Source organism: Vulpes vulpes, chromosome 16 (assembly GCF_048418805.1).
Source record: "Vulpes vulpes isolate BD-2025 chromosome 16, VulVul3, whole genome shotgun sequence".
Classification (NCBI taxonomy): Eukaryota; Metazoa; Chordata; class Mammalia; order Carnivora; family Canidae; genus Vulpes; species Vulpes vulpes.
Window position 1 is genome coordinate 14,351,948 of NC_132795.1, and position 126,701 is coordinate 14,478,648.

General features: G+C 39.6%; 2 protein-coding genes across 18 annotated transcripts; one reads left to right on the plus strand and one right to left on the minus strand.

The window, feature by feature from the left end:
* Positions 1 to 4,296: 4,296 nt before the first annotated feature.
* PIKFYVE (phosphoinositide kinase, FYVE-type zinc finger containing) lies at positions 4,297 to 87,243 on the minus strand. Of its 15 annotated transcripts, none has more exons than XM_072741569.1 (43): positions 87,087 to 87,243; positions 81,666 to 81,846; positions 79,409 to 79,561; positions 79,107 to 79,142; positions 76,763 to 76,881; positions 75,869 to 76,040; positions 70,282 to 70,489; positions 68,159 to 68,248; positions 57,648 to 57,786; positions 55,973 to 56,130; positions 54,426 to 54,537; positions 53,346 to 53,493; positions 52,657 to 52,824; positions 46,870 to 46,929; positions 45,172 to 45,301; positions 44,568 to 44,748; positions 43,839 to 43,913; positions 41,687 to 41,794; positions 39,172 to 39,312; positions 37,969 to 38,095; positions 36,526 to 37,688; positions 34,498 to 34,598; positions 32,151 to 32,222; positions 31,070 to 31,241; positions 29,330 to 29,508; positions 27,583 to 27,696; positions 27,094 to 27,202; positions 26,844 to 26,998; positions 25,845 to 25,935; positions 23,019 to 23,079; positions 22,046 to 22,183; positions 20,682 to 20,802; positions 18,826 to 18,921; positions 17,294 to 17,377; positions 16,382 to 16,479; positions 14,342 to 14,506; positions 12,782 to 12,841; positions 11,975 to 12,151; positions 11,057 to 11,160; positions 10,185 to 10,313; positions 8,836 to 9,097; positions 8,355 to 8,429; positions 4,297 to 7,574 (listed from the first exon to the last, which is right to left on the minus strand). In XM_072741569.1, the coding sequence occupies exons 1-43, from the start codon at positions 87,174 to 87,176 to the stop codon at positions 7,459 to 7,461; spliced, it is 6,438 nt and encodes a 2,145-aa protein (XP_072597670.1). In that variant the 5' UTR covers positions 87,177 to 87,243; the 3' UTR covers positions 4,297 to 7,458. The 15 variants fall into 15 exon arrangements, with proteins under 15 accessions (XP_072597670.1, XP_072597671.1, XP_072597673.1 ...); XM_072741570.1 differs by lacking the exon at positions 87,087 to 87,243 and adding an exon at positions 86,063 to 86,285; XM_072741572.1 differs by lacking the exon at positions 87,087 to 87,243 and adding an exon at positions 85,922 to 86,083.
* IDH1 (isocitrate dehydrogenase (NADP(+)) 1) lies at positions 86,199 to 111,395 on the plus strand. 3 transcript variants are annotated; one of them, XM_026002254.2, is made up of 10 exons: positions 86,199 to 87,223; positions 93,379 to 93,445; positions 96,175 to 96,312; positions 98,893 to 99,184; positions 102,242 to 102,347; positions 103,636 to 103,813; positions 105,695 to 105,846; positions 107,927 to 108,067; positions 108,972 to 109,134; positions 110,438 to 111,395. In XM_026002254.2, the coding sequence occupies exons 3-10, from the start codon at positions 96,191 to 96,193 to the stop codon at positions 110,526 to 110,528; spliced, it is 1,245 nt and encodes a 414-aa protein (XP_025858039.1). In that variant the 5' UTR covers positions 86,199 to 87,223; positions 93,379 to 93,445; positions 96,175 to 96,190; the 3' UTR covers positions 110,529 to 111,395. The 3 variants fall into 3 exon arrangements, with proteins under 3 accessions (XP_025858039.1, XP_025858038.1, XP_025858040.1); XM_026002253.2 differs by lacking the exon at positions 86,199 to 87,223 and adding an exon at positions 92,152 to 92,367; XM_026002255.2 differs by lacking the exon at positions 86,199 to 87,223 and adding an exon at positions 92,936 to 93,252.
* Positions 111,396 to 126,701: the final 15,306 nt, after the last annotated feature.

The following is a 126,701-nucleotide window of genomic DNA, read 5'->3' on the forward strand; positions in this document are numbered from 1 at the left end:
GACGCCTGGGTGGCTCAGCGGTTGAGCGGCTGCCTTCGGCTCAGGACGGGGTCCTGGGATCAAGTCCCACATCGGGCTCCCTGCATGGAGCCTGCTTCTCCCTCTGCCTATGTCTCTGCTTGTTTCTCATGAATAAATAAATAAAATCTTAAAAAAAAAAAATCAGAGACCTCCCAACAAAGTAAATCCAGGACCAGATGGCTTCACTAGTAAATTCTACCAAACATTTAAATAAGAATTAATGCCAATCTTTCACAAACTCCCCCTAAAAAATGAAGAAATGGAAAAATTCCTAAAATGATTTTATAAGGCTAGCATTACCCTGAGGTCAAAGCCAGAGAAAGACATTACAAGAAAAAGAAAACTATAGGCCACCATCCCTGCTAAATATAGATGAAAAATTCCTCAACAAAATACTAGTGAGCTGAATTCAACAGTGCATTAAAAGGATTAGACACCAGCACCAAATGAGATTTATCCCCAAGAGGCAAGGATGCTTCAACATAAGAAAATCAATCAGTGTAATATACCACAGTAACAGAATGAAGGATAAAAACCACTTAACCATGTCAATCGATGTAGAGAAAGCATCTGGCAATATTGAACACACTTTCATGATACAAATACCCAACAAACTAAAAATAGACAATGTCAATATAATATAGATCACATAGGAAATGTCCACAGCTGGCATCACTCTCCACCGTGCAAGACTGAAAGCTTTTCCTCTAAGATCAGGAACAAGACAAGGATGCCCACACTCAGCATTTACATCCACAGTCACATCGACACCTGGGTGGCTCAGTTGGTTAAGTGTCTGCCTTCAGCTCCGGTCCTGATCCCAGGGTCCGTGGGATCCAGCCCCACATCTGGCTCCCTGCTCAGCGGGGAGTCTGCTTCTCCCTCTCCCTCCACACCTCCCCCCTGCTTGTGCGCAATGCATGCCTGAGTGCAGCACACGCACTCTCTATTTCAAATAAATAAATAGTCTTTTAAAAAACAGGGATGCCTGGGTGGCTCAGCAGTTGAGCATCTGCCCTCGGCTCAGGTTGTGATCCTGGAGTTCCAGGATCAAGTCCCACGTTGGGCCCCCTGCATGGAGCCTGCTTCTCCCTCTGCCTATGTCTCTGCCTCTCTCTCTCTCTCTCTCTCTCTCTCTCTGTGTCTCTCATGAGTAAATAAGATCTTTAAAAAAAATAAAAATAAAAAACAATATTGAAGCCCCAGCCAGAGCAATTAGGCAAGAAAGCAAAATAAAAGGTATGGAAATTACAAAGGAAGACTAAAAAGATAAAATAACATCACCTTATATGTAAAAATCCCTAAGGAGTATATACACACAAAAAATGTTAAAGTCAATAAAATTGTAGTATATGAAATCAACACGAAAATCAGTTGTGTTTCTATACACAACGACTGCTCTGAAAAGGCAATTAAGAAAACAAGTCCATTTATAACAGCACCAAAATAAATAAAATACTAGAAATAAACCTAACCAAAAGGTGAAAGATTTGTTCTCTGAAAACTGTAAGACACCAGTGAAAGAAATTAAAAGCAGCACAAAAGTGGAAAGACATCCTGTGATCATGAGTTTTGTTAAGAAGGACATATTACTCAGGACACCTGAGTGGCTCAGTGGTTGAATGTCTGCCTTCAGCTCAGGGCGTGATCCTAGAGACCAGGACCAAATCCCACATCAGGTTCCTTGCATGGAGCCTGCTTCTCCCTCTGCCTGTGTCTCTGCCTCTCTCTGTGTGCGTCTCTCATGAATAAATAAAATCTTAAAAAAAAAAAGTCCATATTACTCAAAGCAATCTACAGATCCAACACAGTCCCTAAAATGCCAATGGCATTTTTCTTTTGGCATAAATAGATTCATCCTAAAACATATATGGAATCTCAAGGGCCCTCCAATAGCCAAAACAATTTTGAAGAAGAAAAATTAAGTTGGAGACCTGATACTTCCTTATTTCAAAACATATTTCAAAGCTACAGGAATCAGTGTGGTCCTGGCATAAAGACAGACATAAATAAATGGGACTCTGAAATAAACCCTTGCTCATGTGGTCAAATGATCTTTGATAAGGGTGCCAAGATCGCTTAACGGGGAAAAGATAGTCTCTTCTGGGATGCCTGCATGGCTCCGTGGTTGAGCATCTGCCTTTGGCTCAGGTTGTAATCCCAGGCCCAGGGATCAAGCCCCTTATTGGGCTCCCTGCGTGGAGCCTGCTTCTCCCTCTGCCTGTGTCTCTGCCTCTCTCTCTGTGTCTGTCATGAATAAACTGACTATCCACATGCAAAAGAGTGAAGTTGGACCCTTATTTTACACCATATAAAATTGCTCAAAAGGGGATAAAGACCTAAACATAAGACCTAAAACCATAAAACTAGAAGAAAAGAGGGGGCATGCTTCAAGACATTGGATTTGGAAATGATTTATTGGTTATGACACCAAAAGTACAAGCAAAGGGAGACAAATAGGACTGTGTCAAACTTAAAAACTTGTGCATCAAAGGACACAATCAACAGAATGAAAAGGCAGCTTATGGAATGAGAGGAAACACTAACAAATCATACATCTGATAAGGGAGTTAACATCTGGAATATATAAGAACTCCTCCAATGCAACAACAAATCTTTAAGATGTTACCTATTTATTCATGTGACACATAGAGAGAGGCAGATACACAGGCAGAGGGAGAAGCAGGCTCCCCATGGGGAGCTCGATGTGGAAGTTGATCCCCAGACCCCGGGATCACTCCCTGAGCCAAAGGCAGACACTCAACCACTGAGCCACCCAGGTGCCCCAGGAAGCCAAATTTTAAAATGGCCAAAGGATTTGGACAGAATTGTCTCCAAGAATAATATACAAATGACCAACACGCATATGAAAATATGCTCAACATCACTAATCATGAGAAATGCAAATCAAAACCACAATGAGATATTACCTCACATTCATTAGGATGGCTACCATCAAAGTGTTGGAAAAGATGTAGAGAAACTGGTACCCTCCTATACTGGTGGTGGGAGTGTAAAATAGCATAGTTGCCAGGGGAAACAGTGTGGAGGTTGCTCAAAACAAAAACAGAACTACCATGGGATCCAGTGATCCCACTTCTCTGTATTTATCCAAAACAATTTTTCAATTTTTCAAAGGATCTTGAAGTACATTCGCACTTCCATGCTCATGATTCACAGTAGCCAAGAGGTGGAAGCAAATGTCCACTGATGATGAATAAAGAAAACAGTGGTACATCATTCAACCTGGAATGTCACTGAATTTTTAAAAAAGAGGAAAATGCTACAACATGGACGAAACTTGAGGACATTATACTAAGTAACATAAGCCAGCCACAGACAAATTTGTATGGTTTTGTTTAAAGAAGCTAAAGTAGTCAAATCAGTGAAAACAGAAAGGTGACCAGAGTCCAGGGTGAGCAAGAAGAGTGGTTCAATGGGTATAGTATCAGGTTTGCAAGAAGAAAAAGTTCTGGGGGGTATAATGTGCAATGTGGATGCAGCTAACATTACCAAACCATATATTTAAAAATAGTGAAGATGATAAATTTGGGGTGGTTTTAACCACAATTTTTAAACTTAGGTTAAAAAAATCTTAGTTTTGTTAAGCGCTAATCTAGAATTGTACAAGAAAGGACTTTCCAACACAAGACGCTGCCAAGGAGGTGGGCCAGACAACTGGGTGCCTGGCCCCGAAGGAGCACCTTTCCACCACAGCAGGGGGAGCACCGCCCAGAGGCTCTCCTGCTCCAGGGTGAGCCCAGGCTTGGTGGAGGGGAGCAGGTGCGCCCACTGCTGCGGGTGGGGCACAGCTGGATCCACTCCAGGCAGACTCCTCTGAACATGCCAGGGACCAATTCATAGCTTAGAGAGTCTGCCAAGGAGGTGAATTCAGCCGTTCTTGGCTGAGAAAGGGCAGTACTTTCTTGAGTGTCCCACCAGGAAAGCAGAAACACATGGAGAAAAGGAGGGCAGGAGAGGCGAAGCCATTACTTACACAGGCAGAAGCAAACATGCAGATTTAAGACCCCCCCCCCCGCCCCTTTCTGGGACTTAAGAAGACCATTTACTAGTGAAAGACTTAAATTCTTTGGTGGGGAGACGAAGGGCAAGAAAATGAACAGAAGGCAACACTGCGAGGCGAGGGAGGAGGGGGGGAGGCAATGGGGGAGGTGGAGGGGAAAGGGGCGAGGGGCGAGGCTTGGACACCAAACTCCATCTCCCCCCCTACCCCCATTAATTTCCGCAAACCGACTCAAAACTAAGTGAGGCTGATTCTCAGTTTATCGTAAGTCTTCTTTATTTACAGTATAAGTCTCCAAAAGGTCAAGGCAGTTTTATCTCTTAAATAACATGTCAATCATATAAAAGAGCTAGAACCAAAGTAGAGAAATATATACAATATAATACATTAAGTATTTTCAATATTGTTAATTGAATTTTTCATATTAAATTAAAAGAGGATATTATGATTTACAATGCCATTTCTCTAGTTAAAATTAAACCTGTCAAAAGACATAATGTACATTTTTTACAAAACCAGCACAGCAGCATTAATAAAACTGCTCGTGATTGTAATTTTTGTTTTTCTATAATACACTGCACCCGTGTTACAAAAACAAACAAAAAGGCATTGCACTAGATGGTTTGAATACTGCATAAGTCAGTATGTTAATACTTGAGGAACAATGAATGGCCTGACCTGCTTCACCACCAGGCGCATTCAGGAGAGTTTTCACTCCCCTAGTTAAGCAAACTTTCTACAGGTAGATTACTTTTCCTTGGCAATTTTTTTTTTACAAGCCCAGTGCTAATGGGTAAAAAGCCAAGGAGACACTGATGCCACTGAAACCAATACAAACCTATGTACAATACCCAATAAAAGCCAAAGCTAGAAAACCACTCACTGCCGGATCGAGGAAAACATTATAAGCAGCACATTTTGTAGGAAATTTTAAACGTCTACAAATTTAAATAATTCAACAGACTACAAAAGGGCTTGCAATACCCGATTCCCCTTATTTGTCTCAGACTTGGCTAGGAAAAAAAGTAAACCTTTTTTATTTTTCCATAGAGTTTTGACAGCATCAGAAACCTTCATATTTATAAACAAAATTTTTATACAATGCAAAGCGTTCACATAGTTTTCTTGTGCAACTATCAGATATTATCAGGATTCATGTTTTATTTTAAGGAAGAAAGTAGTAAGATTTCTTCCTCAGTCTTTTCAACATGAATGTTCTCCAAGCCTCGAAAGGAAATTCAAGAGAGGTGAGCGGTCATTCAATGCTTAACACCAAGCAGCACGATATTTGAAACACCTTATACAGACATATACAGACACTACCGTGGCCTCAACAAAAGCACCGGGGCTGAGGATGTCGTCCTACTACTCACAATGAATTAATTTCCCTTTCATTAAGACAGTTTCCAAAGGACAGATCACCCTTGCAAGGCAGCAAGTGTTGCTTCAGATTATAGTATACTGGAATTTTTTTTAGCCCCAAAATTATCTGAGAGGCAGCTGTGCTGTAAAAAACAGTTCAAGTCATGGGCAAGGAAAACAAAATCAATGTGACACACGCTACTGTCAGGAATTCTTCCAGTGGAGGACCCAAGCCTGCCATATGCAGGGTGTTGAGGCTAAAACCTAGAAACGACCCGATTACGGCTAAGGGAAGCCACCTTCTCCTGGCGGTGGACATGGCAGAGGGGGCAGGAAATGCACAGGTGAATAACCCTAAGTATCCTGACGGAAGAGTGTTTGTATTCAAAAGGAGTCGCAAAATCCACTGTTCCTGGACTCACAAGAAGTTAGCAGTCAGCGACGGTCCATCCACACGTTTCACTCGGGCAGGCGTCCGTCCTGTCCTAGGCTGTCACATCAAAATTAAAACCACCAGTGTGTTCTGTGCGTTTTCAAAAGGCACACCACATGTTATTTTTTTTTTTTAAAGTGCTTATCATCGGTCATTAAGTCCTTGGCCAACTTGTTTCTAGTTCAAGACAAATCACGTTTCCAATATGCAATGAACACCAAACTAATGTTTCCTTACTGCTTTCATTCTCTAAAGCAGACTTTCCAAAATGCTCCTATTTCACATACTTACAGAGTCTCTGTAACCGGAATGTACCCAGATTTCTTTTTCTTATTTTGTGAAAGTTACAATAGAAATGTGCTATTATAGGAAGCCTGAAAAGAGGAGAATGTTATAAATCTTTACAAATCCCCAAATTATCCTTGTTAGGGAAAGAAGCCACGAGGAAATAGTTGGCATTCTGTTATTTCCTCAAAGACAATTCAGTACTGATCACTTTTTAAACAAACAAAAACTCTATTAAACAAGAAGTTCCTTACTACAAATATTTAATCTCTTTAACATTTCTCAATAATCAGAACTGGCCTAGAAACTGGTGCAGAAAGTTAAGAAACAGATGTCCACACTTAGAAACCACTTAGTTTTACAGATGCCACTTGAATTGCTATTTATATTGAAAAAGACACTTTACCTTTACAAAAAAACAAGCAAGTGTTTACCTCTCACCCAATTTCTTGGATAAGGTCTAATTTCTCTTTTACATTAAAAAAAAAAAAATCCTTAGTAATTCTCCCTTTGGGAATTTAGTCATTATAGACTCATTTACTGTTTCCCTGAAAGTGGAGGAAAACCTAGAATGCGGACAGGTACAGAGAAGTGCAGTTTAACATATTAATTGCACAAAAGTTATAAGTAAGCTTAAAAAACAGCTCCAAAAGAAGGCTGCTGATGAATGGCTGGTCTCCCGTCACCAACAGAGAAGACAAATAGCAAGCACACTCAAAAAACAGGGCAAGGTAAGGACATGACAGGATTCCCAATTTAAGTCAAATTCCGCAAACAAACAAGGACAGACAGGGTCGATCTGTTTAACTGGCCATGAACAGAATAATTCAGAATTTTTTAAAGGTTTCAGAAATTCTGATAATAGGCAACATTACACCATCACAGAAGAAACACAAAACAAATTCACCAGCTCTACCAATACTAAGTAAAGAACGTGTCAAATATGATGCCAGGAAAGCCACAATCTAGGAAGCGTTATTTTCTTAACAGGATTGGAAACAAATCTGACAACCCATGTTTCACCCTATCTCTTCATCTCTGACCCTACATTTGTATTTAGCCCTTTGAAATGTGCCTCTATTTTAGCTTATGTGGGAAAATGTTCATGAAACTTTCCAGCAGAAGGACAGCTAATTTATAGGTATCCAAAGCCAAAGTGCAAATCCGCGGAGTTTTAACCCTTCAGTTACAGACAGCCCACACAAGCACGGAATGGGAAGGCCTTGGCATGCAGTGGTGAATGTGATGAAGAAATAAAACATGGAGCTCCTTTCTGGTCCTTTGTTCCAGGGCCTTTTCATTCCTGGTCCATTTCAAAATCACGTGCTCCATTTCAGCAATTCAGACCTAAACCTGTCCAGTGGTCTGGTACCATCAGGAAATACTTGTCCATTGCTTCACAAAATCGAGTCCTGTACAACTCTGGAGAGACCACAGTTGGCATTTTACCTAAGATTATGAAAGAGCAAAGGGAAAAAGCTGTTACATGGTTGATCAACAACTGACTTGAGCAGCTATATTCTTTCATGAAAACTGTCATAAAGACACACATACCATGACAGTCTCAAAAAGAAAGAGGGAAAAAAAAACAAAAAACAAAAAACAAAAAGAAAGAGGGAGTGTCCACTGTGCCCCACGATGTGGGACAAGCCCTTCCTAGTAGGGGTTCCCATTTTAAAAGATCAGTTCTTGGAGCATTGGTGGCTCAGTTAGTTAAGCGTCTGACTTGATTTTGGCTCAGGTCATGACCTCAGGGTCGTGACACTGAACCCATGTCAGGTTCTGTGCTGAGCATGAAGCCTGCTTAAGATTCTCTTCCCCTTTTCCTCTGCCCCTACCCCTACCCCACCCCAAGCCCCGGCCTCTAAAAATAGAGACTAGTAGCTCTTGCCTCCAGCTGAGAGATGTATGAAAGTACAAGTGTAGCTAGCAGTGCTCAGAGAACCAGAAGCTTTCAAGTGTTAATTAAAAATAACCTCTTATTCACACTCTTTGGCCTTTTGTGGGTAACTTTTCATTCTGGCATTTTAACACAACTTTAAAACCAATTATTTCCCCACCTATATAGATCCCTTTATTATTTGATCATTTTGGAAATGATAAAATCAGAGATAACCACTTCTTTACTTATTTGGGGGGGGGGTGGATTTTAAAAAAGTACCCATTTTTTAAATGTTAACTGATAAGGAAGAAAAGAGAACAGTTTAAATAAAGAAAAATTCTGCTCACCTTGTCCTCCTAAAATTCCTGTTGATTTCACAACCATCTCAAGTTTTTTGTCCCATGTAAATGTTCGAATATAATCTGTTACAGGAGGTGAGATTAGAAATAAAGTTATGCTAGTAAATAAGGAGACAACAACAGTAATTACTGTTACTTCTACAATGTTTACTGAATATTAACAGTATTGCCAAGCACTGTGCCGAGGGTTTTTTCCATAGTAATTCTTTTAATCCTCCTAATGACTTCCTAGGGCTTCATTTATGAAGAACTTTTTGAATACAGATATTTTTGGTAAAGATAATGAAAATGAAAATGAGGACGCTGAATAGAAGGTAACTAGAATTTAAAAGCTATTGTTGAATTTTCAAATGAAAGTCGATGAAAATGTTTAATAGGCTATAACTAGACCAAATTCAGCATAATCTTCAAATGTACTCTGGCTTCAATCGTGAACTATAATAGAAGTAAGGTATGCTTACTGACTTACCTATAATTCCGACTACCAGCTCATTGCTCGTATCATCTCGCCCAACCAGCAAAGAATAATCTATAATGAGGTGGCTAGAAAGGAAGTGGGAATCACTACGAATCGAGGCTCTCAGCACGGCTTTGGAATGAGAACGGATATACAAAGGGTTGTCTCGAACCATCTTTAAGAGGTTTTCATCCAGCAGGACTACATCACAACTCTCTTTCCCGGTATCGGTTTTTACATTTCTATTCCTAAGTGAACCCTTCAAATCAAAAACCTAGCAGAAAGAAAATTTTCTGTTATTTATGCATGAGTTGCATAATTAATGTAATTAAATTGGAAATGCAAAAAGATGCCCTATAGCCTATACCATTATATATGCTTCTAAATTTAACTTTAAAACTTAATAACATATAAATGTATTAAACATATTGTTTATGTATTAAAAATATATGTAACACGAGTATTAAGATTGTGTAATAACATAAAATAAATGGTGATATGATTCATCATTAAAAATTAACACCTAGGAATTCAATTACTCAAACATTTCAGGAATACACTAACCCACTTAATCAACTTTAAGAAACATTAGCAAATAACGCCAAAAATGTATCACTGGATCATAGAGCAGTTTAAAAAACTGATGCCAACAGTTTTAGGAAACTTAGCTTTGATACCAAAACTCCATTCAATACTCATGGCAGTGCAGAAGCAACTGTATGTCCCTAGAAATGTTGGGAGTGGTAAAAGCCACACACTCAAAGGTCAGGGGACTTAGGTCCTAGACCAGTTGCAACAGGAAGTGTATTCTACAGACCAGTGCTAAGTCAGCTGTTCCTGCTCATGATGACCTAAGGAGCTAGTGCCAGAATGTGAAACAATCACATCAGTAAGCACACTGTTCAGTTCAGCAGAGCAAGACATTCTCAATGAAGAAAGCAGTGCATTGAATGATATTCTAGTGTAAGCTCCTTACCTCATCACAGACAGGAAATAGTTCAAGGACCAACATTTTGAAAACTACTGTTCTAGAATCTAAAACAACCTGAGTTCCTGGAATACCTGCGTGACTGTCACAAATTTAATTTTTCTAGGTCTTCGTTTCTTCAACTTTAAAAACTCAGGTGACAGAAACAGATCAGTCTTCTAATTCTATGATTCTATGTTTCTAGGATATTGAATAGGTTAAACTTTAAGACCAGTCTACAATATTCTTTAATCTTTCCTATAAGGTTCAACAATTCCAAAGTTAAAGTTTAATTCTATCAAGTAACACGCTATTTTCTAATTCACTATATTCAGGAACCAGAAGTGCTAAAGGTTCCAGTAGCTACAGGGTTTGCACAGTTCAATGTCCTTACCTGTGCCATCTTTCTCCCATAGAAAAGATTTTCCATGACAAGGAGATCTAACTTCTTTTCAGTGTTGTTCTGAGAATTCTTATAACCAATTCTGTAAACTCCAAGAATTTTGGCCAAAGCAGTGGGTCTCTAATCAAGCAAGAAAAGATAAACTCGATCAAAAATGATTATTTGTAATTTAGTACCCATATCTGGATTATCCATGTAATATCCAAACATGATATTCTATTAATATGACCAGTCAAAGGACCTTGAAAAAAAACTTAAGCCCTTAAATCTCAGAAGTAAAAAGTAAAACAGTAATGCTAATAAAAAACATTAGATCCTTTGCATCTCCCCAAAGGATAATGCTTTATAATTTCTCAAATCACAAATTTTGTTATGACATATAATTTCCCCCAAAACATGCAAAACCATAAGTGGAAAAAAAAATCTACGTGACTCCTTTATACCCTTACTGGGAGGATCAATGCTAAATGTCAAGTGGGCAACCCTGAGCCAATGGCTTCCTTTCTACTTAAAGATCCATATACTCATGTCTCAACAAACATTTCTAATTTGTCTCAACAAAATTATAAATTACAATGTGCAGCTATTTTCATCCAATCTTAACGTTTCTACACACACACACACACACACACACACACACACACACACACACATTAAATGCAACCTGCTCGAGATCTCTTGGCTCTCACTGGTGAAGTAAGAAAGAAAGTTTGAAATAACTGCATTCTATCACACCTTAATAACATAACAGATCCAGTCGTGTCCTGCTCTTATCTTAGCATGGAAAAAACTGCCACTGGGACTCTCAGGATGTAAAAAAGTCCAGAAAACTCTAATTATGGACCAAAGTTTGGAATTTCTACCTTTTGTTGAACAGCATTTGTAATATAATTGAAGTAGTGCGGTGCGAAGTCAAGGAAAGACTGGACTTCCAGACGAGGCATTTGCTTCAAAATGAATCTATCATCTAGAAGGCAGAAGTGTATATGTGTTTATTCAGTCACAATATTTCCTGACATAATTTACAATAAATCACTCCAAAGATCCCAAAAGATTTGTTTCATGGCTCTAAGGGAGATTTTCTGATGTCACAGAGAAGATTTTAATCAGAACATAGTTCTCAAGGAATTGAGGGCTCAGAAGGTTTCTGAGGATTTATAGAGTCAAGAAGCCTCTACCTTTGACAGTACCACACCTAAATTCATAGCTAGATCATCTACTTTTTAAAACTACTAAATAAAAAAAGAAAAAAAGAAAATAAAACTACTAAGTAAAATTTTATAAACTCCTTTGTTAACAATGCAGTAAGTCACAGTTATGAAATAAGCTCTTATCAAGCAACATCCTTCCTGCTGCATTTTCTCAGATAACTTAGTTTTCAGGGTATGGAGAATGGAATGTGAAGTACAAACAGTCATCAACTTCTATAAACCTCTGCAGGTTAAGAACTTGGCCTTCCTATTTTCAGGTCAAGTATTTGTATTTTTATCATTCTCTCATCAGCTCTGAAGTATCATTTTGAGTCTTCTAAAAGTTCGCCACCACTACTCACATTTGTACAAGTCAGGACCAGAGAGAGTTTAGTAAGGATCAGATCAATGTCTGCTTCTAACTGCACATCATATACATGTGTATTCTTTTAAATATTGTTATTACATCCCCTCAAACAGAAAACTTCATTTGCCAGTTGACCATATCATACAACCTCAGCTCAAGTGATTCAAATTATCTGAGGGGAAAAGATGGCTACGACTCAGTGAGTGAGTGACTAAAAGACTTACCCTCAGTTGCATAGAAGGCAGCTCCTGATTTGCCCCCACGAGCCTGCCAGGGCGAGGAGTGGGAAAGAGAACGAATGAAATCCTCTTCACTGCTGCCCAGAATCACTTCGCGCATCTTATGAAACTCTCCCGCATAGTAGAGCCGACAGTAAAACTTGGCATTCGCATCAGAAAATTCTATAAACATAAGTGTTGAAAGGAGGCGGGGGGGCTTTTATGAATCAGAAATCTCTCTTCGTTCCTGCCCACTCCCCATGCCTGACGAATGCAACCATATCATTTTCTCCAGGATAGCATTTCTCGTGTTAATTCTACATCCATTTATGTAGCTCTATTAAAATGATTCTTAGGGAAGACTGAAAAGCATCTTACGACCTTACAGAAAATCAAACATAAAATAAGACCCACTTCTAAATTTATACTGGTTACCGTACTTTCATCATTATACTTTCACATCTTAAATTTTACTGTATGATTATTATTCTGGATGATAAATTTTTGCCACTCACCTATACATACACAATTCTAGACAGCTGGTCAAGGCTCTATGGCTCGAGATTACCCATTAGTTAAACATTAGTAATTAAATCAAATTATAAGATACATTAAATTATAATTTAAATTTCTTTATAAATTTTTATTTTATAAACTAAATCTAGATTAAATAAAGCTTATGTCGGCACACAGACTTAATATTCATTCCAAGAAACAGGATATTTATCTAGTATAAAGATAGAAGTCTTAAATAATATTTTTCTCAATTACAGTCCCTGTCCCCAAACCAACAGTATTCTATCTCATACTTACGAAGCTCCACATGAGGATTTATGAGTTGTTTCTTTTGTGTATCTCCTCCATCTCCCTCATCTAAAAAGTATAATATTGTTAGGAAAGCCAAAGTTTTCAATGGGTTATCAGTTCATTTTGTTTGTTCTTTTTCCCCTCACATAAGAATAAAAACTAACAAGTCAATTCTTGTTATCCTGGGTCAAGTCACTCTCAAGCAAGCATTATGTGCACAATTAAACTTTATAAACTATTACAAAGTAAAAGTACCTTTTGAAAGAGCAATTTTCAGATGAAAATTAGAGAATTCAGGTTGAAGAATAATTTTTCTTATATTTCATTCCTCTGATAACAATATACTAAACTCCACCTCTGAAACTCATACTATATGTTAATCGATTTTAAGTAGAAAGAAAAAATATAGATTAAAAAAACAATATATTAACTCAGCGTTTCCATTACTTTTTTTTTTAAGTTTCCATTACTTCTTTATCAGTTTATGACTGTTTTCCCTGTGTGTGGAATAATGTTTCTCTAATAGCTTGAGATGCTTTGTCATATATTCAAATATATATATATATTTATATATATAAAATACATAAAATATATAAAGTATATAAATATAAATATATATATATTTATATATTAAATATATAAAATACATAAAATGTACTAGCATCTACTTCAGAGCTATTTTTTATATTTGATTTGTGTGGCAAATCCACTGTTAGATTCACTCTAAGTATTACAAATTTGGAATATATCTCAATAGCTAGAAGAAGTGATCCCCTAAGTGTCACATTTCAAAACTATTTTTTCAAAGCATCAATGTCTTCCAAGGATTACAGCCCAATGGAAGTCTATAGAATACTAAACAGATATCTTAATTACTAATGACAACTTATTATGCTACCTTTTAGACTACTAATTCATGATCTAATCCCAGGGGTTGCCAAACTATTTCTGTAAGGGGCCAGATGGTAAGTATTTTATTTAGTCACAACTATTCAACTTATCAATATGACACAAAAGCAGCCAGATAACTAGTAAATGAATGGGCGTGCTTATGTTCCGCTACAACTCTATTTACAAAAACAGGTCAGCATAGTTTGATGCTTGGCCTCACCCCACATTCAAACACAATCAGGTAGACAAATTTTTAAATATCAAAATGAAAGCAGACATCAATGCCTTCAACCCTACAGAGATTGGTAAAGGAAGGAAATGTCTGAGTGGGTAGTGGAATGAAAACATGTGAATATGTAACTGTGATTTATAAGGGGAGATAGATGTTTCACCTGTTTAATGTCACTCAGTCCTTAGTAAACCTTGTAAGACACTGCTTTTGCCACTTTACAGTGGAGAAAATGGAAACTTAAGGATTTCTGATTCTACCACAAAGAGCGATTGCAATGACATCTAAAGCCAGTAGGACTCTACAAGCGCCATGCTTTTTCCACTCTGCCATGCTACAGCATGAGAAGAGAGCGAATGCCCTGGTTTCAGCAGGAAGAATTATCAACTCAAGGCTCTAAAGAACACAAGCAAGTAAAACAGGCACAGTGGTCTCCTTTAACACACCTTGAGGCTCAATGCCTGGATTCTCCGTCCCCTCCTTGCCCGTCTGCCCGACCTGATAGTATGCACTATCTGCTCCACGTAAGGTCTCTCTTTTCTGGGAAGAAAGATCAGGGCTCTTCCCTGCTGCCCCTCGGAAGAACGACAGCATCCCAGAAGCCTTTTTGGCTAAAAATAAACGGTAACATATTAAGTCCAGGTCACTGCAGGTGGAAAAATAAAGATTTTCAACTCATTCTTTTGTTAGCAGTAACCATAATACGAGGGTAATGAACAGGAGTCACACTGATACTTTCATTTGCAGACTATTATTCTACATGTTTCATGGGGTCTGGGGCGGGGGAGGTTATTAGTCAAGCACTTTTATTATCAGAAATATAAAAGAAGAGCAGTGCTCAGATAGCCATATGTCAAAATGTGAGAAATTCTACAGAAAATCTTTCAAAAATATATTTACATGGTAGTCACAGTATCTTTTTATTTTAAAGATTTAACTATTTCAGAGAGAGAAAGTGCATGCAAGTGTAAATGCAGGGAGGGAGGGAGGGAGGGAGGAAGAGAATCTCAAGTAGACTCCCTGCTGAGCATGGAGCCCAAAGTGCAGCTCAATCACATGACCTATGAGATCATGACCTGAGCCAAAATCAAGATTCAGCTGTGCAACCAATGCAGCCACCCAGGCATCCTGCAGTCATAGTATCTTAAGCAACAAAATTAAGCAAAAAAATTTAGGGCTAAATGCTTACATTATTACAATAGTTAATTAAACTAATACAAAGCAATTCTACAACCAACAAGAATTCAGAGTTAAAGATAATGTCTCCTTACCATTTGTGTTCCTACATTTTTAACAGAGCAAAATCCAAGATTTCTTCAGCATTTTTCAGAAATTAGTAAAAGATGGCCACAAATATTACCAAAACTTACTCTATATATTTTCATTCTTAGTTTTGAGCTTAGTATATGTATATTATACATGCTTATGAGCTTAGCATGTGTGATTATAAGCTTGTACATTTACCGTCTACAAAATCCACATAAAATATCACTCATTAAAGTGCTTAGGGTAGCAGACACCTTTATGGGCTCTTTACTATTGAAGCCCACCTTGTTCCTCACTGAAATAACTGCAATTTAGTTTGGGGCAGCAATGTAGAGAACCCCAGAAAATGAGTCACGATTTGTATAAGCAACTAGGGTGGTGCTACCCACTACGATCTCAGTCTCCCATGCAGGGAGGGGTGACTGTGAGACTCAGTTCCAGTCAAGGAGACTAAAGGCGAAGCCTCTGCATTCCTAATTAAAGGAAACAGCTGCAGCTTATAGCTATTTTCCTTCTTTCTATTTTAAATGAACACATGAAATGGAACATTTTGATCATTAGGAAAACTTAAGAGAATCATAAAGAAACACCCCCTCTCTGGTCATGACAATGTAGACTAACTGAACCAATGCCAACAACTGCCTGCCTGCGGACATTGCAATTTTAGAAAAATACACTGTCATTTGTTTAAGCCCCAATAGTCACTTGAGTTTTCTGTTATATTTGTAGTGAAATACATTCCTGACAAAGTCAAAGAGACTTATGTTCAAATCCCAGCTTCTAGCTACCTCTGTAATCTCGAGCAAGTTACTTAGTCTTAACTTTCTTTCAAAAAATGGGAATATGTTAAATAACTATTATGTGGCTATTAAAGGGCAGGACACATGAAAAATTATTTTTACCATGCCAACGATACTGTAAAAACTTTTTTAAAAGTCTTTTTAGCTTGTATACTTTAAACTGAAAGCTCTAAAATGGCAGATTCTGCTGCTTTTTGCATAGACCTATGAGTTGCTAGAAGTTTCAAACCCAATAATAAGGTAAAGACCAAAGAAAAGCAAAACAGTTATAAAAGAGGGCATATAAAAATTTTTTAATGCATATTATAAACACCAGATGTAATAAATTCTTGCCAGCTGGCATTTCTTTAATGTTTTCTCCTTCAAACCATAATTACAAATAAGACTAATAAATAAGTACTCATCCATGTATAATCTTACTTGGCTGTGGTTCTGCTTCTGCTGTACGGTTTGTCTGTCCTCCACTGACCTCAGGTAATCTAATAGGGCTGCTGCTCTTTGGTCTGCTGTCTAAAGTACTGGAAAAAAAAAAAAACAACGGAAAAGTTAGTTTCATACAATTCAGACAAAAAATGACTCCTACATTAATCTACTCCCCACCTAATCCACCCATGGTATCCAAAATCTGATTCATAATTTCTGTAAACACAGGTTATAACATAGAAGAAAAAGTCTTGAAATGTCTATTGGACTTAAGAAAAAGAGCGCAAAGTGTTATGAATATAAAAGTATGGAAAATACATGAAAGCAGAAGCTTTTATAATATTTCCTCAAGTTCATTAGAAAATACCAATTTCATATCCCTCAGGCTAGTTAACATGATAATAAACAGATCAAATTTTGTCACATTAGTAAAGGTGAAAAACCTACTTCAGTAAGAATCAAAATAACGAGCCTACGACAATTTCTGTCTAAATGTCTAAAATACTGAACATACTAAAAGAACTGGTTTGGGGGTTTTATTTTTAAACTATTCAGAATCTTTAATGATTATGAAAAATTCACAAGTACTTTAAATTACAAAGTAAGGCAGTAGATTACTAATTTTACAAGTTACTATTTTTTAAATGAAAACAAAGAGAACTGAAAATGCTGAAAGCCTAAGTCTGCAACATACACCAAACTTCCATGGAAATTATCAGAAAACTATCCAGAGGCACTGTCTAAAGGCCTTTTGCTCTACTTGAATTCTGTTCTATTGTTGGCTAAAGTTGGAGTGCCACTGGCAGTATTCTAGTAACTTTCACATGGATAATATGCTGTAATAAGTATGAGCATTTGAAAAAGGATGACATAGCCAAATGAATTAAATTCTACTCAATCACGGATCACCTATTTGTTGGAAGCCCTTCCTCGGCACTGCTCCGCTGAGTCGCTTTGGACAATTCCTCTAAGGCATTTCGGTATTCTTTACAACTTAGGGTAGAAATAGGTTGAAAAATGTTAAACATTAAGCTTCTTTCCAAAATAAATCAAATACTTTAGAATTAACTCTGCAGTACAGAAACACAATCATTCTATGTGTTCATAATTAAACATACTCGAGTCAACTAACAAAATTATCAAGTAGAAGCTTCATGAAGAAGGCTATCTTCACAGTTAATAAAGCATAAATACAACCCAACACACCAACCAGTATCAATATCCAAAACAATGACTGTGAAAGGCCATATATTAACATTTAGATTAGATACCTCCAGGGATAGAACAGGCAATTCAAAGTATAGAACTTCAAACTTTAATATAACAGCAAGAAAAGGAACTTGAATAAAGGTACTGAACTTTAAGAAACAAATCCAACCCTTGGACTAGCCGTCTGAGAGCCCTAGTTTAGATAAATCAGATATCAGGGAACAAGAGAAGCATGTACTATTTTTCCAAGACATTAGAAGAAAGTGATTTCTTCTGGAATACTCAATTCCTAACAGTACAAAAGAAATTTTTTTATTTGGTTGGCTTTCCTACCTTCCTTATCTATTAATGCAGTGTGACTAAAGCAATAAAAAAACAAATACTAACTTCATAAAGGCCAAAAGGCAGAAACAAAAAAAATATATCATATGGAATCCCCTAAAGGAAAGAAACTCCTCACAATCCAGACGGTAAACTTCATAAATGCTAAGGCATAGAAATTGATCTTATTTATTCCTATAAATCCAATACCTACTATACCATATATTGTAGCTATTTGAATATCTGTAGAATAAGCAGGCTCCTTGCAACCAATATATAAAAAGAAAAATTTCAATTTCAATGCCTTCCAATAGACAAAAAGTTTAATTAAACATCTTCGATTATACTTAGACTAAGTTCTACCACTACCAAGATATCGGTGTGATTAAAAAGCACTTTTTAGACATAAGATATAAATATTTTTAAAGAAATATACTTTTTAAAGACATAACTGTGGGCATGTAAGTGGGTTGAGGCATAGGAATGGCATTATTCTAGTAAGAAAACTTTACTTGCCATGTGTGAGAAGTAGAAGGAAATAGAGGACAAAAAAGATACTCTGATGACATAAAATGTTCTATTATATGAATAAGTAAATGCAATAAGGAAGGGATACAATGGATACACAGTATAATACAGAGAATGTTTAAAGGATATAAAGTAAATAACTTGCCTAGCCAATTTAGTTAGTAGAAGCTTGCTTAAGAGTCATTCTGTAATTATTTGAGCAAAGAATACACTTCAGACCCAAAGAGAACAAGCTATCATGCCCAAAGAATATATATATATTTTTGCTTATATTATTTAATCATTCTGCTCTACTCTCTATAAAAGATCTAAATAAGGTGATTAATAAATATACATAAAATATAAAGATCTAATGATAGCTGGAAAAGTCCCATGAATAATACCTGAGAGCAAAAGCGATGATGGAGCTGGGTTCCTTCTCACAAACTGCAATGGGTACCCGTTCATGTTCATACATTAAGTAGTGTTTATCTGGATCACTGTTCAAAATTTTTAAATAAATAAATAAGAACAAAATTAGCAGAAAATGATATATACAAACAACTGAAACGTTATAAGAAAATTTCAAGACAATTTTAAGTTACCTAGATACTGTGCAATTCTAAGAATATAATTAAGTACACCAAAATGTATGCAGAACGTGAACCAAACAGCCAAGGAAAATGTATCAACAGAAAGTTTTTAAAGGCAATTAAAAATCATCAGAATTAGTTTTCAAATCAGAGGGTTCTGGAATAGTTATCCCAAACAACGCCTTCCATGCTACTGAGACTCTGAGCCACGTTCATCTCAAAAAGTATTTATAATGAGGCAGCAGAAATGTGAAAGGTTTTGTTCTACTATAAGAATAAAAGACAAGTCTTCTAGAAATTGTGGGAAACGTACTATCAAACTATCAAACCAACAAGAAATAATATAACACAGCCACTCTCCTATTATCATATGGAATCTCAATGGTGTGACCATTTTAACCCAAATCTTGATCCCCTGGTTTCCATCCTAAAGCCCCTAGAGAAGCATTCATCTGTGTAATAGCTACATACAGAGCACCCACCGTGCCAGCACGAGACTCAGTATTCAGAAAAACTAATACTAAGCACCTAACTTGCACAAGATGTTAACAATACACTAGTGGAAAAAAACAGGCATGGTAGACTTTATAGGACAGTGGGGTGTAAAGAAACAAATAATCCTACAAATAAATAAAATCACCTTTTGTGGTAAGTGCCATGATGGAATCATGAGAGCACATAACAGAGAGATCTAATCTGGCTAGGGCAGAGAGCCAGTGGGCGGGTCTAAAGTTTTCCTGAGAAAGAATTCATAGGAGTTAACAACTAAAGAAAAAGTGAGGGCACGGGCAAAGGCCACACAACAGGACAGACAATAACCCACTGAAAAAGCTAAGATATTTGAGTCTGACCCAGCATAAATAGGGACTCTCACAGTCTGTAGTACGAATCTCAACTTGTCTCCTCCTTGAGACTGTGAGCTCCCGACAGTGGTGATTTTCCTGATTTATCTTGTTCTACATCCTCGGGCACTAGAGCTAGCACTCAAGAAATTTAAATACTGACTGAATAAATAAATACAAAAGCCAGTTAAGAATAATGGTCCTTATCAACAAATGTCCAGTTTTTGGATACACTTGTACCACCACACAAGAGCAGCATTTAATGGCTACACAGATCAACCAGTGGGGAAAAGACTCACAGCCACCAGCCTGTCTTCTTTCCTATTCAGCGAGCCCCGTACAAACAAGATCACATGAAAACTTGTATGAGTCATTGTACTATATCGCCACTGACAGAAAAGTATCACGTCCCAATAAGTTATTAGGTCAGTAATGTCATCTTCATATACAATCAGTAATATGTTTCTATGATTATGGGATCAATAGATGTAGCAGTATATCTTTAAAAAACGTATATAAAAAAAGTATATCAAAACAATTATTTTCAGAACTGGTAATCTTAAGCATTAAGCAACATTAGTTAATGCTTTTTAATCCAATCATCTACTATGTAATAATGATCACTATATAATAATTCTACAAATTACACTATACCAAAAGACACCTCTCTTTTACTATGATGAAATGTAATTTAGGATTGAGAAGTACGTATATATTTAAATAAACATATCTATATATGTGGAGAATAACTCTGTACAAAGATTTTTTTTAAATAAAGTGAAAATAAAACTACCAACAACAGTCACTGACTTTTATAATACTTACAAAGGAAATGGAATAGGGTTATAACTATTCCCTGGAAGCAAATTTGCAAAGATGGCTTTCATGGTTGATTTTTCCTTCACTTGGCTATCTGTGGATCCCAGCAAATGTCCATCAAACACATCTAGGATAAAAAATATTCTAGTTATATGTTAATATTCAACAAGAGAAAAAAAACAAAACTATAAAGTATCAATATTATTTCCTGTCATTTTTGGAATACAGACATATGCACACCATAATTACCAATTATGGTACAAAATTTCTGATCTAGGAATAAGGACTCTTTGGGGATGAAAGAAGCAATAGTGAAGCATTTACAGACAGCAGAGACTCCAAGGAGCAAACTATTTTACATTTAAACTTCTCTGAAATAGGTATCATCCTATAATTGATGGCTTACTATTGCAGTGACCAGGCAGCAGCCACAATATAATTACTGCCTTAGCCTGCGTGAATTTAGCCATAGCTCTTCTTGTCATCACTGCAACTCTCAGTTAGTTATGTATATTGTGGCTGTTACATCTGAGCTTACCTACAATTTATTGTTATTTTTAGAGTTTCCACTACTTCAGTAATTACTGCTTAAACACAAGCAAGGCATAAATTTGCTATTACTGAAATAAATAATTGTTGGAAAAATGGCTACAATTTCTCTTTTCTTACAAGGCAGCAACCATGTTTTATGGGACTCAAGAAAGTAATATCCCAGAAAACAAATGAAACAATTTACTGAGATATTTATATGTCAAGTAAAGCAAGTGATACAGTAAAAAGCTCTATCTAAAACAGCACTTTTCAAAAAAAAATTAAAAGGCACGTGTGCATGCATATACCCAAGCCAGGGGTTGGCAGGGGGGCAAGGGGAGCAGAGGGAAAGGAGAGAGAGAATCTCAAGCAGACTCCCTCCCTGGCTGAGCAGGAAGCCTGACTCGATCCCAGGATCCTGAGATCACACCTTAGCCAAAACCACGATTCAGCTGCTCAGCCAACTGAGCTATCCAGGCGCCCCAAATAGCACTTTTAGTTAAGTATAAAATTTACAAATCTAAAATACAAGAAAGCATTGTATCAAAGCATTCACAGTGCTCTCCTTTTTTGGATAAAGTACAGTAAAAGGGGGCAGCCCCCGTGGCGCAGCGGTTTAGCACCACCTGCAGCCCAGGGCGTAATCCTAGAGACCCTGGATTGAGTCCCACGTCAGGCTCTCTGTATGATGCCTGTTTCTCCCTGTGCCTGTGTCTCTGCCTCTCTCTCTCTGTCTCTATGAATAAATAAAATCTTTAAATAAATAAATAAATAAATAAATAAATAAATAAATAAATAAATAAATAAATAAAGTACAGTAAAAGGGACTTTAACGGCACCTTCCGAACTGCTGGCTGTATCGAGTTCGGGGGGCCCCCCCACCAACTGTTCAGGCAGGACTTCTGGTGGAGTAGGTAACTGGAGATGGGTAGAACTGGTGGAGCTCTGACTGGACAGGGTTGTTAGGAAGCGATCCTCTAGAGAAAAATAAACTTAAGTGAGTCATTTAAAAACACTGAGTCCATGTCCCCCAACAGAAATGTTTTTTAAATGCCTACTCATATTTCTAACCTCCTAAGCCAAAGAATTTTAACTTCCTAAAAATTACTTAGGTCATTTTAGCACATATTTTAGAAACCAATACAAATATCCAAACAGGTTATATGAACTGACCACAGTCAAGTCTTAGTGATAGCACTAGGACCAGCAACCCAAGTCTGATTCTTGTCCAATATTCTTTTCCACTAGGCCATAATGGCTACCTAAACACTAGTTCATTCAGTTTAATAGGGAATAAAATTTGGACATCACTGGAAAAAAATCACATGCTCATTCTCAAGGGGAAAGTTCACTTAATTATAATAGAAAATGACAAGAATTACGAGTTGAGCTCATGTTCCACAAAGACAGTCTAAGGAAATTTCTCTACAAACTTTCTAGGATGGCATCAAATTATTCAATGAAATACTATGAAAGACAGCATAGGTCTAGGAAAGATTTTAATGACATAAAAACGTAAGCTTTCTAATATTTTTGCAGTGAAACCTGCTGACTTTGGAACAGGCAAAACAAAATTTCAATTTCCTTTTTTTCTTTTTTCTTCCCCTAACAGCAGCCATCTCTAATTTATTTTCTTATAATAAACTTTATAATAATCTTAAACTTACAGTGCTACAATACTCTATAGAAAGGAAAAAACACATCTATAACAACTGCATCAGAAAAAATTCTCAAAATTAGCCAGTGAAACAACTTATAGACTAAGAAATTTCTTTAAATCCAATAGGAGGTGATCACTACTCAAGGACCAACCTTTTTCTCCATTTTGAAGTCCTGGAGAAATATTTCTTGGAGCCGCATCCATCGCACTTATCTGTAGAGAAGTAAATACTTTATTCTTAAGGAAATTTGATTAAAATCATATTTTTAAGATTTTCTAACCTTAAGCCTCTTAAGAACTATTAAGACACTCAGCTTTTGTTTATATAGGTTGTAACTTTTGATTTTTATCTTATTAGAAATTAAGACTGAGAAAGTTTCAGAATACGCATTAATTCATTTTAAAAATAATAAACCCTTAACACACAAAAAAAATGTTATTTATGTTACATTTTAAATATTTTACTTACTTATTCATGAGAGACACAGACAGAGGGAGAAGCAGGCCCCATGCAGAGAGCCTGATGCGGGACTCGATCCCAGGACTCCAAGACCACGCTCTGGGCCAAAGGCAGGTGCTAAACCACAGAGCCACCAAAGGATCCCCCAACCACTGGACTTTAGAGTCTCATTATCTATAGGTATTTTTTTTTTATTTTTTTTAAATTTTTATTTATTTATGATAGTCACACACAGAGAGAGAGAGAGAGAGGCAGAGACACAGGCAGAGGGAGAAGCAGGCTCCATGCACCTGGGAGCCCGACGTGGGATTCGATCCCGGGTCTTCAGGATCACGGCCTGGGCCAAAGGCAGGCGCCAAACTGCTGCGCCACCCAGAGATCCCGGTAAGATATATTTCGAACCACTATAAACCTTGTGCATAATTTGAATACAAAGTCATTCCTTAGATGGCTACTTAGAACATTTTTAGATTTGCTCACCATACCAGAGAGATCTTCCTGGCAACCTTTATAAAATAAGCCACCACCATCCATTCCCTGGGCAATACTCTCCATTTCCCTTATTTCTTTCTTCATAGCCTTTTATCCATTTGTTTTTTAAAAGTTTATTGTTCATTGGTTTACTGCCAGTCTCCTCTCTCATTAGACAAATGTTCCACAAAGTTAGTAACTATGGCCTTTGTTCAGAACTATATGCCTCAAACCTAGAATAGTCCCTAAAAGTACTCAAAATCTAGTTTCTGAATGAAAATACAGGCAATGCTACAGAGTTTCAAATCATTGTTCAAACCTTCAAAAAGATGATCATTTAACCGAATGATTTTGTATTTTCAATTATGTATTTTCATATTATAATTAAAAGTCTTACACCACTAGCTTTGCAGTTTCTTCAGTGGGCAAATGGAAAAGCCACTAACAGTCTGTGTTAGCCATTAATAGCTGTAGATTAGTTGGCAAATACTAATGTATAAATCATCTTTGGTAACCCTTACTCTTACTCTCACCTAAACCTTAAGGAAAAGTAATTCCTACACAGTTGTTTCTGAGATGAAAAAGATGCATCAAGATCCAAGGCACTTGAATTTATTATTCTATGAAAATACTTCCCTACAGATACTATACACTTATATACATATATAATTTATATATATACTTATATATATATAATATATAATTTATATTTATATATAACTTATACATATATATATAAATTCTCTCAAAGTCCCTCATCTTATCAGTATACTAACCCTTATGGAGTGCCTGGGTGGCACAATGGATTGAGCATCCAACTGGTTGTTTTGGCTCAGGCTGTGATCTCAGGATCATGAGATCGAGCCCTGCAACGGGGTCTATATTCAGCAGAGAGTCTGCTTGGGACTGTCTCTCCCTTTCCTGCTGCCCTTGCCCCTATGCACACTCTCTCTAAAATAAAATAAATCTTGAAAAAAAAATTAACCCTTATATTTTGCTGACACTAATAATTTATCTGAAAATATGGTTCATGTAATAGGCAGAATTCTAAGATGACCCCCAGGAATCCTACCCAGTATACACATCTTTCTTCCCCAGTTATTCAAACACTAATCTAAATACTGCTGTTAAGGGATTCTGTAGGTGTATTTAAGGTCCCAAATTGATTAACCTTAAAATGGGGAGAGATTATCCAGGTAGTGACCTAATCACACAAATCCTTTAGATCTGTGTCACGAGGGCAGAGAATAGGAATTAGGAAATCTGAAGCATGCATTGTTGCAAGCTTTGAAGATGAAAGGGGGCTCATGGCAAAGAATGCAGGCAGCCTCTAGGAGTTGAGAATGGGCTCTGCTCAACTGCCAGCAACAAAAGTGGGACCACAGGCTTATAATCACTAGGAATTAAATTCTGCCAACAACCTGGATGAGCTAGGAAGATGACCCTGACCTCAGGTAAGATAATGGCCCTGGATGAAATCTTGACTTGAACTACGTGAGACTCAGCAGGGATCCTAGTCACACAGGATTCCTGACCCCTATAAAATGATATACTCGTGTGTTAGGTCACAAAGTTTGTGGTAATTTGTTACGCAACAAGACAAAAACCAATATAGTTAGGAAAAGCCAATTAAATCAATGTGCAGAACTAACCCAGTACAGATAGGTCCTTTAAGAAAACCTTCTCACTTAAGCACAGAGATAAAAAACAAACAAAACTACATAGTAAAATAAATTAGGACGCTATTATATAGAGTATCCACAACTTGTTCTTTATAGCATCTACTGCAACCATGATGCTATCTCCAGTGATGCCTAGATAGTGGCTTTTGATAAATGTGTGAAATGAATGAACAATTTTATTTCAAGCAAGATAAAAAAATTAATCCAGGACATGTCTCTTTAAAACCTCACAACTGCGAAATGAAAACCTCTATCTAATATTATTAAATGCAAGTATCAAATTGCCACTTTTGTCTTAAATGAAATTGATTATAATACTTATATCAATGAAAAACCAATTTCAGTGAAAGACCATATTTCATTACCTTGCTTTCTTCCCCTTGTCTCAGTCTTCCAGGACTTGGAGGAACTGAAGGTCGCTTTCTACCCTTTTCCTGTTGGAAAAGGTCTTGCAATCTATAATTAAAGGGTTAGGACAGAGGAGGAGAGAATACAGTTTGTTTCTAATATTCTGAATAATGTTTACAAACTTTCTCTTTACAACTGTGAAGCCACAATTAGATTTTCCTATTTTGACTACAAGAGATATTAAAATTATTTATTATTTCTAATCAACTAATCAAGAGTTATAGAGTTATAGACATATAAGTGACATAACTATAGTTATAAAAGAATAGTAAATTATTATGAGAGCATAATGTAATTAAAAACAAAACAAAACAAAAAATAAGCTTTAGAGACCTGAGCTCAAAACCCAGCTCTGACAATAACCACACAACTTGGGGAAATGTCTTAGTCTCTTATTAGAGCTACAGTTTCCTCCTCTGTAAAATGGCAACAGTATATACACTGTAGGATTCATAAGACCAAATAAAAGATGGAATGTGCATCTAATGCCTTACTCATTGCCTAGCATAATGCAGATGCTCCATAAATAAATGAGATAATAATCTCTGAACTTTTAAATAAGCATTAAAGGGAAATATTTCCCCAAATAAATATTTACATAAAAGTTTAAGAAGACACATAATAATACATCTGAAAGTCCTGACCTAAAAACCAATAATCACCATGGAATACTAATTCAATTATATTATTATATTCAGTAAGCACACACACTCCTAAGTATTTGAAACAGCACTGAAAGCTGCTCTCATCCGGTTTTTCATCTTTATAAACTACCTGAAGATTAGCGTAGATGTTTTAAATGAAGAAGGGGAAGTGGTGACAGAAAAATAAAAACTTCCACAACTGGAGGGTAAAATGTAACGTCCATAATTATTAAAGGCCTTTATAAATTAAAAACATCAAGGCAAAGCAAATTTTGCAAAGATATGACAGAAATGCCAGACTGCAAAGCACACCTGTTATTCCAAGCTTGCAGCACTTCGCAGAGACTCTGCTTCTTGGCAATGAGGGACTCGAAGACGGACTGCAGCTGCTGGGGGGTGTCGACCGAGGAAGACATGAGCCTCACTTGCATCTTCTCAATCCAGTTCTTGAACTCACCCTCTTCCATCTATAGGGAGCAGAAACAATTCCAGCAGTCTGAGATACACCCCACCCCAAAAGAAACTTCTGATAATAAGAGTTTCTGTCAAAGAAATGAATGACCTCTTTTTGTGCAAAGATATCTTCCATTTTTTCCTCTCTTGTTTTGCTAAATGTATCCGTTTTTAAAGATGCAAGTCTTTCATCAACAGCGAGGTATACCTGGGAAACTCTAATAAAAACCATAAACATTAAACTCTTTAGAAAAGTTAGAATTAAACTTTCTAATCTCACATAAATAGAAAAATTACACACACAAAACTTTAACTATAGTTTGTCAGATTAAGAATCATATACAATTTTGCAACAAAAAGACCTACAAGGATGTCCATCAAAATTGTAACACCGGTTATGTCTAAGAAGGTTTGATTTCTTTTTTATACTTTTATGCAGTCTACATTTCTTTTTTTTACATCGGACATATGCAACATATATTTAGAAAAATAATTATTTCTGTTTTCAAAGAAAGCTAAATGAACTAACGTGATATTTTAAAATGTGTACATGATAGTACTACACAAAAAACAGATGGTCAAATAAACTAAAACTTACTTTTGAAAGAAGTCCTTCAGATCCTGAAGAAGGGACACTTTCAATGGGACCTGACGTTTAATGAATATTTTGGGGAGGGGAACACATACTTCAAGAAGCCGAATGGGAGAATAACTGGGAGAAAAAAAATACAAGTAATAGTAAGAAAGTAAAAAATCTTTTCATATCTAGAGTAGAGGTAAACATAAATCCTATGAGACACAAGACAAAGTTTCTACAAAAAAGCATTTTAAAACAGTTATAAAAGTACTGAAGACAAGTTTCAACCATTATAATTATCCTCCCCAATTCTGGAATGGTTTTGTCTTGTTTGTTTCTTCACTGTCCTGTGATGTCATCATGTATCACCTGAGGCTGCCTCTTGCGCATATAAACCTCAAGGACTGGGATAAAAAGCTTTATGAATGAGAGGAACCCCTTCCTACAGTTAGCTTAGAAGCAAGTCACCTTCCCAGCTCCTGAGGATTCCTCATGAGTCTTTACTCCTCGTGAGTCCCTTAGGAGCCCTTCTACCCAAGAGCTCATGTTGTCTAATAAATACTATCACCCATCCGAGCAGTGATTCATGTTTAATGCTCTTGCTTCCAAAAGGAAATAAGCTCTAATTGCCAATAATTCCTAAGGGCCTATTTTGTGTTAGATGTTGTTCTAGGTGCTGAGGATACAGCACTAAAAGGCCAAAATTACTGCCCTCCTGATTCAGGAATAAGGAGACTCAGGCAATAAACAAAATGAACAGTTAAAACATACAGTGTAAGATGGTAAGTGCTACAGAGAAAAAGAAAGCAAGCAAGGGAAGTAGGAGTGCTAGGGATGAAGAGCCAGGGCAGGTGAAATGTCAACAATAACCTGCAGGAAGGAAGGAAAAGTAGGCAGATATCCGGGGAGTGGAGGAGCACATGCAAGGCTCCCAGGCAGGGTTCCACCTGACTGAACTGAGGCTGCAGTGAGGGGACAGGAGGGGGTGAGGGGACAGGAGGAGGAGGCGAGAACAGGGAGGCACTAAGCAGCCAGAATACGTGGAGCTCACAGGCCCATAAAGGGGCTCTGGCTTTCGTACTCACTGAGACAGCCACTGAAGGTCTGTAGCAGAGGAGTGGCCTGAGCCAATCTTCATTTAACACAACCACTTTGACCACTGGGCTGCGATCAGACCACAGGGTAACTGGCTGAGGCCACTGCGACACTCGAGCGAAAGGCAACAGAGGCTCAGCGCAGAGTGGGAGTGGTAGAGAGGGTCGGGGTGTTCAGATTCTGGATATATTTTGAAGGCCGAGCCTGAAGGCTTTCACAAATCACTTAATACCACAATACCACTTAATATCATTGTGTGAACTAGTGATTTTAGCTCTATCTGGATTTCAGCTCTATCTGGAATACCCAAGTAACCTTATGCTAGTTAATGTCTCAGCCAAAATTCTAACAAATGCCTACATGTAGAAAACTGTGGTTAAGACTAACATCTGAAGCGGTAGATCTACTCGTTCATCTCATGACTTCATCACTTGCTAGCTCTCTAAGTGACCTATAAACTCGAAAGTGAGGGTAATCATAATACTCTTTCTTAAATTAAGGATTAAATAAAATGACAACACTGAAAGCTCTTAGCACAAAATAGGACCCTCTGCATTTGCAAGAGTGGAAATGGGGACTACACACACTGCAAATTAATCTAGTTACTAAAGAAATGTTCACAAAGTCTTCTGGGGAATATGTGACTGTGTATAGGATCATTCTGACTTCTTACCTGAAAGATGCCACCATCTGATTGTAAGAGAAATACTGGTGATAATCATGGTGGATGGAGTGACCACATGGCTCAGCATTGGCTCTGCGAGTGTACTGGTGCCCATAAAACCTAAGTTCAAGGTATTTTGCAAATGACATGGACCAGGACTCATTGGAAAGAGCAACAACTGGTGTTACCTGAAATTCATATAAATCATCTGTTATGTAATTACATATTGAGAATCTCTTTTTTAAAAAATAATTTCTTTTCTAATACAAATCTAATATACTCTGACTCAAGAAAACTAGAAAAAGAATTGTTTAAAAGTGGATACAGGGGTACCTGGGTGGCTCAGTCAGTTAAGTGTCTGCCTTCAGCTCAGGTCATGATCTCAGGGTTCTGGGATCAAGCCCCACATCGGGCTCCCTGGTCACAGGGGAGTCTGCATCTACCCCTCCCACTCCCCCTGCTTGTGCTCTCTCTCTCTCTGTCAAAATAAATAAAATCTTTTAAAAAATAAAGTGGATAGAGTTAGGAGTGGTTGGGGGAGCAGTACCACTGGTGATCCCACCACCAACATCACTATGCTAGTATATTTACTTTATTTCTATGTACGTGTATATATATTTATATGTACATATATATGTATATGAACACATAGAAGGTACCCAGCCATTGTATTTATAAATAAAGTCTTTCCTATAATTAGCTCTATAGTCTTGTATTATTTTTACTTAGCAGTGAATCATAAATATTTTCCCACCTAAAATACTCTTAAGTAACTTGATTTTTAATAGCCATAGAGTATCCCATTGTATGGACATATCTAACCAATCTCTACTGATACGCATTTAAGACATTAGAAGTTTTTCCTCTATTCTGATCATGCTCTGATGAACTTCCTTGTGTATACATACATATGTGTTATATCCATAATTATTTCCTTGGAATAAATTAAGAAAAGTGGGAATTGGTAGACCAAATGGCATGAACATTTGTGTGGTCTTTGATACTTCTTGCCAGTCTTCCAAAATGGGGTATTGGGAAGGGCCTGGGTGGCTCAGTTGGTTAAGCATCTGCCTTTGGGTCATGATCCCACGGTCCTGGGATGGAGCCCCCCGGCAGGCTCCCTATTCAGCAAGGAGTCTGCTTATCTCTCTTCCTCAAACATCCTAGCATACTACACTATTGTGCTACAAGTCTGTCTCCCCTGCTAAAGGACAGGAGCCATGCCCAGGCCCTCAGAGTCCCCGGCACACAGATGGTACTAAATAAGTGTCTGCTGAATAAACATAACTGAGAATTGTTAAGATATAATCTCCATAATTTTACCAAACAAGGTATCTATATTTTACATAATGACTGATAAATTCCAAGATGAAAACTTCCAGAAACAAACACTAAATGCAATACACAAAATGCAATTTACCCTGGGAGGTAAATGAAATAAGAGCCCAGTGAAAAATAAATCTAAAATAACATAGATCATCCTCTCCAAAAAGAACTACACAAATAAAAATAAATAAATGATGTTGGGCAGCCCGGGTGGCTCAGTGTGTTTAGCGCCACCTTCAGTCCAGGGCCTGATCCTGGAGACCCAGGATCGAGTCCCACGTCGGGCTCTCTGAATGGAGCCTGCTTCTCCCTCTGCCTGTGTCTCTGCCTCTCTCTCATGAATAAATAAATAAAATCTTTAAAAAAATAATAAAATAAATAAATGATGCTGTAAAAAATATTAGAGTAACAGGGTACATTTACCTGTTTGCAGATCCTGCACCAGGAATAAGTAAGAATTGTATGTTGATATCCAGGTACTGGAGAATCCAGCTCCTTCAGGATTATCTGCACACAGCCTTGGCCATGGACAAAGCGCCGAATATGATGCACCATAGGGGTATCACAGAACATGCTAGGACACTGATAAGAAGGCCTTTGACAAAAACAAAGTCCTCATGTTAAACCATGAAACCGAGAAGTAATGTTGAATGAATACTGGCTAATCAGAACCGCTGTCCGGGAAGCTCAGTGTACTCTCTAGAGCAGTGATAGCCGGTGGACGACCTATTCCAGGCACCACTTGCACGCTCAGAGCCTGCAGCTAAGCCTGTCTTCAGCTACAACTCAGTGATGGTTTCCACTTATTAAGCACCTTCTATTTGCTTCACATTTTTAAAATGTCACTTCATTTTACCTAGGAAAGCCCATGATACTTCTGGAGCTTGTTATTCCCTATAATGGGGGCTGGTAAAAATTACTTGTTCTTCTTCATGAAAGTGGCAGGTGATAACTCTGACTTAAACCAAGGTCTAGGGATCCCTGGGTGGCGCAGCAGTTTAGCGCCTGCCTTTGGCCCAGGGCGCGATCCTGGAGACCTGGGATTGAATCCCATGTCGGGCTCCCGGTGCATGGAGCCTGCTTCTCCCTCTGCCTATGTCTCTGCCTCTCTCTCTCTCTCTCTCTCTCTCTCTCTCTGTGTGTGTGACTATCATAAATAAATAAAAATTTAAAAAATAAAAAAATAAAAATAAATTAAAAAAATAAACCAAGGTCTAGATGATCTCTATGCCTCTCCTGCCTCTCATTTCAATCACTGTAAAGACACATATCCTAAAAAAAACTCTTAGATGGCGACATAATTAGACACTCAAAGATCTGCAAAACGAAGTAGATAAGACATCCTGGGATTGAATATGAAATAGATAACTTCTTTCTATGGTACTCTGACACATGGTATTATAGTGGAGGCCACACAATACTTCAACTCCTCTTTATGTTTTAGGTTGAAATTCTGGGCATCAGAAAAGCATACACAGAACATAAGGAGAAAATCTGTTCTTACCTGAAACAGTATCTCTCTAAAAATATTCCTAATGTCAGATCATTCTTTCCATAAAATTCCATTGTCACAATCCTAAAAAAAGACAGTATTTCTTAGGAGCACGTCATAAGAATTACCACACTGCCAAGACACTGCATGAGACTACAAACTGATTACCTGTTAGATGTGCCTACAATGTAGTATTAAAATAGGTAATATTCTCTTGTTCTTCTACAACAGGTTTAATCTCATCAGGTAAAAGGGGTTTGAACTAGCCACACTATAGCTCCTTATCTATTCCCAGTCCATTAGTATCTTATCAAACTAGATCAGGATGCAAAAATAATAATGAGTAAAATGGATATGAACTAGGAAGAGATCAAAGTTTCCTACAAAGCCCTTATGCCCTATCACCATTAAATAGAACTCCTGTCTCCTGCTCTCTGGTCCACATCTTTACTGAGCATGGAGAACAGCAGCTCATATTCTTCCAGGAGAGCCAATTCCTGACTTTATGCCTAACTTATGAATGCCTACAAATAAGAGAATTTGGCTATAGCCCTGTTGTAATCCACACTTTATTCAAGCTTTGACCTAAGGAGTCCATAAACTCCCACAGAAAACTCCTACGGAGAGCGCCTGGGTGGCCCAGCTGGCTAAGTGTCTGCCTTCAGCTCAGGTGACAGTTTCAGGGTCCTGGGATGGAGCCCCTGCATCTGGCTCCTTACTCAGTGGGGAGTCTGCTTCTCTCTCTCCCTCTGCCCTCCCCACCCCCACACATGCTTTCTCTCAAATAAATGAGTAAAATCTTAAAAGAAAAAAAGAAAAGAAAAAAGCCAAAAACCTGTCTGTGGGTTCCCCAGCCCTAAGTCAAAGTCTGCTAAGAGCTATATAAACACTAGAAGAATCCCTGATCTCACTGGTAGAAATATGTGTTCCTGGAGTCCCAAATTAAAACATAGAACACATTTTGTCATGGAAATAGTGCTCCAAAAACAAGCTTTTAAAATTAAAGTATGCGGGACCAGGTAACTGGATGATGGGCATTAAGGAGAGCAGGTGATGTAATAAGCACTGGGTGTTATGTAAGACTGATGAATCACTGACCTCTACCTCTACCTCTGAAATCAATAATGCATTTTATGTTAATTAACTAAATTTAAATAAAATTTTTAAAAAGCGCAGGAGAAACAAATTTTTAAAAATTAATAAAGTACATAGTACTTTAAAAACTAAAGATAAACTATGTAATAATTAGCCTTTTATGATTATCATATCATTTGAAACAAGTAATTTATAAAGTGTTTTTCTATCTACAAATAATTTATAAAGTGTTTTTCTATCTATCTACTTAGAATTAGGTTTTATCACCTGCACCCCAATGTTTGTAGTAGCAATGTCCACAATAGCCAAACTGTGGAAGGAGCCTCAGTGCCCATCGAAAGATGAATGGATAAAGCTGTGGTCTATGTATACAATGGAATATTCCTCAGCCATTAGAAATGACAAATACCCACCATTTGCTTCGACGTGGATGGAACTAGAGGGTATTATGCTGAGTGAAATAAGTCAATTGGAAAAGGACAAACATTCTATGGCCTCATTCCTTTGGGGAATATAAAAATTAGTGAAAGGAAATAAAGGGGAAGGGAGAGAATCAGTGAGCGTGACAAAACATGAGAGACACCTAACTCTGGGAAACGAACAAGGGGTAGTGGAAAGGGAGGTGGGTGGGGGGGTTGGGGTGACTGGGTGATGGGCACTGAGGGGGTAACTTGGCAGGATGAGCACTGGGTGTTATGCTATATATTGGCAAATTGCACTCCAATAAAAAAAAAAAAAGAATTAAGTTTTAGGATAAAACCCATTAATAAAGCTAAAGGCTAATTGCTTTTATGAGAATGATGCCTTACAGAAAACCTGCCTAAATTGTACATTATCATCAAAATGCTTAAAACTAGCTTTTATGGGGGCACCTGGCTGGCTCAGTCAGTAGAGCATTTGACTCCTGCTCTCCAAGAGTTGTAAGTTCTAGCCCCATATTGGGTATTGAGATTACTTAAAAATAAAAAAATCTTTTTTAAAAAAAAAAAAAAAAGCAAACTATTTCTCACCTTTATAAATACAAATTTCTCTTCCATCTCTCACATCCTTTTTGCTCTTACTCAAGGTACTTCTCACTTACTTCTTACCATGAACAAATACAAATTTTGTATTTAATTCACAAATTTAAAAGTCCTAGCAATTCATACATGCCCAGCAGAATGCCATGTACCTGAAAACAGATCCTAACAGCTGAATTTTCTTAAAGTTGTTAGAATTAAGGTCTTAAATACAGTGCAATAATACAAGAGGAAAAGAATCCTACCAAGGGCTGACACAGGCACTGGGGGCATTGCTGGACTGCGCAGAAGAGCTGCTGAAGAGCACGCACAGTCTCTGGTGGTTCACAGGGTTCAGACAGTCCACCTAAAAGAGGAGGAACAAATAAGCACCCAAAAGTAGTACGATACTCCAACCTCAATGCATGTTCCCTTTTTTTTTTCTTTAAGATTTTATTTATCCATTTGAGAGAGAGAGAGAGAAAATGCATGCACACAAGTGGGGGAGGCGGGGACAGAGAGAGAGGCAGTCAGTCTCCCCACTGAGCAGGAAGCCAGACTGGGACTCAATCCCAGGGCCCTGGGGTTGTAACCTGAGCTGAAGGCAGACGCCACCCAGGTGCCTCCCCATGCATGCATTCCCCCTGATTTGTGACACCTCCAGTCATCAATGAAAGGGTTCCAATGCAGACTGAAAACTGCCAGAAACTGAATAAATGAGGAAATGGAGCATTTCATTTTTGAGACAAAACAAACCAAAAAGTTTAAGTTAACTTAAAAATGCAAACAGAAGTCTAAATAGCTTGTTTTCCTAAATACTCTTCACTACTTATAGAACTCCATTAAATTATTTTGGAAGTAAATAGTTAACTAACTAGATCCATATGAAACAGTCTGAATGGATGGCTAGATATAACAGCAATCTTAAAAATTTAAATTCTCAGGTATTTATTTGCTTGTACTTTATACTGTTCTTGATCATTACATAGCCAACATTTGCTCTCTGTTGAAAATCAAACAGTACAGAGATACATGAAAAATTTCATGACGTACATAAAGCATCTCCTCCTTCGATTTCACTCCACCTCCCAAAACGATAACTTTTGACTCTAAAGTTAAAAACCATGCAATCTTTTTGCTAGTTTACACGCATTTACACACAAACACACCCACATATGAATACAAAGGTGATTTTGTTTTATAAAAATGAGGGGATGCTACATACAACACGACTTGCTTTTTAACACTCAAAAATAAATCATGGGCTCTATCTAGGTTGTTCAATGAGATCCAATTCATTCTTTTTACTGCAAACAACTAGAACCAAGGCCTCAGCAAATAACCTTTTACATATATTCCTACAAAATGTAAGCTTCCTTAGATAAAATGCTTACTTATTTCTGCAGAATAGGCTATAAAAGATTGGAATCCTGGACAATGGTATATACATATATATATATATATATACACACACACACACACACGGAAACTAAAACAGATCTCCCTATCACTTTATATAAATTTACACAAATGTATATAAATGCAAATTTACATACAATTTAACATAAGCATTTTTTCACACCACATTAACCATGGCTCTTATCACTTTCCTTTTTTTGCCAATCTCACAAACACTAGTGTACCACAAAGAAAGTAAGGTCCTGTTATTATTTAGCACTTCCTCAACTTTCAGTGAAATTAAGCATTTTTTTATTTGTTCTATTCAACAATTTCATATCCTCATTTACAGACAGGTTTTTTTTTCATTAGTTTTCTTACAACCACTATCAATAATGTGTCTAGGGGCAAATCTAATTTCCCCTCAATCTCTGTTTCAAAAGAATAAGGGCACTATCATAAATAATGTGAAGTGTTTATGCTAAATAAATAAGTCTGATATTTTCTAAAAACACATCCATTTTTTGCAGGAAGCTTCCGTCTCGCTCCCTCTCAAGCATGAACAGGATCAAGGCCACATCACACCCACACCCACACCCACACCCAAGTCGGCCTTCCACAGATTTTACTCAGCTCCACCCTTCCCCCTACAGCAAAGTTCTTCCTACTTTACTGTGAACTCAGTGTGAGAAGTTCAAAACGCAGTTTCATTACTTTATATTCCTACTTCATACTTAAAGCAATACATAAGCCAACAGACTCAAGGTAAAAAAAAAAAAAAAAAAGCATAGGAAGAAATAGTTAATAAATCTGCAATCTATCATATTTGTGTTTTTTTTTAAATCTGCCACAGCAGTCTTATAACACATCCTAAAAGTGCACCCAAAGTGCCTCACCTTTGTTGACCACACTGCATCACTTGGAATCAACCCTTTCTCTTCGTCTCCCTCAATTTTGCTTCCTGGTCTGCTGCTTGCCGTAGCAGGTGCTTCCTTTGAATGAGCAAAAGGGTCTGCATTTTTTTGCTGAATTCTTCCTCCTCTGGCCCGATAATCAGCCAGCATTCTCCCCAAGCTCTGGCTATCTCCAAGATGCTCAGCAATTCTAGTGCTCACTAGCTCGTGGGAGGGCAAGACTTGAATAGACTTGGCCTGAACACTTCCATTCATGCCCTGAAGCCCCGAGAGATCCCTAAGCAGCTGCTTCTTCCGTCTGCTCTCCATTTCCTTGAACTCTTTATTGAGAAGAGGAGACCAGTAAACCTGCTCCGCGAAATAATCTCGGGTAGAGCATCTCATCCCCTTTTCGGTTAGAAGGAAGGGCTCCCGGAATGTGATTACTGGGGAGATACAGAGGATCACATCTTTCAATTCCTGTTTGAAGGCCAAAGAATAAGTCTTTCGTTTATCTTCAGAAGAGGTAACCTCCTCAGTAATATACAATCCAGTGTCATCCTGCAAAGGGTCTCTAAAGGCTCTCATCTGGCTTTTGGGGTCCTGTAGCTCATCTGTGTGCTGTGAAGGCTCTGGCTGCACAGTGCCCGTGGCATCCTGTTGGTCGTCCACATGGAGCGGCAGCAATGATTCTGGGACGGATGGAAAGAGGGCACAGGGGATGCCTGCTGCTGGGCAAGCTGCTGTGGCATACTCCTGATGCTTCAAAGAGGCAACATCCTGTGGGACGCTTTTATTTTCCTGGTCACCCTTCTCAAACACGATCCTTGATTCCAGCAAACCGCTATCATCGGAGGGCAGAAGCTCTGGAGGGAAGTCAGGCTCCCGGGGGAGGGGGCTTCCGCTAAATGGCTCTTGCACTGTCCCTCCATCCTCTCGTCCCTCGATCAGAGAATGGAAGGAAGGGTTTTGTGCTAACGTAGGAGGCATTGCAAATTCATCCATAAGGAAGGAGATTTCCAGTTGCGAATGATAAGCTACACAGATCATAAATATTAGGATCTCCTTAACTCGAGCCAGCTCATAATCAGAGCCTCCTCTGAGCTTGATTGTGCAGCCCAGGTGCTGTGGACAGCCTTCAAAAAACATCAATGTTTTGGTTTGCTCTACAAATAAACAAATACAAAGTTTAAGAACACCAAGCTGGCAAGTCCTAAATCTGGACAGAGTTAATTCATCATCTTAATCTCCACAAGAAACCCTTTAAGCAAGATCACAGCTGCCAATCCTCATCTAACCACTGCTCACAAATATTTAGCATTATAACCAGATATTATTAATGGATATTAGATATTAGTGGGAGAAAGTAAACACTGTAGTACTGATGAGTTTACTCATTTCCTCTTGTCCTTAATCTCGGGTGAATCTATGCTAAAGATCACTCACCACTAGGTAACTGAAACATCTGCATGTAAAATTTGTGACAGGTGCCCAGGTGGGGTTTTGTAAGCAGCTGGTCCATCGACATCACTAAATCACCTTGGGTCATCCGACTGATTCGTTCTAAAACTTGCTAGAACACAGAAACACATTACATTACAAAATTAGAGAAGAATAAAATTCTCAGTAAATTTTACCTGGAAAATATGAAAATTTTAGAAATAAACCTCACAATTCATTTCCTTAATTTTAATTATATAATTAAATTGTATACTTTCCTTAATTTTAACTATAGGGCAATTTTTTTTATTCTAAATTAGACTACTGGGGATCTCTGGGTGGCTCAGCGGTTTGGCACCTGCCTTTGGCCCAGGGCATGGTCCTGGGGTCTGGGGATTGAGTCCCACGTCAGTCTTCCTGCGTGGAGCCTGCTTCTCCGTCTGCCTGTGCCTCTGCCTCTCTCTCTCTCTCTCTCTCTCTCTATATATATATATATACATATATATATATATGTATCTCACGAATAAGTAAAATCTTTTTAAAATAAATAAATAAGTAAATAAATAAATAAATTAGACTACTCCTATTAGTGACCTTATCAAAAGGTATTTAAGCATCATGCATTGGCATAGGATACTGAAGGGAAGGGGGAAAATTTCCTAGAACTAGCCTCTATCCTGAAGAGAGTAATTTTCCAAAAGAGAGAGCATTTTTTTTTAAAAGATTTTATTTATTTACTCATGAGAGAGAGAGAGAGAGAGAGAGAGAAAGGCCAAGACACAGGCAGAAGAAGCAGGCTCCATGCAGGGAGCCCGACGCAGGACTCGATCGCGGTTTTCCAGGATCCCGCCCTGGGCCGAAGGCGGTGCTAAACCTCTGAGCCACCCAGGCTGCCCGAGAGAATATTTTCTACTTGTACAATTCCCCAAATAAAATGAGAGCTCAACAAAGACTACGTATTAACTAATGTCTATTACACCTTTGATCTTGTCAACAACTATGAGTACTATATAATTAATTACACTTTCTCCCAGCCTGAGGTTCTAAACTCTTAAAATAATGAAATGGCTGTCATGCCTTATTGTCCTACTTTCAAATATGGAATAGCAAATAGATAAAGATCCCTGAATATCAACCATGCATGCATATAAATTTAAAAACTGAGATTTTTAAAATATTATATAAAAATGAAAAAATAATGACACTCACTGATTTTACATTAATGACCAAAGTAATGCCATGTTCTAGTAACATGTCTTGGGCAATCCGAGATACTGTTTTTTCAACTAAAACCAATGTGGGTCGAACATCAACTATTCGCTGAACATAATTCTTCAAGAATTCCCTTTCCTGAGGAAAAAAAAAAAAAACATCAAAACTATTATACCTGGTACAATTCAAGATCTAGAGATATTAAAATATCAGGATAGTTTGACTAATAATATTAATCTAAGCCTAAGTTCTCTTCATCCACAAGTCCATAAGAGAGTTACTTCAAACACAACTAAGAGTATTATTCATAATTCTGAATTGCCAGTTAAGCGAAAGAGAGTTTCAAGAGAAACTCCATTTTCTGACTAATTTTGAAGGATTTTCAGTTCTTAATAATTTATAATATGAAAGCCAAAACCCAATCAGCTCTCAGAGGTTAAAAAAAAATAAAAATAAAAAAACCTCACCTGGTAACTCCCCAAATGAAAGCAATTTCTATTTTTTTAATTATAGATTCCCCCATTAAATTCCAAAATTAACCAGGGTAGCTCTTCTTTGGGTATCTGAATAAAGAACTCTCGAAAGATGCTATTTTAGCTTCTTTTTTATTCCAATCTCCCAGATCATATTCTACCCAGAAGAGCTATAGTTAAAGATCTAAAACACAACACTTAATACAATTGCTTTATTGCAATAGAGGCTTTACTGCGGTGGTCTGGAACCAAACCTGCAATCTCGCTGGGGGATGCCTGTATCTACCCAAATTTCTGCTCCTTCTTTGGTTATTCCACACTGAGTGGACCAAAAGAGAGAGAGAGAGAGAGAGAGAGAACTCAAATCAGCTGATTCTATCAATTCAAACTAAAATCTTCTATAGGTGTTAAAGGTAAAATAAAATATGGTTTAAAGCACAAACAAGACATTTTAGGTTATGCGAATTAAACTATATTTCTTAAATACATGTTTGCCCAGAGCATACTCCTATAACACAGACAGACTTTAGTCAGCTAACCTAATCGCAAGAATGGAGTTAAAATAGAATGGATACATTTAAGTATAACTGTGGATTTCAGTTACCCAGTTCATCCAAGACCAGCAATTTTACACATTTTAACAAATGCAATCAGGATAAGCCTTACAACCAATGTACTTGTGATCTAATTTTATAAAAGTCTTCTACGTCATGACACCTTCGGTGAAATGAAGAAAACTCCCAGCATCAAAGAATCTGTGATTCTAAGAACAATAATTGCATTTTTCCCTATTTCTTATTTCAGTTCAACAATGAGAAGTCACAGTAAATCAGAGCTAGTAGGGATGGCATGATCCAGTTAAAACTCGATTTTTACTTATACACAGCTGAACTGCAAAGAGGAAGCAGCAGTGTTCATTAAGGCACAGAGTTCCTTCCATAAACCACAATTAAGTTTCTTTCTTCTGTTGGTGTCAATGATTTCAGTACAATAGTGACTGCTCCTAATGCTCTAGGGGAAAATGTGCCTATCACCTATGAATTTTCAAGTAATGCTTTTCCTAAATATTTCTGGAACTGAATATAAGTATTTCTACTATAATATGATAAACACATTCCTGAAAACCTCCCATTTTGAACAAATGCAAATGAAAATTAATTGTCTTTATGGGAGAAAAGGAATTGGGGCAAAAAACTTTTTAAACTGATACAACTTCATATCTAGTACACTAACAAAAATAATAATCCGTACTTCAAGAAAGAACTTGGAACAGCCCAGAGAGTAGCTCAGCACAGCTGGGGACTGCCTCAAGGGAACTTTAAAATGCACAACAGCAACTGCAACAGTACAACTAGAAATGGAGCTCTGAGGAGTGGAGCCATTAAGAGCCATCCAGGCAGGGCTGAGGGTACGTCTGTCTGGGGGAGAGGGTCCTTCGAGCAGGACAGCACTTTAAATTTCTTAAAACAGAGCCAAAAAGGTTCCTGCCTGTGTAGCAGCTGAGCTGAGGCCAATTCTTCTTTCCAGCTGAGGGTTATAATCCTATGAAGCTATTCTGGGTCCCCTTGGTTAGGAAAAACCACATAGAAATCAACACAATTTCCATCTGATGCTATCCCCTTTTACCAACCATGTATAAAGTAACTGGTATTCTAGAAACATGTGTTTTAGTAGGACAAACTATATTAGAAACTACGTATTGCCACTGGGAATCTGATAAGTTAGAAAAATCCTTAAAGTAAATCAATAACCCAAGCGGACAGAGAGGCCAGAATTCAGATTTTTCTTCCATATATTCCCCAAAAGTCTTATGTTCCCTTGAACAACTTTGAAACTCTAAAAGGAATGACGGAGGTTTTGGCAAGCTTCCAAAGCAATACATAAAAAACGTCTTTTATAATAAATTTTTTAAATGAAACAAAAGTGATCAAGTTTCTCTGCCTGCCAAACTTAATCAGCTAGAGTGAGTTTTAAGAGTGTGCAAACACTATGGTACACAAAGATACCTCCATATCATTGTTTCAGAAAGAAGTCCTTACCTGAAGCACAATAGGATCAATGCAAGTAAATTTAGTTTCTTCTCTGTAGAGATACTCAATGGAACACTTCAACAGAAGAATTTTGGGATTTTTAATACAAGAATTCATCTACAAAACATGAAATTTGTTAAAAGCTTTTAAAGTCTATACTTTATAGACTTTCTTTAATCATATCTTTAAATTCATACTTTTCATAATTCTTCCTAAATTATCCCCTTATATTCGTATTGAAATACTCTCATTTAGGTCTTTTAAGGTATTCTCTTACATACTTTTTCAAAACAAACTGCTCAGAGCAATGCAGACTTCCTCAAAAATTGGCTTTGTTTCACTGATTCTATCTTAACCTAATCCTCTACACTCTTAGTAGTTTTTTTCTCAATATTGCAAGAATAGATATCCAGCTCTGGGTATGGAGGAGAGGGGCATAATGACAAGATATTTCACAAACTCACAGAGATCAGCAACTTTGAAAGCATAATTTAACCTTTCTAAAATTCAAGGAGTAAGGAAGGAGAAAAGAATTAAAACACCTCCTGAGTAGATTCCATGCAGTTACAAATTGGCTAGCCAAACTGGGTAACAAGAAGTCAAAAAAGAAAACCTTAAAGTGTATCCAGAAGCACAGACTCAAACAATACACTGTAACCACACAACCAGCCACAAGCATGACAGCCCAGGCCCTGCAAAGGAGGTTTTGGAGTGACATATATATGCTTATATACTCCAAACTGGTAAATGGTCTTCAAACAGTACACTCATCAGTTGAGGAACTACATTTAGGGCTTTTTTTTTTTTTTTTTTTTTTTAAAGCAACTACAACTTAAAGACTCTCTCTAAATATGGTCAGTGGAACAAGACAGTCATTCATGCATATGTTTCTACCACTCCTACATACAAATTTCAATTCTGGAGATAAGCTCAACAAATTTATCTTAGTTCAACAGGTATCATTTAACTTGGCTTAAATTACTAAATGTGATGGGTAATGTGCCTATTTTAATATGACTCTATGCAGAAATACTGACAATGGATCAAATCCAAGCAGTTTTATTTATCTATGGTCACTATTTTTGAAGGGCTTCATGCCTTACAAAAAATGAATTAGTCTCTGTTTAGAGAAGAATGAAAAGAGGACTGCAGTTCACCCATCAAGTTGCCCAGACTAGAAATCCATCTGAGCTCTCGCTGTGACCAAATCAGTATCTCCAGAACTGGAGGGTCAGGGTATCTCTCTTTGAGGTGAGTTTCCGCAGTGATTGAGAAACACAGCAGGTTTGAAGCACTGCTACATCGATGGCTTTTCAAATTGTGAGGACCAAACCAATGGCTCTGGAAACACCTGCAGTGTTTCCCGAAGTTCACGACTCTTAATGGGATACAAAGCCTCTGGCTGCTTCCTCCAGCCTCATCTCCCTTCTCATCTTGCATCTTAGGATCTCAGAGATTCCTTAATCCACCAGCTTATCTCACGTCATTCCTTCATGCTAGTGCTAAAAAGAGGCCTCAGGCCTGAAGACAAAGATAGAAGGTGAGAAGGATAACAGAACACCAGTGATTGTGCTGCAGCTCAGCCTTAAAAGAAAGAACAAAGTTTTAAAATGCTAGCCCTGGGATCCCTGGGTGGCGCAGCGGTTTGGCGCCTGCCTTTGGCCCAGGGCGCGATCCTGGAGACCCGGGATCGAATCCCACGTCGGGCTCCCGGTGCATGGAGCCTGCTTCTCCCTCTGCCTGTGTCTCTGCCTCTCTCTCTCTCTCTCTCTCTGTATGACTATCATAAATAAAATAAAAATTAAAAAAAAAAATGCTAGCCCTCTGAAAGGACTCTAGTCTATTAGAGAAACTGTGTCTCCCTAAGATGTTGGAGGGTCAAGGGAGAAATGATACCAGTATCCTATCATTCTGTTGCTCTGGAAGCCTGACCCATCCTCCCTTCCTTCTTCTGTCTCATGAATTCTCATTGTCCACATCCTAAACATAATCAGCTCTGGGAGACCTTTCCTGAACCTCCAAAATTTCATGCCATAGCAGACACTGCTAATCACTCCTTGCTTTCTATTCTCCTTCTCTCCTGTGAGTAGGGCACCCCAACCTGTTGGTTTGGTACAGTGTCATTGTTTGCTGAACTTCACTGTTGAACAGATCACATTACCTTTTTATGTGCAATATTTTTGGTACAAACAAATCCATTGACAACCACAGAATCAAACTTCTTTCCACCTGGAATCTAATGAAACAAGAAAACAAAACTCAATGATATATTATTAGAATCCAGTCAGATGGATGCTATTATTTATTTCCATTTTTAACTTTAACTATTATATAATTAAATCGGAAGAGAAAGTTCCAGAATATAATTCTTCCTTTCAACCAACTATTAATGACATCTAGCATGACTGTCTATTTTCCCACCTCCTGCTCTCTATTATCTCATCTGGTACTCTAAAATACCCATATGACCGAACTGGCAACTAAAACCATTACTAAATCAACATCATAGGCAAAAAATACATATAGGACTCCACTACTATCTAAATAAGGCAGTTACCCACTGTTTTTCCTCAGAACAGTGACAGTAATCTGTGGGAAGAGGTCTTCTCACAGATGATGTGTCAAGAAAAAGAAAGCAAAAAAGGAAGAAACCAGATTTGTTTGGTTTCCCAGCTCCATGCCCAACTCACCCCCCCTTCCATTCACTTCTCACTTCCTATAGGTGGCTTCTATGACCCCTAAGTGCACTGCTAATAAAGAGTAGAGAGAAAAACTTCCCCCTCCCTACTTAGAACCTGTTTTAGATTACCACTAAAAGACAAATTACTAGCAGCCCCCCCCCCCCCCCCAAATCAGTTCCAAGCGTTAGAAAAGCACTAGCAGAGCTCACTTTTTTAATATGGACAAACTGACGGATATCCATGTCGTCATCCCGGTTCTTGACATCAGGTCGGACTGTCTGAACAACCTGGCAGACCAGTGATACAATGATGTCCCTCCAAGACGGTGACAATGACTCATTATGGAGCAACTGTTGGAGCAGTGCCATCATGTGGTTATGATTAGCTGAACTACAAAAATGTCACAAGAAAGAAGTTTGCATAGTTAACCTTCTACTGTCAGAGATGGTAATTCTGAAGACGCATTACACAGCCTACAAAGAAACAAGCTTATGAATTATGGCGCAAAGATGAGATTTTTCTTGAGCCAATCTTACTTTATCTGTACCTTAATGATTTTGCACATGAATGAAATCTGTATCTTCAATTAAGATAACCCCTTTAATTCAATGAAATTCTAACACATAAATTACAATTGGCACAGACAAATGCAGTTTAGGACTCTTGTTTTATAAGAAATTTCATCAGAACAGGCTTTATTTCCTAAGTAATCTTAGTATTTTTGATCTTATGAGGAAGAACTACACATACGCCCATCACGTCATTGAAAATTATAAAACTGGAAAATTAACATCAAAAAGCTCACTGCCTTACAGCAACCTCTCCATGGCTTGTTTCTCTCCATTCTCCTCCCTCAGCAGCTCCAGGTTGTTATGATGCCAGCCCAAAGGTGTGAAAGGCAGCTCTTTGGATTTCTCCTCAACTCGACGATTAAATAAGGATTCTAAATATAAAATAAGAAATTGTACCTCATTGTTATGTTTAATGCCATGTACTTAATAGACTGAGAAAGTGCCAATTTATCTTTTTAAGTTTTTTTAACTTGGCCAATTCAAACTGCTGGTGTAAAAAAGCAAGGACATGTGTAAATATACAAAAAAATGAAGTGTAAGTTAGATCATCAATATTCACAACAGCCAAAATCAGAGGCAGAACAATGAAAAGCAAATTTACATTAAAGTAACTAGAAGTCTCAAGCCAATAATTATAAATATGGCTTTTGAAAAACAAAAGGGATTTTTACAGTCCTTTCATTTCACTGGAGACATTAAAAAGGGGGGGGGGGGATGCCTTTCCCTGTAAAATCACAAACTAAAAGCTGCATTCAACAGAACTCTGAATGCCAGCAGAAGAACATATGATAGTGTGGGTGCTGAACTTTAAAGAGAAAAGCTCAGCTCTCAGATATCTGAATGAATATAGGCCAGTGTAGACAATATATTCAGACAATTTTTTATAGTGTTTCTTTCTCGATATTAGAACAAAGGCCTTTTTTTAAGCAAAACTTTTACAAAAGTGAACCGTAAAATTATTAAAACATGATAAATAATTTACGTAAAATCTTTTTCAAAAAGAATGAACATGGATTTAGACAAAAAGTAGATTGTATTAAAAGTTTTGCAAAAAGGATGCTCACTATACAATCACTGAAAAATGTGATTGAATAAATGGAAAGAGGTGGGAAATGCTTACAAAAATTCTCTAATCCTTCCCCCTCTTAAAGCAAACCAACCAATCAAAAGACTTTCAACCTGTCTAGCATTACAAAGTAAAACATGTGTCCACAGTATGTGAGGTATAAAAACCGTACATTTTAATTATGTAAACAGCTGGCCTATAAACTTCTAGTTGAACCAGATGTTCAGTGGTGAATTCAGTAATACTGCTAAATTATGAGAACTTATCTGAGGTCTGAGCTGTGGAGTGTTACGAACTAATTACGTCTTTACTCCACAATAGGATAAGTAGGGAAGGTATAAGAGAAGGCTGTCTTCTTCTATACTGCCTTTCGTCCCCAAGAAATTGATCAGCAGAGTCAGTTCTTTATCTCTTCTCCCCATGTCTCTTCCCAATTCCACAGGACAAGCAGCATCCTCAAATGCATGAGACTGAGGATGAAATCTCCCTGGGGGCTTTTTGACAGGTTTGAGAATCCTTGATGATATGTGTATCAACACTTAATATTATATTCATGATTCGGAAAGCATAAACTATACCTTTAAAAGAATAAAATTCAAATTCTATTTAAAAGCTTTTAAACAACTTCTTTTCAGATCAGATGTCTTCTCTCAAACCAAGTCCAAGTTTATATTTTTAATTCCCAACATTCTCAGAGTTACCATGCATATTAAAACCTGTGCTAAAAAAAAAAATAAAATAAAACCTGTGCTAACATAGCACTAAAGTAATATTTATTTTCAGTACGTACTCTGTGCCAATCAATGTGCTAGGACCAAGTACATCCTCACAAATTAGACCCACTATCCCATGTACAGCTTTTGATAAAATTACCTTTGATGAAGGCGTCACTTATTGAGAGTTGTTGTCCTCCATTGTCAGAAATCAAATACTCTGCATACCAGGGAGAGAGCAGAGGAGGAAGAAAAGGAGACTTATGACTATAACACGCCGGCGTAATTATACAGAGAACACACCTACACACAAAGTATTACTCATACTAAACCCAACACTGCCCCACCAATTCAAGAAAGCTTTAGGCTAAAATGTATCTTTATCCTTATTCCACACACTTCGTGCTACATTTAAGAGACTTGAATAGTAACAGAACCTTGAAGCAGTAATACCAGATAATCTTTAACAGATTGCTTTTCCTTTTTTAAGGCTGAGCCAGTTTATGAAAATTGAAATCTTCAGTAATTTAGGTATGACAAGCCTAAAAAGTTACACTATTTTTTCTCATGTATAACTGTATGATTTCACAAATAATCACTCTATGTACAAAACAGTTCATAGAGAAGCCACTCAAAACAATAAAAGGTTCTGTTTTTTTGTTTTAAAATTCTAGGCTACGTGTTACAAAGCATAAATAATACAAAAGTGACATTGGCAAGGAATGAGTTAAATCATCAGGGTTTATGAGCTTTCAAATTAGGGTTTCGGTTTTTCAAAATTCTAACTGAACACTTGCAGTGTTCTTTTAGAACTTTTAGAATATGATTTTTCTTACAAGTGAAACTTATTCTTTACTTCCCCATGAACTTTTTTTTGCGTCCGTGACCAAGCATAGCTCAGTAAAGTTCTTTCTACTATGCAAACTAAACCACAGTGTATTTTAAGTCTTTCAAAATAAAGGTTCTCCACAAAATTCTTTCCAAGTAGACTTCACTTATAGCAAATGAGCTTCAGAAGCTGCTATGTTTATAAGCCAATATGCTCATTCTTTCAACAAGAAAGCAGAGAAAAAGTTTTACATTGAAAATTCAAAGTGTACCATGCCGAATACAATAAATTAAGTATGTGGACAAATAAAAACATGTTATACTTTATTTCTACACCTCCCACACAGAAATGAGCAATGCCAACCTGTTTGTTCAACTAATATATTGGCTTCTCAAGCTTTACTTTTCATACTAAACATTAAGTATATATATGTATATACATATACATGAGATGATGATTTTCAAACATACAGAAAATACTGTATACCCTTCACCTAGATTCAACAATTGTTAACACTCAGCATCTGATTCCTCTCTACATGTATGTATTTTTCCCTAACCCGGCATATGAAGCTATACACATCATAACATCACATCCAATACTTTAGTATACATTTCTTAAAAATAAGGGCATTCTTCTCTATAGCCAAAATATCATTTACATACTTAAGAAAATTGACAATGTCTTTAAAAAAAAAAAAATTGACAGTGTTTTAATATGATAAAACTAAGGCACATTCTCCAAATTTATCTTTCCCCCAAAATGCTTTAATAAAATTTTTGCCTCAAACCTGGATCTAATAAGGTTCATATGCTACATTTCCTTCATTCTCTTTTAGTCCAAAGAAAACCCCCAACCTTTTTACTTTGTCATGATATTGAATTTTGAAAGAACTCAGGGCACATGTCCTGTGGAATGTCCCATATTCTACACTTGACCAGACTGTTTCCTCATGGTGCTGTTGAACTTGCTTCTATAGATTTTCCTATAAATGGGAAGTTAGATCTAGAGGCTCATGGAAGCTATGATTTTCACTTCTCTAGGTTCAATTCACTAACTTGCTTCTATAGATTTTCCTATAAATGGGAAGTTAGATCTAGAGGCTCATGGAAGCTATGATTTTCACTTCTCTAGGTTCAATTCACTAACTTGTCAAGACTGGTTCAGAATCTGGCTTGCAACACATAACAAAGATATTTTAACTGTACAAGTCCCCAAGCTTTACCAATAGTGAAAAACTAAACAAGCAAGAAGATCGCACTGTTCCAGCTTTACAAGTTTATGAAAATGAGAGGTTTGCTTACATAAGATAAAAAAATACCAGGTATTTTTTAAGTACAGATATGTCAATTTTAGAAATCCAAATTTCCTCAGCCTTGGAAGATAATGAATTATTCCTAAGAAAATATTTAACAAATATCCTTTAACTTCAATGAAAAAATAAAAATCACCCATTCCCATTTATATTGTAAGAGGATGGAAAAATGGAGACAGACAAGTGTATTATTCTTTCACCTTACTACACTTCACTGTGACGATCTTTACTTTCTGGTAATTGGTGTTAATCTTAACTACAAAGCAAAAAATAAAAATAAAAAATATAAAAAATAAAAAATTATTGTACTCAACTTCACAAAAATAGAAAAAGAACAATTCTTGTTAGTATGCTAAAAACTAACAGGACGGAACTGTGAAAGCCAGAAACTTTTATTAAAGGATTTAAAAGTCCTCAAATTTTAGACTCCTAGTTGCACATGACCTTAATAATTACCCCCTTTCTGATGTTGGAATGTCCTCCATTATATCCTTACTGAATAGGCTGAAGGATTCCTTACACTTCTTATAGAATTCTTTTAAAATTCTAGGATCTAGATTTCTCATTTCAGATTCAGAATTAAAAGGAAACTTAGAAGTCACCAAGTCTACTTAACCTTTTATCCAATGTAGGCGTCAGTCCTCAATGACTCTGAAAGGTGGACATTCAGATACCACCTGAACACCTCCAGGACACAGCAGCAAAAGCTCACTCCTGAACCTAGCTTTTCCTTCAGCCATATACTAAATAAACAATTTCTCTCAGGCAACATCACATCAACTATCAAGAACAGTTTTCTCCAGAGTACTAATAGTAAACTTTTTAAGCCTAATTACATTCTTTTATATTTAAATGTGTTAAGTTTCATCCTATTGGTCTCAGTCTACTGCTTAAGAAAATAAAGATCTTTAGATTCCATTCTGCTATCCAACATGTTATTCTTTCCATACTTGAATGATTTGTGAATCTGGAAAACATTAAAAGTACTGACCAAAAACTTGCTGAGCTACATGGAATAAAGATAGCCCTACAGCATAACCTGTGAGCATCCCTCTCCTTTTGCTATCAGGTTACTCTTTCAATATTTGGCACAATCATTACACAAAGTACAAATCCATGTGTTATATTAATAGTGACATTACTAAGTTCTTACAACTGCCAAACACACTAATCTCTTTAATGTGTGCTTTTTATATAGAGACTCATAGAGACTCCAGAACGTGTACTTTTAAAAGGTAAATATAACTACTGCCTATAATTCCCCCTTTAACATATTTCAAATGTGAAACTGTCCTCTGTCCACAAGGTTACTGAGATCGTTAAATGTCTTATAAACATAAAAGACAACAGTATCTACCACAGTCTTCTGAGCTAACAATCTCACACCACCATAAAAGAAGGAAATGAGATTGTTGTTTATTTTAGTTAACCAACACTGGTGCCCAGGCACCAACCAACCCCTTTTCTAAATAATACAGTACATCCTCTTCATTAATTTTTTCTACAGTGTTGTCAACTTCCAATGTCATATCAAAAACTTATTTTTTTACAAAATATTAATGTCTCACTAGAATCATCTGAACCTCCTTTTCTCCCTAATTCTTCAAAGATAACAAACCCTGGCCCCATGATCACAGCTCTAAATTCTTTTAATAACCTGATATATATTTTGCCTGAACCTGGCAAAAGACTTATTTGAAATAACCAGGCACTCTCTATCTTCATTATCTTGGACTTGATTTTCCTTTTAACCATATGTATTTTTTCCTGATAAAATTATCGTGATGGGGGAGAGGGGGAGAAGCTTCAATTAATATTGTATCAACTTCCCCATAGTAGTGTCCTTTCTTTGTACCACAATTTTCAAAATCTTTTCGGAGACATCACTGGCATTTACTCCATCCACCAGTGCAATCTGGACCCACATCTGTCATTTCTATTACAAAAGCATCACCCAGTATGCTCCAGGGGAACCACAGTTCATCTCATCCAAGTGTCATGTCTACTCCACTGTCCTTTCATACTCACTCAAAAGTTTTCCACCATGTTTACGATTTATTTTGAGAATTCCCACAAAGATATGTATCTTACTCATGTTTAATGCTAGTCAAGTCTCCTCTTTTACCACATCCTCTCTAAATCTCTATTTTTCAATAAAATATACCTTTTTATTACTATAACTTGCTACTGTTTCAATTTCTTATTTAAATTCCATTTAGTTAACATATAGTACAATATTAATTTCAGCAGAATTTAGTGATTTATCACTTACATATAACCCTCAATGCTCATCACAAGTGCCTTCCCTAATACCCATCACCCATTAGCCCATCCCCCTGCCCACCTTCCCTCCATCAACCTTCAGATTGTTCTCTATAGATAGGTAAGTCTATTTTATGGTTTGCCCCCCTTTTTTTTCCCCTATTACTGTAACCCTTAAAGCTTTCTTACCACATCTTGAAGGTAACGGTTAATACTGACAATCATGAGAAATTAGTCATAGAATTTGTTTCCAATTATTTTAACATAGATGTTTAGATTCAAAAGCTTCTCTTTCCTGACCATATTTTTAGATGCAAAAATAGGAAGTAGCAAGGAATTAGACAGCATTTCCAATCTAAGGAAACAAACCAACTTTAGAGAGCTAAATGTTAAAAATTCAAGTTCCAGGTGAAATCATGGAATAAGTTGTTTCATCTTTATAATGATATTTTAGTAGTTACTACAACATAATGAAATCTCGCAATTACTTATGTATTTTTTATTTATTTATTTACTTTTACATACCTCTTTAGAGCTAAAATTGAATTTGGCTTTTAATTATATCCAATGAAGTGAATCTCAACACATCCATTTTTTTTAAATATTTCATTTTTTATGTACTACTAGATTAGATTTTAGCAATGATTTATTTTTCCTTTCATACCGAATGCCTTTTGAATATGGCCATTATTATTTTTGAGTCAGTAGAATAAACCCTCAAATAAGACAACTATATAACAACTATAACAAATTCACTTTGTATTACTCAGAAAGACTTTTTTTTATAAATATGGCATATACATCATCACAAGCTCTTTTTTTGTTGTTGAGGTGGACACAAGAATGATATTTTATTTATTGACAAAGGAAAACAACTACTGTGTGGCCTAGGAGTACACGTGAGAGTACGATCAACATGATCCTTCCCTGCAGACAAACATCCGTGAGAAGCTTCATCATGGTTAGAAACCATGGAAAAAATAAAATGATATCAGGACAGAAATTTGAATCTTCCATCTGTTCTTTCCATAAGAAGCACATTAAATTATAGTAGAAAGAGGTTTTGGACCATGTATTTTCCCAATACAGTTTAAGCACCTGAGAAGATTTAGTGAAATACTATGTTACTGGTTAATAGCAGAAGCAAATAGGCTTTAAAATGTTAAAGAAAGAGAAATGAATAGAGCAGAACATCCATGTTATAAATGCAAAGAAATGCCACCTTGGAAGTTGCACATTATGCCAAGGGAAGAGCAGTGGTAGTAGTTCCTTATAAAGAGGTCGTTCTTTTTAAAGATTTGTACAAGTAAAGCTTTAAATCGGGTGTGGTGGTACTGAGGGAGAAAACGAGAAATCCAAGGAATCAACCAAAAAAAGTCTGCGGAGGAGGTGTGGGGAAGCTGAGAAAGGGTGGAACAGAACCCAACACCCAAGCCCCTCAGCCACATGGGACAGAGGAAGCCAGGAGGACAGGCTGCCTGAGATCCTGGGGCCCAGCTCTCCAGCCTGTTGCTGGATTCCAGACGGGAACTACCTCCTACCTTTTTGGTCAGCAGGGTGAGGGGGCACATGTGGGTACTTGGAGGGCTTCTTGATATGGAAGTTCACGTTGTCCAGCTCCACGTTCAGGCTGATGGAAGCGGCTGAGTCACTGTCCACTGTGGACTGGAAACTGCTGACTGATGTGCGCTTGCTAGGACTGGCAGAGTCTTTTAGTGTCGGGGGGAAAGAGATATAGGGAGAGGAGGCGGGTAAAAATGGGTTTCACCAGGGTATCGGAGGAAAGGAGAAAAATGTTCTTTTAATATACAAGCCCAATGTGCAATACCAAAATGGATACAGTATTTTCATGTACTTCTGTGGAGACTTCATAGAATTTGGACACATTAAATAGGAGTTTTTAAGATGGAGAAATATATTGGAGGTTCTGCAGAGAGAGAGTCTGGTATCATAGTGAAGAGGTGAGAAAGTTGTCTGCTGCGATATTAGCTCAGAGTTATTTTTAAGCTGCTGCAAACTAGAGACTATGGCAAAATCTGAAAACGCCAGTAGCCTAACAAGTTGGTTCTTAAGAAAATACTGTATCTAGAACAAGGATGGCTATCGGATGTTTACATTTAGATGGTGCTATACAACTTAAAACTGTTTCAACTAAAACAAAACACCCATATCATCACATATACACAGTAATGAGTCATAAAAACTAAAATGTTAGAAAGTTTACACTCACTCGTCAAATTATCGTCACCTTCTTCAGCTATCTGTTCTGTGTCACTGTCATCAAACTTTATGTCTTTAAACCAGGATGGCTCAGAGTGTCCTTCCACGGAGTTCACTGAGTCACTGTCCGGAGAAGGGGTCTCAGAAAATTCTGTACTCTGGAAAGATCCAAGTAATTCAACTTCAATGGCAACCGGGTGAGTCTGTCACACTACAAAAAACTCCAGCCCAATACTTCTACAATGCTAACCACTGAATAAATTTACATAAAAATAAGCAAATTAATAGAGATTAAGTTGTAAGCCAGCATTAATCCTGACAATTCCACTCTGAAAATCATTAAGTGTCATTCATCAGTAGGTTTAGGCAGCTTATTCTGAGCAAAACATAATATATGGATTTTACAGTGTTTCATTTCATCCTTTTCAGTCCTGAGAATGAACCTGGTTTAGAATTTATTCTAATCCTCTGCCAAAGCTACGACATATTCTGGAAAACAACTATTAAAATTTTAACAACACCACACCAGTCTTTTTGGTCATTTGTCTTTTCTAACCTTCAAGTTTCCAATTTTAGTTCACAAAGGTATTCCTAAACATTGTATCAAATTAACATAAACCAAAAGTGAAAGCTTATCTTTAAAAAAAGTTCTATTTTAAATAATTTCCACTTCCCTAATTAAAGTAAAAAGATAAATACATATCCCTTGTTCTACCCCTGCTATACAATTTAAAACCGCTAATGTGTCAAAATCTACCACCTTGGTGATACTAAATTTTTTCCATCATTTTGTTATGCATACTCTCTCCTGGTCCTGAAAACACGGACACAGTGAAACTGAAAACCATTAAAGGTAAATGACAAGCAACTATAACCCCATGAGGCCAAGCAACTGAAAAGTGTCCAGTTCCAATAGGTTTTTCATCACTCCTACCTACCAAGTAAAAAATGTTTTTAACTTTCAAACAACAGGGAAAACGTGTTAGGAAAATGTATCTCTGGCTAATTCAACTACTCTTTATTCCCACCGATGAAGAAAGACTTCATATAAGCCACCCATACTCTCGGGAGCAGTGACGTGGAAAAGTACCTGCAGTGGTCTGTACAGCGCGTACTCATCTCTGAAAAGCTGGTCATGATGACTGACACAATCCAGCCAACGTCCATCAACCATCGCTTGTCCGATTGCTATAGCTTGTGCCCTGAATTAAGACCAATGAAAATAAAGACTTAAAAGTCAGAGTAATTTCCCAGGTACAAGATGAGAGAGAAACTGAATTTTTTTCCGTTCTATTTACAGCTGGAATTACAAATGGTCCATGAATAGGTACTGGGCAAAACAAGCAAGACTTGAAGCTAAATTTAAAGATTTTCCCAGGTACCAGAGTAAAAGAGAACCTGCTGGTAAGGCAGTCCTACCAAAACTGAATTTGACTTACAACACACACGTATCAAGTGCTGAATGCAGCATACCCCTGTCCTCACTAGAGTAAAACAAAATGGTGACACTAGCATGGTTCCTGCCCTCAAGGAGCTTACTATCTCAGTAAGAAGACAATACCAAATATTACAAAAATATTTATATATGCATGTGCATATATATAAAACTTAATACATGTATATAATAGACTGTGTGTGTATATATGCATATATATATATATATATACTTAAACATATAAACATGAAATAGACACTTTACACATTGAACTTATATGGCACTTCACAATTTATAAAGCACTTTAGCCCATATTATTTCATTTTCATTCTCACAGCTTCTTTTTTTTTTTTTTAATTTTTTATTTATTTATGATAGTCACACAGAGAGAGAGAGGCAGAGACACAAGCAGGCTCCATGCACTGGGAGCCCGACGTGGGACTCGATCCCGAGTCTCCAGGATCCCTCCCTGGGCCAAAGGCAGGCGCCAAACCGCTGCGCCACCCAGGGATCCCTCATTCTCACAGCTTCTTCACAGGACCATATATTCTCCTCACATTGGATTTGAGAGTTTCAAGGCTCAAAGAGATTAAATAACTTCAGTAAAAGCATAAAAGTAAAAAGAAATAGCCAAAACTAGACCACAGGGCTTCACTGCTAAAGCTTTTACTCTCTCTTTTTACATACTCATTTCTTCCAGGAAACGAGTAGCTAACCTAATCAATAGAATAACTTAGAGACATGCTGCCTTGAAAGGCAATAGGACCTGTCCGTCTCTTTCTCATAAATGATTCCTGAGGCGAGTTAGGACACTTCAAGTGTGACTTATGAACTCAATTTCATTGGACAGGTTGCAATGTCCAGATTAGGAAACTGCAGCCGGAGAATCCACTGTGGTCTTAATATCTAGGTACATTCCCCAATCCTGCTTATCCCAATCGGAGAGCTTTGTGTTGGGGAACTACTACACACTTATGCTTTTAATAAGTAAGGTAAACTGTGACCCCATTTGCTCCTTGCATCTATTCACTACTGGTTAAAACCCAGAAGGGAGGAGTGAGTCATTAGCACCCAAGCACCAATGCAGGAAACAAACAGCATCCCATTCACAAAATTTGCTCCCCTTATATCTGTAATATTATGGCCTCGTTAAAAATAAAGTAATTAATAATATTGAAAAATGTTTCTTACAATCACATTACCTTGTGGCAATGTGTCCATTTCGGATTAACCAGTTAACTAATTCTTTTCCCACAATGCAGTTGGGATGTGTTCTCAGCCAGTAACGGTGATCCTGAAACTCCATTCCACTACTGTGATGGCAGATTTTCTTCCACAGGTCCTTTAACTGAACGCTGTCCTGAAATCACATTATAAGCAAATAATTACTCTTGAGAAAGATGCTATATACCTTTGCAGCTTCTTTCCTGTGATTTTTAAATGCATAAAAGGAAATTCAATTCAGATTTGTCAGAGCCAACTCACACCATTTAATAGAAAGGACATGTCCATGGGGAGCAGCTTGAACTTAGCTCATCTAATCCCAAATGTAACTTTTTCTCCTAAAAACCAACTATCCCAGGGACCTCGGTGGCTTGGCCAGTTGGGTGGTTGCCTTCAGCTCAGGTTATGATCTCAGGGTCCTGGGATCAAGCCCCATGTCAGGCTCCCAAAAGGAGCCTGCTCCACCCTCTGCCCCCACCCCCACCCACTGCTTATTCTTGTTCTCTCTCTCAAATAAATAAATAAATAAATAAATAAATAAATAAATAAATAAATAAAATCTTTAAGAAAAAAAAAGATCCCAAATAATTTTTTCAGTCAATGGCACATATGATCAGTCTCCTAGCTATTGAAATACAAAATTGCAATACAAAATTGCAAAATCTCTTTGGAAACAGGGCAAGAGAAAGGGCAGAACAGTCAATCACACCAATTGATTTCTTGTAGCCTTCACTCCAGCAGCTTCTCACTCCTCTCACCTGTAACCAACTGCCAGGCGAATCTTCCTAAAGGAAGGCCTTCAGTGAATCACTCCCTGCTCAAAAAAACTTCCAACATTGCTCAGCACCTATGGGTTCAAATCTAAACTTGTAAAGGCTGAAATCACCATGTTCCACCAGGTAACCCCAAGTAACTTCCATTCTCACTGCTCATACATGCCAACTTAATCACTCTCCCAACTTCTCCTAACTAATAAATCCTACTTTGGTCCATTGAAAATGTCATGCATATTTTCACTATAGCTTGTCACACCTTTAAATAAGATTTGTTTTCCTCACTGCCTGCCCAAATCCATCTTCCAGGTCCAAGCCAAGCTTTCAGTTTAAAGCCTTTCCTGATGCCCTCACCACTAATGATCTATTTCCTATTAATAAAGTATTACTTTTTTACTATTAAGGATATGCCCATTAGCCTTATTTCTACCTTTTAAATTTTAAGCTTGAGGAAAGAAGCCATTTTCCATCTCTTTGGAGTCACTTTCAGGATTAAACACAGTATTTTACAAAAGATAAATTCAATAAAAACTGATTATTATCTCATATAAACATACAGTAGTAAAGGTATACAAAGCATTCCATGTGTGTGTTTCAAAGTTTAAAAGCACTCTGGGACCTAACTAAAAGTTCAGCTCTCTTACTATGTAAGCACCTGAACTCTTATCTTACCAGACGAAAAAGATGAAGGAAATATTAATGCATTATAAGAGCATGGAATGCTTGACCACTTTCTTAGGTAGTCCTAATAAAAACTTAAGCTAATTATTTCCTTTATTAATTTATATGCTAACTAGCTATTTGTAGGTTTTTTAAAAAGAAAAATCAGTGAGATATATAATCTTTATGCTCAAAAACAGCAAAGATACTGGACCAGTACCAGAAGAATTTTGCGTTCATCCTCAGTGGTCTCTGTCCTAACATATGTTCGGTTAGCCTGGGGACTGACAGATGTCTCATAAGAAGATACCATGGGAGAACCAGATCGATCCAGTGACAGGTTAGTAATGCTGGCTGATCTGGAAATAAAAACAAAAGGTGAAAACACAGTTGTAAACTCTTCGTTAATAAAATTATAGCAAAAATTCATTTTTAAATTAATGCTTATTACTCGCCAACATTAAGGGTACTTTTAAATGTAGTTATGATGGTTATATGTATGATATCACCATTGGGAGAAGTTAAGAGTATCCAGAAATTCTCTGTACTAAATTGTCCAACTTCTATGTTAGTCTAAAACTATTTCAGAATAAGTGTAAAGCAAAGTCGCTATGGAAAAAGATAGGAACGCAATGATATAGTTAATTGATCATTAATATTTCAAAGGAAAAAGACACAAACTCTTCTTGTTAAAATGCTGAAAGCTAGTGTTTTTTTTTTTAACTAACAAATATGAAGAATCATAGACTAAATGCAGAAATAGTCTTGCAGATCAGGAACAGGAAACTATGGCCCACAGGCCAAATAGTTTTTGCATAACCAATGAACTAAGAATGTCTTTAGATGAACATCTGTAATCTTCTAACAAGAGAAAACATTAACTTTGAACCCCAACTAAGCAAATGCAAAAATAATTCCTTTCTTAAAACTGCATTGTCCTCAATTATATTTTGAATTTGATCAATAAAAGAATGAGTGAAAATGTGTTTCCTCTCTTGTTATATTATCACTTATATAATATCCTCAATTTTGCCTCTTGGCAAAGTTACCAGATAAATGACTTGTAAGTGGAATGTCTATAGCATCAAGCAAGCTTTTATTTATTAAAAAATTGTAGCTAGAAATTTTAGTTAGCTTCTAGTTAGAAAAAAAAGTGAAACCAAATTTTAGCTTTCAAATAAAGGATAAAAAGGCAGAAGTATCTACAATGAATTAGACACCAAACACATTTAATTCTCACAGCATACTATGGAATAGTTACTACTAAATCCATTCTACAGATAAAGAAGTCAAGAATCAGAGATTAAGTAATTTGTCTAAGGTAACTCAACTAATAATAACAAGGCTGACAATCAAAACCAGGTGTCAAATGAAAAACTATGCTCTCCCCAGCATGAAGATAAAGATACTTTTAAAATAATTTGGGGGCACTTAGATAACTAAGTCGGTTGAGCATCCAACTCTTGGTTTGGACTTGCTACAGGCTCCACACTCTATAGGTAGTATATTTGACGATTCTCTCTCACTCCCTCCCTTCCCAAAATAAGTAAATCTTTAAAAAAAAAAATGTAAGAAATTATTCACAGGTTTCTAACAAGTTTATAAAAAATTATTCTTTTTTTTTAAATTTTATTTATTTATGATAGGCACACAGTGAGAGAGAGAGAAGCAGAGACACAGGCAGAGGGAGAAGCAGGCTCCATGCACCGGGAGCCCGACGTGGGATTCGATCCCGGGTCTCCAGGATCACGCCCCGGGCCAAAGGCAGGCGCCAAACCGCTGCGCCACCCAGGGATCCCAATTAGAGATCTTTTTTTTTTAATTTTTTTTTTAATTTTTTATTTATTTATGATAGTCACAGAGAGAGAGAGAGAGGCAGAGACACAGGCGGAGGGAGAAGCAGGCTCCATGCACCAGGAGCCTGATGTGGGATTCGATCCCGGGTCTCCAGGATCGCGCCCTGGGCCAAAGGCAGGCGCCAAACCGCTGCGCCACCCAGGGATCCCTAAAAAATTATTCTTAACAGCTTATGAGAAACCATTGATATCAAATAAACAAGATTTTTCAAATAAACATTTATTTCTTGGCACATTCTTTTAGTGAAATGTCACCACTAGATGTCTTATTCCATTAATTAAAATGTCTTTTCCAATGAATGTTATTATCCATGTGTTCTGCTTCTCTAACATTCTAACTATCCCTGCACATATTCTCCTACAGAAGTAACAAGAACAAAAGAAAATTAGTCAAATATATTGTCAAATAATAAGTAGCCTAACTGTAAGAATGCTGGCTGAAGTTTTATTTAGAGATAGTACTGACTAAATTATATCTTTCCCAAAGATTTACATCAATCTTAGCATTAATTCAAATTGCATGGAATTCCACTGTAAATTAGCACAGCTATTTCTCCATTTGTATACTGCCAACAGAAATACTGCAATTCATCCCATCTTTTTAAAAACTGCCCTAACTGGGCAGCCCCGGTGGCACAGCAGTTTAGCGCCGCCTGCAGCTCAGGGCATGATCCTGGAGACCCTGGATCCAGTCCCACATCAGGCTCTCTGCATGGAGCCTGCTTCTCCCTCTGCCTGTGTCTCTGCCTCTCTCTCTCTGCATCTCTATGAATATAAAAAAAAACAAAAAACAAAAAACAAAAAACTGCCCTAACTCCACACCCCCTTGCTGCATTCCCGCCTTCACTATAGTACAACTCCCATCTCCAATCCTTCTTCTATTTAGGGAATCCAAACTGGTGCAGCCGCTTTGGAAGACAGTTTGGCTATTTCTTATGAAACTAATCATACTCTTTAACAAGTAGTCCAACAATCATACTCCTCGGTATTGATCCAGATGAACTAAAAACATGACCACGTGAAAGCCTACACACAAATGTTTACTGTAGCCTTATTCATCTTGTCAAAACTTGGAAATAACCAAGATATTTTTCAGCAGGTAAGTGGATAAACTGTGCTATATCCAGATAATGGAATATTATTCAATGCTGAACTGTGCTATCAAGCGATGAGAAGATATGAAGAAAAGCTAAATGAATATTACTAAGTGAAGGAAACCAATGTGAAAGGGCTACATACTGGATGAGGCTAACTATATGACATTCTAGAATAGGGAAAACTATGGAGACAATAAAAAGATCAGTGGTTGCCGTGGGTTGAGGAGGAGGGAGAAATGAAAAAGGAGAATACAAAGAATTTCCTTTTTAAAGATTTATTTATTTATTTGTCTGTTTGTAAGAGAGCATGAGTGGGGAGAGGGGTAAGCAGACTCCACACTGAGCAGAGATCCCACACCCTGAGCTCACGACCTGACCCGAAATCAAGAGTCAGACGCTTAACCTACTGAGTCATGCAGAAGCCTCAGAGCACAGAGAATTTTGTTCTGTTTATTTTCTTTAAATTCAACTAAGTAACATATAATGTGTTACTGGTTTCAGAGGCAGAGGTTAGTGATTCAGGTCTCATATATACCAAGTGCTCCTTACATCATCTCATTACATTCCCTCCTTAATGTGCATCACCCAATTACCCCATCCCCTACCCTCCTCCCTCCCAGCAACCCTCAGTTTGTTTCCTATAATTAAGAGCCTCTTATGGTTTATACTTCTGATTTCATCTTGTTTTATTTTTTCTTCTCTTTCCCTACGATCCTATTTTGTTTCTTAAATTCTACATGAGAAAAGTAGTAATCCGAAGGGACCCCTGTACCCCAGTGTTTATAGCAGCAGTGACCACAATAGCCAAACTATGAAAGAAGCCCAGATGTCCACTGACAGATGAATGGATAAAGAGCATGTGGTATACAAATATATATATACATATACAAATATGTATACACATACATATACATACACTAAATTTCATTTTGACTAAAAATGAAATCTTGCCATTTGCAATGACATGGCTGGAATTAGAAGATATTATGCTAAGAGAAATAAGTCAATCAGAAAGACAATCATATATTCTCATGTGGAGAGAATTTTTTTCATCCATGTTCATCAGGAATATTGGTCTGTAATTCTCATTTTTGGTGAGGTGATTGTCTGGTTTGGGATTAAGGTAATGCTGGCCACACAGAATGAGTTCGGAAGTTTTTCCATTTCAATTTTTGAAACAGCTTCAGATGAATAAGTATTAATTCTTCTTTAAATGTTTGGTAAAATTCCCCTGGAAGCCATCTGGCCCTTGACTCTTATTTGTTGGGAGGTTTTTGATAACTGCTTCAATTTCCTTGCTGGTTATGGGTCTATTCAGATTTTCTATTTCTTCTTGTTTCATTTTTGGTAGTTTGTATGTCTCCAGGAATGCATCCATTTCTTTCAGATTGTCTAATCTGTTGGCATCTAGTTGCTCATAATATGTTCTTGTAATTGTAGTTCTTCAGTGTTGGTTGTGGTCTCTCTTTCAGTCATGATTTTATTTATTTGGGTCCTTTCTCTTTTCTTGTTGATAAGTCTAGCCAGGGGTTTATTGATGTTATTCTTTCAAAGAACATGCTCTTATTTTCATTTATCTGTTCGACTGTTCTTCTGCCGTCTATTTCATTTATTTCTGCTCTAGTCTTTATTATTTTGCTTCTCCTGCTGGGGGTAGCCTTCATTTGCCGTTCTTTCTCCAGCTCCTTTAAGTGTAAGGTTAGGTTGTGTATTTAAGACCTTTCTCGTTTCTTGAGAAAGACTTGTATTGCTGTATACTTCCCTCTTAGGACCACTTTTGCTCTACCCCAAAGTTTCTGAAGAGTTGTGCTTTCATTTTCATTCGTTTCCATGAATTTTTTTAATTATTCTTTAATTTCCTGGTTGATCCATTCATTTTTTAGTAGGATGCTCTTTAACCTCCATGTACTTGGATTCTTTCCAAATTTTCTCTTGTGATTAAGTTCCAGTTTCAAAGCATTGTGGTCTGAAAATATACAGTGAATGATCCCAATCTTTTGGTACTGATTGACACATGATTTATAATCCAGTTTGTGGTCTCTTGTGGAGAATGTTCTATGTGTACTCGAGAAGAATGTGTATTATGTTGCTTTAGGGTGGAATGTTCTGAATATATTTGCAAAGTCCATCTGGTCTAGAGTGTCATTCAAAGAACTTGTTTCCATGTTGATCTTCTGCTTAGAAGATCTGTTCACTGCAGTGAGTGGGGTGTTAAAAGTCCCCTACTGTTATTCTCGATGTGTCTCTTTAATTTTGTTATTAATTGGCTTATGTAACTGGCTGCTCCCATGTTAGGGGCATAAATATGTACAACTGTTAGATCTTCTTGCTGGATAGACCCTTTAATTATGATATAGTATCCTTCCTCATCTTTATTAGTCTGGTTTAAAATCTACTTTGTATGATACAAGGATCACAACCTCAGCTTTCTTCTGATGTCCATTAGCATGATAAATGGTTTTCCACCCCCTCACTTTCAATCTGGTTGTGTTGGGTCTAAAATGATGTCCTGCAGACAGCATATCAATGGGTCTTGCTTTTTTATCCAATCTGATAACCTGTGTCTTTTGATTAAGGGCATTCAGCCCATTTACATTCAGGGTAACTACTAAAAGACATAAATTTAGTGCCATTGTATTACCTATAGTCACTGTTTCTGTATATTGTCCCTATTCCTTTCTGGTCTACATTACTTTTGGGCTTTCTCTTCGCTTAGAGGATCCCTTTTAATATTTCTTGTATTATTATTAGGGCTGTTTTAGTGATCACAGATTCTGTTAGTTTCTATTTGTCCTGGAAGCTTTTTATCTCTCCTCCTGTTCTGAATGAGATTGTAGTTGTATAAAGTATTCTTTGCTCTATATTCTTCTCACTTAGCACCCGCTGAATATATCATGCCAGTCCTTTCTGCCTGCCAGATTTCTGTGACTAGATCTGCTGCCAGTCTAACGTTTCTACCCTTTTACATTACAGACCTCTTGTACCCAGCTGCTTTCAGGATTTTCTTTTTGTCTCTGAAATTTGTAAGTTTCACCATGATATGTCAGGGTGTTGACCTATTTTTATTGATTTTGAGCTGGGATCTGTGCCTCCTGGACTTGGATGTCTATTTCTTTCCCCAGATTAGAGAAATTATCTGATTTAATTTGCTCTGATATACCTTCTGCCCCCCCCCCCCCCTTTTCCTCTTCTTCTGGGATCCCAATTATTCTAATATTGTTTTGCTTTATGGTATCACTTCTCTCTCAAATCTTTCCCTGGTGATCCAGTACTTGTTTATCTCTCTTCTTCTCAGCTTTATTCTCTATCATTTTGTCTTCTAGGTCACTAATTCTCTCTTCTACCTCATTTATCTTAACAATTAGAGCCTCCATTTTTTACTACATCTCATTAATAGCCTTTTTTACTTCAACTTCATTAAATTTTAGTTTTTATTTCCCCAGAAAGGGATTCTCTGGAGTCTTCTATGCTTTTCTCAAGACCCGCAAGCATCTTTATAATCATTCTGAACTGTAAATCCAACATCTTACTTATATCCATACTGATTAGGTCCCCAGGCCTCTTGTTCTTTTTTTTGAAGTAAGTTTCTCCATCTTGTCATTCTATCCAGAGAAGAGTTGACGAGGAATCAAAATACTAAAATGGCAGCAAAGACCCCAAAGAAATACACATTAAATAAAAAAGGCTCAAAAACAAAAACAGAGAGAGAGAAAATATAATCAAATAGGTGACAGAATGAAGCAATACACTGGATCCTGTGTGTATTTTGGTCCATTTGTTAGAAAACAAAATCCCAAAACTATAACCAAAGAAAAACTCATATGTGACAAAAAAATAAATAAATAAATAAGTACAAATTAAAGATAGAATGTAACTATAAAAATGAAAATTAAAAGACAGGAAAAAAAAAGAAGAAGGAATATAAACAGGAAGGTAAACAGAACAGAGCAATACACTATATCCTGAGTGTATTTTTGTTGGTTTGAAGAAACTACACCTCAAAATTTTAAGGAAAGAAAAACATATATATACAAAAATAAAATTAAATACATTGAAAGGATAGAATGTAACTGTAAAGATGAAAACTAAAAAAGACTTAACAAAATAGAAAAACCAAAAAAGAAAGAAGAAAAAACAAAACAACAAAAACGAATATGATTAGACAGGTAAAGAGAAGAGAGCCATACACTACATTGTGGGTGTATTCTGGTGATTTAGAAGCAACTGCATCCCAAAATTGTCAAGAAAGAAAAACCTTTATGTATACAAGATAAAATTAAATACAACGAAATGTAATGTAACTGTAAAAATGAAAATTAAAAAAGATTTTTTAAAAATGGAGCACCTGGATGGTTAAGTTAAGCATCTGCCTTTGGGTCGGGGTATGATCTCAGGGTCCTGGAATCAAGCCCACCATCAGGCTCCCTGCAGTGGGGAGCCTGCATCTGCCTCTTCCTCTGCGTCTCCCCCTGCTTGTGTGAATGCTCGTGTGCTCTCTCAAATAAGTAAATAAAATCTTAAAAAAAAATAAAAGAAAAAAGAAAAAAAGATTTTAAAATAGAGTTGATAAAGTAAGAAATTGGTAGAAAAAGGGAAGAAAAAAAATAATTAAAACTAAAGACTAGAGGGGATCCCTGGGTGGCTCAGTGGTTTGGCGCCTGCCTTTGGCCCAGGGCGCGATCCTGGACTCCTGGGATCGAGTCCTTCATTGGGCTCCCGGCATGGAGCCTGCTTCTCCCTCTCTGCCTGTGTGCCTGTGTCTCTGCCTCTCTCTCTATGTCTATCATGAAAAAATAAATACATAAATCTTTAAAAAAAATTAAAGACTAGAGAATCGTGGGGGGGCATGGGGGGGAAACACCATAAAACCATAAATTCTACATGCTATATTCCCCTGGCACCTGAGTTTTACGGTTCTCAGTGTTCAGTAGACCTGGTCTTGACTGGAAGTTCTTGCTGATAATCTCGGGGAGGGGACTGCGCACTACAGGCACTACAGGCACTACGTCTCAAGCACCTTTGACGCGGTGGAACTGCACTGCCCTTGCCTGAGGGATTGCTCTAGGTGGCTTTGGTTCCCTGAAGCCTTTCTGTGCTGCGGCTTTAGGCCGGGAGAGTGAAAATGGCAGCCTCCCAATCTCCAGCCCCAGAGCCCAAAGCTCAAGGCTCCACTCCTCAGTGCGCCCTCAGGGAAAAGCAGCCAAGCCCTCCTGTCTCCCTGGGTCGGCTCTCGTGCTGACCCAGCCTGTGACTGGGCCTTTCTAGCTCAGGCACGCGACCCCGCTTCAAGTCTCCGAACCCTGCAGCCTCCGGCGGCACACACGCGTGTCTCGAGGGGCGAGGAAGGGGGCATCTGCTGGCTCTGCTCCTCGCTGGGCCCCTGCTCAGAGCGCAGTCACGCACACTGCGCCGCTCTCTGCGGGTTATGGCATCCCCCAGCCGAGAGCCCACTCGTGGGCTTGCTGACTGCAGCCAGCTTCGTGCTCCGATGCCTAGAACTCTGCCGCAGCTGGGCACCCCCGGTCCTCCTGTGAACCCAAGGATCCTGACACCACACTGTCCCACGCAGGATGCTGCCCCGCTTCGCCGCCTGGAACGTCCCTCACCAGAGCAGACTTCTTATAGTACCAACTTTGCACTCGGCTGCTCTATCACTTGCCGGCAGCAGGCTGACCGAGGCTCTGTTCCCGTGAGGTTTACCTTCCCACATATCCTCTCGGATTAGCTCCTCCTGCGCCTCCTACCTTGTAGAAAAGTGGTCACTCTTCCATTGTAGAGTTGCAGCTATTCTTTTCTTAAATCTCCGGTTGAGTTCGCAATTGGTTCACAAGGACTTAATAGCTAACTAGCCGAATTCCTGGGACCAGATGAAACTAAGGTCTCCTACTCCTCTACCATCTTGGACTCCTCATCTCAGAGAAGTCTTAAGGCAGTGAAACTACAGTGTGCTGTGCTGCAATACTGGATACATATCATTATACGTCTGTCCCAGCCACCAAAGTACATCACCAAGAGTGAACCCTAAATTATGGACTTTGGGTGATAATATTTCAATGCAGGGTAATAATATGTTACAGTTGCTCACCAACTGTTCATACCACTCTAGTGCAGGATACTGATCATGGGGGAGGTTATGAGGTTAGGGGGTGGGGGGTACAAAGCAATTCTCTGTACTTTCCACTCCATTTTGCTGTGAGCCTAAAACTGCTCTAAAAAATGAGGTTTATTTTTAAAAAAGTAAAAGATCCTGATATCTGTAACTTATTCTCAAATGATTCAGAAAAAAAAAGTATATAATTAGTAACAGAGCACATGGGAAGATGTAAATTAATGAACCTTAATAAAGAATTGGGATCCCTGGATGGCGCAGCAGTTTGGCGCTTGCCTTTGGCCCAGGGCGCGATCCTGGAGACCTGGGATCGAATCCCACGTAGGGCTCCCGGTGCATGGAGCCTGCTTCTCCCTCTGCCTATGTCTCTGCCCCTATCTCAATCTCTCTCTCTGTGTGACTATCATAAATAAATAAAAATTTGAAAAAAAAAAAAAAAGAGAATATATTAAAATTCATTATTCTTGCAATTTTTTGCAAATTTGAAATTTTTTCAAAATAATTTTAGAAGTTTTTTAAACACTTGAACTTTCTAGTAGCTTCCCAGGTCACCCAGAGTAAATGGCCAAGTCCTACAATTAACTGTAAAAACACTCTACTCCAGGTACAGAGGGCCTCTTGTTATTCTTTGCCAGCTTTGTTTCTTCTAGGAATTTGCTATTTCCTGTTTTCTTGGTACACTCTTCTACAAAATGTCCACATGGCTCATTCCCTCACATCCTCAGGTTTTTGCTCAAATGTCATCTTCCCAGTGAGATCTTTTCTGATTACACTATTTAAAATGCCAATCTCTACCCCTATACCTTATTGCTTTTTTGTGCATTAAATGTTTGTTTGATTCACCGCTCTATTACATGTACCTGGTTTCTAGGTACTTAATAATACTTGGAAGAAGAACAAATTGAAAGTACGTTAAACCAAGGTCATTCAAATGTCTAGTTCTCCAGATTAACAGCTACTTATTCACCACTTAAAGTTGTAAACTTCACCGTTCAGTGAAGAGGTGTGGATATCAGTAAGATCTAGGAAGCCAAAAAAGGAGGAGGAAGTGTGCAGGTATAGAATGATTACGGGCAGTTATTTCTTCTTGACTAAGAAGAGAAGAAATAATTGAGAATATAGGTAAATAGATGAATCACAAAGGAGAAATTTTTTTGCTGTTGTTTTTAAGAGGTGATCTAAGTTTGTTTAAATGACAACCGTAAGGAGTCAGCAAGGAGAGGTAGAAGGTACAAACATCAATAGGATAATTAATAAAAAATGAGAAGAGATGGGATCCATAATACAAATGGAAAATTAGCTTGAATAAGAGGCAGGAAAAAAAGAAAACTAATGCACTCTAAATGTTATTAAGTTGGTAAGTGGTGGTAAGAACCGAGGAAGTGCCCATTTAACTCCTCTCTTCGCTATATAATAGAAAATAAGACTGTAGGCTTCCTCTGAAGCCAGCAGAGACCTGAAGCCAGTGGAAAACACTGAAAAAGAGAAACTGAAGGAATGCAAGCCAGAGCTGACTAGGAAAAAGGCAAAACAATAGTTTAATTCAGCTTTTGGAGCTAAGAAAGTATAATAATCAATACTACCCCATTTTAATCTGTTTGCTCTTCTCATTACCATGAAAGAAAGAAAAATCAAATACAGAATACCGAGATTTCATTTGGCAGTTTACCTATTTCGAGCAGGAGATTTCCCAGCATCCTCTTGAACAGATACAAGTCTTGTTGAAAGAGGAGTATTTGAGGAGTCTGGATGAATCAAACTACAAAGAAAGAAGAAAAATACTGAGATGATTTGGGACAGGAACAAGCAAATCCAATTTCAATGAAGCGCTTTAACATTTAAAAGCTGATTGTTTTCCCCTACAATAATGAGATTATGGGTCAGTTTTGTTTTCTTCTTTTAATTAAGGTAGAAACTATGGTTTTTATATTAACTACATCAACTGCCAAAAAACTGGTAGTTTATTAAGTATATGATACGCTCTTAAAATAATAACATTGGTTGGATTGGTACTTACAGAGCTCATTCATCCATAATATACACAGAATTGGGAGGATTTGGGAAGGAAGTTCTGAATTCAAGTATTTTATTTTCAGTTCACATAGCCCACTGGAATAGCACTGCAGAGTCAGACTTTGGTTCAAGTACAGGCTCTCCCTTTCTCTCACTAGCTGTATGACCTCAGATCTATTAGTTAATTGCTCTAAACCTCAGCTTCTACATCTGTTCAAAAGAAGAAAGCAATGCCTACCCAGAGATAATGATAACTAAAAGAAAATGAACATGAAACAATTAGCACAGAACTAAAATTATTCTATCTTTGACATGTATCCTACATCTCTCAGAAAGCTTTCAAATTTAGTTTATTAGAGGACATTTGCCAATTATGGACTCACACAACAAGGCCAGGTACACCTAAAAGGCATTACTAGCTAAAGTAAGAAAGAGGTGAGAATCCCTATACTTTTTTATTGCTCTATTAAATGTATAATCAATTTTTAAAATTTTTAAAATATACATAATATATAAAGAATCATGATGCCACAAATACCAATGTACCATTAGCAATCCCCTACCCAATCCTATTTCACTCTGAGCCCTCAAGGAAACTACTACTGTCAATTTTATATTTATCATTCTCTTCCTTTCCTTTAAGTTTAGCACATCTGTATATGGACAGTGTGTTTATTTTGTGTACTTTTTAACTTCATAAGTAATCATTGTGTGTGTGTGTATATATGTGTGTGTGTATATATACAACATATATACACAAACGTGTATATATATATGTAATATATGTACACACACCTTTCTTTTCTGTTCCACATTATGTCCCTGAGAGTCATATATGTAGACTGTAGCTATAATTCATTCTTGACTTCTGTTTAAATTCGTTGGTTACCTATTAATTCGTCACACCTTTAAGGGGTGATCAATAAAGTAACTTATTGGAACGAGGTTAATTAAAACTCTATGCTCTTTGATATGGCCAGATTTAGTATTATTTAGAAGAATATAACTTAGCTAGGAAAAAGAAAACAATCAGAAACTGATAAATCTAGGACCGTAATTCAAACACTTCCATGTAACTTGCAAGAGTCAGTAAAATCCTTCACCAGCAGGCAGTATACATATTTAGACCTACGGAAAAACATGATCCTTAGAAGAAAAAAAAAATGTTACTTAGGGAAGAAAAAATCTAATTTCATTTACAAACAATATGAATACAAAGTTTATGAGCATTTTCTTTCTATAAAAAGGCTACATTAGAAATTATTAATCTCAATCACTTTTGTTGCCTATTCAACAAATATTATCCAGGCCATATATATGCCATACACTCTGTTGCCAGTGGGTAGAACAGTGAACAATAACAATAGAAGTCTCTCTAATCGTAGATCTTACATTCTAATTAGTCAGTATAATCACTATCCATAAACATTCTGTGATCCTTCTGGAAGCAAGCCAAAGAAAAAGGAGGGGAGGGAACCCTGGGTGGCGCAGCAGTTTAGCACCTGCCTTTGGCCCAGGGCGCGATCCTGGAGGCCCGGGATCGAATCCCACGTCGGGCTCCCAGTGCATGGAGCCTGCTTCTCCCTCTCCCTCTGCCTGTGTCTCTGCCTCTCTCTCTCTGTTATTATCATAAATAAATAAAAATTTTAAAAATTTTTTAAAAAAAGGAGGGGAATTCATAGGAAATAATTCAAAGAAGATAAATATTAACTGAAGCCACTCATGGGTCACAAGACTATCTGTATTTCTCAAATATAAATTGTTTTTAAGTGATAGTACCTTTGCCAGGCAAAATCATCCTCTAAAAATATGTTGCGGCTGGCTTTTCTACTTCCGACAGGTGTTCGAGGTTCACCTGGATCAAGTACAGATACAGAGGATGCGGAATCTGAGAGAGCATTCAAGTCTTCCCCAATGGAATTACTGTCTGTGGAGTGAGCATAACTTAAGGCTATTTTTCTACAGTATGTACAAGCTCGGAGGTCCCCTAGGATGGAAAACAAAACAAGAAAATTAACTTAAAAAATGATAATAGGTTACCTAACAGAACACATTAAATCCTTGGGTTAATAGTTTTTCAAGTAACAGGAAAACGTTTTCAAGTCAAGGCTACCAAAAACAATGTTTTCAAAATGCAAAACAATTTTACTGGTTCATTTATGTATTTTAAAAACCATCATTATGATAAATTCATCCAGGCATTCAAATTACCTCAAATATTTATTAATGAGTTAAGAAACTAGCACCCAATGATAGCAGCAAACTCTGTTTCAGGCTGTTTTTTTAAAAAATAAAAGTATTTTTCAAGGTTCTAAAAATGAAATAAGGGACAGTAGGTCTGAGCAAAAAATTGTTTCAAATAGAGTAAATAAACCAATACAATGGGAAACAACATATTGTCCCTGGGCAGGAAGTAAGGAAGAAAATGTTAGGTCTCCTTTGTGAAGCCTTTGAGTGGCCTCCACAAGGGGGCACCGTCTTAAAAACAAATAGAAAACAGGCTTACAGACAATATGAAATATGTGGGGGGAAATATTAAACTTTTCCTATAGCAAAAGTTGAGTTGACAATGAAATATTCTTCAGAGGACAAACAACAAGTAACTTAATACTTTCATATGCTGTCTTTTTTTTTTTTTAGAAAAAAATGCAGCCCTGCCCAAACCGTAAGTTTTCATCTCTATCCTACTTTATGGTCACTATATGTGTAATTCTGTAAGTTTAGTGTACCAAAAAAACCAAAAAGGTCAGATAATTAAACTTTACAAATGTTATTTAACAATTTTACCTTAATTTTTATTTTACAATTAACATTAGAAAACTGATGTAACATGGAACAAAACATTTCTTAAAGGCAACTGTACTCTGATTTTACTGTAATTATAAGCAAGTATATAGTAAATGGCATTTTAATTTTTTTCTCTTTTAAAGATTTTATTTATTTGCCACATAGAGCCAGAAAGCACAAGTAAGGGGGGAATGGCAGAGGAAGAGGGAGAAGCAAGCTGCCCACTGAGCAGGAAGGCCAACCTGGGGCTCAATCCTAGGACCCCGGAATCATGATCTGGGCTGAAGACAGACACTTAATTGACTCAGCCACCCCAGCACCCCATTTCTTTTTCAAGACTACAACTATGTAGTCCTCAGTCTTGTTAAAGTATGCATATATTTTGTTAAATTATGCATATATTTTAAGGTTAAGTATCACCTGTTGCATTACTCATTTCCGATGCCAAAAATCAACAGATGAAATATACCAAAACCAAGGAAAAACATAAATATTTCAAACAGGACCAAAAAAAGTGAATCCAGTCTGGAATAATAAATGAGGGTCAGGACCACCAGCGGACCAAAGTAGAACTGCAGTAAGAAAGTGAAATCACATCCTGCAGCAAGGTCTTTAAGTTGCCACAACAAAGGTTTGATTTGTTTCTTACTATAAAGAAATCTCCCTTAACCAGTCAGCTATTAGAATGAAAATGATCAGGACACAGTCAAACCTGAAGTTAAAAAGTTTTCATTCCATAAAGAACCTTCATCAGCAAGTACCTGCTGAACACTTGGCTATATTATGTGATGGGATACAAAGATTGAGGAGACATAGCTCCACTACCAATGAACTTGGTCCACTAAGGTGAAAGACACACATATAATTAAAAAGTTGCATGACAGGGCACCTGTGTGGCTCAGCTGAGTATCTGCCTTCAGCTCAAGTCGTGATCCCAGGGTCCTGGAATAGGGCTCCACATCGGGCTCCCTGCTCAGTGGGGAATCTGCTTCTCCCTGTCCCTCTGCCCCTGTTCATGCTCTTTCTCTCTCTCTCTCAAATGAATAAACTAAAAAATCTCTTGAAAAAAAGTTGTATGACAGATGCAAAGGTATTATTGCTACTGCCACCAATACCTGCTTAATATTCATTTGTCCCTTTCTATGTGCCATACATTGTTCTAAGTACTTGACAATTATTTAAGGCTATAATATACAACTGTGTGCAGCAAATACTATCCTATTTGCAATGGTTAATTTTATCTGTCAACTTGGAGACTGGTTGGTTAGTCAAAACTGTGAAGGGTTTTTGATTAACATACGATTAACATAGATAATCTGTTGGCTTTAATTAAGTATATCACTTTCCATAAAGTGGGTATGCCTCATATCTTAGAATATTTTTGTCAAAATAGCAGGTATAATGAGACTAACTGGTTGCTCCTATTACTAGACAAAGTCAAGGGGTAAGGGAGAAAGGATGACTCAGGAATTCAAACTCCCAGCTGTACAAATTACTTTGAAGTTTCTATGTCATCCCTGAAAGAAATCATCATCCCCTATAGCCACAGAGCTGAAAATCAAACTAAGAGTTTCATCCTGTAGGTGGCTAATTACAACACACACTGAATCACTAATCTTGCAGTATGACTGCTGTGAAAATGAGGGCGCTGATTAGTAAGGAATGGAATCCTGAAAAGTAGAGAGGACATATGGAAAGATCCTGATGAAGCTGGGGACACTAAACCCCAAAATTCTGCTGAGTCTTCTTTTGCCTTTCTTTGCACCCTGTCAGAGGAGATTAACCCTAATTTGTCTGAGAAATCCAAAATGGCCTGAGTTTGCTACCTTGCAAGACACTGCTTATTCTACTCAGGACCCACTCCCACTATACCCTCTTTGTTTCTAGAACTATAACAGGCTGGGACTCAAGTCCCAGCAAGCCCTGAAAGGTAAGATATAGTGTGACCCACGAGAAGGTACACTACATTCCAAAAGAACCACATGATTTTTCCAATGTATATAGACAGAAACCCAGGGAATAGGTATGTAGATATATATCAGAGGTATAGAAGAAGAGTGGAAAGAACATAAAGTAGGACCCAGATGAATTTATTGATATGAGCCCGCTAAGTAGAGATTCTCGATTGAGTAACATAGCTTGAGAGGTAAAAAGGGGCCCTAACAGTCTCACTGGTTGACTGGTTGGCTGAAACATGGACCAAAAGTGGACTATACTGAAAGAAGTTGAAAGGCCAGAGCTGCCCTGGTATACTATGAAGGAAGGGATCCAAAGAATTAGGGAGATTAAATGTTAAGCAAGGTTTTACCAAGTAAGACCTACCCACTCACACCAGGAGGATCTGGAGCATATACCTTTCATGACCATGAGAAATAAATTTGTGAGGGCAGCCCCAGCATCCTTGTAGAGCTTTGTGGTCACTCCTCTCTGTAGGTCAGAAATTACAGTGGGAGCTGCTGCCATTGAATTGGGAAACCTAAATGCAATGGAGACCATTAGATCCCAGGGTGGCCGGGGCAAAATGCTGGATTTAATCATGCCAGTGACAAGGTGGTCATGGATACTATTAATAGACAGTAGAGTCAAAGCAACAATCAGAATAGTCTGGCTTGTAGTGACCTATGGCACTGATCATGGTATTCCCAGAAGTGAAGTCGATGGGCAGTCTACTAAATTCTTACTTGATTTGTATAAGAACTCTAGATCAAGTGGACAGGAGTCTAACTTAAATCAAAAACAGTCATGGCCTCTCAATTAATTCTAAGACTTGAGCCATTTACAGACCCAGAATTTCTTGAATGAAGCGGGGAGTCTGGGTCCCCTTAAGGAAGAACCTTGCTACACTGCCAAAAACTTACACTATTAATCTTTCTACCAACCTTCCCCAAAGGGATCTATAGCCTTTTACCAGGGTTAACTGTGTATTGAAAAAAAGGTAACAGGCAAACCTCTGGGGAATTATTGGACTTTGGTCTAATTCCAGGAGACCCAAAATCTTATTTTAATCTATTAGTTAGAACAGGGGCTTATAGAGGTCAGGTGATCAACAGCGTTTTGGCTCAGATCCATTGGATAGTGGGTTCAGTGGTTATTCTGCGGTTACTCCTCAGTTATAAATATATAATTGGAATCAACATTCTCAGCAAATGTCTGAGTCCCTACATTAGTTCCCTGACCTATGGAGTGAGAGCTATTATGGTAGCTCTGGCCTCCAGAACTGTGAGAAAATAAATTTCTATTGTTCTAAGCAATTCAGCTTGTAGCATTTTGTAATGGCAGCCTGGAGAAACTAACACAACCATATTAACAAGATAAGATTTTATCCTCAGGGTAACAGGAGCTCTGAAAGGGTTTTAGGCAGGGGAATACCCCATGGGCTCAAATTAACATTTAACAAAGAATAATGACCAGAGTGTGCAAAAGGAATTAGAGGTAGGGAAAACTAAAGGTAAAAAATTATTTGAGGGCAACCCAGGTGGCTCAGCGGTTTAGCACTGCCTTCAGCCCAGAGTGTAATCCTGGAGACCTGGGATCGAGTCCCACATCGGGCTCCCTGCCCTCCCTGCATGGAACCCGCTTCTCCCTCTGCCTGTGTCTCTGCCTCTCCCTCTCTCTCCCTGTGTGTCTCTCATGAATAAATAATAAAATCTTTTTTAAAAAAAATTATTTGCAAGGCTGTAGCCACAATCTTGATAAAAGATGACTGAGCTCTAAACCCCTAACAGTTTGGGGGGAGGGGGAAGCGGGGGGAGTGAATGAAGCTAAGAGGAAGATTTGCATGGTAACAAAAATAATTTGAGAGATGCAAAAACCGTTCTTCTTTTGGTAACTTCTGCCCACCTTCCACTCCCAAATCACTGTATAAATCCACACACCATTGTTCAGTATTTTCTGCTTCAACAAATAATTTAAAATTTCCATATTTATAAATTTATGAAAGAATATGAATAAGATGCAGTTTGCTCAAGTACAGTGTCCTATAACTTGGCGTTGATCTGCATTTTGTAGAATAAAATTTCTCATAGTGATATATATTAGTAATCTATCCTAACCACCTTGTCTAATAAACATTAATGTTCCTGTGGTTTTCACTAGCATCTATGATACGCTATCTTTTACTCTAGTTATTTATGAACCTCTCCATCTATTTTATTATTCGACTGTAAAGTCCTTTAACGCAAAGCTGCATCTCCCTAGCTTCTGTCCCCACCATGTCTCACACATGAAACCCAAAATAAAAATTGGCTTAACTTCGGTCCTGTATTACAACTATTTTATAGTTGTGACCTTTAAAAACTGTAAAACTATCGGGATCCCTGGGTGGCGCAGCGGTTTGGTGCCTGCCTTTGGCCCAGGGCGCGATCCTGGAGACCCGGGATCGAATCCCATGTCAGGCTCCCGGTGCATGGAGCCTGCTTCTCCCTCTGCCTTTATCTCTGCCTTGTCTCTGCCTCGTCTCTGCCTCTCTCTAATATATGACTATCATAAAATAAATAATAAAAAAATTTAAAAAAAAAAAAAAAAAAAAAAAAAAAAAAAAAAAAAAAAAACTGTAAAACTATCAATAAAATGCATTTACCTGTATAGCCCATAAATTTTCCAGGGATTTCTTGATTACAGCAACGACTACAAAAAATCTGCCCACATAGGCGGCAATGGTGTCTGCGTCTGAAGGTTGTAAATTTCTCACTGCAGTCATAGCACTCTTTACATTGGCTGTCTGGCATCCAGTATTGCTTTAGGTCGCTATCCTGTAACAGTAACAATTATGTGAAATTGAAAATATGAAAAGATTCAAGGGCGAATGCAATGCTAATCAATATCCTACACAGGATTTTTCTGCAGAAATTGACAAACTATTTTGAGAATTCATATGGCATAGAAAAGGCCAAAATGACCTTTAAGGCAGCCTTAAACAAGAACAAAGTCGAAAGACATATTATTGGCCATTAAGACTTACTCTAAAACTAGAAAATTTGAAAATTCGTTCAGGGATAGAAAAAAATAGAATTCTAGAACAGAAAACAAAGCCCTGACACACCCTCACACATGTATATGGACTTATGACAAGATTTATAATGCAATCAGTGAGGAATGGTCTTTAAAAAAAAAAAAAATGGCACTAGGTGCAATTAAACATGCATGAAAAAAAACTAAAGCTTGACCCCAAAGCTTCACATGAATAATAAAGTTTCTTGAAGAAACCATGAAAGACTATTTACTGACTCTGGGCTAAATAAATACTTCCTAACCAGAAAAGCACTAACTTAAAACAAAAAGCACTAACTATAAAGGGGGGGAAACTGGTAAATTAAAATTAAGAATTTATATGTAAAACTACGAGTTCATACCTGGAGGAAGTACTAACTAAACATTCTTTTGAGTCGAGTAGCACTATGCCATTTTTAGTGAGTATAGTACAAGCCCCATATAAGTGTTTAATAAATAATCTTCTAAAGCCCCTGGAGAGTACCTGGCTTTTCCCTTCCATGATTTCTTTGAGGCGTTTTAATACTGTGCTGAGGCTTCGAAGCTGAACAGCTGTACGAGGGTCATGACCTCCAAAGGTAGGTTCTGCTTTCCTTCTTGTGTCTGAGCCAGATTTACCAAAAAAAACAAAACAAAAAGCAACCTGATTATTCGTTCTAATACCTGTGCAAAATAAAATAAGGTATATATGTGATGCACAGTGCCTTTATGTTCTCCCAGCCAGTGACATGGATTGATAGTTAAAACCAGTCTTTATAAAGGTACAAGGCTGTTGCAAGTCCATGTAAAACACTGCTTCATAAGCAAGAGTTATCTAAGAAAAGCACTAAGATCACTGACGGTTTTGAGGCCTCAGACAGACACACTACCTAAATGGCCCCAAAATTCATTAATGATTTATTAGGCTCTTTAGTCCTAAGCCATAACAAATACCTGCTAGAAATTTAACAGAAGAAAAAGCAATCGCTGAGTTAACCTGGCTCAGTCTCTCCAGTCAAACAGTTCAGTTTACAGACCGAGTTCCTAAAGCCTCATGAAGCAGATGATCAGAAAGGACTTTAATAACCATGTCCCCAAAGACTGGCAGTGTTCAGAACATACAGGGTGGTAATTTACCCATACAATTCCCTTCACAAGGTCTAAACTGATTAAAAATGCCAAAGCATTGCTAGAACTCCAATCCTACCCTTTCCTGCCACCTCCTCAATGCTGTATCTCCAAACTGGAAGGGATCACTTACACTTTTTTTTTTTTTTACAACTTTTGGTTGGGTGAGACAGAAAGGATTACCAAAAAATAAGAGGTTCTGCTCTAAATCTAAACTGACAAAGAACTTCCCAAGACAACTGAGTAACACAAATTATCGAAAGTGCACCTATGTTAAAAAACTTTAAAAACTTTATATTTCTATAAATAGTAATATGCTAATCTCAGCAGATACCTCATGTGTTGTCACTAGAAAACAATGTGTAAGTATTAGAATGACCAAATTTTTCTTGAGTATCACAATATAAAGCAAGTGTCCATAATTTGTAAGTTAAAAAAAAAAGGCAGATGAAGCTGTTAGATTGCAATGGCTGTGCTCCCATGCAGGGACAACAAATAATCATGAAGGCCCTTGAATTTAGCTCCTTAGAAGTAAAAGAAGAATACGAACAGCATCATTCGCTAGAAGAGGAAGAGCAAGGCTATTCCTAGAACCAACAGAATCACAGGTCTCAGAAGAAAGCGAAAGAGTCCTGAGAGAAAATCTGGTCTAGCACTCTGCCCTAAATAATGTCACAGTGCTAGTAAATTGTGGAATTATAGCCTTTTAGTAGAAAAAGGAACTTGATTGGTCAGTCTCAGGCTTCTAAAGCTTAAGCGCCTCTAGCAGCTAAGGCTAAAGGAGCAGTGGGGATTGCAGCAAACTAGACATTACAAGCTCCACCTAGTGATACTTAAATTTAAGTTTATCCAAACACTAAGGCAAGGTGTGACAGGCTGTCAGTTTGTAATCCCTAATAGAGTCTAGTCCTTCTCCATAAACAAAGAAATTCTATGCTTAATTCAGCATAGGTCAGGTTCACAAGCAAAGGCGTTTACTGAGCTTAAAGGTTAAAGTGGGGATGGTCTCTTCCTTCCAACCATTCGGAGTAAAGGAAGAGCTTCTTTCTCCCTCTCCCTTCCTTCCCACCTTCTAATTCTTCCTTCCAACTGGCTGCTGTAACCCAGGCTGAGGCTCATTGCCCTAGGAAACAGGCAGAGGTGATGTAGCCAGCTCTGCTCCAGTCCTCAGGAGGTTCTGAACCAAGTCTCAGCTATAAGATATCCTTCTGCCAACATCCATTACCTGTGCCTGCCTACTTTTCATTCGAGGATCTCTCTCATGGGGAAGACTGGCCAGACAAGACCGGTCTGGAGTTCAGGGACACCTGACTTCTAATGCTGCACCTCTTTCTCTATTATGCCACCTCTCACTGCCTTTCTTCTATCACCTTGAGCAGGGCAAACCACTGTGCTGAGTTTAATACTCTAATAGAAATAAAACATAAAACAACTCACTTTGCCTTATCTCTCAATTCAGGTACTGATCCCCACCCTATACTCATCAGAAGAGCATGAAAATGAAGGAGATGACTATAGTACACCAGGACAGAGAACAAACAAGCAAGAGCTCAGCTTATCCAGCCACAATGACAGTCTACACCCCAACAAGGACAGACGGCCAAGAGCAAGTGGCAGCCCACTAACGGAGTTGAGAGTTCTGCAGCCAGAGGCATGCACACCACATGACACTAGCCATCCCAAGAACAGATGCAGAATTCATTCACAAAGTTGAAACTAACCTGTGTTCTCCTGGGGATGTGGCAAACTGTTCTCTTCTGAAACCCAAGCAAGTAATTATCAAAAAACAGTCAAGAGATCTGTGCTTGGCCTAAATTAAAATTTAATAAAATGCTTAAGAATTTTTTTTTTTTTTAGGTACCAATGAATTCTTTCACTACCGAGGTTAACAGTTTCATTAATTCTAAAGAGCACCTGACTATTCCAAACAGCCGAAAAGTAAAGTCAATAAACAACCTGGGAAACACTGTGACTGGAAAAAATCTAACACAAGAGAGAAATGAAACAAGAAATAGTGTCTCACCTAATACCGCTGACGATCGTCGCTGGAGTTCCTCATTAAGCTGCTTTTTATAAGGTGTAGGTGACCTCACAGACTGTGTTCTTGAAGGGAGCTGAGGGCTGGTCCAACTTCCACTTAGACACTGCTGCTCTCCCTGGCCCCCTTCTGCTCGCTCTGTAGCAATGGAAAGCTTGGCATTATTTGAAAAAATAAGACTCAGAGTATAGCAAAGAGAAGGAATAGATGAAATTCTTCAGAAAATCATGTATATACGTATTTACTTGCATAATTAAAAATTACATTAAAAAAAAAAGAAATCCAAAGAACATGGCACAATTATAGGCCGGTATTACATCCTTGGTATATGTGATCCTCAGTTTTTTTTACTTTTCATTAGAAATATCTTGAGCATATTAAAGGAAATAGATTGCAAGCTTTACATGACTGCAGAGATTTTTTTTTTTATCTGTTTTGTTTTTGAGATAGATCCCATGCACTATTAAAACCATGTAATAGTGGGTAGTATGTGCTCAATGAACATTCGGTGAATAAAAAGATTACTGTCTAATAATGACTAAATATAATGTGGTATCCCCAATGAGATCATAGAACAGAAAAATGAATTTAGGTAGAAACCGAAGAAGTATATATAAAACACGTACTTTAATAACAATGTGTCAAAGATGGTTCATTAATTATAATAAGTATACTACAGTAATGTAAGCTGATAGTAATAGGGAAAACTGGGTATGGGAGTATATGAGAACTCTCTTCTATCTTCCCAATTTTTCTGTAAATCTAAAAGTAAACAATAAGATTTTTTTAAAAGTCATCATCTTAAAAATGGACTAATAGGAGATTTTACACGGCTTTAAATATGACTACTACTAAAAGTCAGTTACTACTATTAAAATTTCTCCTGAATAACCCTCAAATTCCTTACAACAAGAGGGATTATTTTCTAATGCATGTCAAATAATACAGCCCAAATAAAAAGTAAATATACAGGCCATATTTCTTTTTAAATTTTTTCCAGGTAAAAAATGTATGACTTAAAAAGAGCTCACTTAAAAAAAGTACCTTTCCACTTCCAGTTATGGAATGAACAAGTCATGAGGATGAAAGGCACAACATAGGCAACATAGTCAGTGGTACTGTAATAGTGCTGCATGGTGGCAGATGGGAGCTACGCCTGTGGGGAACACAGCATAATGGGAAGACTTGTCCAATCGCTATGCTGTACACCCGAAACTAAAGTAACACTGTGTCAGCTATACTTCAATGAAAAAAAGGAAAATAAGATTCCAATTAAAAAATATTCTGTAAAATAACTGGTGTGTTCTCCACAAAAATGCCAGTCTCACAAAAGACAAAGAATGAGAGACTAAAGATGGATGAAAACTAAATGTAATATGTGACCTTGGACTGGATCCTGGAAGGGAAGTTTTCTTTTGAGGACAATCATTTGTTTGGAACACAGACTGTTGATTAAATAAAAGTACTGCATTGATATTAAATTTCCTGATAAATAAATAAATAAACAGTATCTTTAAGCTAAAAGCATCTTTTCTCTTGGTATTACTACATTTACACCTTAATCTAATGGGTTTAAGTCAAGGGGCATGCTGACAGTTTCAATTTTGGAAAAATAAGAACGTTTCCTCCCATATGCTGATTCTTCTAGTTTTATGGGTTTAATTAAAATCTTTTGGCCATTGGGGGATCCCTGGGTGGCTCAGCGGTTTAGCGCCACCTTTTTGGCTCAGATCTTCAGCATGATCCTGGAAACCAGGGGTGGAGTCCCCTGTCGGGCTCCCTGCATGGAGCCTGCTTCTCCCTCTGCCTGTGTCTCTGCCTCTCTGCCTCTCTCTCTCTCTCTCTCTCTCTCTCATGAATAAGTAAATCTTTTAAAAAAAAAAAAAAAAAAAAAAACCTTTTGGCTATTAACCCCTACAAGAACAAAGTTCATTCTGTGAACTTAAGAGAGTTGAAACATTAAGGAAGTGGGGCTGGGAGAAGAAAAAATGCTAACCTCAAAGAGATGCCTCTTTTTAACATTAGTTTTCAATTCAGATCTTCAGTTACCAATAATTAGTAAGATTACAGGGAAAATTCTAGCTTTCTCCTCTTGAGCAGTAAACCCCAGTAGCCCACGACCAAAGCTGTCTCCTTGTTGACAGTCCACATTCTTGCCAAGACACAGCCTGAAAGCTGAACAAGGGAATTTCAGAGACTCACACCCGCAGGTTCTCTGACCCCGTCTGAGAACACGGCCTACCTTTGTTAAACCGAAAGAGGTTGACGAAAGAACTATAGGCTGACTTGAAAGGAGGTTCGTCCTGGTCAGGAGTCAAAGGTTTGAAGTGTGTGAGGTGAGAAGGACTAGTAGGAGACCGCGGCAGATCATTAGCAGCGTCCAATGTTGGGGAAGTCTTATCATCTGTGGCCATCTCATGAGTCTAAAAAACAAAAAACAGGGGGGGGGGGGGTCCTACGTGAGCTCAAAGGTCGATTCCAAACAGCATCCCTAAATGTCTGGAAAATCTGACTCTGAAAATTCAGACCTCCGAAAACCAAAGAGTGAATTGATCTGATTTAGCACACATCGCAAACTGAGGATTAAAAACATTGCAGTCTAGATTGTAAGGGTCTCAATCGCCTGAAACTATGATCACACAGCCAATCTAACTCTCACCATTGCGATTCAATCTACAGAAAATATCTAGATCATTAACAGTTTGGAGGCACAGTATAAATGTGAGCAGGAAAAAAAAAGAGCATTTTGACATAACATATCTTTTTCCTTTTAAGATTCGTTTTGGAAAGACAGCTACTCAATAGCTCTTTAAAGTTATAGGGGAGGGACGTCTGGATTGCTCAGCAGTTGAGTGCCTGCCCTGGGCCCAAGGCCTGATCCAGAGATCCTGGGATCAAGTCCCTCATCAGGCTCCTGGCAGGGAGCCAGCTTCTCCTTCTGCCTGTGTCTCCGCCTTCTGAGTCTCATGAATAAATAAAATCTTAAATAAAAATAAAGTACTAGGAGAAAACTGGTTTTATATATGTATGTTAATTCCTCAAAATTTTTTGAACTTATTTCTATTTTTTTCTTTTACACAAAATGTAACGCAGGGGCACCTGGGCAGCTCAGTCAGTTGTGTCCAACTCTTCTTGATTAAATGGTCTCAGGGTTGTGAAATCAAGTCCCATGTAGGGCTCCACACTGAACGTGGAACCTGCTTGGGATTCTCTCTCCCTCCCTCTGCCCTACTCAAGCTCTTTCTCTCCCCTTACCCCCAAAAAGTAAAACATAACGGGGCCTGGGTGGCTCAATCAGTTAAGCGTCTGACTCTTGATTTCAGCCCGGGTCATGATCTCAGGGTCATGAGATAAGACCAGGAGCCCAGCATCTGGGCTCAAGCTCAGCAGGGAGTCTGCTTGAGATTCTCTCTAAAATAAATAAATCTTTTTTAAAAATTTTTTAAAAACAAAAAAGGTAAAACATAAATATTTCCAAGGAAAGAAAAGTCATCCCTTAATGACACTTCCGTATAACCTCGAGCTATGTCTTATCACATCAAGAACTAAATCAACAAGCTGTTCCTATCATCTCTTCTTCTAGGCACATGAACCTGGCTTTTCTCCTTTTAAGAGTAAACTCACAAAGACATTAAAATGAAGATCTTAACCTAAAAATCCTCACCAGAAGGAGGTTACAGGAAAATACCAGTATCTGTTTCCTGTCATATTAAGATCTCAAATAAATAAGAACCATAAACCATGCATAACTAGTCATCACAGTGCTATAGTTTGTCATCTAATTTACATGTTACAAAGGGGACATCATATTCGTAAAATGTTTTTCACTTTCAAAATCATATCTACCAAAAATAAATCATATCTACCATCCCATTTTACTTTTAGAGGTCGCACAGAGCTAGACTTATTAATACATTTTACCTTTGAGCCAACCAATGTACACAGAACCTAAAACAATAGTCCGGAGGGTCACACAGACAGTGGTAGAACTGTAATTAGACCCCAAAGTTTCATCCTGAAATTCCTCTTTAGATCAAACTGATTTTTGTAGCTCTTCATAGACTTCCAATTCTAGCCTATCTGAATTCTAACTACTCAAGACACAGCCTGATTAATAATTGATTAATTAAACACAGCAGAAATGAAACCATGGACCTGAACATGATTTGGCAATAATGTTTATTGGTTGGAGGAGGGGGAGGAAAGGAGGAAGAAAAAGAGGAAGGAGTGTTGAGGAAGAGCAGAGAGGGAAGGAGGTAAGGAAGGGGTTGGAGGGGAAGGAGGAGGAAAGGGGGAGAGGGAGGGGAAGGAGGAGGAAAGGGGGAGAGGGAGGGGAAGGAGGAGGAGAGGGGGAGAGGGAGGGAGAGAGAGAGGGAGATCTCTAATATCACCCTGTATGGGGGAGAGTAGTCAACAATCCATATTCCAGCATAAAGGATTTTGAAGCAAGCTGCTGACTAAGTGTAGACTCACAAGGGGGTGGGAGGGGAGGAAAAAAAGGGGAAGGAAAAAAAAAAGAGCACTAATAAGAAAGGATTATGTGATTACAATAACCCTCAGGCCTGGGAAAACAGTCTACATTTTACTTTGACACAAGTAACATCAAAAGCAGAGTTAGCAACGTGCATAAAGAACCTCAGCATTACTTCTGGGGGTCACCCACAAACAAAACTAATTAATAAGCTTTAGAGATGTAATAAAAATTACCATGACAACACTCAGCAAGTGTAATCTCTGAAACATAAACGTAGTCACAGAGTTCACCTTAAAAATTCCATACTGACACTGGGGTCTTGAAAAAACTGCTTTACAACTCTCATTCTCTGGCAGCTTAATAACTATCTGCGACGTACACCAGGACTCTTTGCTAGCTGATAAGCAATTAATTAGAAATAGGAACCTACTCTCCCACATGCCAGTTCCTTTGCCTCTTTTCATTTGGTGGCCACTGGTATATACGGACCCATCACATACTATCTCCTTGATTGAGCCAACATGAAGGCTAATCGGGTGTTAAGCATAGAAAATAAGCCTGATCTAGCCAATTTCAAAACATAGCAGATGAAAAAAAAAAAAAAAACTATCAGCTGAATCATTTCTGACTACGGTTTTTAAAACTACTTAAAAACATATCCAAAACAATGCAGGTCAGCTGAAGACCAGAAATGTCAGTTTCCAGCAACAAAGATTTTTTTTGTTCGATTTTTCAACATGCCAACAGATACACTAAAGCAAGACCACGCGTGATCCGTATTACTCCTCCCAGAAAGAGGAAAAAGGAGAGCACAGAGGGGAAGAAAAAGGGAATGCAGTCTTGCTCCACAGAAGAGACTTAACCTGCCCCATTCTGAGTCAGAAACCCAAACCCGGGCAGCCCGGGGGCTCAGCGGTTTGATGCCACCTTAGGCCGGGGGCGTGACCCCGGGGTCCCGAGTTCGAGTCCCGCGTGGGACTCCTTGCAGGGAGCCTGCTTCTCCCTCTGCCTGTGTCTCTGCCTCTCATGAATAAATAAATAAATATTTTTTTTAAAAAAAAAGAAACCCAAACCCAACCAAAACAAACTAAAAACAATCAATAACAACAAAAAACAAGGTCATTTTTTAATCCTGACAGAGTTGAGGGTTTTGAAGCGGCAGGAAAGCAGATTTAAGTAAGTGAGGAATAAGAGGGCGCAGTACCCCGAGGCCAACTACCCCTACCCTCAGTAGGGCCCTTATTTTAAGGCCGAGGACGGGCTGATCCCATGCACGCCGATTTAGCACGGAGGCCCGCAGGCTTCAGATAAACATAAACAACTCGCTGCATACGGAATCTCACACTTGTCACAGCTCTTGGCCCTCCTGAAACTAATAACCCCCGCGTGGGATCGAGGACTCTCAGTCCCCCTAAGGACGTCCATCGCATCCCACCTCCCCTCTTCCTCGGGCACGTCCCGAACACAGGAAAGAACACCCAGTGGGAAACCAAGCCTCCTCCTCAGCCGCAGGGAGAAACAAGGAACTCGAGGCGCAGGAGCGGAGCAGAAGCGGCCCATCCTTTAAGGAGGCGGGGGCTCCTCTGCAAAGCCCGCTGCCGGCGTCGTGCTCCGCGTGCAGCTCGGGAACTTTCCTCTCCGTCCACGGAGGCACCGCGGACGCACAGACCACGAGCTGAGCCCAGAGCGGGGACCACCTGGACCGGGCATCCCCCTAACCAGCTCGGGGACACAGGCCGGGGCGGGGGGCGCACGGGAACTTCAAGCGTCTCCACGGAAACCTCCTGCAACACAGCAGCCGCCCCCGGCGCCCTTCCCCGCCCGCCGGGCGAGGGGCAGCTGGGCAGCCGGGGGTCCGAGGGGCCGGGGGCGGCTGCCCGCGGGCACAGGGTCTGCGCCCGCCCCCGTGGCCCGGCCTCGGCGGCGCTCCGGCCTCCCCTCCGCCCCGGCCCCGGCGCCCCCCACGCCGGCCCTCTGCCCCGCTCCCCACGCCAGCCGGCCGCGCGCCAGGCCGCCTCCCTTACCTGCGCCTCCCGCCCCGGCCCCGCCGGCCGCCCGCCTCCCCAGCCGCCGCTTCACCGGCTCAGGCGCAGGACGGCGGCCCCGGAGCGCACGGGGGGGTCCTCGGGCCGCCGGCGGTTGCGGCAGGAAGCGAAGCCACTTACACGGTGGATGCGGCTTCTCGCTTCCCGCGGAGGCCCCGCCCCCTGTTGCTCCTTCGCTCCAATCGGCAACTCTCCCGGGCGCCGGCTCCGCCCCCTCCTTCCCGGACGCGCCTCGTTCGGATCAGACGGCCAGGCCAGAGGAGTCGAGCTCAAATAGAGTCGTCAGGGCCCGCCGGGCGGATTAGGCCGCCTCGGCCTTCCCCGAGGACGCCAGGGCGACTGCGCGCGTGAGCATCACGCGTGCGGGGTCACCGGGCGCCGGCTGGCTGGGCCCCTGCGGTTACCGTAAGTGTCCGAAGATATGGGCCCCGCGGGATGTTACCGCGCTCGGCGCTCCGCGGCACTGACACGGCGCAGCTGTCACGCTTCGCCTCCGATAACTGGCCGTGGGACCTTACACGGATGACTACGCTTTTCAAGCCCCTGCCCTCTTAACTGTAAATTGGGGCTGAGAACACCCACTTCACGGTTTGTTTGTTTGTTTGAGGATAAAGTCAAATGCTGCGTGGAGAGCGTTTGGCACAGTGCCTGACCCCGAGTAAGTGCGGAAGCGAGCTCTGTAGCTCGGCTTTTCATTCGGGCTTCGCGCTGCACCAAGACAGGGTGCAAAGAAGTCTACCAAGGCCCGCGAGGCTCGGGGTGGCCAGCGGTGGTGCACCCCTTGGTCCTGCCCGGAGCCTTGTGCGCGTAGCTGGAGAACAGCTGCCCAAACCCGCGCACCGCGATCGTGGGGCGGGGCCGGGGCGCTCAGGAAGGAAACCCATAGTGAGATGCTGTTGAAATTAAAGGCTTCAGGTCCTGTCCTCAAGAGTTTTGGCAAATCCCCACCCAGCTTTCCTCGAGCTGGCCTCCTCGAAGGCTGAAGGCTCCTCCGCGCGCAAGGACACCCGGATCACCCTCCTCGGCAATCGTCCCAAGAGCAGCGAGCCTCCCCTTCCATTCCTCAACTACCACCGGCCCCCACCACACCCCTCCCCCCGCCGCAGCACCTTGACTATCCTGCTCAGCAGAGAATCTCATCTACCTGAGTGAGAAAGCCTGGGTTCTTGGGTGTGAGCCCCCAGCAACCGCTTCGTTGCAGCGCACATTTATGGTTCTTACGGAGTCTTCTCATTGTGGTGATGCTGTGTGGCAGCCTATCGTGATAGATCGCTGTGCCTGGTATGTACTTCGCTTACACTGCTCTATTAGGTATTAGTTGCGCTTGTACTCAAAATAGCTTTTCCTTTTTTAATATGGATTCCTGTAATCCAGTTAATTAAACAAGGAGGCCATGGAGACTGAGAGAGTTCTGATGCCTTGGTAGCCCATAGAAGCAAACCCAAACTTAAGCCTGGAATGAATGCCGCAAGGTTATGAATTTGAGACCTAAAACCAATCACCAAAAAACCACCCGGGCTTTTTCAAGTAGGGCAACTGCCTAAGCTTTCAATTCGTCAAGCAAATAATCGCTTGCTTTGCTTTTGCCTCTTCTCTATAAAAGTCTTTCTCCTAGCTCCTGTCATTGTAGTGCTTCCAATCATGTCACGTTTGACAATGCCCAATTCCTGCTCAAATAAACTCTTAGAAATTGCAATAGGCCTCAGTTCATTTTTAACAGTATCAGTACGGATTCGTGATTTTTTTACACTATAATTCATTACTGTGCCACTCTTTTTGACAGTCAAGTTTTCCCTGATTTGCCCAGTGAGAGCCCCTTCAAGCAGAGCTCCTGTACCTTTGACATGCCTTCCTCACTTTTTGAGCACTTCCTTCCTTTCTTATCCAATAATATATACCAGACTCACCTTGAACCATCTTTGCTCCAGGTCTATAATTAGTCAGTTCTGTAAGGATCCCTGATTGCCTTTAGTAGAGAACACAGAGATGTTTTTAAAAATCATGAAATTCAGTTCTGCCTAGGAAGTAATGAAATTGGCATACACTGCATGTGAAAACATAAATAGGTATATCCCTCCTAGAAAGTGATTTGATGGATCTAACAAGCACCTTAAAAATGTTTATACCTCTTGATTCAATTCAATTGCAATTCTAGCAATTATGCCTAAGGAACTGATTCAAGTGCAAAGTAGAATGTAGTGAAATATGTTTTTCACAGTTATTTAAAACAGTAATATATAAATAAAGAGGAAACAAATCTCTAACGAACACAAACAACATGAAAGTAATACAGTCAAATGATGGACAATTATGCAGTCTTTAAAAATTATACAAAGACTTTATAGAGCAATATTCATCATTTCATGGTCAGTCTTCTTGCAAGAATTTTGTTCTCTTCCCCCCTCCCACTATCTTTTTTTTTTTTTTTTTAAGATCTTATTTATTTACTCATGAGAGACAGAGAGAGACACAGGCAGAGGAAGAAGCAAGCAGGCTCCATGCAGGGAGCCCAATGTGGGACTCCATCCTGGGACTCCATCCTGGGACTTCAGGATTACACCCTGAGCCAAAGGCAGATGCTCAACTGCTGAGCCACCCAGGCATTCCACCCCCCCCCCCCCACACAACCCTCCCATTCAAACTTCAATCCCCTATAGTATGACTTCTTTCAGAATCATCCTAATAGAATTATTTTTCTCAAGCTGCATTTGTGTGAGGTCCTCTGACTTGCCAACATTATTTTCAGACTTTGTCTTTCTTGCCTTCTCTGCAGTAACCCCTCCATTTTGGAAACTTTCTCTTTGGTTCCCATCAGTCTGCGCTGATTTTTCTACTACCTCCCAGACAATCCTTACCATTCTCTTTTTAGGACTAGTTTTCCTCTACCTGGCTGTTAAAGATGTTAAGTATTCCATGGAGTTCTCACTGAGGAAGACTTTTCTTCTGGCTTATGACCTCATAAATTCCATGGCTTCCACTATTATACATGCTTATATTAGTTTGTTAGGGCTGCTATAACAAATGCCACTGACTGGATGGCCTAAACCACAGAAATTTATTTGTCACAATTCTGGAGGCATAGGCTGGGAAGTCTAAGACCAAGGTGACTTCAGGGTAACTACCTTCTGAGGCCTGTCCTCAGTTTGCAAATAAATGGCCACGCTCTTGCAGCCTCTTCACATATGCATCCCTCTGTGCACACACATCCTGTGTGTCTAAATTTCCTCCTCTGATAAAGACACCAATCAGATTGGATTAGGGCCCACGAATATGACTTCACTTAATCTTAATTACCTCTTTAAAGGTCCCGTCTCCAAACACAGTCACATTCGGAGGTATGGCAGGGTTAGAGCTGCAACATATGAATTCGGGGAAAAGAAGGACACACAATTTAGCCCATAACAATGCTAAAGATTCTCCGATTTCTCTCTTTAGCTCAGACACCCCTCCTGAACTGCAGATACATGTGGCTAACTGCCTCCTTAACATCTCCATCTTGCTGTCCCACAGGCATCTCAAATTTAACAAACCTTACACTTAACTCATTATCTTGGCCATCAAACCTGTGACTCTGTCTATAGCCCTTCTTTGTGGAAGGGCACCCAGTCACCCAAACCTGAAGCCCAGAAATCACCTGCACTGTTCTTTCTCCCATAATCTTCACGGCCAATAAATTCCAACAAAGTGAATTTCCACAAGGTAGAGTAACTGTTCATTCTACTTCATTTCTTTAGATCATCAAACTGAAAACACAAATGCCTTAATGTATTTATGAGAATCCCCTATTATCTAGATGAGCATCTTATAACCAAATACTGACAGAAATTTTATAGCCCATGTTTCTGTTTATGTTTACAATGGTAAATAGTACTAGCTAATATTAAAATATTCAGATTTTCTATTGCCCAAATGAAAAACAAATAATGTCAAGGCATACAATATCAACCAAATGAAGAAAGATGGTGTGCTAAATGAATCCTCCTGTGACACCCAGAATAGCCAAGCTAAATTCAAAAGACCAAGAATATAGGGGATCCCTGGGTGGCTCAGCAGTTTAGCGCCTGCCTTTGGCCCAGGGAGTGATCCTGGAGTCCCAGGATCGAGTCCCACGTTGGGCTCCCTGCATGGAGCCTGCTTCTCCCTCTGCCTGTGTTTCTGCCTCTCTCTCTATCATGAATAAATAAATAAAATCTTAAAAAAAAAAAAAAGAACAAGAATATAAGCAATGAACTCCATAGTCACATTTAAATCCATAACAACTTCAGCCAAATAGTATTTGTTATATCTAGTTAATGTTGTTAATGGGTGATGTATTATTTTATAGTTTTGTTTCTCGTCATTTTGTCTATAAAATTTTGTTATTTTTTTAGTTGTGTAAGAGGTAATAGCATAAGGAGCATGTATCTAGTTTTATGCATACATGTATATTATAAGTCAATTCTAGGGATCCCTGGGTGGCGCAGGGTTTAGCGCCTGCCTTTGGCCCAGGGCGCGATCTTGGAGAGGCGGGATGGAATCCCACGTCGGGCTCCTAGTGCATGGAGCCTGCCATGCAGGCTCTGCCTCTGTCTATGTCTCTGCCTCTCTCTCTCTCTCTGTGACTATCATAAATAAATATATATATATATATAAGTCAATTCTAGGGAATCTACAAAAAAAATATTTTCAATGTAAAAGGAGTTCCTACATTACTAGCTTAGGAAACACTTTCACGAATGCTGAGATTTTGTATTACCTTGCCTCCCATATTGGCTCAGAACCAAATTTGCAGCCCATCTCCAGCAGTGTTTAGGATTTGATGGAATCCATTTTGTGATTAAATTCACCTTGGTTCTGTATAATTTCCTATATTTATTCTTTCTTTTACTCACATATGCTCAATGTTTTATGCTATATTGTATGTACCCTCAAGGCTGTCCTAAATCTTTTCTGAAACTAAGATGATCATACTTTTGTAGTAGGCAAAGGGTGATAATGTGAATCTGACATGAAATGGAGTAAATTTACAATCTTACAATCTTAGATGACTTTGGGTCTCATATTCTAGATGAAATACAGGCTTACACATCTCTATAATCATTTCCACAGGAATAAATGGAGGTGACTGCTACTTTCCATTAATCCACCTAAAAAAAAAAAAAAATCAACAAGTGCTGGGCACCTGGCTGGCTCAGTAGTAGAGCATACAAATTTTGATCTCAGGGCAGTGAGTTTGAGCCCCACCTTGGGTGTATAGATTACTTAAAAACAAAATCTTAAAAAAAAAAAAAAAAAAAAATCAGGCAGCCCCCTTGGCCTGTTTAGTGCAGCCTTCAGCGGAGGCCAGGGATCCATCCTGGAGTCCTGGGATCGAGTCCCACGTCGGGCTCCCTGCATGGAGCCTGCTTGTGTCTCTGCCTCTCTCTGTGTGTCTCTCATGAATAAATAAATAAAATCTTTTAAAAAATAAAATTACAAATAAAAAAATCAACAAGTGCGATGCTATGTATTTTCTTTTCTCTTGGGAAACATACTCGCGCCCTCTAGTGTCCAAAATGCACCATGTGCAGTGCCGGTCCTAGCGGTTTATCTTCCAAGAGTAATTGGTAATATTCCGACGCTAGAGGAAAATTTTAAAAATAAATTTGGAACTTTGAATCCTGGACAGCAATACACAAGCATTACACTCGCTACAAATCACTGCCTAACATAGCCTTCTCCCCCCAAAATAAAATACCCCTCCTCCATGTTTTCAAGAGTAAGGAATGCACAAAAAATAATTTCCCTGCAGGGGACAGAATTTATTTTTTTTTTTATTCCATTGTTTTCTTAAGGCTTCACATCCTTGTTCCGGCTTCACCGGAATCCAGACAATAATCTCTTGTCTTTATCTTCTAATGCAAATGGCAATTGGGTTTCTTTACAGTTTGTACTTAGTAGTAATTAGAATCACAGGTACAGAAGTCCTGAAGACTTCATCGTTGGTGTTGGAAATTGCCTTGGCAAGCCGGCTTGCCCCGGGTCCCGGGTCCGCAGGTGGCATTCCCGTGCCTCCGCTGCAGGGAGCCGCGGCCCAGTCCAGGGGGCGCTGCAGCCCCTCCCCCACCCTACAGCGAGAGCGGACGCGAAGGGGCCGCGGATTCGGCCCCCAGGCTCGGGCCCCGCCCTTGGCCCCGCCCACCCGTGCGGGCGGCGCGCGGCGATTGGCCGCGTGGAGGGGGCGGGGCTCCGGGAGGTGGGCTGAGGGGGCGGGCCTGGGAGGGGACAAAAGCGTGGCGGTGCCAGAGCCCGGCCCTGCCGGCAGGCTCCGGGGCTGGTGCGGAGGCGGTGTCAGCAGCCGAAACAGCTGGTGCCCAGCTGGGACCGCCAGTGTAGACGCCTGTGAGCTTCAGCGTGTGGCTGGCGGTGGCGCTCCCAGCCCCTCGGCCGCCCACCTTCCCCTGCAGGTAACCGCAGGCTTCGAGGGGCAGCCCCCAGCCTCCGGCTTTTGCCGCGAGGCTCTGAGCCCGCCCGCGGCTGGAATGGGGGGAAAAAGGGAGAAAGCTCGTATCTTGGGTAGGAAGGGCGGAATTTAGCAGCAGGCCCTGCTCGAAAGGAAGGGGGGGGGAATCCAGGTTGGGCGTGGGGAAGAGACGGGGGAGGAAGAGGGTGCTAGATGCCTGGATGTGGACCAGGCCCACCCCAGGGCACCGAAGGGTGCGATCGGGCGGCGGAAAGTTGCTGCTGCAGAACCCCGGGTCTGCCTGCAGAAGGGAAAATCGAGTGGTGGGAGGATGCAAGGAAGCGTGGAAGACTAAGTGTTGGGTTTAGCTGGGAAACGTGCGGCAGTGGGGAGTTGGGTGCAAAGAAAGGGGAAGCCATGGACTTGGGCGTGTGCAGCGAACTCAGGTGGCTGGAAGCGGCGGCGCGGCGGGTGGAGGCGTCCTCTTGGGGGCGTGGAGGGGGCGGGAGGGGGTGGAGGAGACACCGCCCCCGCCTGGATCCTCGGTTCTGGGCGAGCCTCCCCCCCCCGCGGGGCTCCAGGCCCCCAGGGAAAGGTTCTGGCGCCGCAGGGCGAAGGGGCGGGCGGGCGTGGGGGCCTGGAGAAGCTAGCGGAGCCCGCTGGCGTGCAGCAGCCACTTGCACAACGGCTGCGGGGACGTGCAGGCCCAGAGCCCGCTGCTCACCGCGGCAGCTAAGGGCGTGCAAACCCCGAGACCAGCGAACCGACGAGACCCCGGGACGCGCCCACTGACGCACCCTCGCGTGGGTGCGAGGCCGAGATACCTGTGCTCCTTTCACCTTGATTTCGAAGGACCCTGCGCCCCTAAAACTGCCCTTCGGTCCTCTGGGTGCGCTCAGCGCTGAACTTTAAACCAGATAAACCCGGCCGTCTGGCCAGCATTGAGAGCTAAATCCTGACAAGCATGTTGCAAACCTTGTCTTTCTATTCTCCTTTTTGCTTTGTTTTGTTTTAGGAAGTAAACTGCAGTCAGCTGAGTCTGCAAAGGCTGAAAGGAGTTGGGGCGATTAGAAGTTGTAAAGGTGAGAATTAGCCGTGTCTCCCCATTCTGAACTTTTTTTTTTTTTTTTTGATGCTGCAGTTCTGCGTGTAATGGGCCTCGGAGGTCTTGAGGCCGGCGGAGGCGCTGCGAGGGAATGAGTCAGGGATATTTACAACAATAAATTGCAACTGCTTCCTTGTTTCTCTCAATATAGCTCCTTCCCTACAAGAGACGGTTTTTAGCCTAGAAATTATTGCAGTTCATGAACTCCGCTTAAAAAGAAAAAAAAAAAATGTGGCTAAAACTTGGGGGGTTGATGAAAAGAAAATTAAGAAGGTAGAGCAACTCTTTCTTCTTAAACGACTCTGTATTAGTCCAGGTTTATTTTCTGGAATGACACAAGTGTGTCAGGAGATTGGAATTCAGCTGCTTTCAGACTAAATGAGCTGCCTTGTTGGAAAAGTCCTTCTGAAGCCGGAGTTTGGGTGCAGAGGGAGAACCTGAGGAGCAAGGCTTAGAGGAGTGAATGGGGGGGGAGGCTGAAGCCTCCCCTGTGGAATTTAAATCTAAAAGAAATAAATAATGCCCTATGTTGTGGTAAGCAAGAGTCTACAAAAAAAAAAAAAAAAACTTAACTTTTTTGAGCTAAAAGGTGCTAAAGTTTTAATGGATAATGTGAGGAAGTCCTGAAATGTTTCAGTCGTGCATTATGAGATATAGAAAAATTACTGCAGAAAATGTTTGCCTCAACTGAGAAGGAAATAAGTTTAAAAATGCTATTATTAGGTATAAACAGTTTCCCCTGACAAGTTGAACTGAAGTAATTTGATCTTTAAATAACAAAAATGTACTGGGGAAGGGAGGACTCTTGATCTCGGGGTTGTGAGTTTGAGCCCCACTTTGGGTATAGAGATTACTTAAAAAAATAAATTTAAAAAAAAAAGAACAAAAATGTACTCATTAGTGGACTGTAAACCTCAATTCCTTGTGACAAGGCAGGACATATTCAAGGATGCCATATGACCCATCAATTGTATTTGCCATCAAGGAAAAATAGCCAAGTCATAACTCTTGTATGATATGTCATAGGAATGTAGCCGTGGAAATGTTATATCAAAACCAAGATCAGTTTGCTACCTCTTTTTGTGTTTTGTTTTGTTTTAAATACAAGGACAGAAGTAACAGTGGGTCTCAGCATGACTGAATCATATACTTAAAGCTCTGCTATAAATTATACTTGAAATTATACATCAGAAATAATTAACTCCTCCACACCAGTTTGTTCACTTCAACTAGAGTAGTTGAATTCCAGATGGTTCCCCAGTAATGGTTTATAGGGAACCTCCTAAACAGTAATAAGCAGGATTCTATAATTACAAATTTGGGAAGTGAAAATGGGCCTGAGGATTAGGAATATGTCCTGCCTGGTCACAAGGAACTGAGGTTCACAGTCTTCTAATGAGTGCATTTTGGTTATTTTTTTAAATATTTTTTTCTGAGTAATCTCTATACCCATTGTGGAGCTTGAACTCACGACCCCAAGATCAAGAGTCACACTTTCTACCTACTAAGCTGGCCAGGTGCCCCCCAGTACATTTTTGATATTTAAAGATCAAATTTCTGTAGCCCAGCTTGTCAAGTGATACTGTTTATAGGCCTCTTACCTAAGAATTGTTTTGAGTCCATTCTCCAGACTTATCCAGTCCTTAGCCATAATTAAGGGAATAAAAGCAATTTGTAGTTTTATGTTCTCCCAGGGAAAACATTCCCATTACAGCATCATGAAGGGAGCAGATACCTTCTTTGGGCTCAGGGCCTCTTCTACTCCTCAGGGAACACACATGGGATGTGGTCTTCCCTGAAACCTCATAGTTTTGCTTCTTCCAGAGGGTGTACCCCACCCCTTTCTGGAAATCAGATTAATTTGTATTTGCTACTCTCATATCCCAGGAATTCATGCCTTCCTGAAATAATTCCATTTCTTTGTCCCACCTACTGGCAGCTTACCTCTGCCCAAGAACAGTCCAGGCATTGGGATACTGAGGAATCGGACAGGGACATGCTTGGCTCTTGGGCAGTAGTAGCCCTTCTATATAGAGTTTTCTAAATTAAAAAATCACTTTTGATATCCCCAATATCCATTATTGCATTATTGTCTCTAAGAAAACATAATCCCATGAGAAATTCTTTGTCTTTTGCTTTTAGACTTCATGTTTCTTTAAACATGGTGTATAAGAACTTGTTGAATTGCCCAAGCATAGCTTTGGTGTTCTTTATTTTCAACCAAAACAGCCTCTTAAAAGAGGAGAAATACTAGCACCCATCATTTCTGCTGATCTTGAGGATACTGTAAAATGAGGGGCTGGATAGAAGGGTTCAAATAAACATGACATTGCAGAAATCCTCTCATTGTGTAAGATGAACCAACAGTCAGAATAATGATATAACATTATTAAGAACATGTTACAGGGTCAGGTTCCCCCCACGATCTAGGGAGCTGGCCTTGGGAAAGCTATTTTCCTTCTGTCAAAGTAAAATGGGAAAATAATTTCCATCATACAGGGTTGTGAGAGCAGCCTCAAAAGCCACACACGCTTTACACAGAGAACATGCTCAAGTCTAATAGTAAATATATTGTCACTAGCTTTTTATGCAATAGTGCTGTGGTGAAGGGAGTATTTAGTAGTCACCAAATTGTTTGTATTTTGTTTTCACACTGTAATGAAATAAATGAGAAGACCTGTGTCTTACCTTTTGTTCTTATTAAAGGTTTCTTGAAGTCAAAATGTCACAAAAAATCCGTGGTGGTTCTGTGGTAGAGATGCAAGGAGATGAAATGACACGAATCATTTGGGAGTTGATTAAAGAAAAACTCATTTTTCCCTACGTGGAACTGGACCTGCACAGGTAAATGATTTAGTCTTCCAAAGTGTAAAGTCAGAAAGCCTAATCGAAGTGATTTCAGGGTATAACTTGCTGTTTCCATAGCTATCGCTGTATCTTATGAATAAAGTTTCTGAGGGAGGGATGCCTAAAGATAAGTACATGAACCTTCTCATTTAACTTTATTTTCTTATTTATTTACTTATTTATTTTTAAAATTTTTATTTATTTATTCATGACAGACCCTGAGAGAGAGGCAGAGACATAGGCAGAGGGAGAAGCCAGGCTCCATGCAGGGAGCCTGATGTGGGACTCGATCCTGGGACTCCAGGATCACACCCTGAGCCAAAGGCAGATGCTCAACCACTGAGCCACCCAAGTGTCCCGCTTATTCATTTTTTTAAGGATTTATTTATTTTAAAGAGAGAGAACGCAGGTGGGAGGGGCAGAGAGAGTCTCAAGCAGACTCCCCGCTGAGCACAGAGCCTGATGCAGTGCTCCATCTCATGATCTCTGAGATCAGAACCTGAGCCAAAACCAAAAGTCAGATGTTTAATGGGCTGAACCACTCAGGTGACCCAAACTTCCTATTTTAATTTTAACACACTGCTAGAAAGACTGGACTTACTGTTGTTCCAAAGAAAAGAATTGTGTTGGGAACCACATGATTCTCTGCTCTTTCTAAGCCTATTTCCTGTGACCGTTTTCTTTTTATAACTCGGTGGTTCAGAGCAGTGCAAGGAATTATTTGTGGAAGGGAAAGTCATAGAGGTGCAGTCTCTGTTGAATAGTAGAGTAAATGTAGTTACCACAGTTATATCCTTTCTACCCACCTCTCTTATGTCACTCTACTTCACTAGTCAGTGGACCTTGTCCCCCCTCCGCCCGCCCCGTTCATTCCCAACCTTTTGCCCTTCTCACATAACTAGAGCACAGAAAGAACCCTTGAAATTGTCTTACACAACCCCCAGTTTTCCATCGACAATCCCTGACACCTTTGGTGTTCTAAGGATTTGAGCCTTTGCTCTGTCTTTAAAGTGTTTGGAGTTAGATACAGAAGTCTCTGTGAGATCACCTCCTTTGTTCCCTGTGATTTTCCTAAACTTGCTCGTGCTCTTTGTACACCTGCACTTGGTAGAGACAGAATTTTTCCTCGTTAGCCTTTGAGGTATAAGGAGTTTTAAAGGACAGTCATTATGCCTAGAAGGAAAAGCATCGCTAGCTACAGAATAAAACATTTTTGGAGGCTCAGACAAGTTTTAAGTTGTTCCAAAATGGCTATTGCTATTGTTGTTATTATTATTATTATTATTATTATTATTATTATTATTACATAACTGGTTCTTTCTGAGGGGAAGGGTGGAGAGTGATGTGTTTGTTTTGTTTTCCACGGGCTAGATAGTAGCCCAGGCCACTTATTCATTCTCTTCTGTTAGAAACATTAAGAAGAGAAGCAAACATTCCACTAATTACTGGTAGCTTCTGAGAAGAAATGATTCCTACAAACATGGAAAGCGCTGACCACAGTCCTTGTTTGAGTTAGGATTAGACATTTGTAATATTCAGCATTTCCTGTGCCAGAAGATAAGAGAGTCAGTGGATTCGTTAGATGTCTGTGAATTATCTAAGGTCAAAGCAGCTTGGAATGATTTTTATTTGGAAATACATTAAGATTGGTACCTTTGCGTCGGCATCATGAGTTAGGATAGCGAAGGCAAGGAAAACGCAAAAACTAAAAGGAACTGAAAAGAGAATTCTAGGCACTTTGTGGGTTAGCAAGTTTTGAAAGCTGAAAATCAAAAACGTTTTTAAAAGTCTTAGAGGACAAAATGAATTGTTAATTACTATTTGGTCTCTCCTGTTTTCCAACAGAGATACTTGAGATAAAGCTTTAGTCATTTTCTATGCTCCGTGGCCAATCAACCCCCTTTCCTTCCAGTTCTGAATAACCTGCAGTGTGGGCATTGGTGTATATTACTCTGACTCCATCACTGGATTCCATTACTTACTTACCCAATACACTGCAGGCTGATTTCCAAAACAAAGAGACTTGCCTAAGAATTAGGGAAAGGTTCATCTTCTGACTAATGAAGTCAGTAGCACTTTGGGCACTGACTTGCATTTATAGCTCCTACCACTTTACTGCCAGAATACAAACAATCCTTTAAACCTTCTAACCCCTTTATTTTTAAAGCACAGTATTTACTAAGGGAAAATAAGGTACTTAGGCTTACGCTTTTATGGTAATTTTATGGAAGGAAGTCTGCAAAAACGGTTGCTCGAGCTATTACTGCATCTTTATGGTGAAGAGCACACAAAGGGGCAGAGCACAATGATTTCCATTCAGTTTCCTTCTAGACAGCTTCCCACACCCGGGATGGGTGCGGCCCACAATCTAGCCTCTCCTAGTCCTTTTTTGGTTGGCAGCCATCTTCTGTGTCTGAGATGCTCTGATCCTAAAAGTTGGCAGATTTAGGTATGTTTTGAGCCTTTCCCTTCTTCGGGGTAGGCGTTGTGCGCCATCACCATGCAGAGACTGGTGACAGCCTTGGTCACTCATTAGTTTGTCTGGAGAGTTAACACTTAATGACCTTTTCCTCCCAGCTATGATTTAGGCATAGAGAATCGCGATGCCACCAATGACCAGGTCACCAAGGATGCTGCAGAAGCTATAAAGAAGTACAACGTTGGTGTCAAGTGTGCTACCATCACCCCCGATGAAAAGAGGGTTGAGGAGTTCAAGTTGAAACAAATGTGGAAATCACCAAATGGCACCATCCGAAATATTCTGGGTGGCACTGTCTTCAGGGAAGCTATTATCTGCAAAAACATCCCCCGGCTTGTGAGCGGATGGGTAAAACCCATCATCATAGGTCGTCATGCTTATGGGGATCAAGTAAGTCGTGTTGGCATCATTTGATTTTCCATATTCTTTTTTCATGTCCTTGGTTGCCCAGCAGTTCTGATCTGTATGTTTTATTCTTTTAGTGACTACTCCCTTTAAGTGAGGTGCAAAATCGAGAAATGTTTATGTGTCTACTTGTATATTTAGGTAGGAATAAATATACCTACAGAGAAGTACCTGTCTCAACACAAATTATTTTTTTCAGATATTTTTTTTTATTTTTTTAAGTGGGCTCCACGCTGGTCATGCAGCCCAATGTGGGGCTTGAACTCATGACCCTGAGATCCAGACCTGAGCTGAGATCAAGAGTCAGACACTTAACTGACTGAGCCACCCAGGCATCCCGCCCCCCCTTTTTTTAATTAAACTAGGGACACCTGGGTGGCTCAGCGGTTGAGTGTCTGCCTTTGGCTTAGGGTGTGGTCCTAGAGTCCTGGGATCAAGTAGCACATCCAGCTTCCCTTGAGGAGCCTACTTCTTCTGCCTGTGTCTCTGCCTCTCTTGCTGTTTCTCATGAATAAATAAATAAAATCTTAAAAAAAAAAAAAAGTTAAACCATATGATATTTCCATTTTTGTATAATCTCCCATAGTTCAACCAAATTAGTGGTTCTTCATCCTAGCTATACAATCAGATCCCTTTATGGAGTTTTTTTTGGTTTTTGTTTGTTTTAATTCCAGTGAATGAGTGCTACCCTATACCTATTCAGGTTCAGCTGAACCTGAATTTCATGGGGTTCAGACATTTTAAAACTCCCAAGTGATTCCAGTGTGTAGGTAGGGTTGAGAACCATCTAAGATTATATTGAATGTGATCACTTTATGCATAAAAGAAAAGCTGATTTAGTAGTTGTGAAAGTATTCTCTTTTAAATATTCCTTTCCTACTTGGAAAAAAAAAAAAAAAAGAAAGTTTCTGTACTTTTGTACCAGTAAGCTTATTGCCAAATTAAACAGAAAAACTGCCAACTAAACAAAATCCGTATTGAAACGGAGGTTTCAGACTTTCATAAAAAGCAGCTTAGGTCTTGAAAGAGCCTTAGAAACAAGAATCTCTAATGTTGAAATCCAGAGGCTTTGATGTAGCTGTCCTCAAAACAGTGTGGCCAAAGCAGACCACTCTGTTCCTGGGGAGGGGTCACTGGGTCAGTCCTTGAGGATCATTCACTTTGTTCTACTCTGTGGTTCAAACTATCCCTTCATCCTGGCCAAACCTTCCAGAGGCCCAGGAGTAAGAATGTGGACAGAAGCACTACAAACTCACTAATCCCAGGAAGAACATTTTTTTTTTTTTAAGATCTTATTTATTTATTTGATAGAGAGCACAAGCAGAGGGCGTGCAGAGGGAGAGAGAGAAGCAGGCACCCCGATGCAGGGCTCGATCCCATGATCCTGGGATCATGACCCAAGCTGAAGGCAGATGCCCAACCAACTCAGTCACCCAAGTGCCCCCTGGAAAGACCATTCTTTTTTTTTTTTTTTTTTAATAATAATTGGGAATTTTAGTATCCTCTCAAAAAATTGATTAAAACACTTAGAGAAAGTTAAGTGTATAGAAGATTTCAACAACTCTGTCAGCCACCTTGACCTAACTGATCTCATAGAATCCACTCCACCCAACAGCTACACAGATTTTTTTTCAAGTGTGTACAAAACAATCTCCAGGTTGACCATATGCTGGGATATAAAACAAGTCTCAGGAAATTTTAAAGATTGCAGCCGTACAAAGTACATGCCGATCACAACAGAATTAACTCTGATATTCACAGGTGACTGGTTCTTTGGGGAAGACCACTCTTCAGTTCTTAGGAGTTCATGCTGTCTTTTTCATCCTGCACCCACCCACCCCCCTTTCTTTGAATTATTTTGGCATCGGTCACTTGGAAGAATGGTCATTCTCTAAATCCAAACTGAAAATTCCCAACCTCAGGTTGATTCAGCCTGAATCGTTCAAATGTGCATAAACCTCTGCAAAGCATCTGTGATGCTTTGGTGCCTCACAACGTCTTCCTCTTGAGAAATGGGAATGAGTTACCACCCACAGTGACTTTATATGACACAAATGTGCTGTGTAGAAAGGATATTTAATCTTCACAGTTACCTGAGGGCTCTTTTCCTGGCTGTCATCAGTATTACTCTATACAAACATAAATAGATAGGCATGGCCAGCAAGTGTTGGTACCTGATTGTGAAAATATTCTAAGTTAGGTCATTGAAAAGGGTACAGTGCACTTAAACGTTACGGATGCCTCATGTACATGCCCCCAGCATAGCTCACTCCCATGAGCAAGACGGCTGTCCTCGTGCAGTTCTTTCCCTGAGGGGCACCAGCCTGTCCCAGCCGCTTCCACAGTCACTGCTGCTTTTGGACAAATCCTGGGCTGGAGTTAGTAGTGATAATAATGGTGAAGAGACTGAACCCTAAAGGTCTAAGGACCGGATCCCAAGTCTTTTGACCCTAGATGTGTTCTTTCCACTCTATCACAGTTCTTCCATTGTAGGATTGATGTAAGAGTCAAATGAGATGAGATCATTCAAGCTGGTCACTTAGTGTCTCGTGCAGTGAGGACAAGGCATTTGCTCTCTGGTCTCCATCGACGCTGTAGCTAGTGTATTATCATCCCCCTGTGGAAAGTCTTCCTTGACCTCCAGGTCTCGGTCGTTTCTTTTCCTGTGTCATCCTACTACATTTCTTATCTTAGCCCCCCTTTGACATTTGAAAGCACTTGAGTGGCTTCTCACTTGGTTTGTCTTTGTTAGGCTATAAGCTTCCTAGAAGGAAATGCTTAGTGTCCTCCTCCACTCCTTACTGGTTCTCCCTTTACATGAGAGGCATCCAGTAAATCTGTTCTTCAGTCTATACCAGGATTAACTTACTTTGGGAAGTCTCTGGACCTTTTTTTCCCATCTCTAAGATAAATGAAGCCTGAGGCACACTGCCCTGTTTGTTTAGCTATCTGACAGTGCTATGTTCTAGGATTTTTTTTTCTATTATAATTCTTGGAAGGATAGTTTTTTTTTCTCTTTATATATTTCTCCCCCCTACACAGTACAGAGCAACTGATTTTGTTGTTCCCGGGCCTGGTAAAGTAGAGATAACCTACACGCCCAGTGATGGATCTGAAAAAATGACCTACCTGGTACATAACTTTGAAGGTAAGTTCATCATGAGCTACATCTTTTCATTTTTTACAGGTCATTTAGACACTATTAGTACTGCTTTTTAATAGTTATGTGGCTGCCAGAAATACAATCTGGAATCTACAACATCTCTACAGGGCCCAAAAACTAGCATAAAGAAGGAATTGGCTTCCATGCCTTCCCATGGGGTACAATAAAGAAAGACACAAAGGGAACTAGCCACTTCATTGGAAATGCATGTGGGCAAAGATGGTACATAGTTTTGCCCTTCTCTTGAAACGTGGAGGGAAGGTTGGCAGGAATCTGTTATGAATGAATTATAGAAATTAAACATTGCTAATCCTGTATCACCTGTCATGTAATCTGCCCTTTGCTCTACTAGGATTTTTATTTGAAAAAGGTTGCGTTATATAGTTGCTGAAATTTTCTTCTTGCCCTGAGTATTTATTCTGTGAAAGTAAATGTTTGCTTTTTGCTTTTTCTTCCCTACCATCCTGCTGCTTCAAAGGTCCATTTGTGGCAAATGCCACCTAAAGGTTGAAAGAACAGAAAACCACCTTTCTCCACTAGTGAAGTTGTTAAAAGCTCTCACGCAAACAGAAACTCGAAGCTCACCTAGCCTTTGTACTCTTCGCCTCCTCCAAATAGTATCATTTTAATGGAATCTAGTTCAGCGGGTTTTGGCCTTGCACATTTCAAGCCTACGTTGGCCCTGGGCAGTGGCAAAGATTCAAGTTCTATCTTTCAGTAATTACAGAGTTCACCTAGAGCCGTGAAACACTAGTGATTACATGTAGCATAATTATTTCTGCCAACGAGGTATGAACCTTCAGTATCCTCCAGGAAATTACGAGAATTCTCATTCAATATTTGAAATCCAGATTTTTCTCAATGGCTAAGGACAGAGCACAAACGTAGAGATTAAAACACACGTGAAATCTTAAGTGTGAAAGCATGAAAATGATTCACCGTTTCTCAAGTGTATTTCTGGTTCATAGATCAGTAGGTTTTAGTATTTTGGTATCTTCTGGATCTTGAGGACCATGTTTTTCTCACTTCTGTTGCCCTTTCAAAACAAGTTAGAATGTCCTTATATGTCCTTATCTAGAATTGACTTTCTTCCAATCATGTGCCTCAGCAACTCATGGAATATTCCTATTTGAAGCCTGGGTAGGACTTTTTGAAGTCTAGGTTCAGACATGCTTGGGTGCTTAGGTGGTGGTGGGTGAATTTGGACTTGTTACAACTCTACCCCATTTACCTTTGTTTTTCCTGTTATCGGTGTTCCCCCTCCCCCCCACAGAGGGTGGTGGTGTGGCCATGGGGATGTACAATCAAGATAAGTCGATCGAAGATTTTGCACACAGTTCTTTCCAGATGGCTCTGTCTAAGAGTTGGCCTTTGTATCTGAGCACCAAAAACACTATTCTGAAAAAATATGATGGACGTTTTAAGGACATCTTTCAGGAAATATATGACAAGTAAGTACAGTTCTTTTTTTTTCCTTTGTCTTTTTTCTAAAATAAGCCAGGACTTATTTGCATCACTATTCCATAAAGTTAAGGGCATAGCTAAAATTTAACAGATGTGAAACAAACCAATCTTGAGTTGCTTTTAGAAGGAAAATGTTTTCTTTTTTTTTTTTTAATTTTTTTAAGATTTTTATTTATTTATGATAGTCACAGAGAGAGAGAGAGAGGCAGAGACATAGGCAGAGGGAGAAGCAGGCTCCATGCACCAGGAGCCCGACATGGGATTCGATCCCAGGTCTCCAGGATCACGCCCTGGGCCAAAGGCAGGCACCAAACCGCTGCGCCACCCAGGGATCCCAAGGAAAATGTTTTCAAATAAGCGTCCCACATTTATTTTTATTAAGAGCCAAAATTGTTTATACTGTTTGGATGAAGGTGCCCTATAACTGATAGAAAGTTCTGATTTGGCCAGGGAGTGCCTGGCTAGCTGAGTTGGTGGAGCATGGGACTGTTGATATCAGGGTTGTGAGTTTGAGCCTCATGTTAGGTATAGAGATTATTTAAAAATAAAATTCTTTAAAAAATTAAAAAGAGGGGTACCTGGGTGGGTCAGTTGGTTAAGTACCCAACTCTTGATTTCAGCTCAGGACATGATCTCAGGGTCATGAGTTTGGGCCCCACATTGGGCATGTTGAGCTCCATGCTGGAATGGAGCCTACTTAAGATTCTCTCTATCCCCCCCCACACACACCCCCACCCCTACCATTAACACTTGCGCTCTCTCTCGCTCTCTCTCTCTCAAAAAAAATTTTAAAAATTCTAATTTTTCAAGCATATGACTTTCTGAATTGGGCACATTTCCATTCTTTTTGAAGCCCATTGTTGTGATTTAAAACTCTGCTTTAGTGGAATCATTTGAACTTGTCTATAAGAACTTCAGGGTCAACATGAGGGCATGTGTTAACTTTTAAGGTGGCAAAACTCCCTTTTAGGAAAGTGTGGAGGCCAGGGCTTGGATTTTAGGTATGTTTCCTAAGACACCTTAATTCTTCTTCCTGCTACCCATCCATACCAACCCCAGGAGCTGTCCTACTTTCCTGAAAGATATAGAGTGGAAGAATAGTCTTTTTCATCCATTATTACATTCTTTTTTTTTTTCTTCTAAGATTTTATTTATTTATTTGAGAGAGAAACAGAGCACAAGCCAGGGAGGTAGGGATAAGCAGACACCCTGCTGAATGGGGAGCCCAAGGTGGGGCTCGATCCCAGAACCCTGAGATCATGACCTGAGCCGAAGTCAGGTGCTCAACCAACTAAGTCACCCTAGACACCCTCGTTATTAGATTCTTAAAGTAAGCTGTGCCTCAGGACATCCTGAGTGTACCCAGTAGTGTACTGAATCTGAGCAGCAGTGTACTGAAAACTAAAAATAGTGCTGGGGACACTCTATTCTCTCCCTTATTCTTACATCTCTGTGAAGGATGTGAAATCACTCTCTGGTGGGGAAATTGGGGTTTAGCAGCTAGCAAGTGGACAGGGTTTGACCTTAGGCCTGTTAGATTCTCAAATCTCTGCTGCTTCCACTAAAAAAAATGCTGCTTCTGGCCCCACCCCCACTCTCTTTGGAGAAGCAGGTGCTATACCTAACAATTTCTTTTTTTTTTTTTTAAGATTTTATTTATTTATCCATGAGACACACACACAGAGAGAGAGAGAGAGAGGCAGAGACACAGGCAGAGGGAGAAGCAGGCTCCACGCAGGGAGCCTGATGCAGGACTCGATCCCAGGTCTCCAGGATCACATCCTAGGCCGAAGGCGGTGCTAAACCGCGAGCCACCCAGGCTGCCCAACAATTTCTTTTTTAATTCCCTTTTCTTCCTTGCTTCGTAGGCAGTATAAATCCCAATTCGAAGCCCAGAACATCTGGTATGAGCATAGGCTCATTGATGACATGGTGGCCCAAGCTATGAAATCCGAGGGAGGGTTCATCTGGGCCTGTAAAAACTATGATGGTGACGTGCAGTCGGACTCCGTGGCCCAAGGTGAGGAGCTATGGGAGCAAGAAGAGGTGGAGCTCAGCCTGTGACACGAAGGTCAGGCCACAATAGCTTTCTAGTTTGGGAGGAGGTGTGGTTGCAGCCCTTTGTTAAATCATGAAATGTAAACACTACAAGCTATCCAGTTCCATCTTCTCAGCCTATGCAAAGAAGCCCGGGGCTGTTCACAGAAATTCCACTTTATGTCAGAGGTAAGGGCCAGATCAACAGAAACTCTCGCTGCTCTGATTTCTCCGGCACCAAACTGCCCTCTGATTTTAATTACCCATGGCAGCTCTGTAAACTTGGTAAATGTTCCTGTTACCTTTAATTCTCTTTGCCTTTCCCCAGAAAGTACTACTTTTCTCTTTGGAAAAGTTAAGCACCTTCTGCCAGTTTGAAAAGCAGTAAATCAACCCAAGTTTATGTCAGATGCGAGAGTTAGACAGTTTTCTTTACCACCCTGTGTCTGCAAGCGCTCATGATCCTTCGTGCTGCATTCAGTAGAGGAAGGAGTGATGCCTTGTGGATGCTTCCATGGTGGACAAAGGAAACTATTCCTTGTGAGCAGATTTCTTAGAAAGGGACCCAAATCGTCCCACTGTTTCTAAATGTCCTCATAGCAACTAAGGGAGTGTCTGGAGGGATATTTCAAATGTAAATGTCAAGATATGGAAGTTCAAAGAACTTTGGAATAGGACTTCTGAAGTGCAGTATCCAGTAGTGCACTGATAAGATACCTGGGACCAATGCTCTGTGTCTGGGCAGAGCTTGTAGATAAATGTGACCTCAGTGCAGCTCAACAGTCAAAAGGCAGCAGAGCTGTCCTGGTGTCTGTTCTTTCCTAGGGTATGACCTACTTTGGACTCACACCACTTACGTCCTCAGTTTTGTTGGTGATACCAACTAGTATCCTAATATTAAAGATAGACAAACTCACTGTGGATATGGTCCTGAACTTCTCCAACCAGTAAACATTTGAGTCTACGAAAGCCCCAGACCAACACAGTGATGTGAAAGGAGCCTACTAGGGAATAAAGGGGAAAGGAGAAAAAATGAGTGGGAAATATCAGAAAGGGAGACAGAACATGAGAGACTCCTAACTCTGGGAAATGAACTAGGGGGGGTGGAAGGGGAGGTAGGCGGGGGGTGGGGGTGACTGGGTGATGGGCACTGAGGGGGGCACTTGATGGGATGAGCACTGGGTGTTATTCTATATGTTGGCAAATTGAACACCAATAAAAAATAAATTTATATTAAAAAATGAAAGGAGCCTACTTAATCCCATGCAGAAGTTTCTAACAATGAGTTTTTTAAAAAGCATTGTTTATTTACCTACTCTCAAACCAGAAACCAAAACTGACAAACATTGCAGTTTGTGACAAATTTGCATTATTAACTCCACAGGTGCTATTGGAAGGTAGCTAAAAACAGAGAAAAATATTCTTTGAATTCAAGTGTAAAAGAGTGAATAAAAGAAGGAAAACCAATTGTCTAGACTTAAAAAGTGGTAATGTAATTCTCTGGATAGGGAGTCACAAAATAGGACTGTTTTGTTGGGGCTGTTACAGGGAGTAAGGGTAAGAGGGATGTTCTTGGGTCATCCCATCCTGTTTTCAACCTGCCTTTTCTTTCCAGTCCCAGTGAGTCTGAGCAGCCTGATGGCAGGACACAACTGTCATTAATCTTTTTATTTTCCCATATCACAGCATCTGGCTGCACATATGGATAGCAGTAACATACTGAGCTCTTACTCATGGCAGGTACTATTCAAAGGAAGATGAATATATATTCTTTTCACAAATATTCACAAATATACGTCTATTCATCTAATTCTTACAACAACCCTACGAATCAGATGAATGTGCATATATTTGTGAATATATGCAGGAGGAAGAAGCGTAGCCTTTCCAGAGGTGGCTTTGATCCTGAGGTCCGGAGCAGGGACCCTGCTTCCTGAGAGGCAGAATCATTGATGACTACACATGCGTATATTTATTTCGTTTCCTGAGACCTCTTTCATCTCTGAGAGACCCAATGTTCTTCGTGCAGTCGTACCTGATGCTTCACATTCTGCCTCTTAAAGGTTACGGCTCTCTTGGCATGATGACCAGCGTGCTGGTTTGTCCAGACGGCAAGACAGTAGAAGCAGAGGCTGCCCATGGGACTGTAACACGTCACTACCGCATGTATCAGAAAGGCCAGGAGACATCCACCAATCCCATTGGTAAGATAGTGTTTATTGCTACGCTGATTTCCAACCAGAGAGTGGAGATCTCCAAAGGAAATCAGACATATTCCTTTGGCTGCCCAACGCTTTGTGTCTAAAATCCTCACCAAACAGCAGATCTGTTCTACTAAGAGCCGTTTCAATGTACTTGAAATATACACAATATATGCTTTTCCATTTTGTAGCAGAATGTACGCTATAGAGAAGAATGTTGTCACTGAGCATTTTCCTTTTCCTCTGGTGCAGTGAAATGCCACAGGTGGCTAAGAATCTAAAAGCCACACAGATAGATTCTTCTAACTGAATTTTAAGGACAACACTTTTTTTTTTTAAGATTTTATTTATTCATTCATGAGAGACACAGAGAGAGAGAGAGGCAGAGACACAGGCAGAGGGAGAAGCAGGCTCCATGCAGGGAGCACCACGTGGGACTCGATCCCCAGTCTCCAGGATCACACCCTGGACTGAACGTGGCGCTAAACCGCTAAGCCCCCGGGCTGCCCCTAAGGACAACACTTTATAAAGAGATTACAGCTTGGGAAGAGGCAGGGAGGCCACCATAGACAAGAGAGAGGAGATTGTGACCTATTCCAAATTAGTAAATGCCCTCAAGCTTCAAGTACTACTAGCACACCATGAAAATGTGCTTTCCGTAAGGCTCTAACAAAACCCAAGACCTCTGCTCGACAGCAAGACAGATTTTTTTTTTAGGTTTCTATTCAATAAAATATTCCCAGTTCTTAGAAAACTATAGCCCATGTGGATAGTACCTAATGGAATCAATCACCCAAGCAAACAAAAAAAAAATTGTTCTGTTTTTGGCAACTGAAACATTTGGGAATCCCTCTTGGTATGATCTAAGTGTTGGCTTTTGGGTTTTGGTTTGGTTTTGCTCTTTCAGCTTCCATTTTTGCCTGGACCAGAGGGTTAGCCCACAGAGCTAAGCTTGATAACAACAAAGAGCTCAGCTTCTTTGCAAAGGCTTTGGAAGAAGTCTGTGTTGAGACCATTGAGGCTGGCTTCATGACCAAGGACTTGGCTGCTTGTATTAAAGGTTTGCCCAAGTAAGTATAAGATGCCCTGAGCTCTGTAGTCAAATCACCACTTACCTTTACTGGGCTCAAAACAGCAGTGCTTTTTAGAAGTACATGAATTATTTGTTATTTATTGCCTAGTTCAGGGGTCAACAGATACTACTGATTGTGGACAATAAGCAGTTCAGACTTTATGGAACATACAGCCTTTTCAAACTCCTCAGCTATTGAACTTTGCCACTGTGGAAGGAGCACAGTCACAGATGATACAGAAGCTGGTGGATGTGGCCGTGTTCCAATTAAACTGTACCCTGGATGGAGTCCATGGGCCACACTGTAGTTTGCTGACCTCTGATCTAGTTGAAAATCATTGGGTGACAAGGTTCTGTTTAATTTAACAAGTAAATTATAGACATTTGAAACAGAGGGACCTCCAAGGGTATTGTATTCTTTCCCTTTATTTTCTTCAATTTATGAGTAAGAAGAGTAACTGTACAAGTTTTACGTGCCCACTATGTCTTAGTCCCTTCTGTAATTATTTATAACCAACAGTCAGATATTTGAGGCCCGTTTATTGCCCAGGATTTTTCTGAGAACATGGTAGCATGTAGCCCAGTTGGATTGACTGCCAGTCAGAGACTTCTCCCTCACAGCTGGTCACTATGACTCACCTCAAGAAACCCTACTAAAGTTTAACATTAATCCCATGTCCTAAGCATGCGTCCTCTCAGTGATGAGGATATACTCAATCGCTACATCTTTCTTATCTTAAATTTCTGGCAAGAATACAGTGTTTGAAATGTTCTTATCAGTACACTACCTTTGTGGTCTATTTGAATAGGCACTTGTCAGCCGGATTACATTAGCCAGACTATCTTTTTTTTTTTTTTTTTTTTTTTTTTTAAGAAAGACCGTGATAAAATAAAAGAGCATTAAAACTTTTTTAAGGACATGTGACAATTTGTAGGAATGTTGATGAGAGCATGGCCGTACCCCTGAATAGGTTTTGTTATTTTTAAGAATGAGGAATAAGAAGTGGGTTGAGTTCAGTCTGAATGGGAGCTCTGTGATAGTTTTGTCCTCAAAGACTCAGGGCAAGGGACATTCTGTGAAGGTGCATGTGGCCGAGCTGCCAATGCAGGCTGCCTGTAGCCTGTGTCAGCCCCTTGAGCCTTGAGCACAGTCATCAGCCATATAGTCATACTTCGTTAATACTAGTTTTCTTCTAGACCTAAGTAAAATGCTACCTATGTAGCACTCCTAGAATTTTCCCTCTGCCCGCTACCAGATCAGAAACAAACTAATCTCTCTTTTTTTTTTCTTCCTTTATTAGTGTGCAACGTTCTGACTACTTGAATACATTTGAGTTCATGGACAAACTTGGAGAAAACTTGAATATAAAACTAGCTCAGGCCAAACTGTAAGGCCATCCCTCAGCTTAGGAGGATACGTGTTTTTGGTAACTAGGTCCACTGGTTTACATTTTCCTGTATAACACTCAAGGGGAAAGGTAAAATCAATTTTGTAATTTGTTTAGAAGCCAGAGTTTATCTTTTCTATAAGTTTACAGCCTTTTTTCTTACGTAGCGTACACTTATGCCACCCTCGTGAACGTGGCAGGGAACTTTTTTAAATTTTATTTTATTTTCTACTAGTAGCCTAGGAATTACTTTCATGCTCGTTGTATACTCATTGTCCCTTTTTCTTATGTTCCAATGCAAATGACCAAAATGAAGAGTGCTTGAAAGGGTAAACTGTAGGCACAGTGTTGTTCCCTGAAATAGATGTGAAGTACACATTCACTCCCTTCATCGCTCCAGGGCCTGGGGCGCTGTGTGGTTTTGGTGTAAGAGATGTCCCATTTCGTGCAGTAGAGCTGTACGGTGAACTTGCAAACTTGCCCATCGTCTGGAATGAAGAGCGTAGGTGTTACTAATACCCGCTGGAGACACCGCAGTCACTTTTGTAAAGAGGTCTTCTTGATTGTTTTGAAAATGCTAAATATTTCTGAGGCAACTGGAGACTTTGGAATCCAGAATAAAGACGACCCGAGGGTCTGGCTCTGTTTGTCTCCTCTTCCTGGCCTTGTGTGGCCTGAGTATTATGCTACCCTGAGCAGCATATTTCATCCAAGTGCAATAACCCAAGCTGCACCTTTTTTTGGACTTCTGCTGGCCCGTTTTATTTCCCTTATACAAATGTGATTTTTTCAGAAGTTGATTTTAAACACTATTCTAGTCTATTCTTCATCTAAACTATTAATTGTTATTAAAATTAAGTGCTAATGACTAGTCTTGGGTTTTTATTTGTGAGTATGCTTTAGGTGCCAGGCACCATGCTAGGTCCTGGCCACAGGAATTCAATTTTAAGTGGTCTCTGCCCTGAAGGAGTTTACTGTGCGGAAAATGGATAAGTAAACAGGAAGATGTGGAGCCTACAGTGAAAGGGAAAGAAGACCAACGACAGAACAAAAGAGATTACTAGAAGAATATTAGGGAATCAAGCATAGGCATTTGCTAAGGAGTGTAAGTATGATCATAAGTTTACAGGAAGCCAATGAAGACTTAAGAAGGGAGGGACATGGTCATATTTTCCTTTAAAAAAAATAGCACAGCTTTTATGAAGAATGGATAGTAGTAGAAAAGGGGGTGATGGGCAGGATCCAGGAGAGAAGGCCAGTTTTCAAGGTACTGTGATACTTCGGGTGGGAAATGATGAAGATCTGACCAGGGACAGTGGCACTGGGGATGGAGGGAGCAGGGTGGATCCCTGAAAAGATGAGAACAGATGGGGATTGGTGGGTCCCAGGGGATGTGGGAAAAGCAACGTCATAGAGGTTTCCCACATATCCAGCTCACTCTTGAAAAGTTGGTCAGCATCCCAGCAGTAGCCACGTCCTATGGGGAAGGAAGCCGAGGCCTTGAGAGGCACTTTGATGAGATATATACAGTACCTCAGTGCCCATTTTAGCCTGGAAGCCAGGAATCCTCGTAGCTGAGCTAGGACTCTTTCTACTAGACCTGCACATGTGCAGGTTTGGATGAAGAAAGCATTGTGTGGAACAAAGTCACCCCATTGGATTGGATGACCTTTTGACTAGTCCCTCGAGCACTTACAAACATCCTAGGAGTTGATCAGATGAGTGTTAATGGCTGCAAAGCTCTTCCCCAATGTCTATCAGGATCAGTATTTGGCCAAGAACCGGTTAATGTTCTAAAATAGTTAGTAAATGAACAGAATGCTGACCAATACGTGTAGAGGCTAATGGTTTATTTTGTAACAGCATCAGGATCAGAATTGTTGACCTGGAAAATGACTCCTGCTTTGCAAAACACTGAAGGCAGCAGGATCCACGGACAGAGAAGACAGGAGTCCCACATTTCGAAATTCTCTCAGTTGCAAGTACTATTTCCTAAGTAGAATTTTTTTTTTTAAAGATTTTGTTTGTTTATTCATGAGAGACACAGAGAGAGAGGCAGAGACACAGGCAGAGGGAAAAGCAGGCTCCATGCCGGGAGCCCGATGTGGGACTCGACCCGGGACTCCAGGATCACACCCCCGGCGGAATGCAGGCGCTAAACCTCTGAGCCACCCAGGGATCCCTTAAGTAGAATTTTTAACTGAAAATACTTAATAACAAATCTTCACAATTAGAGTCTTGTATTTTTTCCAGATACATACAGTCCTAAGACACTCCCAACAAGTGATTTCCCATCCTCATTCGAATATTTCTATCATAAAAATTTCTTCCCCATCCAGGGTCCTGTCTGTTCCTATTAAGGAGGTAAGAGAGGAAACATATAAAAATATTAAGAGGAATGCATCTGCCTTCAACTCAGGTCATGACCTCAAGGTCCAGGGAAGAAGCCCCATTTCGGGCTCCCTTGCTTCTCCCTCTCCTTCTGCTGCTCCCCCTGCTTGTGCTCTCTTTCTCTCTCTTTCTCTCTATATCAAATGAAATCTTTTTTAAAAATTAAGACTTTGAGTATTGATATAACTACTGAAAAATTTTGTACTCTTTTTAAACCTCTCTACTATTAGAAATTTTATTTCAAGGCCCTATTCTTAATATTAAGGAGAATGCAGCATCCAAACTGCTAATTCCTCTGGAACAAGAAATTTGAGCAACTCTGGATGGTATCTCAGACTCAAAGAGGTGAACTTTGCAAACAACATTGTAACTTTTAACTTTGGTATTATTTCAGACTTACAGAAAAATTAATTAAAAATTTGTGAGAAAGCCTTATAACCTTTTGCCAATTTTCTACTTTTGCACCATTTGTTATTCTGTCTCTCTCTCTTGTCTTCCTCCCTCCCCCACCCACACACATCCACACACACACTTTTTTCCTGAACCATTTCAGAAGAATTTGAAGACCTTATGCCCCTTCACCCTTAAATAATCCAGTCTGTATTTCCTAAGAACAAGGACATTCTCTTATATAACCACAATACAATTATCAAAGGCAGGAAATTTAACATTGATATAATATAATACAGTTCCTATTCAAGTTTCAGCAACTGCTCCCATCATCTTTACAGATTTCCCTCCAATGTCCAGTCCGGGATCATACATTGTACTCTTGTACTCTGCTGTTGTATTGCTCAAGCCTCTTTGTTCCTGAAACAGTTTCTCAGTCTTTCTTTGTCTCTCTAGACCTTGACATTTTTGAAGAGTACAAGCCAGTTATTTTGTAGCATATCCCCCAATTTGTGTTTATCTGATTTTCCTTTATGATTAGATTCAAGTTACACATTTCGGGCAGAAATACCACTGAAGTGATAGAGGGGAGAGGGGGAGAGAGAGAATCCCAGTGTGGACCCTGTCAGGGGCTTGATCTCATGACCCTGAGATCATGTTCTGAGCTGAAGTCAAGAGTCAGACACTCCACCAACTGAACCACCCAGGCACCCCAACCAGTGTTCTATTTCTTGACATGGGTGATAATTACAAGAATGCCTTCTCATAACTTATTAAACTACCCATTTGTTTTTTGTCGTCTGCTCTATCAACTTTATTTCCAACAAATATAATAGGAAACTTGTTCTGAATCCAGTGGACTAATTACACGGAGCCACATTCTCCGGAAACAAATCACAAACTTTCTCTCCGGTGTTGGCTGACCCTGCTAAGCTTTCTGGTTTGCCTTTGATAGAGTGACACATTCCAGTAACGTTGCCTCAAACATTTTCGAACATAAGCTGCAAAGTGTTTCTCTAAGAAGATTTTCTACCCCAGTAATTTCAACTGGACTGTACACTAAGAATTATGAGCAGAAATGCTTGAGGGTCCTTTGGTGGACTTCCTCATCTCACTTTGATGAATCCATGACACTGTCTTTTTAGGAGTACTTTGGTGTAAAGCGCTCATTTGATTTCTGCATAAGAATTACTCTTCCTGGTTGGTTGCTTTGTTTTGCCTGTTGCACTATTTATATATTCAGAGACTAAGCTCTGAGACATTTTCTAACGGAATCACATTTTCCTACTTTGAAATCACTGGTTCAAATTTCTACTTTTCTTCCTAGCAAGAGATTTTCAGGCATTTCTTACAGGGTTTTACTCTGAATTTCCCAAGTAAACTTTGAAATGTTTAAATTATACGATCAAAATTAAAAATTTAGCTTTGACTCTGAATTTTGGTTCTAATACTCCAAAGCTACTTTCATCTCTTTCATCTAAATTTTCCATGTTTTCTGGTTGCAGTTACTCCATTTGCTAGAATTATTCAATGACCTTAGTTTGTAAATCATGTTCCTATTTATATTGTTTGAGGCAGCCTACACATTGCTGCAACCTAATTACTACACCCTTGTACTATTCCATAAAGATCTACAATTTGGATCTCAGCCAAAGTTTTTAATCTGGTCTTGGCACCTGGATCAAATTCTTTATATGAGGTTTTTTCTTTTTCTTATATCTTTGAACACAATTCACCCAACACATAGATTTGAGTATGTCCTCTGATCCTGACACTCTTGGGATACCAGTGTCTGGTAAGACCCACAACCTCTAGATGGGGGTACTTCTCTTCAGTTCAGGCTGTACCATGTACTCAATATTGTTCTAAGAGCCAACCAGCTTGGGCTTTGAGTCACTGGCTTTGTTACAGTGTTTTAGTAAGAGTTTTTACTATTATAATGGGAAAAGTTTAAGAATTTATTTGGAGTTGGGATGCCTGGGTGGCTCAGCGGTTAAGCATCTGCCTTTGGCCCAGGTTGTGATCCTGGAGACTCAGGATCGAGTCCCACGTCGGGCTCCCGGCATGGAGCTTGCTTCTCCCTCTGTGTCTCTGCCTCTCTCTCTGTGTGTGTCTCTCATGGATAAATAAATAAAATCTTTAAAAAAAAAAAAAAAGAATTTATTTGGAGTTAACTTGGGTCTCATTTTCCATGAATATATTTTCCAAATCTCCTGAGGCTATGGCAGGAAAAACATCTTCATCTGTACTATGAGTGCTGTGATCCTTGCCCTTTAGCACAGTTGTGACTAACCCACCTGATTCAGTAATATTTGTTTTACTTCCTCAGTTTCTGGAAAAGTATCACACCTGATGTAACTGCTTCATAAACTCCCAGCTGAGCACAGGAAGAGATTTGAGACTCATAAAGGATGGAATTTTTCTAGGCATACTAGAAATTCTCCAATTTCTTTTTTTTTTTTTTTTTAAGATGTATTTATTTATTTATGACAGACACAGAGAGAGGCAGAGACAGGCAGAGGGAGAAGCAGGCTCCATGCGGGGAGCCCGATGTGGGACTCAATCCCGGGACTCCAGGATCGCTCCCTGGGCCAAAGGCAGGCGCCAAACCACTGAGCCACCCGGGGATCCCCCGAAATTCTCCAATTTCTAATCTAATTCTCCAACTTTGGGAAGTGATTAGAGCTCCTATCTTTCTCAAAGTCTCCAGCAATGGACTTACTAGTGATTTTGAAACAGACGTGGTGTTTGAATCTTATTACTTGCATTGTACATGAGATATTAACCCATTTGGATTCTCAATATTTTGGAATACTTTCAGTGCTTCCATAAGAAACAAAGACATGCATGGGATACCTTCTCAGCGTCAATAATTCATGAGCGTTTCCACTTGAAATAGATGCAGATGGTTATTTTAATTATAGAATGTGTCAGTCACCTTGAAGGTATAGCAGGCCACTAACAATTTTGCCTATATTTAGTGTAGTAGGGATCAAGTCAGTGGGTTATCTTTTATGTAGCTAATACTGTGTGTTTTTTTCTGATACACATTTCATATGGTTCTAAGTCACAGCTTGAAAATACACAGTCAGGGCACCTGGGTGGCTCTGTCAGTTGAGCTTCTGACTCTTGAATTCAGCTCAAGTCATGATGCCAGGGTCCTGAGATTGAGCCGTGCTGTGGGCTCTACTTGGTGGGGAGTGTGCCTCTCCCCCTGCTTGCTGGCATGTGTGCACTTTCAAATAAATAAATCTTCTTTTAAAAAATTAAAAATAAAAATAAAGACACTGCCATAACTGTGAGGTAATCTGGCCCAGTAATAGACATCACCATAGCCCATTAAGAAGAATCTATCAAAAGTCAATGACAAGGAGAAAATCTTGAAAATAGCGAGAGAGAAGCTAATTTTCATGTATAAGGGATCTTCAATACAATTTTTAAAAAGATTTTATTTATGTATTCATGAGAGACACAGGGGAGTGGGGTGCAGAGACACGGGCAGAGGGAGAAGCAGGCTCCTTGCAGGAAGCCCGATGTGGGACTCGATCCCCGATCCTGGGATCACACCCTGAGCAGAAGGCAGATGCTCAACCGCTGAGCCACCCAGGTGTCCCTTCAATACAATTAATAGTTAATTTCTCATCAGTAACCATGGAGTCCAGAAGGCGATTGAATGATATACTCTAAGTGCTGAAGGAAAAAAATAGCCCAGGGGCTCCTGGGCGGCTCAGTAGGTTAAGCCTCTGCCTTTGGTTCAGGTCATGATCCCAGAGTCCTGGGATGGAGCCCTGCATCCAGCTCCCTGCTCAGCAAAGACCCTGCTTTTCCCTCTCCCTCTGCTGCTCCCCCTGCTTGTTCTCTCCCTCTCTCTCTCTCTCTCTCTCAAATAAATAAAATCTTAAAAAAAATAAGAATAGGGGATCCCTGGTGGCTCAGTGGTTAAGTGCCTGCCTTCGGTCCAGGGTGTGATCCTGGAATCCCAGGATCGAGTCCCGCATCGGGCTCCCCGCATGGAGCCTGCTTCTCCCTCTGCCTGTGTCTCTGCCTCTCCGTGTCTCTCATGAATGAATAAATAAATAAAATATTTTTTAAAAGAAAATAGCAAAAAAAAAAAAAAAAAAGATAGCCCAGACACACCTGAGAACAGTTGAATGTAAGAATGACCTTCAACTGGAATGATTTCTGAAGTTGAAATCCTTGAACTCCTTTTTTTACTACCAGAATCTATTCGGCCTAAAAACCTGTCAATGAATATATCCCCAGGAAACATCCAGCATCTTACTGGTATCCCAACATTTAAAAAATAATCTACTGTATAGAAAGTTTGGATTTCTACCAATATCTAAAGAGCTGTGTTAACAACTAATTAATTTATTACACATGTTTATGTGTCATCTAAGTTTCTTGCTCTTTCAAATAAATAAGAAAATAAGGTTTTTTTTAAAGTTGTTTTTCTGAATCTGGATGAGTGGCTCACTTAAGGGACCACCATCAAAAAAGAGAAGTCTTGGGGTGCCTGGGTGGCTCCGTTGGTTAAGCATCTGCTTGGGCTCAGGGTCCTGCAGGCATCCTACTCCTGGCTTAATGGGGAGTCTGCTTCTCCCTCTCCATCTGCCTACAGCTCTGCCTGTTTGTGCTCTCTCTCTCTCTCTCTCTCTCTCTGTCAAATAAATAAAATCAGGGGGGATTTAAAAAGAGAAGCAGGGGGAGGAAGGGGGAGAGAGGGAGAGAGAGAGAGAGAGGTCTCAAGAAGATTGCTGGTTCCAGCCAAAGGTGAGTTCAGTTACGGACAATGAATTTGAGATACGCAGAACACCCACCTGGAGATCTCAAGCAGCATTTGAGGATGAAGGATTGAAATGAGGGTCAGATGTGTGGACAATAGTTGATGTTTTGCAAACAGAAACACTCTAGGAAAAAAGTTCAAATTCAGAACAATAGATGGTTGCTGATTGGTCACATTTAGGAAGCCAGAAGAAGAATCCATGAAGGACAGAGAAGGAATAATCTGAAAGACAGATGGGGGCGGGGGGGGCGGGGCAAAGAAAGTCTGGGGAAAAGCTAACTCCTATGGAAAGGGGTAGGCACACAGGTTGATGTTAGAGATCAAGGTTAAACGAAAACCAAAAAATAATCACTGGCAACTCTTGATAATCATACTCTAAAAGGCAGACTCAGATTTTTAATTAAGTGTCTTACTCATTTGTATGAAGCTTACAAGATTCCCATCTTCTCAACTGACATTCTCTGCCATCTCTCAGTAGGAACCACCTGGAACACAGGCGCTAGACTCATCAATGCAGAAACAAAGTAAAGGGCATCACATGAACATCTGAATAAAGCTCTAAGAGAACTTCTGCTCCCACTGAAACTGTAAACCTATGTATTCATTCAGCAAAAATGATTTGAGGGTCCACTGTGTGCTGGGCATTGGCCTAGGCCTGGGCACACTGTGGGGAGTTAGACTTGGAGCCGGCCCCTTGAAGCTTCATTGTATGCCATTTATCTACTACTCAGTGAGACAGAGGCCTGGCAAGATTATCTATAATCCCGGATGGGCATTTAGGGCCCACATATATAAATTATACAGGCAACTTTTATAACAAAAATATAAATCACTAGGGCACCTGAGTGGCTCAGTGGTTGAGCATCTGCCTTTGGTTTAGGTCATGATCCTGGGGTCCTGGGATCGAATCCTGCATCAGGCTGCCCATGGGGAGCCCACTTCTCCCTCTGCCTATGTCTCTGTCTCTTTCTGTGTCTCTCATGAATAAATAAACTCTTTAAATATACATGTGTACATATATATAAATCATTTATTTCAATAATTACATCAATGGCTCATGGAGGACCTGGTTTTGTCATTTATTCAAATACAAAAGGAGCAGGCACTTCTGAACTTTTTTTTTTTTTTTTTGATATATTACCCCTTATTGATATAGCATTACTCTCAGGAGCAGGGAACATAATAAGCTTTCATAACATGCAAAAGACAGAACCCTAGACAAAATAACAAGATGAAGGAATTCTCTCCAAAGAAAGATCAAGAAAAAAAATCACATCCAGGGATTTACTAAAACAGATACAAGCAATACATCTGAACAAGAATTCAAAACGGTAGTCATAAGGATACTAGCTGGGCTTGAAGGAAACATAGAAGACACCAGAGATATCCTTGCTGCAGATGTCAACTGGCATGTTTACATCTTAAGCATATGTGCTAACGTTATGGAAAATAAATCAGTTACTATTTTGAGGGGAGTGGGTAGGGTGGACTGGGCAAGAAATACAAAGAAAAGGGATGAGTGAATCCCCGCAGAGTTCTGAGATGGGGAGAGGGGGACCCAGGGTCGGCATGAGGAAATACCGCAAGGCCCCTGGAGTTCTGGAAAGGTGGTGTCCAGGCCCAGCTCAATGCAGCACTCTCAGCAATGCAGAGTCCCTTGGCCTTGGGGAGTAGGTTGTTTCTGGTCACGTGGTGCTCCATAAATGACGTTAACTCGGTCCCAGGTTCAACTTTCCAGCTTGCAAATAGACCATGTTTCAACAGTTGGCATTCAGCGGTTGTTTGGCCCTAGAACACGATTCCTTGCAGCAGCAGTGGAGTAGGGCTTCAGCTTGCAGCTGGTGGGAAGGTTGGGGGAACTCACATCCGTGCGTGTTGTCTCTTACGTGCATTTTCTTTTTCTTTTCTTAAAGATTTAATATATTCATGAGAGAGAGAGAGAGAAAGGCAGAGACACAGGCAGAGGGAGAAGCAGGCTCCGTGCACGTTCCTGGCCTCCACCTGCTGAATCAGGCCCTGAAGGCAGGGCTCTAGGACTCTCTAGGTTCACAAGCTGCTCCGCTGATTGTGATAAATGGGAAAATGTGAAAACTGTGGAAAGGGTTGAGGAAAAAGCCACGAGATAAAGTTACACCAGATTTTGGTTGGCGGATAGCATCCATTTTGAAAAGAAGAAGAAGATGATGATGATGATGAATTGCAAGTATACAACTTAAAGGGTATTATTTACTGTATTTCCCCTTGCTGCCACCAGCAGTTTTTGTTTGTGGGAGACTTTCTCTGAGGTCTGCTTTCCAGCCTGTTTTCAGCCTCCTTTGTCACTCCCACTTCTGGACCCAGAGACCCTCTCAATCAGCTAAACCAAGAGCTCCTCTAAGAAGCTCCCCCAGGGATGGGGTAAGGAGAGATGCAGGTGCTGGGATATTTGTCCTCATTTTCAGGCAACTCTATGATATTTTCCCATCTCCTGGATACAATGCACATTTGCTTTTAAAGCCGCTTCGGATGTGAAAACCTTAATGATAATAGTCATTCATCAGAGATCCATCTGGAAATACGCTACCAACACTGACAGCTACTGTGGGAAGTGTGGCAAACTCAGGTTATAGTTGAATGTTTATTTGTGATAACTCGGATAAACAGAGTTCGCACTGATGCAGGAAACTGTCCTATCATCTGTGTGTGTCTGTCTGTCTCGACCTCTGCTTTCCCCAGTATCACCCTCCACATCCCCCCTAAATCCCCTCAGTCCCACACATCAATTTCATCTCTCATTTCTGTCTAGGGATTAAGTTTTATTGATGAGGTTGGCAGGACTGAGTTAGCCATAGTGAATCCAGATGCCAAGGCAACCTCCAAAAAACCATACAGGTCAGGGGCAAGAATTGGAACCTAGGGGTTAATGATTTGGCATTTTCCAAAGTCTGAAGTTTGATGAGCTTTTCCAGATGTTTCCTGAGGGCTTTGTTGCAGCAGGATATCCCGGCCCTGCCAGGCAGCTGCAGTCAGCACCTTGGGTGAAATGGCCCCTCCTTGGTTTCTGAGGAGGCATTAGCCCTTGGAGGGAATTCAGATTCCCTGGGGATGGTCTCAGGACCCCAGGCTCCCCGTAACCAATTCTGCCTCCCTTTCTGTGGATTCTTCTCTCCAAGATTGTCTGCTGGCCTGACCCATCAGGACACTCACTGGCAGGAACAGTGTAGTCAGGAGACAAGGGTAGGTTGGGAATTGTCATTCTTTTAAAATAAATGATACAGTGAAAAGAGGGCCTTAAAGATAATTTGATTTAGCACACTCTGTGCTCAAATTGGAAACAAAGAGAAGTAAGGCTTTTCTTAATGCTGTTTATTACCAAATAACGCAAGTGTTGTTCAGGCAATAGACATTTCTCATAAAAGAACATTCCTTGACTGCAAGGAGCAGGTTAGCACCCACAAACATTTTAGCTCTAAATCTTGGTACCCATATAGAAGAAAAAAGGCTACTCCCTCTGGGTTGAGGGGGGAGGGGATAACTTAATAAAACCATCATTTATATTTAGAATGTCCATTTATCCCACAGGCAAACCAGAGGATAGAGGTCATCTAAGGATGTCTCAAGATAGAAGTCACTCTATTGCCAAGTTCCAGTGGTTCACTCTCAATCTCTGGGGATAAGATAGGAGAAGTCATTTAGTGTCATTCTGGAACTGGCCCAGGCTAAATGGGCTATTCCATATCTTGCTTGTCCTTTTCTTATAACTTGGATCGACAGTGATAATACCTGTAGCTAATATTTATCAATCTCATATAAACACTGGCCTAGATCCTTTACTTGATTACTTGTTTCCTGTTTGCAGGAGCCCTGTGATGCAGGTAGTACTATTTATTTCATTTCATAGATAAAGAAACTGAGGCACACAGGTGCCTGGATCACACTGATGGTACTCTGTTCATCTTTTTTTTAAAAAAGATTTTATTTATTCATTTGAGAGAGAGTGAGCACAAGCAGGGGGAACAGCAGAGGGAGAGGGAGGGGCAGGCTCCCCTCTGAGCAGGGAGCCTGACAGAGGACTCGATTCCAGGACCCCAAGATCATGACCTGAGCCGAAGGTAGACGCTTAACCCACTGAGCCACCCAGGTGCCCCTCTGTTCATCTTTTGTTGCAGACTGAATTATCTGAAAACTTAGTGGCTTATAACCACATTAATTACTTTATTGTTACCCTTCACGGTTCCAGAGGTCAACTGCACTCAGCGAGGCAGTTCTCGCTTTAGAGTCTCGCTTGGGGTCACCCATGCAGTTGCAGTCAGATGGTGGCTGTGGCTGGAGTCTTGTTTCCTGTCGCGTTTCCTCACTCATGTGTCTTTTGGCTAGGATCCGAGATGGGGCTGTCATCAAGCGGCCCACACATGACCTCTCCATGTGGCCTGGACTTCCCCCCAATGCATCCCAGGGACTCTAAAAACAAGCATCCCTAGAGGACAGGTAAAAGCTGAATTGCCTTTAAAATGTTTTTTTCAGTTCATTATAGACTTAATAGGAAGTTGCAAATATAGTTATAGATGAACCCTTTACTCAGCTTCCCCTAATAGTGAGGTTCTGTACCTGTAGACCAAGATCATAACTAGAAAATTGACATTTGCCTGATGCTATTAATTAGGTTATAAATTTATTCTGTTTCACCACAGTCAATGGTTCTCCATCTCTATAGTTTTGTCATCTTAAGAATGCTACATAAATCAAATTATATAGTATGTTACCTCTTGAGATTGGCTTTTTCACTACACCTAATGCCCTTTGGATCCATCCAATTGTGCATGCATCAATAGTGTGTTCCTTTTATTGCTGAGTAATAGTCCCAGTGTGCCTGTTAAGACCCGGTCTTGGAAGCCACATTGCTTCACTTCTACAGTAATTACAGTCCTGTCCAGATTCAAGAGTAAAAATCCACCCCCTCCCCACCTTGATGAGAGTAGTGTTGATACTCCCTTCCAAGAAAGAGTATGAAGGACAGGAGAACTGTTGTGGCCACCTGGGAAAATATAACCCACCACAGACGGTAAAATGGCAAAGGTGGAATTCAAACCCAGATAGTATGACTCTAGAGTCCCTATTTTTAGGGTGACAACCTGTGTGTTCTTTCCACAACAATGGGAATGAAATCATTGCAAAATTAATTGGCTATAAATATTTCTTAGAATATACAACATTAATTTTATTTAATTTATAGAATTTGGAGATAAATAGGAAAGGTTGGCAAAACCAGAATCCTACATGTTCACTGGGGAAAACTGCTGGTAAGAAACATTTAGTCGAGTACCCTGGAGGTAAAAAGACAGATCTTACTCCTTTTTCATTCTACGGAACTTCTGACCACCTAGCTTTCTGTTTACTAGAAATACTCCGTGTTTACTACTCAGGAAAATCTCCATATTCACTGAAGTTAGAACCACACTTTTATTCTATAGATTTCCTAAAGGGCCCTATCTTTGCTAGGTGGATTATCTAGGATGCTTTACTAACAGGAAAAAAAAAATCCCAGAACCACAGCATTGCTACTACCCCAAATAACTTGATCCTCCATGGAGCCATCTCTAGCCTTTAGTCACCTTCCATAGTGAATTGGAAAAAGCCCTTCCACTGGGCAGATGCATCTCATGGTTTAGACTCTGTTGCTCTGAAATAATAGAAAACATATGTCTTGGTCTCTGCCCCCTAGTTCCTGGCACAGAGCTCCTAAAACACTTGTAATTTCATAAGTGAAAAGAACACGAGGAGTGTCTTTTATTCTAATTCTGGTCTTTGATCCTGAATCCTGACACAGAGCTCCTAAATTCTCTGGAATTTCCAGGATGATAGGAGTGTCTTTTGTTCTAATGAGGCAACTTTGGTTGAGCTCCTGTATGGGACTGGTCTCCAGAAACACCAAGCTGTGATCAACTGCTTGGAACTTTCAGCTCCATTCGGCACTCTGGAGAGGGGCTACAAATTGAGTTAATGGTTGGTCATGCCTACTTGATAAGGCCTCCATGAAAACCCCCAAAATTTATGGTGTGGGAGCTTCTGAATTAGTGAACATGTGGAGATTTAGGGAGAATGGTGCTCTCAGAGAAGTCATGGAAGCTCCCTGGCCCTCCCCACATAACCTACTCTATGCATCTCTTGCATCTGACTGTTCCTGAGTTGTATCTCATAAACAGGTAATGTAGTAAAAACAAACAAACAAACAAAAAAAAAAACAATTTTCCCGAGTTCTGTGAGCTACACCAGCAAATTAATTGAATTCGGGGGTGGGGTGGTGTCATAGGTTTACAACCAGTTGGTGAGAAGCACGGGTAATGAACAACTGGACTTTGACTGACATCTGGAGTAGGAGCAATCTGGTGACACTAAGTCTTTAACCTACAAGATCTAATACTATTTCCAGGTAGATAGGATTGGACTTGAGTTAAATTTGTGGGACACCTGGTCAGTGTCTGCTGAGAATTGGAGAATTTGTTAGTTGGGGGGTGGGGTTGGGGAATACCACACACTGGAGTTGCATTCACCAAAGCTCAGCTCACAATCCTGGTAGCCTTGTCACTCAACCTTTTTTCCACTGGTTCCATAAACATTGCCTATCATGAGACAAGAGCTTTGCCAGTTGCTAGAGGTCCAAGAGCATTCACACTGCCCATGGGGAGCTTGGAGGCTGCAGGAGAAGCAAGCCAAGTAAGTGGAGAACACAACATAATATCATAAATATCAGCAGACATGACCTGGAGGCCTCAGGGGGAAGCATAACCTAACGAGGGGTAGGGAAATGGCTCTCAGGGAACACTTCCCAGTGAGTTACCTGAGCTGAATTTTGAAGTTTAAGTTCTGGCAAATAGGACTTAGCCAAGGGAATGGGGGTGAAGAAAGATAATGGCAGGCAGGGACCCTAGTAGTGAGCAGGGATCACACAATGGGACTCAGGGCCACTGTTCGCTCTATAGAGACTTTTGTACAATTTTAGGAAACGGTCTCTCTGTCCCCTGAAATGTCTTAGGAAAAGCACCTGTATTAATTTTCTAGTGCTACAGCAACAAATTACCACAAACTTGGTGGCTTAAAACAAGAGAATTTATTCTCATAGTTGGGAAAGCCAGAAGTCTAAAATCCAACTGTCAGCAAGACTGGTTTCCTCTGGAGGGTCTGAGAATCCATTCCCTACGTCCCTCTTATCTTCTGATACTTGCCAACAATCCTTGGCTTTCCATGGCTTGTAGACCTAACTTGAGCAATTATTGCTCAGACTAACTGAGCAATCATTGCTCTAATCTTCACCCCCATTTTTTTTGTTAAGAAATACTTTGTTATGTTTCTCTTCCCTGTCTATGTCTTTCTCTCTTCTTAAAAGAATACTTGTCACTGAATCTAGGGCACACCCAGTTAATCTAGCATTATCCCATCTCGAGATCCTTGACTTAATGCTATCTGCAAAGATCCTTTTGCCAAACAAGGTCACACATTCATGAATACCAGAAGTTAGGACTTTGACTTCTTTTGGGGGACCACAACCCAACCCACTACAACCCTCTTGGTGCATGAGGTGGGATCTAGAGCAGGGCACAATCTTTGCCCTGGCCCTGCTAAGTTGAGCTCTATCTACCCGCCCTCTAGGGTTAAAGCGTGAGCCTAAGATGAAAATTCCAGTCTCTGTTATTCCAGAGCTTGTGTTGACCACTTGCTGCATCCATTTCTCCAAAGACAAATAAAAAGTACTCTTAAAAGCAGTCTGCATGGGGCACCTGGGTGGTTCAGTCAGTTGGGCTTCTGCCCTTTGGTTCAGGTCATGGTCCATGGTCCCAGGATTGACTCCTGCATCGGGCTCTCTGCTCAGTAGGGAGTCTGCTTCTCCTTCTGCTCCTCACCCTGTGCTGCTCCTCACCCTCCTCACCCTCTCTCTCTCTCTCTCTCTCTCTCTCTCTCTTAAATAAATAAAATATTTAAAAAACAAACGATCTGCAGAACTTACCAACTCTTCACTCTAAGTTGGAACCCTGTCAGGAATGAGACTAGGTCCTGTTCAAATGGTAACAGAGGGCCACCTGGGTGGTTCAGTTAGGCATCTGACTCTTGGTTTTGGCTCAGGTCATGATCTCAGGGCCCTGATATTGAGCCCCATATTGGGTCTCCATGCTCAGCAGAGAGTCTATTTGAGGATTCTCTCTCCCTCTGATCCTACCCCATTTGTGTGAGCTTCCCTCGCCCTCAAAAAAAAATCTTGATTTTTAAGTTTTCAGATTTTATTTATTTGAGAGAAAGAGAGCACGAGTGTAGGAAGGGGCAGAGGAAGAGGCAAAAGCAGGCTTTCCACTGAGCAGGGAGCCTGACATGGGACTCAATCTCAGAACCCGAGAATCATGACCTGAGCTGAAGGCTGAGGCTTAACTAACTGAGCCACCCAGGCGCCCCTAAATAAAATATTTTTTTTTAAATGGTAGAAGAAAAGTTGGATTTAACCAAGCAAATAATAAACTAGGGAATGTGTAACTAGAAACTTAAGAAATGGAAACCTGAATAGAAAAACTAGAGAAAAATTCCTTTCACTAAGTTCTTTACATTTTTTTCAGACTAATGTGTATACTACTATGAACCAGTGGC

Bases quoted from the DNA above. Each gene is read 5' to 3' on its own strand.
- PIKFYVE (XM_072741569.1), bottom strand. From the start codon at position 87,176: ATGAGAAGACTCCGTAAGAACCATAAATGTGCGCTGCAACGAAGCGGT. The intron at 16,480-17,293 runs GTGATCCGTGAT...TTTTTTTTCCAG, and splicing joins GAAGGGCTTCCAACAAATAG to TACTTTAGACAGCAGACCAA. The intron at 12,842-14,341 runs GTGTGTTAAAGG...TATACTTTTTAG, and splicing joins TCCAGGCATTGAGCCTCAAG to ATGAGGGAGATGGAGGAGAT.
- IDH1 (XM_026002254.2), top strand. From the start codon at position 96,191: ATGTCACAAAAAATCCGTGGTGGTTCTGTGGTAGAGATGCAAGGAGAT. The intron at 99,185-102,241 runs GTAAGTCGTGTT...CCCCCTACACAG, and splicing joins GTCATGCTTATGGGGATCAA to TACAGAGCAACTGATTTTGT. The intron at 103,814-105,694 runs GTAAGTACAGTT...CTTGCTTCGTAG, and splicing joins TTTCAGGAAATATATGACAA to GCAGTATAAATCCCAATTCG.